Below are 121896 nucleotides of genomic sequence, written 5' to 3'. Positions count from 1 at the left end.
ACGCCATAAATAATGCGCAAAAAGTACGCGTTGATATAGAGGCGATTGAGGGATAGTCACAACAGCATTCTAAAAGTCATTGCTGAAAGGATGTGTAGCTGTCAAATACAGAAACAGTGCGTAGACAGTCTCAAGGAGTGTGTATCATATCGACGCTGGAAAGGAGAAATGGGATAAGCGACATTTTTAGAGATATTGAGTTATATACACCGTTGGAATCGCCAGATTTTTCTGCATTGAATGAACTGGGTTTCATACCCTTCTGACGACTTTAGTGTTGCTTATCCAGTCGATGATTTATAGAATCACTGACAAATTTAAATTACTAAACGACTTGGTTTTTAGCAACTTTTTGAAAAGTGGAGATTACATGAGAAGTTATTCCCCATCATGAAGCTTAGACTTTTTTACTTATTTGTCAATACAGTTTAATCTTAACATGGATAATTTTGCGTTATGACAATTAACCTTTCACTGTTGGTTAACTTATATTACCTGGCCGAATAATAGGTTTTAATGTCGTTTGAGACATTTCACCTATATATTTGTGTATAAATTTACATAGACAGATAAATTTACTTAACTGTTAAATCTAAACTATTGGCGTTTATCCACATTTGCCTCACTTCAGATATAAAACTTTTGTCGTGTATTCCGTTTTACTTGAAATTTGGATAAATAGTTTAGCAGTTATTCAAGATATCCCCCCCCCCCTTATCTCCGAAACTACTGGGTCTAAAATTTTGAAAAAAATACACAAAATAGCTCTTTACCTATAGATTACAGGAAAACCTATTAGAAATGTGCAGTCAAGCGTGAGTCGGACTTAATGTATGGAATCCTTGAAACGCGAGTCCGACTCGCACTTGGCCGGTTTTTTTTACAGAAGTAAGACAATCGTTTCCGTGTGGTTGATAAATATAAAAATTCATAGGGTAGGTATAACCTAGTTTTAATATGTCGCATAAGCAGCTTATCGTTTAAAATTGTTCCTTGAAAAGTGATTAGATAATTTCTATTGATTTGTTTGATGTCGATTTATACATGTATATTATTTTACTTGACTGTAAAATAAGCATCTTTTACAATAAGATAATTTTTACTCGATTAATTATCTTGCCAAATTTAACTTGGACTCTTTGAAACATGTCGGTAAGATAATTTTACCTACATTTATTTCTACGGCCATTTTGCTTAAGCGACACTAAATTCTAAAATAACCCATTCAAAGGTAAAATAATAAAAAGATAATATAGAACACAACATCATAACCATATAAAGTTACTCATTTAAGATATTCGACTTCATTACGAATTTTAATGATTTTTTTTTTCAGAAAATATTGCAGTTTTTATGCTCCATTGTAAAGTTAGCTAAGTGTCGCTTATTCCATTTCTCCTTTCCAGCATCGATATCATGGTTCGTGCGTATGTCGAAACTTTAAAGTGCCATATGTACTGTAAAACGTTGTTCGATACACGTGCGAATAGGTAATTCGCAACTCGTGTCGATTTAAAACACTCCCTTCGGTCGTGTTTTAATTTATCGCCACTCGTTTCTAATTTCCTCTTTTTCGCACTTGTATAAAAAATAACTATTTGAAGCGAAAAGTGCTATTTTACGCACTAGTGCGGAAAAGTAGCCCCATATGTACTGTAAATAACTATTAAGGTATTACCTACTGTGATCTTTGTTTTATGTTTTTAAAATTTTAATTAGTTTTAAGTTTTATGTGCTTAATTTATTAATTTTAAATGTGTGATTTTATTTTATTTATTTTAATTTAAATTGTATTTTAACATTTATTTGTATTATTGTGATGTGTGATTATTATTGTTTTTGTAATTTTATTTAAATTTATCATGTATCATAGTTATTAGAAATAAATGTATTTTGATTTTGATTTTTTTTGAAAACGACAATTCTTGGGATTAGTTGTCAAGCGGACCCCAGACTCCCATGAGCCGTGGCAAATGCCAGGATGATGCGAGGAAGATATGACATACTGTTATGTTGTTTATACTTGCATGTACAGTTCAGATTATTAATGTAATAATAAAAATAGCATTGTTTCAAGATAAATACGAGAAAAAAGATCCAATAAATAATTAATTTATCACTTTATTTACATACGCCGCGTAATTTATTCGTTTCCTGGAGCCGACTTAAAATTCCGGAAATCATTTCCAATTTGTGTAAGTCGTGTGGGTAAGTCGCTGTACCTCACAGACTTAAATATTTAAGTCGGGGCGGGGCAGTGCGTGGACGTTCTGTATGATAATACTATTATTCTGTGACTGAAGTGATGTTTATTACCTTAAGCGCCATTTGCACCATTCCACTAACCCGAGCTTAACCGGGTAATCCTGGAGTTACCATGGTTACCAGTACAATTTGACACTGGGTTAACGGGTTAGCGATATGGTGCAAGTGGCTCTAACTATACAAGCCTTAACTCTCCAAGCCCTAACTTCGCAAACTACACCTTATATGTGGGTTGGCCATTTCGTTACTACAAAAATGACTGTACGAGTATAACATGAAAGTAATGAACAGTGAATACATTTTTAATTTTACGCCCATGTGACGGCAGCGAAACGCGTCGGAGGGGCTACCGCGAAAACCGAAAGTCGCAAATTGCGGGCATCTGTTTCTGTCTCTAATTACGCCTTCATTGAACTAAAAGAGAAAGACCCCGCAATTTACGAATTTTGGGTTTTCGCGGTAGTTTCTCAGTAACGCCTACGAGAACTCATGTAACAGGGAACCCTAATAAGAGAAGGAAGGCCAAAGTTTATCCCAACTTCACGTTATTACAAAATACAAATTTCTTAAAAACTCCAGCTAGATTAGTTGAACGCGATGTCTGACAGCCATATTCGAACTTTAAGATACGTCAAATATTAGATATAGAAACGATATGGATCGATTTTTTCAAAGAAACGTCACTTTTGACACTGACATATCCTACCCATATCTATTATTTGACGTATCTTAAAGTTCGAATATGGCTGTGAGATTCCTTTTTCCACTCCCTTTCGTAGATTTAAACTGAAAAGAAAGCGAATAGTTATTAAGTAGGTATGAGGGCAAAGCCTCGAAGACTTGCACTAATCTTCGAAGACATAACGCTATGGAAGAGACAAATGTAAAAAGCGGCCAAGTGCGAGGCGGACTCGCCCATGAAGGGTTCCGTATTTAAGCGATTTATGAGGTATAAAAAAAAAACTACTTACTGGATCTCGTTCAAACCAATTTTCGGTGGAAGTTTACATGGTAATGTACATCATATATTTTTTTTAGTTTTATCATTCTCTTATTTTAGAAGTTACAGGGGGGGGGGACACACATTTTACCACTTTGGAATTGTCTCTCGCGCAAACTATTCAGTTAAGAAAAAAATGATATTAGAAACCTCAATATCATTTTTGATGACCTATCCATAGATACCCCACACGTATGGGTTTGATGAAAAAAAAATTTTTGAGTTTCAGTTCGAAGTATGGGGAACCCCAAAAATTTATTGTTTTTTTTTATTTTTGTGTGAAAATCTTAATGCGGTTCACAGAATACATCTACTTACCAAGTTTCAACAGTATATTTCTTATAGTTTCGGAGAAAAGTGGCTGTGACATACGGACGGACAGACAGACGGACAGACGGACAGACGGACAGACAGACAGACAGACATGACGAATCTATAAGGGTTCCGTTTTTTGCCAAATGGCTACGGAACCCTAAAAACAACGGGTTGCACTCAGGGAGTGCCGGCAGAAGTGAAAACTCAACCACTATTGCAAAATGTCTGCAGCACTATGTATTATTGAGGTTAACGCCATATAGGGTTATTTCGTCGCATTACTTGAAACCCCTAAGCACATCACTGTTAGTACTCGAGTTATATTAATACCAGTTAGATCGAAACTCACTAGATGGCATTTAAATCAATAAAGAAAAACTCAATGACAGTGAAGTAACAGTTTTTCGATCAGGTCATGTGACCGTCTTACGTCTTACGGTCACGTGACACCTGTTACGAGTTTAACATTTTTTCCCCATCACAAAAAGTGCACAGCGCCGCTAAAGAAGTTTTCACTTCAAAAAGTGTGTCGCCGGATTGGCTTTTATTGTTGCTTAATTTGTTTATTTAAACTTTATTGCGAAAACAAAGACAAATGGCGGACTTAATGCCAAAAGCATTTACTACCAGTCAAACATTGGGTCAAAGAAAGACATAATTTATAATATTTCGGTGCAGTAGAGATTCATAACTTACAAGGATAAATCACCTCTCATTGGCCGTATCCGTTGTGTATGTCGGCGGCTGATCGTAAAATCCGCTAGATCATGCAATTCCTAGTCATATCATTAAATGACGGCGTTTCATGATATGCCTAGGAGTTTCATGATCTGGTGGATTTTACGATCGGCCGCCGACATTTGTAGGTAGTATATAATATCTATAATGGCTTTGGAAATTACAAGTTCTTCCAGTAGCGTAAGGTTCACGCGTCCGATCCACAAAGAGTTTTCAATTGGCGACGGATTTCCCAGACCTCCGCTTTAAGTAGACTAACAGCCCAATTCGAACAATGCTTATAACAGATCACCGCGGTACGATACCGATCTGTCAGTGTCAAAACGACGTTGTTGGTTGAAGAAATGTCACTTTTGAAACTTACAGATCGTTATCGTACCGCAGTGAACTCTTAGAAGCATTGTTCGAATACGGCCTTATATACAGCGCCAGACAGAATAAAACAGTTAATCGTAGCGCTAGAGATATTCTTACTGTTTCTGACATCTTGCTAAATATATAACCAGTTTTATGATTGTTCTTTAACCCTTTTCTTTGCAAATTAAAAAAAGCCTCTATTGCGCCTAATAGAGCTAAAAATATGTTACCTATACAAAAAATACAAAAGTAAAACTAGGTATCTTGTCATATACGGTGGCAAGTAAAGGGTTGTAAACCATTTTATTGTACAAAACTAGTCGAACAGTGCCTTTATATATCTACAAAAATGGCTCACCATTTTACCAGACTATATTTACCTATATACGAACTCAATACTCATGTCCCATAATACGCAGAATGATACCAGATAAAGACAGCCACATTACGAGAATGTTCGGGATATAAAATTCAATATAATTTGACATTTCGCGTTACCTACGTGCTACGTGCAGTTCGCTACGTGCGGCGTGCCTGAAGGGCGTCACGTCTCATAAGACACGTTGGGCCGGCACGTGGCCTCTATTACTTACAGCTCAACATTCACCTTAAGGCGCCGTGAGTTCAGGTTCTCTCACTATTACCTACTTAAAAAAAAACAACGGGTTGCACTCAGGGAGTGCCGGCCGAAGTGAAAACTCAATGACTAGTGCAAAATGCACTATGTATAATTGAGGTTAACCTCATCGCCAACGCCTTAACGCCATCTAGCGTTAGCGTTAATTACTTGAAACCCCTAAGCACATCACTGTTAGTACTCGAGTTATATTAATACCAGTTAGATCGAAACTCACTAGATGGCATTTAAATCAATAAAGAAAAACTCAATGACATTACATGTAACAGTTTTTCGATCAGGTCACGTGTCCGTCTTAAGGTCACGGTGTAAGACGGTCCCGTGATCTGTCTCGAGTTTAACATTTTTTCCCCACCTCAAAAAGTGCACAGCGCCGCTAAAGAAGTTTTCACTTCAAAAATTAGTTAAAATATTAAAATTTATTAACTCACATTTATCACACTTCCATATTAGTGCGACAGTTGTTTGTAGTTGCGTTTCGATCGCTACGGAGCGTAAGCGATTGGCATGTTGGCTACGCGACCAGGCTGTCAAGGAAAACGCCAAGGAAAGAAACACCTGGCGGTCTAGCATGAGTTGCGTTCTCGCGCGCGACTCCATACATCTAGCGCGACTCAAGTATGGACTTGCGCGCGAGAACGCAAGTCATGCTCGTCTGGAGATTGCTTCACCGACAAGAGCGCAGCTTTTAAGTTTCTGATGTCGAAAGTGCGTAAGATTTTAGAAGCCTTACAAACTGATTGCTCTAAACTAAAGTTTTAATACAACTTGATTTTAATCTTGTAGCCGTGTCTTGCACAGTAAATATCTCCTTAATACGTTAAGGACTTGCTTGCAATATTTGATAACTCCAGGGGCGTAGCATGGTCGCATTTTTATCGCTTGTCACGATGCCTGTCACATTCTACCAAGTATGTAAGTGCGAAAGTGACGGGCATAGTGCAAGCGATAAAAATGGAACCATGCTGCGCCCGCTGAGTACAAAGAATTCAGTCGATCGACCAAATACCGCAATGAAACGCAAATCGCATGCAAATTCTTGATAAATATGGCTTTAGATTAAATTTCACTTGTTCTCACACTTTTAAAAGTCAAACCAAATTGCACGCGTCATACCAGTGTAAGTTTGTAATTGATCATGACCACCTGCATGTGGTTGTGGGTTGTAGTGGTTCATCATCATCATCATATCAGCCTTTTATCGCCCACTGCTGAGCATAGGCCTCTCTTCGAGTACGCCACTTATCCCGGTCCTGAGTCAATCTCACCCAGAAGTGACCCGCAATCTTCCGAATATCGTCCACCCAACGAGCCAACGGACGCCAGGCACACCTTTGTAGTGGTTGCAACGTCTAAACAAGTATCTGTGCTAGCCTAGACGTCTCCCCATCAGAGCTCAGTTGTCATAAGCCCTGAACCACTAAGCTTATCTGGGCTTAAAAACGATTATGTAAATCTGCCTTCATTAAACGTAACGAACCCAGTCCTAGGGGATTACTGGAGTTTTTCTCTCTTCTCGTTACGCTGGAACATTGTTTCGTTCGAAATTTGAATTCGGAGTTATACGAGTAAATCATACGATACGGCTGTTTTGTGTGAGAAATTGTGTTCGGATCAAAGGATGCTTGAGTTCTTTTGACAGGGTATATGAATGGCGGCGTTTTACGAAGAAAACCAATTCTAGGTAAATATACCTATAGTAAATACAAGTCAAGGCCGCTCTAAAGACTTCAGTAATCAAAATCCTTTACAGAATAATATGATAAGGAAATAAACTGACAAATTATGATGTAAATAAGGATTTTATATATTCTTTTATCAAGCAGATACGTCTGCGAGCGATACTAGATTATTTTTAAGTTAAAAGAAAAATGGAAATCTTGCCCGAAGTGGCGAATTTTCCAATTTTTTCACGGAAATATTAAAAACAACTTTAAGTAGGTACTAAAATATTTGAAAGAATAACTTAGATAAATAGCAGAAGCCGCAGAAGCGAATCCAGTAGGTACATCGTAGGTACAGTCACCTGCAACAATATGTTATTCTTCGAAGGCCGCAAAAATATGTGACACGCTCTTATGACTCTACTAATACCTAAGATCGTGTCAGATATTTTTGCGGCCTTCGTTGTGTATAGGGAATGCAATCTCGATCTCGCAATTTCTAGATCTCGCGAGATCTCGCACGAATTTGCGAGATTCAATCTCGTTGGTAGGGAATCTCGATTTATGTAATCTTGGTCGAGATCTCGATTAAAATTTTCGAGATCTCCAACGAGATTGAAAGATTGATCTCTGTGAATTACTTTGTTTTGAGTAATCTTTTTACCTTAGATTCATGTTGTTCAGGCAGTACTATTGTGTGTAGCCAGCTTTAGCCGACGATAATAGTACTGTAGCGCACTATGTGCGGAATATATGCGGAATAATGAGCGAGCGTTTTCTGCTGTTGGCCTTTTTGCAACAAACGCTTGGCCGACAATACCTTGAGCACCCTATGTTTTTTACGAAATCATTTTCAAAATGCATAGTGAATTAAAATGCCGATTTTCTAAGTCAAACACGTTACAATTATGTATAATTAAAAATAATAATTATTACTTTTTCTTACTAACATGTTTAGAGCAAAATAAGAATTATCTTGTTTAAATAAAAGTATTTCTTTTGTTAAATGTTGATTCAATTTGTTGTTTTTATTTTCAATACATAGCATGGTGTACACTAAATAAGTAGGTAGTGTTTACAAAATTCGAGTTTCTTGACCAGATTAGGATATTTTTAATTACTTTGTATAATCTCGATCTCGTCGAGATTAATCTCGATCTCGAAAGTCTGGTCGAGATCTCGAAACACCCTATCTCGATTCAGATTTTTCGTGCGAGATCTTGAATCGCCAATCCTGGTGCGAGATTGCATTCCCTAGTTATGTAACATATTATAGCAGGTGACTCAATTAGATTGGAACGTGCTTCTATGTCTTTTGTTTCATAGTACTTTTGTCTTGTTATAAGCCTTTACAAATTAGAGCCAACGCACGTGGCTGTTTTATTTCAATTACTAATACACCGAAGTTATTTGACACGTGTCACTGATGAAAAATATGCAATGTGTTTCATTTAAGTAGTGTAAGGGTAAAAACACCAGAGCACCATTTTAAACAATATTTATTAGGGAATCACAATAATAATCAGAGTTTTGGACTTAGGTAATACGCGACGCCGATCACGCGCAAAAACCGATCTCTAGATGACAGACAACAGACGTCATAGTGTTGTCGCATTCCGGTTATTGTAATGATGTGAAGACCGCTAAATTACGATACCGCCTTTTAGCTCGGCCATCGCCTGACCCGACCGGCGCCCCGAAGGTCACTGTCATCAGCGCAGCCACTGAAGGCTGCCACAGCCAACGCAGTCGCAGCAAGCTGGGTCTTCACCAGGTGGAGGTAGCCTCCACCAGTTCATTATTAATTGGCTTCTCCGTTGTAGGATGCACTCCCTCGCATGCACGCACACAAATGCGTACAACTCGTGAGAGGCTAACATGGGACACGTCTCATGCATGTGCGGAGCTGCCTAGGCTAGGACACCACTGCCCTTGTAGGCGCAACGACCGTAGAAGTCAGCCCTTCACGATAAGGTTGTCACGGAGCCCGGTGCACGCACTCGCTCCAACTGGGTATTTCGAACAGGCACTCCCTCCAACTCTACTGGATCCGGTACTTCGCTAGCGATCCCTAGAAGGTATAAGTGCAAGCAACCCTTTCAAGGTAACCTTGAGATCATCAGTCTTAAGGTCATTAAAATATCCTTTTGTAAACAAGGTCTCAAGCCAACCTCTCAAGGTCAACAACAAATAGTACGATACGATATAGATAAAACATTTATCGGTAGTAGAAATAATGGTCCTCTTAAGGATAATATCATATCGCATGCAATGGTCCGCCTCTTAAAGCCTGCACTGCAGATACCAGGAACAAACTAGCCTGTTAAAGATAGTCTTGTATCACATGCAATGGTCCGCCTTTTAAGGCCTGCATTGCAGCAAATACCAGTAACAACCATCCTCTTAAGGATAGTCTTATATCACATGCAATGGTCCACCTCTTAAGGCCTACACTGCAAACACCAGTAACAACCATCCTCTTAAAGATAGTCTTATATGACATGCAATGGTCCGCCTCTTAAAGCCTACACTGCAAATACCAGTAAACAACCATCCTCTTAAGGATAGTCTTATATCACATGCAATGGTCCGCCTCTTAAGGCCTGCACTGCAGATATACCAGTAACAAAATTAGCCTATTAAGGATAATCTAAGCTCACATGCAACGGTCCGCCTTTTAAGGCCTGCATTGCAGCAAATACCAGTAACAACCATCCTCTTAAGGATAGTCTTATATCACATGCAATGGTCCGCCTCTTAAGGCCTACACTGCAAACACCAGTAACAACCATCCTCTTAAAGATAGTCTTATATGACATGCAATGGTCCGCCTCTTAAAGCCTACACTGCAAATACCAGTAAACAACCATCCTCTTAAGGATAGTCTTATATCACATGCAATGGTCCGCCGCTTAAGGCCTGCACTGCAGATATACCAGTAACAAAATTAGCCTATTAAGGATAATCTAAGCTCACATGCAACGGTCCGCCTTTTAAGGCCTGCATTGCAGCAAATACCAGTAACAACCATCCTCTGAAGGATAGTCTTATATCACATGCAATGGTCCGCCTCTTAAGGCCTACACTGCAAATACCTGTAACAACCATCCTCTGAAGGATAGTCTTATATCACATGCAATGGTCCGCTTCTTAAAGCCTACACTGCAAATATCAGCAACAACCACCCTCTCAAGGATAGTGACAAGCAACAGGCCGCTCCTTAAAGCCTCTGTTGCGATTACCGGCGCCAGGAAGTAGCCTATTAAGGATAGCATCCCTTGCCAAGACTAAAGTAACAGCCCTTCTTAAAGAGCACATAATAATTAAAGCTCTATAGCAGACATTGAAGAGAGTAAGTAATATAAATAAAATAATCACTCAGTTCTCAATCCGAGTGTCTAATAAAATTAATCAAGCACAATGTGTTTATTTTAGTCGGCAAACCCGTTAACAAAACACATAAGTATGACAACAGTAACCCAGTTCTAAATCTGGGATAAAACAAAATCACAACTCGATTCCAAACTCGAGAGTAAGTAATATAAATAAAATAATCACTCAGTTCTCAATCCGAGTGTCTAATAAAATTAATCAAGCACAATGTGTTTATTTTAGTCGCCAAACCTGTTAACAAAACACATAAGTATGACAACAGTACCCCAGTTCTAAATCTGGGATAAAACAAAATCACAACTCGATTCCAAACTCGAGAGTAAGTAATATAAATAAAATAATCACTCAGTTCTCAATCCGAGTGTCTAATAAAATTAATCAAGCACAACGTGTTTATTTTAGTCGCCAAACCTGTTAACAAAACACATAAGTATGACAACAGTACCCCAGTTCTAAATCTGGGATAAAACAAAATCACAACTCGATTCCAAACTCGAGAGTAAGTAATATAAATAAAATAATCACTCAGTTCTCAATCCGAGTGTCTAATAAAATTAATCAAGCACAACGTGTTTATTTTAGTCGCCAAACCTGTTAACAAAACACATAAGTATGACAACAGTAACCCAGTTCTAAATCTGGGATAAACAAAATCACAACTCGATTCCAAACTCGAGAGTAAGTAATATAAATAAAATAATCACTCAGTTCTCAATCCGAGTGTCTAATAAAATTTATCAAGCACAATGTGTTTATTTTAGTCGCCAAACCTGTTAACATAACACATAAGTATGACAACAGTACCCCAGTTCTAAATCTGGGATAAAACAAAATCACAACTCGATTCCGAACTCGAGAGTAAGTAATATAAATAAAATAATCACTCAGTTCTCAATCCGAGTGTCTCATAAAATTATATCTCAGTTCCTAATCTGAGAATATACTCGTAGTCAGTTCTTAATCTGAAAACGGTACCTGAAATAACAGCATTTGCCCTTAACATGGGAAATATAAAATAATAAGCAGTTGCTACTATGCAACCAATTGTAAATGATCATGTGCAACTTGGCTTGCCTCTTCCGTGCCCCTAAATAAAGGCAACACTCTTACTATACCACATTGAACTACAGTAGAGCCTGAACAGAAGTTCATGTTATCGAGGTTCCTCTCTTACCCAGGTTCGCCTTATCGAGGTTTCACAAATTGTATTTTTCAACCATCATGAAGTGTATATTGATAATGACCAATCAGTCAAATCATGGCACATATGCTTAAACCATAAAGCTTCCAATCCCAAGACACACATGGTTGATTTTCTCCAGCTGTGCATGTGCATTTTATGTGTAGATAACTCAACATATCATCATCCAGGTTAACTTATACCTGCACAAAACTAAATAATTTTGTTAAATGCCATGCAAGCACACATTGTAAGATAAATGAGTTCATAACATAATAAACCACAATTTAAGCATTTTACAAAACAATGAAATACATACTTAGTGAACCCACAAAATTTGTGAAACATATTATTATTTATAACTTCTGATTTATGATTTTTATGAAACCCAGAAGTAATAAAAGTGTACTGTTTATTAATGCAAACGGTACCATAACACACTACAAGTTCAGACGAAAACCGTCAATAACTTCAAACAGTAGCTCATGACACGATATTCTTCGGTCAATGTTCATTAGCAGTGAATGGGTTAAAATAGTTATTTGGAAAGCTTTAACCAAGCTATTTACCTTCGTTTAATATTCACCCATAAAACACTTATCGGACTGGAACGTTTAGAGTCCAGTCGCACTTGTATGTAAAAGACATGTATCATGTAGACCGTCAATATCCATATTGACTCCTGAAAGTATTTACCTCGCTTACCATTAGCAACAACCTGCTTTACCAGTATCATACTCAGCTCAGTAAATATCTTGTTCAATATGTCCATCTCTTTGACAAGATTTTAACCTTGGAAGTTCATCAAACTTCATCAGTAATAAAGTTTTGTTATAATGAAATGCATCTGAAACATACTGTTAGAACACAAATGATTATCATTGTCAATAACTCAAACACTTGACAATGTCATGCCAATAAAACTTTCATTAGTTTGGTAAGTCTGTTTAAATATATGTCTTTGGTTCATTTTATAACATGACATTTTGTGAAAAATATTTGCAATGCAAACTTTAACCAACATCCCAATGAACAAAACAACAACCACAACATACTATAAGCTGTATGCAATTAATTTGTATAAACATTCATAAGATTTTTCATACATAGAACCAATCAATAATATGTACAGACAGAAATTTTCTCAACATCTCAAATAATTTACTGCCTTGTTTATCAGTATGTCTGCAGCTTAATGTTAATTGCAAAGATGCAGGAGGTTATATGTGAAATGAACTGTCTTTTAAAATATTCAGTCCGAGGAGGCTCCGGATACATGGAGTGACTACATTTGTCGCAGACACTACTAACCAGCTTGAAATAAATGTCACCTTTCGCTTATTCACAAAGCGCATTTTACTAACCACACACAGTCAATGTAACACGTACTGACCGTTAGTATACATGTACAACATGAACAAACATTTGATTTCTAAATAAATACCTCATTTTCCATGACATCGGAGATTAGTCACTTATCAACATATTTTCTCCATATAATGAATTAGTTGAACACTAGGACATATTATACCTGGCATCCATAACCAACTAATTTTGAAATATTAGCCATGTCCATCCGGGTTCATTACAGAGGCCTGACCCGAAAGCCACTCTAGTGTCTTCAACGACGGTATGGTCGTTCAATTCAAGAATCATTGCTGTCAAATTTCTGGAAATTACATAAACCAAAAACATACCAACAAAGCGTTATTTCAGTTGCAATAAACATGTGTAATATCACACACACACACACACATATGAAACAACAAGTAATTTCTCCTTATTGTTGTTGTAACCAATATTCCAGTGTTTTTGAAAACTTGTAATCTATTTTAATTTGACTGAAAGGATAAAGTATTAAATAGCACTCATTGTTAATCATGAAAGCATAATACCACCATACATATAGCATCAATCAAGGCTAAATTTACATTACCAAACTTGTTTTATATGCTTTTTACTTGAATGCAAATCTCACCACGACACAAACTTTAGAAAATGTTCATAGCATTTTGTTAATATGTCATGTAGACATACTTAATCACATTATGTTATGTATCTGAAAGCACATAGATTACAAAAATAACACAACATATAAGTGAGGCAGTGAATATTTACCACTATGGCCCCGGAGCACTGTTAGGTGTTGGATCGACAGACTTCTTACCTGAGTTAACTTTTACCTGAGTTACTCTGTAATCCCAAGGATTTATTTCATTCATACCAATTATCAAAATTCAATTGTACCTAATGGTATCTGTCAGCTTATGTCTTGTGATCTTCTGCTGTGAATATTGTAATACATACATGCCAGCAGCTTTATTACACTGTCAATATGTATTATTTTTGACAGTCATGATCACTGATGTACATAAACTGAAATAGGTATCTGAAATCAAACACAAAACAAGGCAAAGGCACGATAGGTACGCCAGCAGCCAATAGCCGGCATAGGTTAGTTTTGTAGGTTATTCTTGTAGGTATGATTTTGACACCAATCTTGGACTTTGTATGTTTAAGTCCCTAACTGATGAGTGGTGTTGGTGCATTTACTCATTACAATCAGATTAACGATCAGAACAATGAAACAAGGAAGGACTACGCGCGGTAAATTTCGTAATGTCAATTTCGACAAATTATATCGTAGTAGGCGGGAATCCACTATCGCACTTCTGAAGCTGTAAGGGTAAAAACACCAGAGCACCATTTTAAACAATATTTATTAGGGAATCACAATAATAATCAGAGTTTTGGACTTAGGTAATACGCGACGCCGATCACGCGCAAAAACCGATCTCTAGATGACAGACAACAGACGTCATAGTGTTGTCGCATTCCGGTTATTGTAATGATGTGAAGACCGCTAAATTACGATACCGCCTTTTAGTAGATACTTCAGGTAGGTACTGATCGAATTCGGCATGTATATTTTTAGTTCCTCAACTACATTGGGTATCAAGGGCGGTAAACAAGAATTTACGAACGAGTGTGAATTGAAGCCCGAAGCCGAAGGCGAGAGCTTAATTAACACGAGTTCGTAATTCTTGTACCGCCACACACTCAATGTTTTTCATCACACTTGTGAGGAAAAAAAGGAAAAATAATCTTCTGCTTATTTCGTACACTACAGTCCTAGGTCCGAAAATTAGGATTTACCGATTTACGGACCGCATCGCCCAGCGAGTGTGATGAAAAAATACATTACAGCTCTTGGTCGAAATTTAGGATTTACGGACCTCGCCTACCTTTAATAACACTTTACGAGCAAGTGTGATGAAAAAATTATATTCGTCATCCCTCGAGATGTTTATGAAAATTATGTAGGTAGGTTGTCCCAGCGGGGTTAGCCAGACATTTAGTAAATAAATGTAGATACGCGATAACGTCCCGTTTTATTAAATTAGCTTCTACGACACCGAATTCACTATAATGGCGTCGTTCCCGCGCCAATCGTCCGCGAAAATTAACCAAAAGCGCCGAAAAATCGCAATCAATGTATATTGTTGTTCAAAACTCCAGTGGAAATTCGTTTAGATTTAACATTAAAATCAAAATGTCCGTAAAGCTCACTAATGGGGCAGAGGTGATTAATGCCGGTGCCGACATTACTTAAATGAGGATGAATTACATCTTTGAGTGTCCCTGTAATAGCTTTCTTAATTATTCTTTTGCTTGGTTTAAAGCTGTTAGCTTAGTTAGCGATGGGTCTCAGGTGGGGCGATGGGAAAGGCCAGTTGAAAACTGGTAATTACATTGCGTTTAATTAAGTTATTGGAAGTTTTAAATTATTCACCCAGTTATTATAGATAGGTACTTTAGGGTCGGTAGTACCATAGAGAAATATAAGTAAAGAAAGAGTGGTAACTCCATACATCAGTTTTCTCACCAAAACGCCGTAGTCGACATCTAACGTCAAGTAGCGGACATTATCAGTTCCGCTAGTTAACAATATTATAGATGTAGCGGCAAACAAAAACTCTAATGCTCGACAATTTTTAGCTAATATTATAACCGGAACTCTATTTTCAACTCCTTCTGCTTATAATATTAGTTGTAAATTGTTTTGGTAGTACATTTTTCGTCAGTAGCGAAACTAGTGACATCTGATATCAAGTAGCGGTACTGATAGATCCACTTACTTGACGTTAGACTACGAAAAAGCTCGCGTTTTGGTAAGAAAACTGATGTTTACCACTCTTTCTTTACTTAAGTATACTTATCTATGGTCCCAAACAGTCTGTACCGTTAAAACGTTCTCTAAATTTGAAATGTCATAGTTCACTGCTGTTTGCTGTTTTCTATATAGTTGAATTGACAAATAGGTAAAAATGTATTTGTGCAGTGTGCGTTCAATATTATCTGCTACGGTAAATTGTTCTACTATTTATGCTAACTTGCTGATATTATTCGCTGTACAGTATTCGGTAGCCACAAGGCCATTCCATTCCATTTACATAATACACGTGTCCTCCATAAATGCCCAATGAATAGACAGCATTGACAAGAAGTAAATACCTTCCATTATCAAAACATTTTTATAGCCAGAAAGTTCGCAAATAAAGTACGGCAAAACCTCCCAAATACATAAAAATACGGAATTAAATAAGGTCTTATTTAAACATTAATCCTCATCCCATTAGCGGGACGTAGCTTTTATTAATGTTCTCCATTTGCACAAGATACATATTTAGTTATATTTTGGGGCTCAGGTTAATAAGATCATAATAATTACACACACAGTAATAAAGCTGTAATAAGAGTAAGTATTTTATGTTTTGTAGAGTTCTGTAATAAAATTGGGTAACCTTATACGGCCGTATACGAACAATGCTCCTAAGAGACCACTGCGATACGATACCGGTCCGTCAGCGCCACAAGTGACGATTTTGGTTGAAAAAATGACACTTTTGACACTGACAGATCGGTATCGTATCGGTCATCTTATAAGCAGTGTTCGAATTGGGCCGAAAGTTTGTAAAAAGTTCACTGGCGTCCGCAACTTTCATATTATAATGGGACAATAATTCATTTTGTCTAACAAATGTTATACCTCCTGTCCCCACTTCACGTCATTAATTTCCATGGAAAATAATAATTTCAATAAAAATACATTTAAGTAGGTATAATAATATCATCATCATCTTCCTCGCGTTGTCCCGGCATTTTGCCACGGCTCATGGGAGCCTGGGGTCCGCTTGGCAACTAATCCCAGTAATTGGCGTGGGCACTAGTAGGTATAATAATATAATATTTAATAATAACACAATTCAATGAAATGGGGACTGAACCAAATTTTGTAATTCAAACCGAGGTTGATGAAACCATAATTCAAAAGTACTAAAGAAATTCAACATAACCGATTGAACAACACCGACACATTTCCGCGATCAAAACTTCCTAATGATTATAAAAAAGTTACCGATACTTCGCATCCGGCCGATGAAATTGATAAATTTTCATTGTCGAAAGAAAGAGGAAGTTTTATGAAGTTCTTTTGTGAGTTATTTGTATATTTGGTTGATAAATTTAAATATGCCCATGTTGAATAGTATTGGCAAAAGTAGCTTTGATAAGTCGCACACGAGATAGACTAATAATTTTGTGAAGAACGAAAAGGGGCTAAGTATTGTCGCCATTGAGGGAGGATTTAATGTGTAGTTTTGTATGACATCTATGATGATAATTATACTAATAATGTCTTACTAGTCATAGTTTAAAGATGGATGGGTAGATTTGTATAGACATGTAGAATATAATATTTAAACCTTTCGCGTTTTGAACACATAATATTAACTCGCATTTATAGACGGGTCTATAAATGTGAGTTAAGACACGTAGAAGATTGACGTTTAAAATAACACTTGCACTGCGTGTGCTATTATCAAAATCGTTATATATTGTATCGACTTATAATGGTCTAACTCAACGACTTACAATGCTTTTTGTGTAATACCTCATCATATCTAAATGATGTCATTTAGTTATCAGACGCACATGTATTTCGCTCATACTTTTTCTTAGACTCACGGACGAATGATAACAATTTGACATAATTTTGTCATCAAAATTCAAGTTCGAATTGGCCTCCTAGTTTCGATTTCCGGATCAATTTGGTAATAAAAAATGTTACAGAGAATTCCATCACAGCAGCAAAGTTCTGTTAAATGGGAAAAACTTCGAAATAAAAAAGGCAAGAATAGAGAAACATATTGAATTTTCCGCAAAGGGGATTGAAATTTTTTAAATTTGGGTTCGGTGTACCGGAAAATTACTACGTAAAGTCCGGCTTCGACCCGGGTACCGGGTACCCGGTAATGCAATGCCCTTTATACCCACTACTGGGATTGGAGGTTTTCCCGAATAGATCCTAAAATGGGAAATAGATTGGATAATATTTGTTAGATTCAGTTACAAGTTAGATGATACGAAAGCAAGTAGGTATTGTGACATCTCTCTCTTGTCAAATTGTGTAGTAAAAGACCAAAACAATTTTCTTTTGAAGACACGTAGTGTTTTGGAGTGTTGCTGTTTATACCAGTATACAATATTTCACGGAACATTGTCATAATCATTCATGAATAGCACCTAAAATACATTTCCTTTTTTTATTATTGTGTCTTCAAATAACTCATAACAACAAATTGAATATGTACATCCAGTAGAGAATAATACGAAGCCGATAAGTTTATTGGCTTTTTCGAGCTCCAAATATAATATTGAATACATTATTCCATTGATTTTATCGCTATATGTGCTTTGGAGCGGTGTGTAGATACAAATTTCCGTTTTAGGAGAATATTTTCGATATGTTTACGTGAAATGTTTCTTCATACATTATTAAGTTGCGTAAAAACGTGACGTTTGAGAAGTAAATAAGGCAATACGGTCCATTTTTATGAAAGGTAAATAGGGGTTCCCTGACTGCCTGTTCCATTATTGAATTTATTGGGCGTATCATGTACGGTATTGTCTGATATCACATGTTATTACAGAAAATCGTTGTCGTTAATATTATCTAGTACTTATAATCGTTGTTTACGTCCAACTAAAATAATTTCACCGTTTATTAGTTATTGTTTTGTAGCTTTGCTTTTAACAGATAGGTTGTCACTACAGTATATATTATAAGGATTAATTTAGGTACCTATACTTAGTCAATTTGACAATTTCAGGCATTTCAGGACGTAATATAAAAACATATTAACCAAAATGTTACTAAAAAATTAGTTCATGATTAACTAAAGTCAATGAAAAAGAATTTCAAAAATTGCTCTCAGCAAAATTCTCCCCACATTAGCAACCCCTAGCGCAAGATCGTTTACTGTATGCATAATAGCAACACATTCAAGCGAGTAATGCGATCAAAAAACGTTGAATAGGTAATTACTTACTTACATGTGTTTGGGGTAAATCTCTCCTAAGCCCGCGCCCTTCCGGAGTTACCTTGTAATCTTGTTTATTATTTTAATCCAACTCTCCCAGGATTTTCAGAGTGCCCCTAGAAATGCTTTAAAAATTTATATTTTTATAACTCTCCGTCTTTTGAAGGTTATATGACAGTTCATTTTATATGGAGTCGCTGTTGTAACATGTTTACACATTAATTTATTGAGAAATGTTACATTTAAGTAATACAAATACGGCAACAACATATCAAGTATTTTTTTAAATTAATCCCACCCAAAAGAGACTTGAAGGAACTGTCACAGGGAACATCAGTCGTCGGTTGCAGACAGTTAGAAACGTAGGTATGTCGTTCAACAATCATCAAACTGTAAAAAAAAAACAAAGGGCGTGAAAGAAAATCAATAGTTTAAAGCTTTCCCATATAGCGTGACGCTTCATATTAAACCAAAACTCTAGGGCTGTTCATTATTCTATGCTCATTCAATTACAGCGCGCCGAACACCGATTAAAAGCAATTATTTTAAAAGGCCATCGACCAATCATAAAAGAGCTTCCACCCCCATACAAACGGCAAAAGAATTACACCCTTACAGTTTTGCGAAGGGCTCAGATTAAAATGGCTACTATTTTGATATTCCGTTCATCGATAAATGAATGTAGTTTGATCATCGCTCCAAAATTATAACTCCACTGAAAATTCCATATACGTTTTGAGGTTGAAAATAGTTTATTATAATTGAGATTTGGCGTAAATAATTGATATGGAGTTTGAAGTGAATAGGTAATAGCTTTGAATATAAATTATTCATTCCTGCTATGGTAATTGAATTTCAATCAATGAGATGAATGTCGCGTGGAATGGAATATCAAATAATTCGAAGTAGTTAAATGCAAATAATTATTAATATTGATTAATATTGTATAGCAAGGTTTATTTTGTCCTTTAGGAAAGAGCTTTGGCCTCGAGTCCATTTCTTCTCGCCTGTCCATCTATTGCTGTCTGCAAATCTGTATATTGTCGTTGCAAGCTTGTTGAAATATGTATTTAGGTCTTCTAAAATTATACGATCTGTTATAAGCACGGAGTTTCTCGCCCTGCAATAATATACTATTAATGGACCCTACCCGGTCACCCATTTTTCAACTAACATATATACCTTTAGCTACTTACTAATTGTACTGTTACTTCTTCTACCTAGCGTTATCCCGGCCTTTGCCAGGATCCACTTTCCTACTTGCCTTTACGCAACTTTACGCGATCCTGGGCATCCTCTCGTGTGAGCCACTCGTATCTGCTTTCACGACATCTGATTACCTACTAATCTAATTATCTACTGATTAATCTCTAAAATATGTTTTTTTTTAATTATTATTATAAATGGGCTTATTCATGGCCACAGACTAGCCGAGGCGAAGACGTGGCCTACGATAGAGCAAGCCTGCCCAGAAGGTGCCTGTTCATCCTTGATTTGAAGGTTGCCGGGTTATATGAGCTCGGAAATATATAGACGCCGGCAACGAATTCCATTCCTTGGCAGTGCGCATAAGAAACGAGGAAGCAAAGATCTTCGTGCGAATTGGTGGAATATCTACCAAGTAAGGATGGAAACCGGCCGTGCGTTAAAAGTCCGATGGTAGAATGGGGACGGTGATGGAATAAACTCGTGTACGTATGTAGCTCTTGAGCACACTCCCAGAAGTGCAATCTGTAGAATACCGATAGACTGGCGACTTTCCGCCGATGGGCCAAAGACTGAAGCTTACCCGTTAGCTTCTTGTCACCAATCATCCTCCTGGCTCTATATGTATAACTACTTTGATTTGTTTGATTTTCAGTTTTGTTCGTTGAATTAATATAACTCGTTTCCGAAGCTCATCATAAACACAATAAATACTCTGCGTTTTTGAAAATAGTATGCATATCAATATTAAGAAATCATTTTACCTACTCTTATTACCTGAACAGGAAACTTCTCAAGTTTTTGAATGAAACGAAACAACACTGGACGCTCTCATTCATAAGTCGCACGATTAACTAATCAAAGTCGTCGCCCGCGCACTCAGCTCTAGTGTGTCATCGCGAGCAGTGTCAAACGGACCTGTGAGTGTTATTAGTGCGCGTACTTGACTGTTGTGAGAGAAATGGGATTTCGAACAGCCACCGCACTTTTATGGTTATTAGGTAAGTAATTAGTTATAGTATTTTGAGCGTTTTCCAAAAAAAGAGTACATTTCATTCATGTCTTCAAAATATTGACTTCTTGGGCTCATTTTACTCAGAATCATTTGTACATTCACGCCTCATACATGAAAAAATGTGTCCCAAAATGTTGTATGAATTTTTTTTTCCAGTGCGTCACGTTCATACAAATAAAAAAAAATTTCATACAAGAATGTGACGATCTGGAAAGGAATTTTTTGGACACATTTTTTTATGTATGAGGCGTGAATGTACAAATGATTCTGAGTAAAATGAGCCCAAGAAGTCAATATTTTGAAGACATGAATGAAATGTACACTTTTTTTGGAAAACGCTCATTTACAGATTCACCAAAAATACGTTTTCACGAACGTATTTGTGTTTGTGTATCAAAGCTAAAGGAGGATGTTTTTTTAGATGTTTTTTTTTTGTAGATTGGTTCTAGTTTTAATTTTTAATGTCATTTTGTAAAATATGTATAGGTATGTGTGTAGAAATACGTAAAAATTCTTTGTAAACTTATTTTTGCGACACACAGAGGCACGTACCTAATTAATAATAGTGCTTACTATTTTTAGTTGACCGAAGCGTAGCGAAGGTCTACGTTTTGACTCGGGCATTTTGCTTTTGTATGTCCGGATGTTCTCCTCTACAGGTCGCAATTCTTAACCGATTTTTGTGAAATTTTGTGACCGAATTCTATGACTAAATAAAAAAAATTTGTCGATCCGGTTTTTGGAATTTTTTCAAAATGGCGGAGTCGTGATAGCTCCCGCCTAAACAAATAGTCGTATCGGTATCATAAGAGTTTTTTCTTTTTGAGATATGTTTATAGATTAAATGGACAAAAATTCAGAAAATTTGTATCGCTGGTTTTGGCGGTATTTAGATATTTAGTTTTTACTTGAGAATGAGTAGCTAAATTTCGCCAGCTTTAGTAAGAACTATAATGGCGTATTTTGCAAACGTTCGCTTTTTTTGTTTGCATCGGGAGGTCCCTGGTTCCATCCCCAGTAACTGTATACTGCTACATAACTTTTTGTATTTTTTTATACTTAAATTTCGTATAGTTGTTTTTTATTTTATTTTTTATTTTGAAAAATGAAAATTTTCGTATTTTTTATTTATCAAGCGCGGGTTAAGGGTATTCGTTTAATTGTTGTTTGTAGCTTTATGTAGTTTTTAATTTTTTGTTTATATTACATGTACTATACCTATATTTTAATAAATATTTTTGCCATACATTTATTCAGTTTTATGCTCTGCTCGCGAGGTCTACAGCTCACAGAGCCACTAGTTTATTTTAGTCAGTTTTAGTTGTGTTAATTTGAATTGTATTGTGCTCTTATTGTTATTAGGTGATTTGCTATTGTTTGATGTTCATTTGTTTTTGAGTGTATTGTTTTAATTAACGCATGACCGCGGCGCGTGCGCAAATGTCATGGGTTTTGCAAGTTTTGGCGAAATGTTTCATAAGTAGCATGTTCACTTATACTGTTAGTATAAGTGAATTTTTCATATAGGTAAGTAGTATTACATATATTAGATGAACTTCATTGTCCATAATTTTCGTCAATTTCCGGTGGTTTCCCATATCGTTTATCAACCTACGATTAGCGTTGATTTTTTGAAACGTTTTCTTTTAATTTCAGACTTTTTTTGCCAGGTTTTACTTTATCTTCCCTCCTTTTACAAATGAGTTTCTATCGTATTATAATAAATATTATATTTATGTATTTGTAAAAAAAAGTTTGGGTTACTATTTCATCTATCATTTCATTGTGTATCAAAATTAAGTCATATACCTACCTAGCTACTTCCATGTTACGTTTTACAAATAGGTACGTAAGTTATATAGGTAATGAATTATACAGAATTTTAGATAATGAATTAGCGTACTTAATAAAATTGTTAAACCAAACAGAAACAGAATTTAAAGTACGCAGAACATTTTCATATTCAAACTGTCCCCAGAACATGCCCAACATGCATTCCAATTAGAATCTTAATGAACGTAATAACGGTCAACAGTTTAATTGACCCCAGCTTAAGTAGGACCCTTCTATAAGAAGGACCTGCTTATAGAGTTCCGTATACCGACTTAGATATGTGTATAATGACAACAGACTACCAGTTTAATGCTGTTGTATCTATTTTCAAAAGTTTATATATTTCAACTGCTAATCCAAGGCAATTCTCCCTTTGGGGTCATCCATTAATTACGTCACACGAATTTCTAGGTTTATTGACCCCTCCCCCCCTCCTTGTCACACTTGGTCACATTTGGCAAAGCCCTCCCCCCTAGTGTGACGTCACATTTTTTCTACGAAATCGCCAAATCGAATTAAGTAAATACCTAAGTATTATTAATATTTTATCAAAATATTTTTGACGATATAAATATTAGTACATAATTTTATAACCCAAAACTGCTTAGGAAAGAAAATTAAATGAATAAAAACGATTATCGTTTAAAAAACTTGTTATTTAAATGTACAGCGAATAAAATAACTTAAATAAATTTTCGGTTACTGATGAAGTTAAAGTGACGTCACAAAGCTTGTGTCTTCCCCCTCCCCCATGTCACAATATGTCACATTTTCTTGACCCCCTCCCTCCCCCTAAACGTGTGATGTAATTAATGGATGACCCCTTTTGCCACAAATATTTATCTTTATTAGCATACCAAAAGCAGTATTCAAATTTTTAACTCCGTTACAGTTTTGACATTAACACGATACGATAGAATTAAAAACATGGAAATCACCAATGATAATTTAAACTTTTTTAATGCGAGGACAGTTGCGGTTTTAATCAAGCTCAATTGAAGTCAAATGCTAAGTTAAGAATGACTATCCCCGAGGACGGTTATAAAACGTTGATTAAGACTACTTAAAGCATTTGCGTTTTAAGAAAGGGGACCATCGCTTCTCTATACCCTTCTAAGGCCCAGCCATACAATTGAAAAACCCAAAATGTGCCACTGAAATTTGAACCTATAGTGCAGGCAGTAGAGTTGATTTTTATTTGTTTGAAAATTAAACGAAACAATTAAAATGCAACTCTGTTGCAATTGAATATGGTTTAAATTTCATCGAACTGAAGAAGTACTATAGGTAGGACCTTGGGCCTTAGGAGGATACATACGTAGACATTTTCCTCCCTAGCTAATGATATTATGGAAAATATTTTTTACCTATTGATGTATTTTAAACAGAGCTATGCCCGCTCGTTCCATTTTTGTCATTCATGTGTAAAAATTATCAGAGTTAATAGCGAAAAATAAATTCCATACATTCTGTACACAGAATATTCGCAGGCATCATTATGTATGTTAATAAATTATAACGTTACCTTAATTATAATGAGCTTTGAGCTCGTTATGCTTACAGTAAATGTGAAATTGCAGTTAAAACAATATCAAAAATGGATGACGACAGTAAATAGGTATAATTTTAGAATACTAGGGCTACCTTTAATTAGATGACATTAATGGAGCTGAAAGGTCTGCTAGAAGTGAAATAAAACAAGCCAAGGTGAATCGTCTTGACTGTTGACTGTCTAAAATAGTCTGAATATATACTTAAATTCGTTTTTGAAGAAGAATTTTATTTTACTTAATAGTAATGTAATTTAATACAACAGAATCTTAAACCTAATTTAAATTTCTGGAAAATTACTAAAACCCTATTTCTTTTTTCAAGTATAAAATGGTTTCAAAGACTTTCATAGACTTTTCGTCTGATATTCCACGTTTTCAAATTTTGCTAGGACATCAGAGGGCATACCGTGAACCTCTTCGTGCTCGTTCTTCTATTTTCCTTGTTTGTTTACCGATAAAATTGTTTTTAAAATAGATTATAGTAAACCGAGGAGAATCGGATCACAGGGTGAATCGGCTCAGACTAAAAAAATGTTGATATTGAAAATATTACTTATGACTTCCGTCGCAGGCTAACAGAAGACATATACAGCGCTATTTTAGTGCACTCGTATCAACTCGATTCACCCTGTGATCTGATTCGCCTCGGTCTACCCCAGCAGATGTTTCTCATGGCAAAATACTCAGAATAGGTCAGAGTGTAAATAAGAGAACTTAAAATTCATCCCACGTCTTGTCATAAGCTGAGTCACTTTTAAATAACCAATTGACTTAGAAATTGGTGCGCGTGTAGTTTTCAACACACTACAGACCACTCACTTAATAGATGAACCATATCACTGTACCCCTAGTGTAAATTTCATTCTATAACGTGACATAGCGTACGCGTTTGCGTTAAGTGTCATTTTGTATAGGATTTTGAGTTTCCAAAACGTCCCGCTTGGCGCGCTGTTCAAAATCCCATACAAAAATAGACATAACATAACGCAAACGCGAACGCACGTCACGCTTATCAAATGTTTTACACTAGGAGTTCAGAAACAAATATTTGCATACCTAGTATATTTGCATAGTATGTATGCAGTAACAAAATATTACTTACACATAAAATGGGACTTGCGAACTATATTTTGACGACCGGTCTGGTCTAGTGGGTAGTGACCCTGCCTGCTAAGCCGATGGTCCTGGGTCCCGGTAAGGGCATTTATTTGTGTGATAAACACTAATATTTGTTCCGGAGTCATGGATGTTTTCTATGTATATAAGTATGTATTTATCTATATAAGTATGTATATCGTCGCCTAGCACCCATAGTACAAGCTTTGCTTAGTTTGGGGCTAGGTTGATCTGTGTAAGATGTCCCCCATTATTAAAGATATGTGTTACAAATTCGTTTACTTAGTTCCCTAGTTTCCTCTCTGAATATTAACATTATTGAAAATATTTTGACGCAATTTGATGTAAGTATGTATTACTCGTAACTACCGCTATTTGATTTAGGTACTTCTTTGTACAGTCGCCGAGCAGCTAAGGCGCTCACAAATATCTGAACACGCCTCTATTGTCAGGGCGTTAGAGTGCATGTTCAGATATTGTGAACACCTCGGCCGTTCCGATATATTTGATGGCGACTGTACCTACCCGTAATTATTTATCCCGTCGCGCCAACACAACCTGCCGTATTCGAACTTCAAGATATTCACAAGAGACGACACGTACTAGATCCATTCTAGATACGTTATAGTTTAGATTTCAACTAGTTCTCTTTTGCAGTGCAATTCGGGCAACCAATGTCACTTTTACGTTAGATGGAGTTAGATATCTATTAGATGTGAATTGGATCTCTAGGTCATATCTTATGGAAATCGTTCAAGAGTATCTCCAGAATCGCGCAAATGTCAAATTTGACAGGTTAGATCTTAAACATATCGTTATCGTATCTTGGTGATGTCTAAAAGATATCTAATATATGTCTATTTCAAAATCAGAATCGGGCCCAACACATCATGTACGAGTACTTACATGATTAATCATAAGTCATCGCATCGTGTATCCGCGTTCTCATAAACTCGAACATTGGAAGTGATGTCCTAAATACGTTACATTAAAGTATTAAGGGGCACACGACCGCCCAATTGAGCATATTAAGACTTCTTAAGGGCGGCGCATATCAGTAGGGACTACGCTTCGCTTTGAGCGCTCGTGGTTAGGCGAAAAATGTGACTTGTTCAGTTAAAACTAAAATGTATGTAAATTATGTCTTATTAAATTGATTTATGTAACCTTTATTATCATTTTTGCGTTGATAATGATAACCTATTCTTTACTTTGAAAGAGTGGGTGAATATTGTGTTAAAAAAAATCTACCCTTAGGTATACATACTTACATATATACAGTGTCTATAAAAACATAGATCACCTTAGTTTTTATAATCTGCCGTCCAAAGTATTTGAATTGAACAATATACTGTCTACAAATACATGAATCATACTAAAGTATCGATTTTTCGGTCTAAATACCACAATAATATAATATGAGGCAATTATTTCTATTTTTCCTGAGAATAAAGCACTTGTTGCGCTTAAAGTGTCATTCTATGGAACTTGCTAACTATCTAAACAAACCGCCATATTGAAATTGTCTCTGAATTATGAATTTACTAGTGACCTTTGTTTAGAAAGAAAGAAAGAAAGAAAATACATTTATTTACGTCAAACTAAACCAGTTAATTACATAAGATATGTATATAAAAGAGGTAGACGTTAAATAGGACCCCCACTCAGCGTAATGCTACGCTAAGCCGCAGCGCTGATTTTCAGTGGGGACCTAACTTATAATTAACTTAAGGCTAATAAGAAATAGAGGAAAATTAACACGTAGAGGAAAAAAACAAATAAAATGGATAAACCCGTAATTAAAAGAAGAAAGTTAAATAAAACAAAACAAATGAAACAACTTGGGTAAGAACGCTGTAAAAATTATATGAACTGAAATGCTACAAACGAATGCTAAAAAAGTTAAATATTTCAATTTTGCCCAAAGATAATTAATGACATGGGGTTGTTGATGACATGGGGTTGTTGCTGCTGCTAAATGTTTTGGGTGTTAAAAAACAGCATACGACATTTATATTTGAAACTGTTAACAGTTTTCAGTGTGCGGATCGGTGGAGGTAGGTTATTCCAGCATTTGGTAGCGGCGTAACGAAAACTACCGCGAAATGCGGTTGAATGATGCATAGGGAAGGTAAGCAGTAGAGCCTTCGAGGACCTGACCTCCGCAGACCTGGAGCTTTGCACCCAAGTCAACTTGTCGTAAAGATACGAGGGCAATTGTCTATTTACAATACCGAACATAAGAGCACACCTAGCCAAGGTGTAGTTTCTGGCGCATAGACATTTTTAAAATTTTATTTAGATTCAGAAATGGCGTTACATGTGTTCGCGGGGGAATATGGAAGCAGAAACGCGCGCAGGCGTTTTGCACGCGCTGAATGAGTCTCTGAGTTCGTGCCAACAATCGTGACCCGTATACGGTGTCACAATAGTTCAATCTGGAGAGGACAAGTGCATCACATAACCTAATTCTTAGACCAATGTCAACGAAATCGCGAATTTTGTATAATAATTTGAGTCTGTAGAAGCAGTTGCGAACGACATTGTTGATGTGGGTTTCGTAGCGCAGTTCTCCGTCCATTATAAGACCTAAATTCCTAACTTCTTGTACTCGTTCTAAATCTTCATTGTTTATTTGGACTTTAAAATTGGATTTTGATATTTTTTCGATTTGGTGTTTTGATCCAAGAATTAGGTATTTTGATTTAGTTGGGTTAAGGGAGAGTAAGTTCTTGCTTGACCATCTAGTGACACGTTCTAGATCATCATTCAGCTTGTTTACCTGTGCAGTAATGTTGTGCATGCTGCACGGTATATACAGCTGCAGGTCGTCGGCATACATATGATATTGACAATGTTCTATAACATGAGTAATATCACTACAGTATAGAATAAACAATATAGGCCCTAGAATAGAACCCTGAGGAACCCCTCTCGACACCGGCAGTATATCTGATGCAATGGTTATTCCATCAGGTCGTTGCAGTTCTACTAGCTGCTTTCGACCACTTAAGTAGCTAGCAAACCATTTTACGGTATCATTGTCAAATCCGTAGTATGCTAGCTTGGACAGTAAGAGGCATACATTAATTGTATCGAACGCCCTTGAAAAATCGAGTAAAGCAAGTAAGGATCCTTGTCCTTTATCTTGGGCGGCTAGTATATTATCTGTCACGTCAAGTAATGCTGTAGCGGTACTTCGGTGTCTTCGAAAACCCGATTGTTGTGCTGGTAAAATATCATTTGTCTCCAAAAACTCTGTTATCTGAAGACACACTATCTTTTCAAGGACTTTTGACAAGCATGGCAGTATACTGATTGGTCGAAGATCTTTGATTTGCTGGGGATCATTCAGTTTAGGAATAGGACGAATCAAAGCTGATTTCCACCCATCGGGGAAAGTGTGTGTGATAATAGAAGTATTAATAATGGAAGTTATGGCTCTCAGTGTATGCGGTAGGGTGGTCAGTATCATATCTAATGTCATACCATCAATAGAATACATTTGTTTAGTTTACATAGTTAGCAAGTTCCATAGAATGACACTTTTAGTTAATAGCAGTTTAACATTGACAAAAACGTTTTTAAACTACCTCGAGATTGATCTCCGAATACTATTAGTTATTATGAAACTTGGGGTCACGTGTACTGGTTCTATCATTGGAGACTAAAAATAAGTAATGGGAATCACGTTATTAGGGTTCCGTACCCAAAGGGTAAAAACGGAACCCTATTACTAAGACTTCGCTGTCCGTCCGTCCGTCCGTCCGTCTGTCACCAGGCTGTATCTCATGAACCGCGATAGCTAGACAGTTGAAATTTTCATAAATGATGTATCTCTGTTGCCGCTATAACAACAAATACTAAAAATAAAATAAAATAAATATTTAAGGGGGGCTCCCATACAACAAACGCGATTTTTTTTGCTCTATTTTTGTTGATGGTGCGGAACCCTCCGTGCGCGAGTCCGACTCGCACTTGGCCGGTTTTTTATGATTAAACGAGGGTTGATTGCCTTGGGTTCAACGGACGGAAGCGGTTATTAAAATCAAAGCTGTGCGCATTTTAACGTTGTATCTTTATTAATGCTAAAACAATGTTTTCGATTATTTAAGGGAAATAGATCCTAAGCCGCGGTTCAGGATCCGTGTTGGATATTTTTAATTAGAAGATATTGATTTTGAATGAATAATGTAGTATTATTTTCCAACAATTTTAAGCGATCCAAGGATTAAGTATTCCACGTTTATTCATGCGTCTAATAATTCTACGACGTATAAGTTCGCTGTAATTTATCACAAACGTATTTTTACGGTATGGAGGTAAGCTTACTTATTTATCTATCTAGATACCGCCAATTGCTTTAAGAGGACAGTATGGCCCAACCAAATAAAGGCGTACATTCTGTCTACTTTAAGATTGTTTATTTATGTGAAAATTTAAACCTTTATGAAGTGCGTCGTTAAAACCATACAGCTCGTTTAGCTAATTTTTATTTGGTTAAGTAATTGTGTCACTTATTGTGCTGCCTGATAGATTATGATTCAAGTTTTTTTATATCGACTTCAAAATTTCGATGGAGGTGGTTTTCAACTCATAGTGGTCTTTATTGTGTGAGTGTTCTTTGATTTATTAATGACCAATTTGGTAAATGATTTCTGAATTTATAGAGGAAATATGAAGGAGAAAGGGATGTGAAAGAGAGCGGCTGCGTTACGGTGGGTCCCAATAATCTGATTATGAAAACCTAGATGAATCAAAGCAACTTTTCAAATATTATAGGTATCTATAAGTTGAGTATTTTAAAGCAAATCATCCACTTCCGATCGCAAAGTGGAAATCGGAGTACAGAGCAAATTTTTTATTATTACAATTTATATAAAAGTTATACTAAAAACACTTTTATAATAATCATTAAATATATGTTGTTGTTGTTCATACCTATGTTGCTCCTGGTAGTCTTCGCGACGGCAGTTTCAGGGGCCCATCTAGTGCGCGGCAACTAACCACCTGCCTCGATAACTTGTGTAAACATTGTTATGGCAGGTGTCCGTACGTCCTTGCAATAGTCCAGTCTCATAGTCCACCCAAACTTCAATCCATAGACCGGTACTGTTCTCTTTTTCTACAATAGTCCCAATGCCTGCTGAGACCGGTTCATGGGTGTCTATCGTTGCACCTGTGAACGGGTTCCAGCAGGCGTTCTACATGACATAAAATCTCTCCAAGGGGTATCTACGTGTTGGATCTATCGCAATCGCAAGCCTATCAAAAAACCGGGATTATAGGCCCGTGAAATCCAAGGAGATTAAATATATAAAGTGATAGATACCAGCGACTACATCAAAAACAAACAAACAAATTATGTTATTGATCAGCGCTCCAGTAAAAATTTAACGAAGAGCAGACCCCGAGCGCTCATCATCAACTAGTCAACAAACAGTCCGTTTAGTGAGATATGACGGTTCGTTCCCTCCGTAATTCGTCTAATTAAAAAAAAAAAAAGCGAATTGTTACATAAACCGGCAGTAATACGGGCTAATTTATTTCAGTTTAGGGCCCGCGGTGAGATAATTTCGGTACTTCCACTTCCGCGGCCATTACCGGCGTCTGCCATTTTGTATCGCCCACCATTTTACGAGGCCCACGAAGCTTACCGAGCATTCACAAGTCAAGTGTCGAGATAACCAGCGTATAAATACCTCAAAATCCGTAAGAACTATGCGTAATCGTAGAGCTCCTTATACTGGTACGTTCATGATAAGTGGTTGGAATATTACGCCTTGTGTTGCGGTGTACGGTGTACCTACATTATAATGCTTGAAGTTAACGTTAAGTGATATTGGCTGGTGGGTCTTTTCTCGGCTGCTTTTCACGCATTGAGATTGGATCAATGTTTGGACGTAGACAAAAGTTTGTTACTTAAATAAGAAAAGCGGCCAAGTGCGAGTCGGACTCGCCCGTGAAGGGTTCCGTATTTAGGGGATTTTGACGTATTAAAAAAAAAACACTTACTAGATCTCGTTCAAACCAATTTTCGGTGGAAGTTTGCATGGTAATGTACATCATATATTTTTTTTAGTTTTATCATTCTCTTATTTTAGAAGTTACAGGGGGGGGGGGACACACATTTTACCACTTTGGAAGTGTCTCTCGCGCAAACTATTCAGTTTAGAAAAAAATGTTATTAGAAACCTCAATGTCATTTTTGAAGACCTATCCATGGATACGCGTATGGGTTTGATGAAAAAAAAATTTTGAGTTTCAGTTCTAAGTATGGGGAACCCCCAAAATGTATTGTTTTTTTTTTCTATTTTTGTATGAGAATCTTAATGCGGTTCACAGAATACATCTACTTACCAAGTTTCAACAGTATAGTTCTTATAGTTTCGGAAAAGAGTGGCTGTGACATACGGACGGACAGACGGACAGACAGACAGACAGACATGACGAATCCATAAGGTTTCCGTTTTTTGCCATGTGGCTACGGAACCCTAAAAAGCAGCATATTTTGGGCATATTTTGGGCATTTAAAAGACTGGCTAATGAAATAGCTGACATAATGGAAAAACGAATTTGCATTACTATGGTAGATTGACATACTTACGCAAGTTTGTTCACCTCAGACGGCACATAAAGAAGAAGTAAAGTGTCATTCTATGGAACTTGCTAACAATGTAAACAAAACTCACTAGTAAATTCATATTTTTTGACAGTTGCAATATAGCGGTTTATCATAGTTAGCAAGTTCCATAGAATGACACTTTATGTGACAGACATTCTGCACATAAGGCAAAAGCGTAATGAGTTTCACTGGTGACAGTAGGTAAGTACTAAGGTAATTGAGCAATGTAACCATTAAAAAATTAAAAATTAATGTCAGGATTTTGCATCATAAAAGGTTACTGCACGAGTGAGACAGACAACGTGACACTATCTCGTTCTTGCACTAAGCGAGTGCTACTTGCACCTGCTATTCCTGTTGCGATCGATGTTACTATCCTAGGTTTTAATTTGTGAGATACGCTATTGTGGCGCAATTAATTAAATTAAGTTTAATTTGAATTTGATTAAATTATTGTCGCTGAATAGATGCGCTGTTTACTCAAGCTTGTCACTTAGCTGTGACAAAACATTCGTGTTGCTTGGTTTTTGAAAATTGCAGTGCCTGCATCCAGTCCGCTTAGGTATATATGTATGTAAAATAAATATTTACGTTACATAAAATTTCCGATTTCGTAAACTAAATTTAACAAATATCCATATTTTAAAAATACAAATCCACAAATATTTACATAGCGCGAAATTCAAATAGTATAATAGTCTTGAAAATTGTATACTGAGTGGTTAAAATAAAAAAACCGGCCAAGTGCGAGTCGGACTCGCGCACGGAGGGTTCCGCACCATCAACAAAAAATAGAGCAAAACAAGCAAAAAAAAACCGGCCAAGTGCGAGTCGGACTCGCGCACGGAGGGTTCCGCAAACGGTCACCCATCCAAGTACTGACCCCGCCCGACGTTGCTTAACTTCGGTCAAAAATCACGTTTGTTGTATGGGAGGCCCATTTCAATCTTTATTTTATTCTGTTTTTAGTATTTGTTGTTATAGCGGCAACAGAAATACATCATCTGTGAAAATTTCAACTGTCTAGCTATCACGGTTCGTGAGATACAGCCTGGTGACAGACGGACGGACGGACGGACGGACGGACAGCGGAGTCTTAGTAATAGGGTCCCGTTTTTACCCTTTGGGTACGGAACCCTAAAAAGATAAGCATATGAACTATTTTGCTACTATAGCAGTACCTAATAAAAGAATAGGTGCATTTGTTTAATAAAGTTAGAAACGAACATAGTAAGTAGACCTTCGTATAGGTTTTCGCCATACCTACCTAATTTCTATCTTCAACCTTCAACGTTTCCTTCCAGCGAAACGATCCTCATAAAACCCAGGTTTTACGATTATTAATTGCAGATACTTACATTATTAGATTGAAATTGAAGTACATATTGTGCGTGATGCCTCTCCGTTATATTAAGCCACTTTGTATAACGTTCGCTACAACTCTTCCTACTTTGCAATACATGCTATTTTTCTTTAAATCCTCTTGCTAATAACTTTGTGTGTGCACTGCACTGTCTTGTTATTTGTAAAAGAAGGACGCATAGACGTACGGAACTATGATGTACATAAGTCCTTTTGGATGGAGCGATATCTAGACCGGGTATTTACATAATTAATTCGTTCAATCCACCCAGGACCCATTGGTCGACTAATACGGGACTATTACAGAGGCAAACAAAGGTTTTATATCTTAACTACGTAGTTTATTTGCTTGTCCCAGTTGGGTTGTTAATAGAATTTTTTTGAGTAGGTAGCGAACACATTACTTTAACTTTTGGCTTGTTTTTTTACAGGTGCAACGTACGGGAAAGTGGACGTCGGAATGACTGGACATTGGAAAGAGAACGTTGGCTGGCAGCTAACGTGTACCTGGACTTTGGACAGCAGACCTCTGCAATCCGTACGGCTGTACAGAGATGATACGCAGTTCCTGATATACAGGCCAGAGGTAATGTGACTTACTTTATTGTATTAAAGATCAAAAGGGCAAATCATTTCATACTCGTGTAAAACTACTTCAGAAACAAGGAGTAAACTACAACTTCGGGTCTTCAGCTAACGACTCGCGACTGACGGTCGACTGCCACGACACTGGGAGCACGGGGAAGTGTCAGCTGGAACACGAGCTATTGACTGCTCCCATGTTCAACACCACGTACAAGTGTGAGGTGTCGGAGGAGGGGCCGAGGTTCGACATGAAGTTTGCAGCGTATACCATCGAAGTTTTTGGTAAATATTCATCGACGTTGTCCATTCATACCGGTTGAAGCATAGCATTCTTACTTTGAAACTATAATCAGACAATTAATTCTTTTGTTTATAGTACCACCGTTACATCCACAAATGGAGATATCATCACAAGACAGTCTTGTTAACGTAAACTGCACATCGGCGGCCATTCCCGCTCCGAGACTGGTGTGGCGTATCGGAGAGCAGAGAGTAAGTTTGTACTTATATGGTAGACAATTGAATTGAATCAATTTCAGATAATAACATACGGTTCATGCGTTATGGGGCTGGGACTTCTTAAGTCTATTTAATTTCTCAAATGCGTACCTATGTAAATTCTAAAGATGGAAGTAAACTGTATCTTCAAACCTTTGCAGATTCCAGAGAACTTCTCAAGTCGTCGCTGGGACCCCACCAGCAAGCTGTGGCACTCGTGGTCGGTTGTCACCATGTCCCAGGGGGAATCTCTGGTGCTGGCGTGCGATGTCCATTTCGCGAGAGCTGGCAAACTGATCATGGGTCAGAGCGTTGAAGCTGCTGTTAATTCTGCTGAAACTGTTTTAGGTAAGGTCCAACAGGTTCAAAGTTTTGTGTAAGTACGTCCAGTTACAGAGACAGCCCACAAAAAGCAATTCAATAATGGCAATTCTATTAAGCTAGTTCATTTAATTGGCAGTGTTTTATAGGTTAATGTTCCTGACGTCATATTGTAATGCTTATAAACTCTCGCGTCTAATGATGGTCCCTAATTGTTTATTTTTATATGGAATGACTGTCAAGACCTGTGGTTTTATGTGTTCGTAGACTTTATTTCGATGTGTAGCATATTTACATTAGTACCTTATACGAATTCGTATACAGTAATTTAGAACTATGTATATCTTTTAATGTTTAAATATTTTTTTTTTACTTGCTTACAGGATTGAATGCCGCTTTTTTGGCAGCGGCTCTGATGGCATTACTACGGTGACCACAAAATAACAAATAATGTTTTTTTTTAACTTGAATTGTATGGACAGTAAAACTGCTGTAGTGGCTGTTTAAAAAATATAGTGTACGTACTAAGTGGCTTTAGTATGGTTTAAGAAAAATTATTTTAAGGTCAACTTTAGAATATTAGTTATTGTTTTTGTTACCTGCCATTTGAGTTTATAAATAGAATAGATTACATTATAAGCTATATTTTGTTGTAAGCATAGTTTTTCATAGAACTAAGATACATAATTTTAGAAGGAATCGAAGAGGAGGACCATGATGAAAACACCAAAGGCAGAAAGAAAAAAAATCCAAAGAATTTTCAGGTTAAGAGTGCTATAACCCAAAGAGTATTATACATATAGACAAGTAAATATACGCGAAAAAGACGTGCTGGGGTGTATTTAAATTGAAAATCTTTATCACTGACTAATTCTTTGTTGGTGGGCAAGCGTGATGGTATAAGTGCATATTATGTGTTAGTATATAGATACTAAAATAATAGAATTATAAAAATAGTACTAAAAACTTTAGTCCCTATTTTGTATGATGAATAAATCTTTAAATAAAATTATAAAAGTTATACTATTTTTGTTCATATTGTTTCAATAAACATACCAAAACCTTTCGCGTCGAATGATGGTATTTATGGCAGTTCTTATTGGAGTAGCTGCACATTAATTTATTTAGAAATGTATAATTTTAGAAATAAAAATATGAAAATACATAAGTATTATTTTTTTAACTTAGCTCGACCAAAAGACACTTGAAGGAACTATCATAGTTTTAGGGACCATCATTCGCCGCGAGAGGTACTGTACAGTAAGTTTTATTTTGCCAAGTTGACAACTAAGCGTAAAGGTTACCAAAAAAACAGCAGATGTATAAAAATGTTTTTAATACAAAAATATGTACAAAATGTTATAACTATTGAGTACATTGAATTATGTTCGTTGTTTACATAAAGTAACAAGGTTAATTAATATATTTACAAAAAAACGTATGTACATTTTTCTACATATTTGGAGTCCCAAAAACTTATTGTAATTATGTGAGCGTGGCCGAAGTCACAATTTTTATTGACAGAACACGGCTTTTAATTAATAACTAGCTTACTTTATTCGTTGTACACTTATCACTTTATAATAAGTATTATCTAACTACTGGAGCTAAAATCCAATTAAAAAAAATATTTTTTAATAATCTACTGTATTGTACACAGTTCAATTTTATTTTAAAGCAATAATTATTGGATTGGGGAACCGATTTTTGAATTTCCATCGCTCGATTTCGTTTTCTCCCTTTAATAATGTTTCCACTACTAGACATTTAAATACTACTAATAGAATTCAACAGGAGTGGTGAAAACCACTTGATTCCTAATTTCTATCGCTCGTATTTCAAAAATAGCATTTCGCCAGAATTCCACATATTTTAGTGACGAAATCGAGCGCTCGAAATTTAAAAAATTGCCGCTTAGCCTCGATGTGCTAAAACATTATTGTTTAATACACATCATGCTTCTAATTTAATAATATTAAATGATTTTAAACCTTAATTTGTCGCTATTTTCACCATGACCTTTGTATTTGTAGAAGAAATTTGGATTGCTAGGTTAATCAATTGTTTATTTTACACACACCGAAATAATCTCTTTGGCATGCCATTGCAGAATGCGTAAAATGTACAAAGTAATACTAGTTTATTTAGTCTACGTTGTTTTAAATCTATGCTTATAAAATTTGATGTTTTACAATAATATAAAGTGAAGCGGAGTATTTTTGTTTGAGTATATTTATTTACAAAATCCTTTCTACGGCTGTGAAGAGAAAAGTAAAAATCAAAAATAAACGTATTATTTCTTCTAGCTCGAGTGATCAAAACATGATTTTATAAATATAAACAAAAACCAACCAAGAGGCCAATTCGAACCTACATTTTGATGTCAAAAAGATTTCATTTTGTTAACCTTCGCCCGTGCATCTCGCTTATGCCAATACATGCACTAATAACAAAATAAAAACTTTCAAATTGGCCTCCAAGGCAATTATAACCAAATGACAAGAAATGTTTTTGTAAAGATAGGGTTCTGCAGATAAACTAAAAACATAAACTGTAAATTTAAATAAAGACTAAAATCAAATAAAGGCTAGTTAATAATACTCGTTGTGACATGTTATCGTTGCACTCTTTATTATTAAATTGTATTTTAATGGGGTCACTCACGGTATTTTTGTCTAATTTCTCTCGACGTTTCGATCCATTACGAGGAACTTCAACTGAGAAAACCATCCGAGGGCAACCAATAATTTCGTGAGTGACCCGCTATAAATATATTTTTCAGATAATATCGTTAATTTACTTCAAATATGTAACAACGGTAAATGACAAGCGTATAGTGAGTTGAGACTCTCAACTCACTTTGAAAGCTTCTTATCATTTACTTTTCAATTTGAGACGGATCAAATGTTTGACCATTGTGTGCTACTTAAAGTCAACCAAGTCCAAAAATGATTTAGGTCTATTCAACTGGATATGTTATGATCATACCACGTAAACTATAGCCAGTGTAGTAGTAGTATTGTGATGGTCGTCTTTCGACATGTGATGCATATCGTGGTGTATCCCGGCCTCCTTCAGTATCCACGTGCGTGGCCCCAGGGGCACCCCCAGAGCCCGAAGTTTGTCTTCTTCGACGTATGGTAGCTCAACATTACGCTCATCAACTGTTTGACCATAGACAACGAAGTCTAATATGATTTAGGTGTATTCAACTGGATGTCTTATCAAGATGCCACTTAAACTATAGCCAGTGTAGTAATACTATTGTGATGGTCGTCTCTCGACATGTGATGCATATCATGGTGTATCCCGGCCTCCTTCAGTATCCACGTGCGTGGCCCCAGGGGCACCCCCAGAGCCCGAAGTTTGTCTTCTTCGACGTATGGTAGCTCAACATTACGCTCATCAACTGTTTGACCATAGACAACGAAGTCTAATATGATTTAGGTGTATTCAACTGGATGTCTTATCAAGATGCCACTTAAACTATAGCCAGTGTAGTAATACTATTGTGATGGTCGTCTCTCGACATGTGATGCATATCATGGTGTATCCCGGCCTCCTTCAGTATCCACGTGCGTGGCCCCAGGGGCACCCCCAGAGCCCGAAGTTTGTCTTCTTCGACGTATGGTAGCTCAACATTACGCTCATCAACTGTTTGACCATAGACAACGAAGTCTAATATGATTTAGGTGTATTCAACTGGATGTCTTATCAAGATGCCACTTAAACTATAGCCAGTGTAGTAATACTATTGTGATGGTCGTCTCTCGACATGTGATGCATATCATGGTGTATCCCGGCCTCCTTCAGTATCCACGTGCGTGGCCCCAGGGGCACCCCCAGGGCCCGAAGTTTGTCTTCTTCGACGTATGGTAGCTCAGCATTAGGCTCATCAACTGTTTGACCACAGAAAAGCAAGTCTAATATGGTTTAGTTCTATTCAACTGGTTGTGTTGTCAAGATGCCACTTAAACTATTGCCAGTGTAGTAGTAGTAGTATTGTGATGGTCGTCTCTCGACATGTGATGCATACGAGTATCATGGTGTATCCCGGCCTCCTTCAGTATCCACGTGCGTGGCCCCAGGGGGGTACCTCCAGAGCCCGAAGTTTGTCTTCTCCGACGTATGGTAGCTCAGCATTACGCTCATCAACTGTTTGACCATAGACAATCAAGTCTAATATGGTTTAGGTCTCTTCAACTGGATGTCTTATCAAGATGCCACTTAAACTATAGCCAGTGTAGTAGTAGTATTGTGATGGTCGTCTCTCGACATGTGATGCATATCATGATGTATCCCGGCCTCCTTCAGTATCCGCATGCGTGGTCCCAGGGGCACCCCCAGGGCCCGAAGTTTGTCTTCTCCGACGTATGGCAGCTCAGCTGCTCCGACTTTTTCCTTTTCTAGCAGAGCTGCGTATTTCTGTTGATGAAAATAAAATTGTTACCTAAACGGGAACCTAGGTTTATACAAGTTTGGAATCCGAGCGAGAGACTAGCGACTAAGGTTACTGACCTCATATCCGAGCTTCTTAAGGAACAGTCTCATGAGCGGCGGCTCGTCTCCGAAGAACTTTGTCAGTCGCTTCACTCGATCAGGGTTGCTGAAGGAGAACGGGTCAGACAGAGGCAGCTGGCCTGTGCGGAGGTACTGCTGGGATCTGTGGACAAATAAATAAACAAATGTTAAAGGACAATTTTAACACAGATCGACCTAGTCCAACAGTAAGCTCAATAAGACATGCATTGTGGGTATTAGACGATGATATCCATCCACAACTCAGGAACTCAGGAACCAACCAGGAAATCACCAGGATTCGAACCCGGTATCTCCTGCTTCGTAGGCAAGGTAACTACTGACTAGGCTAGGAGGCCGTAGGTAGGTAGGGAGTATAAGGTCACGAGCTCAGTGCAGAGCGTAGGGCTCGGTACTTTCTAGTAAATATCAATTGTTGTTGTCTGTCTTAGGGCTTCCCGGAGGTAGGTACATAGGGCCTCCACAAGATCCTTCCACGCCTTCATGTCTTGAGCAACCGTCTTGGCCTCACTGGCCTCACAAATATAACTTACTTATACATATGCCGTAGCGCTGTGATCTCCGCTCGGATGGCGTCCATCTCCTGCATCACGAGGTGCTGGGTCCGCATTTCACTGGATAGATGCGCCACCGAGCGCGCCAACGTCACCACGTGAGACTCTAGACGCTGGAAACGCTTGTTGATGCCCTGTGGACTCAGATACACGGTTAATATTGAGATTTGTTGCTATAAAAAAAATAAGGCCTAAATGAGAAGAAATTTAGCTGCACCTTTGTGTAATCAAATATTAAGTACTGACAAAGTGGGTGTGCACGAGTTTAACTCCCCTATAACGGATTTGTAAAACACAGCAGCATAGAAACCTACAACTTTTGGTGGTCCGGCATAAAGTGTCGACATAAATAGAAAAGAAAACATTACAGTACCTTGATGTCATGCTTCTTTCTATTCTCATTGGAACTCCGGCGCTTTTCTCGGACTGGGCGACTGCTGACCGAACTTGAGGGTAGGGAAGACATGCTACCATATCGGCGTTTTGAAGTCAGTCTGAAACAGTCAGGATTGGATTAGATTACTTATAGAACAGTGGCGTCTCCTCTGTCACTGTTCAACGTCGTGCCACAATATTCCAACAGATGGCGTTAGCACGTTCTACGTCGCGCTTACGGAGTTCTGAATGTCAGTTACTAGGTATATATATACAACTCCTGAACAACTCTCAGTGGACATCAGGCATAACACTCGCCTGGAAAGGGTACTCTCTATTGACCCTCTACCACACTTTTACCACAGAACTTTAGAATTAAATTTTGTTAATATCTGCAAGCCATCCTTGAATATAGTATTTTCCCTCTGTTTGAAGTGGATGCGCGGGAGTGGGGTGCATCCCCAAATTCCACTAGGTTTACCACTCACATCATATCATAGTAATGTTTAGTGATTCTCATAGCAATTGAGAACTGAAATCATTTCTCATTCATACTAATAGGCTACGAAGCTACCAGTTCAAAAGCATACCTCGCTTCCCACGTAGGCTGCTTAGCCAAACTAGCCGGCTTCCTCACACCCAGCAACTGCAGCACCTCAGCGTACATGGTCTCCAGACCACGCAACTGTCTGCGGATGGCTCTCGCATCTCCGCCCGATGCGTCGCTGTCGGTGCGCGCGTCGAGCAGGGATGAGAGGTCTAGGCTGCGTGTTGTCGTTGATGTCATGTCTGTTGTGTCTAGTCCGAACACTGAAATGGTAAAAAGCAGAACACCTAAACAAAACTCCCATTTCACTTCGTAACGAAGAAGTTCACGTTTAAAAACGTGAGTGACCCGTTAAACTTATTTAGGGCTACCTATGTAATTTTGGATTTTATGTAATGCTTACGGTGCTTCTTATAGTGATGGTCCCTTTTCGAGGAATGCTTCTTGTGCGAGTGCCAACGCGGTGAATCTCTCCCACGTCTCCGATCGTCAGAGTACTCCGCACGTCCTGGCAAGCTGTAACAACCATAAACAAGAATAATAAATATGCCTCTTTCTCTGCAAAGGCAATGCCTATCATAGGAAGAAGGCATCATCTAGACTGGATCCGATCATATCAAAGTATCACACACACACACTTCAGTGAAATCGAGTTCAGAAATTTCATTCGGTTATTTTATTCTTTTTTGATCGATAATTATTTAAATATGTACGTTTTTGACATCCGGAGATCTTACACCTTCATCTGGGGATATTTAATGAATTCGTAAAATATATGTGAGTTTTTGCTACTTGTCGACTTTGACATTAAAATTAAGACTATACCTATCTAAGTAGCTATCAATAGTCAAAAAACTATGATGAATTTATTATACCTACTACACTACAATCAGTGAACTGTAATGTATGTAATGAATTTAACAAATCACATGTCACAGCGGACAACGGGACGAAACCAAACGATAGAACAAACATCAAGGAGCATTAAGCCGGTGGGTCTGTACTTCGTTTCGTCAGTTTTTCCTTGCACTTGACTATGCTTTTCTTACCTATTCCTCTTATTGTGATCTGAAGCAGGCGAGAGCGGCGGCAGCGGCGGGGTCACTGAACTCAGCGAGCTCGCCGAACTGTCCAGCCTCATGCCAGCCAGTTTCGGCTCCAGGATCTGACGCAGCTCACACTCAACCAGGTCCGCCCATTCGTTCTCAGCTGGAATGTTTAAACACAGAGTTTAAATTATGTACTGGAACTCTCTGACCATCGGTAGACCTTCTGTATTTGCAATAAGGTTTACAATACCTTCTTCTTCTTTTCAGAAGTACATAATTGGTTATTTTGCGAACTTTTAGGCTGTGGCTTTGATAAGATTGTACGGAAATTCAATTTTATACAAGATAGACAGATTTTATAGACAGACAAAAAATGTTTATGTTATTTCTACTCAGAATCACCAGCTGTTTCAATCTCGAAGAAAAAAGTTTTGACCCCAAAATCCTACTTCACGTTTTTTTATGCGGATGGTGCATAAAAAAACGTGAAGTAGGATTTTGGGGTAAAAACTTTTTTCTTCGAGATTGAAACAGCTGGTGATTCTGAGTAGAAATAACATAAAAATTCCAAAATAAAATAAAAGTGTTTCTTTAATGATATACGATGCTAACGAACAGACGAATCGCCTGATGGTAAGCGATTACCGTCGCCCATGGACACCCGCAACAAAAGGCTACCTTGCGGCTGCTGCTGCGTAGGCGGTGCTCGATCCGAGTCTGCAGCATCAGCGCCGGGCTCGGGCCGTCGTCCGCTCGAGTATGCGGCGCTGCCGCGACCTGAATCCACATTCGAAGATTGGCCACCGTTCTTGTCATAATCTGCAAACATAGATTTGGACTAAAGAGTCTTCTTAACCCTTCGAACGCCACACTAATCGTGCGCGGTGCCTCATCGTGAACGTTTTATTTATTCAACTGATATTGGGCTGAAGTCGCGCACTCCAGTTGATGTCTTTGGCGGTCAAAGGGTTAAACACGCTCGTGCAAACACGCCCGTTTGCGAAAGGCTCGCTAATAGCCCCTTTGAAATTTGCGTGTAAAAAAGCTTGACTTGGTTACTTCTTTGAGGGAACTTTGTCTTTACTTAGATATTTCTACGTAAATTAGTTACTTAACTATCAGATATGTTAAAACTACATACTTTTATGAGTTTGTCCATTTTGACATACGATACAACGTAAAATTTATATGTTTTCTAAAAAAAAAAGATCTATCATTATCTGAAGAGTTTTAAATATCATACCTGAATCATTAAGATAAACACGTCGGTATCTCATTTCTTTGGTAGTTAATATCAAAGTTAAAACTTTTCTCTAGCGATAAATTCAGAGAAAGTCAATTTGACGGTCTGCTTTAAGTGAGCCATTAAATGTAAATAGCTTATTGTTGTGCCCCTGTCCATACAACATTTTCCCACAATCTGTCAGAGTTAACGAATGTAAAGTAACGAGTGAACGAATGTAAGTGACATACCTGAACTGGCACCGGACCCGTTAGCTCCCTTTCTCCCATGCGCTTTCAGATCTTCTATCCTGTTCGGTGTCTGTCTCGACGAAGAAGGTTGTGGAATGTAAGGTTCGGCTTTCCCACTTGAATTATAAACACTATCAGCAGATTTCTGACTGGCCCTTTCGTCTCTTTCTATTTGGGCTGACGTCGAGGCTTCTTCTCTTTGTCTTTGGCTGATTGAATCTGGGGTTCTCCTTTCTTTGTGACTGTCAGGTGTTTTTCTGTAGCCCTCCTGTTTCTCTTGTCGGTTAGACTCTATAGATCTACCGCTCGTCCTGATACGTTCTTCGAAACTTGATCTTCCTTGAGCGGCTAATCTGGCTCTAAAACCACCATCATCTGATTCTCGCTCATCGCAGTTTCGTTGAGGACTGTCAACAGATGTGCCTTCGAGGAGATTTCCGTGTGAATTCCTTCTTGATCTGTCGTGGATTTGAGGTGTGGTTACTTGAGGTCTTTGTCGTGGCTCATCGAGTAAGTGAGGGTGAGATGAAGCACGTCGGTCGTCTGTCAGGTATCTTTGTCTGATAACTTCTCTTTCTAACTGCTGTGGGCTTCTGAGATCTGCTCTTGAGTGGGACTCAAACTGAAAATGAAAGCGATTTAATCAGGTTAGGAATCTATTGTAACATAAAGACCATAATAAATGAATGAAAACCTTGAAGCTCATGATCAAACGGAATTTACGAAAGTACCTAATTTCTCCTACAAGTCTTAACGTGCAAAACAATTAAAGACTGTGAATGTGAGACTTTCGAAAGTCGTCTTTGATACCGCGTGTATGTATGACATCGTAAAATGGTAATATTGAAACAAAATATTCACTTCATTGTATTGTAATGTTAATCAAACACTCGTAAAGAACAATTTTCAATGAAAAGACACTAATGCAGCAACTGTAAGGAAGACAATCGCGGCATTGCCAACGACTATTGACGAAAAACATAACAATGATCCAGTATATCAATTTCTTGTTACGCTGCAACTACTGCAAGAACCCATTCCAGATAAACCAGCGCGGTTGTTATTATAATTGCAAGCTGCCGTGGGAAGGCGTTAATTGCTGAGAACTATTGTAACCTGCTCTTTGTCTCAGTGGGAAAGATCAGAGAATTACAGGGACGCTGGAAAGAGCTGCCATTCCGTGATTTTTGGTCAGCCATTATAACGAAGTGTTTATTCTTATCAAGTAGTTGCTTCATGAGTTTTATAATAAAAGTAAATGTGGGAAGTTTCTACAGGCACGTAATTCTGACGACATTTGCGGAAAGAGGCTTGTTGTTTAAGGTTGTATCAAACGTGATTCAGCAAATCATCAACGTGTTTCCAATGCGAAATGTAAGTAAACTATGTGAGTTACAATCGCAACTATTAAAGTATCCAGTAAAGATCCCCACGTTATTGGGAAGCTTCATTGACTTACAAACATTTTGACACTACTTACGACATTCTGTCTTATGATTATTTCAGCGACATCTTGAAATTAAAATGCCCGAGATGGTAAAAATGTACTTTAGCTGTAGTATCTGAAGTACATATTTTATACACAGCCTACCAGCGTAATTATATGATCCGACTTACCTGTGTCTGCGGTCCTGTCTTTAATGAGGTAAAGTTTGCCATTGACCTGACATCCATGTCTCTTTGGTACACCGCACTCCTTCGTCCAGGAGGTCCGTACTGCTGGTATAAAGCGTCGGCTCCCAAGGCCTGAGGTCTGTGTGGACTGGCCAGCATCTCCTGGGACCTGGCTGCGCTGAGGAGCATCTGCTGATGGACTATCTGCTGCTGCATTAACTGCCTGGAATTAAAAATATTTTTCTATAGAGCTAATGTATTAAAAACTAGATAAATTGATAAATTATGGGGCGTTAAAATAAAGGAAATATCGTCCGGCGTCAAGATTCAAGATCATTTGTGTCAACTAAATATTATTTTTTCAAAAACTTAAAGAAGTATTTTAAAATTTTGATGATAGGTACTTTTAGTTGTCTGTTAGAGGTCCCTGGCAAAACCACCAGAAATATCATTGAAATGAAGAGACACTTCGGAAAAAATGTGTCCAAAGAATTTAGGTGGTTGGAATTCCCGTGATAGTGACCCTTTACCCTCTCGTAAAATCTGCCGCATAATATCATTAGTTCATTAGTATTGTTCCAAGATGACCAAGATCAAACCAAGATCCTTACTAAAATATTTAAATTTTAATACTTAGTGTTAGAGTTAATAAATATAAAATTTCAAATCTCACACTTAATAATATCTAATTGACAACCAGTAGTAATACGAGTAATTAATCATATTGGATAGAATAAAATTAGCGCGTTATTAATCTTATCTAGCGATCAATATGATTGAAGCAGAGGTTGGATACAATTTTGCATAGTGTTATAGACTTGACCGAACAACTTGTAAATAAAATTATTCAATCGAACGCTTTTATTACTTTTATCGGAAATATAAACTATTTTATTGACACCGACAGTTAAATACTAAAACTGGTTTACTGACCGGTATGACATTCTAGACGTACAGGTTATATAAAGTTGGGTACTACTTGTCAGCTAGCAGCTAGATCAATGTTACGTAAAAGTTACATCTAAAGTAAATTTGTTAGCAAATCGAGATAAATCCGTGATAATTAAAGTTGCTTAGTCATCCAAAATAAAAGATAAGGAAAGATAAATCGTACTTTACATTACCGGTTACTTATGTTACCAAATTTACATAATTCTGTCAAGTTGCGAGATTTTGATAAATAAAATAGATTAAAGTAAAGTTAAAACAATTTTAGAAACACGGGTACGAGAACTATTAATTTGGAAGTATTTTTATTTACGTCACTCGCATAACGGAGATGAAGTTTGACTTGACTGTAAAAGATTGAAGAGGGAGTACAGAAGTAGCTATTTGACACTTCAAATAAGCATACTTACCTAAATATACAAATTGAGACAAATCCTTCACTACTTCTCTTTATGATGGAAAGACATATAACTTAATCCCTACAACTTACTCAGTTGTTAATAATGCAAGTGAATAATAAATAATTAGTTAAGTTATAATAAGTACCTGTGTGGTGAAGGACTCTGATAAGCCGCATTATTCGCCATTCCATGACTGTACTGCATATCCGGCCTATTCTGAATTTCCGGCCTATTCTGCGTCATAGGTCTTCCATATATCTGTTCCTTCCTCGCTGGCTCTCTAGTCGGCTCCGGTTCTCTCTTTCTCTCTTCACTATTATTCAAATTAACTTCAGGATCCTTCTCATTTTCATTATTTTCTTTACTTTTGAATCTACTTGATATCATATCTTTAAGTGTGTGGTAAGTTTTGCTTACAGATTTGGCGTTTTTAGGAGCGTCACGAGTGTTGTCTTTCCCTGTTTCGACGGTGACTGTGATCATTTGCGAATTGTTTTGTTCTGTTTTGGGGCTGTAGTTTTTGGCTGGTACCGGCGGTTTGGGGGTGTCATATCCTTGTGGTCGAGCGGAGTTTTGCATGACGTACCCATAGTTTTGCTCGTGGTATTGTCTGATGTCTCCGGAGGTGCCTGCTTGGTTCTGTAATAATAGATAAAATGAATTGAGCCTCATTAAAAACAAGATCATGAAAGAAAGGAGTCATAAAACAATTTTGTTTAGTTATCCTAATATGTAGTAGGTACGTGGTTGAGGAATATTTTGTGGTAGGTAGTCACTTTAGCGACTGAAAGAAAGAGGAATGAAATAATTGTGGCATTTGTGGCGAACAGCGAACGCTCGCCAATAAATATATTGCAAGATTAGTACGAGTATATTGCCGTATCCATTATTTATTCAATCTTCTTCTTAAAAAATAGCGTTTTGAGGAATTAATTCCCAGCAAGATTAATGCTTTCATTTGGTCCTAAATGCGTGTATGACCCAAATCAACCAAATGGAGGTATTAAAACTTTTCAGTTTGCTGAGAATTAAATTGTCGAAAAAATCGAATTTTATTGGCTTCATGTAAATAATTTCATAATACAAACAAAACAAAAATATCAACAACGAAGAAGCAATATTTTCAACAAAACTTTACATTCCATTTATCCGCTTTACTCAACCAAGGGGTCGAACCAACGACCTCTCCTTCCACTGGGTTATAACCTCTGCCAGTTAAACTGTTAGTTAAATATTTATTGTTTTCCTGGGAACCGCAAAACAATAGGACGCTCTGATTTGATAGAAGAGATTTCAAGTTGTGTTGCCATCAGATATATAGAAACGGCCGAGTTGCTCAAAAATATCTGGCCACGCACTCTAACCGCTTGACAATAGAGGCGTGTTCAAATACTTCAAATATTTGTGAGCTCGTTGGCTGCTCCGATATATCTGATGGCGACTGTATAAGAGATAGTTGTGCTAAATAGTACGGTTCAGAGGAAAATGTGACTTATTTTTTAGGTAATAGTGTAATTAAAAGTAGTCAACGACTGTTTCTTTGAAGGTTTGCGTGCAACGGTTTAGACGTAACTGTTCGGGGAATTTAAGATTTTTAATGCTGCTAATCAGGTACAGTCGATGTCAAAGATAATGTTTATATTTTTCGTCTTATTAGTCTTATTACTGTTATGTCAAGGGAGTATGGTGCAAAAGTGTAAACATATCTTTGACGTCCACTGTACATTTATCTTGAGTTGGGACTATTTTATGATGGTGGATTGGTTGTGTGGACTGTTCTGCTTGTATTTTAGCGTTTATAAATGTGGTTTAAATACAAATAAAGCCACTGATCCTGGCATTTCTCTTTTGCGGCATTTATCTTGTTGAATTTTGAATTTAAAGCTATAAATTCGTTTGAGAATTTTGTAAAGGTTTGGGCGGTTATATGCCACTTTTGCTGAAACTTTAAATAAAAATTATATACCCCAAATCAAATAGGTAAGTATTTGTTTTTTTTATAGTTACTCAAATAATATCCTACGGACATTCTCATAAAATTATCCTTACAGGTCACACCTTGTATAAGTACCTATGTGCACGTTTTGTCCGAAGCCCAAGTTAGATAATATAAACAAAGGTGGAATATTAATGGGTCAGTGAACGGCACAATAGAATGTGTCCTTCGGAACTATGGTGCCTACCAATATGACGGGCTTCCGCAGTCCAGAGGCTCATTCTTGTGTTGGTTAAACTAGTGGCTCCCTCGCGAGAATAACTCAAAACTAAATAAATGTTAATAAAACTAAATAGCTCCGCCGTTTGAGTAATTTCCAAAAACTGGATCGACATAAAATCTATTTAATCATGAAATGAAATGAAATGAAAATAATTTATTTGACACAACAATCTTAAGACTAACAGATATACGAGGGGTGTTCAAAATATTCTCGGTATGAGAATGAAAACAAACAAGTACGAAAAGTTTGATATTTTTATTTTTCAATATACTCCCCCCCTATGTTCATACACTTAAAAGATCGATCAATATTTTTTTTAATCCTGCATAAAAATATTTTTTATCTTTGGTGTAAAAATGCTCCTCCACTGCCGCCTTCAATGCTTCATCATCGGAAAATTTATTTCCACGCAGATCCTTTTTAAGATTGGGGAACAAAAAGAAGTCGCTGGGGGCTAAGTCCGGACTATACGGTGGGTGAGTAACAGTTTAAAACCCACATTCAACAATAGCTGCCTTGGCAATATGAGCAGTATGGACGGGGGCGTTGTCATGCAGAAGCATAACACCTTTGGTTAACTTTCCTCGCCTCTTTTCTTTGATTGCATCCTTTAATTGACGTAGAATGTTAGCCTAGTACTGTCCTGTGATATTTACACCTTTTTCTTTATAATCGATCAGTAATACTCCTTCACAATCCCAAAATATCGTGGCCATGACCTTGCCAGCTGAAGGGATGACCTTGAACTTCTTGGGATGAGCTGAACCCTTAATGTGCCACTGCATGGACTCTTGTTTACTCTCTGGGTCATAATGATGAACCCAGGTTTCATCTCCAGTAACTATTCTTTGCAGCACCTCATCAGGATTTTCACCGCACAGGTCAATAAAATCGGAACAACAAGCTACACGCATGTCTTTTTGAAGCCGAGTCAGCATTCGCGGAACCCATCTTGCACTTACTTTTGACATATTAAGATGGTCATGGATAATATCATGTACGGTACCAATAGAGAGATTGGTTACTTGTGCTATAGATTTTACCTTCACTCGACCATCTTCCAATATAAGTTTTTCCACTTTATCAATATTTTCTTGTGAAGTAGCTACTACAGGCCGGCCAGGTCTAGGGTCGTCTTCAACACTCTCCCTTCCACGTTTAAACTCGCTTGACCACTTTTAAATGGTAGATAAAGAAGGAGCAGACTCACGGTAAACACAATCCATTTCCTCTTTTATGGTTTTTTGATTTTTACCCTGTTTTGTCAAGAATTTTATCACGCATCGATGTTCTAATTTAGTTAACATTGTCAATTCCCACATGATGTTCATGTTTGTTCAGCAATTGCAGAAAAACAAAAGAACATCTCGGTTCGAATTATACTTTTTTTTAATGTCAATGAATAAACCTTAGCGGCCAGTAACGAAAGAAATTTTAGAAGAGGTTGTAAGATATCAATACCGAGAATATTTTGAACGCCCCTCGTACCTATACCTATATGACATTGTTTTGTAACTTGTTGTCTCAAAGAGGATACCAGACAGGGCACTTAGTGCAAAGACGCTGATTTTTAGTGGACTAAAAAACTTTTAATCTTAAAAAGTAATTGTTGAATTTAGAAATAAAATATGTCAAAATTAAGAACAATAAAAAAAAACATTATCGAACTTGCTCAGAAAATTTGACGGGAATCGGTTGAGAATTGCAACGGTTATCTAGAGGACACATCCGGACATACGAAAGCATTTTTGCCCAAGCTGAAACGGGAGACCTTCGCTAACGCTGTAAAGTAGTTATTAATGAGGACTTAATTACTAACGGGGAACTATTACTGAATAAGTACTAGTAGGAGTAGTAGGGACTAAACACAGCGTTATATTTAAATTAAATGATTAAATTAAGATTTTGTTTAAGTGTGGTTTGAGCGCTGGGTAAAATGCCTCCAAGTAAGTAAGTATTTAAAATATCTAAGTAGTAGATATGAAAGATTGAAACAATACATTATTAAGATATTACTATTATTACTTAATCAACTTATAAATTAATCGTTTAAGAAATATGACGACCGGTCTGGCCTAGTGGGTAGTGACCCTGCCTGCAAAGCCGATGGTCCTGGGTTCGAATCCCGGTATGGGCATTTATTTGTGTGATGAACTAATATTTGCTCGGAGTCATGGATGTTCTCTATGTATATAAGTATGTATTTATCTATATAAGTATGTATATCGTCGCCTAGCACCTCCCTAGCACCCATTGTCCAAGCTTTGCTTAGTTTGGGGCTATGTTGATCTTTGTAAGATGTCCCCTGATATTTATTTATTTATTTATATTTTTGGAGAGACCTATTATTGACATTTTAGTTACGCAATAATAAATTTAGGTTTTTATTACTTGGTCATAATATTAGTTGGGTCCTAGAGAGTTAAGGTTTCACTGAACTAAGGAATATTTTTCAGGCCTAATATAATTTATCATCAGTTCATCACTAGCTTTTAGATAAATAAAATAAGAATATGGTAACATTTTGATGCAATTTCACACGTTATCTCAAACAGAATATATAATTAATATTTATTTAATCAAATTACCACAAAAGAAATCATTCAAACTCACATTCTCAAGCGCAAACTCCACCATTTTCCACACACTACCGAATTAATATCACAAAACTAAACGCATATTCACACACTTGCTTGATCCACACACAAATCCCTGCACTAGACCGGATGCGTGTGCGACTGCGCGCCGACTGGCTTTGTCTATAGACCGGGGGACGGCGGGAGAATATCTACGTCATCCGATAAAAAGTTTAAGAGGGTTATAGAAATCAAACAGCTCAGAGATCATAAACAAACAGGTCATATTTCAGTAGGTACTTAATAGGGTAAAAAAAACAGAAAAGAATATCAAATACCTTAGAATTCCGTTTGTTAAAGACTTGAAAATTGAGCGATGCATTGTACTTCATACTTGCAAAAGGTAGAATTATTTAGTCCGTCAGCTACACGTAAAATGTATATTTTCATAGGTGAGCAGAGAAATGACAATTACCTTATGACCAGCAAACATTTAAAAATAAATATCATATTGGTTTCGCCGTAACCGAGTGTGTATTCTATCACTTGGGGCTACTTGTATTTGTAGGTGTGCTATAAAAGGTGCGGGCTTGCAATGCAGTATTTATGTCTGGCGTACTTAATCTAATTAAGGCCTAATATTGCGTAAATCGTTGAGGAAAAGCTCTACATTTTACAATTTCATATTATTTTCGTTGCATATCTAATTATTCATTAAAACTTGACACCACAATGCTTATAATAAACAAAGGAAAAGTAGAAAACTCACTATCTCGGGAGAGACTCGAACTCGCGACTCTGGGATACCTACCCGCTGCTCTACCAACTGAGCTACCGAGACATACCCGTTGACAGCGAATATTTCCTCCACATTAGGGTTTGCTCCACATCCTTCATAATTATGCGCCTTAGGGACATCTACCGCAAGAGCATTACACTTCTAAAACGGCCACCGGAGTTCTAAGTCGGAGTCGGAGTAAGCATAGTCGGAGTTTCTAAGCACAGTACTATTAAACTCGTTTGAAGAATTAAGTACGTATCGTCTCTTTATAGCGATCGTCGTAGAAAGTATAGTAAAGCTGCGTGTGCGCATCATCTACGCCTTATTGGAGCCGCTTTGCTTTCGCGCGTGCGCGTTCATCACTGTACGAGTAGGTATCCATTTCTTTTAGGATTTGATCTTATATATCCGAAATTAGGAAGAGAATGACAGCAGTTTTTTTTATTAGACATATTTATTAAAAATATCACGGAGAAGGTAAAATTAACAGTTTAGTCTGTTTACTCTAAGTCTTGAAGAGAGATGAAAGATACTTTTTCTTCTTTAAAAAAACTTTGTAGTTTGCCGCGTTTGTAAAATATATTATATGATATAAATACTTAAATATAAGTAGACTATAAAAAAACACCTATGACTCAGAAACGTCCTCAACTCGCAAATAAAATTCCCTATACCGGGATTTGAACCTGGAACATGGGCTTCTTAGGATCACCAACTAGACCAGACAGGTCATAATTGAGTAATGTCTTTTTAAAAGGGCTTATTTTTGTATTGAGTTCATACTTCATAGAGAAATAACTTGGAGGATATAATCAAACGGAGACGCCATGTCTGTAATTTTCTGTACAAAACCGTCTGCCGATTTTTGCGGGGGAGGGGAACGTCAAATGTATGCGTAACGTGAAAATAGCCATGTCAGATAAACGTCAGTCCATACATTGTGTATGACCGTTGGCCGCCTATTTTCGACAGAGGGGAAAGCCTGTTAATGGCTACTCCGTTTAGTTGTATCCTCCAAGAGAAATAAGCCCTTTTGAAAAGACTCTCCTCAATTTTTTAAAAATAATAGCAGAAGTAGATAAACATGTAGATTTCAATCCAAAACACCACAGGCCATTTGAATCGTGACAAACGATCATTATTGTTACTGAAGCGTGGCATACTGTGGTGAAATGCAAATTATCGATAGCGCCGAGAAAGCGAGACTGATGGTACCATATCGCATATCGACAGGTGTATGAATCAAAATGCGATTAGATTTATATAATAATCAACTTTTATTGAAAGCTAATTTTTAAAAGCTACTACATCAGTTATGGCACAGAATGAAGAGCGCGCTGACAGCGCGCCACAGACAAACTTATCCTAAAATGTTGCAAGCAACAAATATTAACACTAAGGTTAAACATACAATATTTTATAAGCTATGTTCAGACTTGTCCTGAACATAATTGGGCCGGGCGAGTTGAGTTTAATTTAGATTTACAGATCAAAAACAAGAATTTAACGAGACACAACATTTAGTCAAGAGGTAAAGGACACAGCTTCGTAATAGGCCTGACATACAATTTGTCCCCCATTTTCACCTCGGCCACTCTAACTCTACCATCCTTTCCAGGAAATATCTTAACTATGCGGCCCATTGGCCAACACAAAGGAGCAGTGTTTACATTTTTCACAAGAACTAAATCACCTATTTTTAAATTTGGTAGGTCATGCTTCCACTTGGGACGACTTTGCAACTGACAGAGGTAGTCTTTAGACCATGTTTTCCAGAAATCCTGCTTTAATCTAGTAACAATGCCCCAAAACTTTCTTAAGCGATTAACTGGGACTTCAGTTAAATCAACATCTGGGTAACTTGTTATCGCCGTACCAATAAGAAAATGACCTGGTGTCAAGTATTTGCCCTCATTAGGATCCAAGGATAGCAAGGGTCTCGAGTTCAAGACCCCTTCAAATTGAACGATCGCCGAGTAAAGTTCCTCAAACGTTAAACAATGATTTCCAACCACACGTTTTAAATGGAATTTGACACTCTTGACTCCGGCTTCCCAGAGGCCTCCAAATTGAGGCGCATAGCTTGGTATAAACTTGAATGAAATATATTTCTTATTACAATATCGATACACAGAATCTCTATGTTCATTTGAACATTGTAAATCATACAATTCTTTGAGCTGGTTTGCAGCACCTTTAAAAGTTTTAGCATTATCACAATAGATAACAGTGGGCATGCCACGTCTAGATATGAAACGATCGAGACATGCTAGGAAGGTTTCAGTTGTAAGGTTCGACACTAACTCTACGTGTATTGCCTTTGTAGCGAAACATACAAAAAGGGCAATATAGCTTTTTGTAACAAGAGGTTTTCGTATTCTGGCAACTTTCGTGCTAAATGGACCACAAAAATCAATTCCAACATGCTGGAAAGCTCTACTAGCTGTAATCCTCTCTACAGGCAGAGAACCCATCAGCTGCTTTGCAGCTTCAGCCTTCAGACGCAAGCATGTGACACACTTGTTCACTACCTTCTTTACCTCCCTAATACCATTAACTATCCAATATTTTTGAGCCAAGGAACTCAGAACGGCTCTGGCACCCACATGCAAAAGACGCAAGTGCTCCGTTTTAATCAATAACGAAGTAAAAAATGACCCTTTCGGGAGAATAGGCGGATGCTTTCTAGCTTGCGAAATGTCTGCATTTTGCAGCCTGCCGCCCACGCGAAGGACACCACGCTGGTCCACGAAAGGATGTAAATCTGCTATCCCTGATTTAAGAGACCTACCCGATAGCAATGTTTCTATTTCGTTAGAAAAATGTTTCCTTTGCACATTTTTTATTATGACAAGTAACGCTTCTTGAAGCTCTTTAGGGGTTAGCAATGTAGAGTCATATCTATCACCTGACTTTGAAGCATTTTTATAAAAGCGATAAATATACGCTATAACATTTTGAAGCCTATGTAGACTAGAATATTTATCAAAGAGGTGGGCGAATGAATCATCCCGCTGACTAACATTGCAAGATAAACCTTCGTTAATATTAACATCAAAATGTTTATCATGTAAGTCCTGACTGAGAGCCTTGTTATCAAATGCAGGGTGCAAATAATCCCTGTGTGACAAATATTCAGGGCCGTGCCACCACAATTGCTTTCCTTGCAAGCTTTGGGGCTCCACTCCGCGGGAAACCAAATCCGCGGGATTGTCACATGACTTTACATAGGACCACTGATCCTGATTTGTAAGTTCTAGAATTTTCTTCACCCTATTATTAACATAAGTATTGACCTTTGTTTTTGTAGACTTGAGCCAACACAAAACGATTTGTGAGTCACTGTATAAATATGTATTATGCGCAAATCTAGCTTTTAGCTTTTCGCTGACTCTAGATGCCAGCTGTGCCAATAGTAGAGCGCTGTTAAGTTCCAGTTGCGGTATAGTAAGGCTTTTAGCCAGTGGGGCCACTTTTGACTTGGCACAAAGCAAACTCGACTCTACACTTCCGTCCGATTTAGAAATTCTTACATAAATGCAGCAACCGAAAGCTTTGAAAGACGCATCTGCATAACCCACTAACTCTACCAACTCGCATTCGTGACTATGCACTAACCTAGGCAAAGAGACTCTACCCATCATTTTTAAATTAGCAAGAAATGTTTTCCATGCCTTAAGTTCAGCATCTGGTAAAGCTGTGTCCCAGCCCAAGGGCATAGACCACAAAACCTGCATAAATATTTTTGCTGAAACTATGATAGGAGCTATGAGACCTAACGGATCATAACATTTTCCAATAAATGAAAGAACTGTTCTTTTAGTATGATTGCTATCCTCATCATAGGGGGGACACTCAAATGTTAAGGTGTCTGAAGTAATATCGTACTTCAGACCTAAAGTTTTTATCACATTACTTGAATCTAGATTTATTTGCTCAAAGTACTTCAAATTCTCTGGCAAATCGTCCAAAACAGCTGGGTAGCTAGAGCACCATTTATGTAATTTAAAATTACCTAATTTAAATAACTCAATCAACTCACTTTTAAGTTGGTAAAGATCATTAATATCATCTGAACCAGCTATGACATCATCTACATATGTATTATTTAAAATGGCTTGAGACGCAAGCGGGTAATCATGTCCAAATAATTTTACAAGCTCTATCAAACACCGAGTAGCTAGAAATGTAGAGCTCTTTAGGCCATATGTAACTGTCTGAAGCTGAAGGCAGCGGATTGGCTGGCCAGGACTGTCCCGCCAGAGGATATTTTGAAGGCATCTATGTTCAGGGCTGACAAAAATGCACCTAAACATTTTTTGAACATCACATATCAAGGTGAATAAATAGGTCCGAAACAAAATTAATATGTCAAAAAGCTCACCCTGCACCACAGGTCCATTCAGCATGACATCATTGACAGACAGCTTATTTTTGGATTTCATGCTTCCGTCCATCACAACACGAAGCTTTGTGCTTTTGCTGGCCTCGTTGAAAACAGGATGATGCGCTAGAAAGCTTACTGGTCCATTCAACATGTCATAAGAGTTAATATTGACCTCCCTAGCATGTCCCATTTCAACATATTCATCAATAAATTTTTTATACTGCTCTAGCAACTCTACATTTTTCATAAATTTTCTCTCTATCGAGTAAAATCTTTGTAAGGCAGCCGAAAAGGAGTTACCCAAATTTAGCTCACCTAAGGGGTGTTTTAACGGAATGTCTACCTGAAATTTGTTATTATTCAGAGTAACAGACTCCTGAAATATTTTTTCAGCCTTTTCATATTCATCAGAAACCTTTTGTTGGGGTTCTGGCACCTTTTCGGCTAGCCAAAATTGACTCATAACATTTTCTAATTTTGTACTGTCGCTAATAGCAAAATTTGTTACTAAAGCAGTGTTTGAGATATTGCCAGATTGGTTTATCTTGCCACCGACAACATAGCCAAATAAGGTGCTTTGCAAGACAAGCCCCTCAGGCAATTTGATACAATCATTTAATAATGATTCAAAATAAATATCGCTTGCTAATAGCAATGAAATTTCTGATGGCGCATTAAAGTTTTCGTCAGAAAGTTTGACATGGCTTGGAAATTTCAGATTTGAACAATCAATATATTGTGGTGGCAAATGTGCCGTTACATCATCAACAACATGACAGTCAACATTAAACTTAACATCTTCATATTGACAAGACTCCACAGGAATAATTACTGACCTATCCATAGTGGAGGTCTGTTTATTGACCCCAATTATATTTACACATTCTGCCTCAGTGGCAATACCTAGCCTTTCTACAAGAGAAGTTGTGGCAAAAGATTCACTTGAGGCGGTGTCAAGCAATGCACGGCAATAAACATCCCGGCCAAATTTATCAACTATCTTAACCTTCACTGTAGGTAATACTTTTTTATAAGATGCTTTCTTGACACATGTCAAAACAATAGATGCTGCCGCTGATTGCTTGGCATCTGACTCATCCTCAGTATGCAAAAGGGTATTATGATGACCTTTACATATTTTACATTTAAACTTGTACTTACAAGGTTTATCTGCATGAGAGTTTATACAAACTGTACACAGCTTCTTCTCTTGCACAAAAGCCAAGCGGTCCTCGATGGAGGCTTCCTGAAATTTTACACAATTATAGATTGCATGGCCAGGTTTAGTACAAAATTTACAACCAGGTAATGATGCTACAACATTAGCAACCTTGGGGTAAGATTTGAATTTAAGAGTACCTACATTCTCATTTAGGGTAATCTTTTGAGGCAAACTATCCTCTAGCGCCATAGCACGCCTTTCTAAAAATTCAATAAACTCCGACATTGTTGGAAGAACTTGTGGGTCTCTCTCTAAATGGAAAGCCCGGCTAGTATATTGATCTAGCTTTCTGGATAATATTGAAATGAGCAACATATCCCATTTATCAACAGGTTCCTTTAAGTTTTTAAGTGCATGCAGCTGCTGCTGCACTTGTGATACAAATGACCTTATAGAGGCCGCAGTTCCCTTAGCCATGCATGGGATGTCTAAGATAACATGTATATGGCTTATGATAAGCCTGGACTTATTGTCATAACGCTTTTTTAATAACTCTAATGCCTCTGGATATGAGGCATTGACTAAAGGCAAATTTACAATGACAGATAGCGCTTCATCAGACAAAAACTTTCTTAAGTAAAACAACTTCTGTACATCTGATAATGTTTTGTTCTTATCAATCACTGCTATGAACATTTCATAAAAGGGTTTGAATAGGGTAAAGTCCTTACCATTGTACACTGGTATGTCAACATGGGGCAACTTCGAAGAAGAAACTCCAGCAGCTTGAACTGTCTCTGACCCTCGTAGTGACCTGAGAGTCTCATTAATCTTAGCTATCGTGCTAAAGTAGCGGTTCTCAAAGTCACCTGCATCCTCTGTGTCCTTGTCATCAAGGTTCAATATATCAAGTTGGATTGCCTCATAATCTTTGAGGGACGAGGCTAGTTTTTCCTTACGAGCCTCTAAGGACTCCAACGAGGCGGAATTTAAACTATTGGGGTCGTTGACAAACTGCTCGATGCGAGTCATAGATGCCTTGACTTGGCCGCGCATAATTTTTAACTTCTTGAGCTCCGCCATTGCCGTATTTCATAAAACAAACGCTCAATATAACTGTAAACACTATCTAAGCACAAACCCGCACTTTGGTACAAGAACTTGTTAAAAATTGCAGTTGAAAAGTATAATAACAGTATGTTATGCAGTTGCACAAACCGTGAAGAAAATTCCGATTGACAGACGTCACTGTGACAGCCACTTGTCACTTTTACCGCCAACTCTGAAAAGGCAGCCACACACGCACCGATGACGACGTTCCGTACTACCAACCTTACAATCTAGTCCCACCTGAGTTGACAATCTGTCAAAATGTTCTCGATGTACCGCTCATACAAATCTGCCGGTACTTGCACAAAAATTCCTTTGTGCCGACGAACGGGAACTTTCGCAATGATCGTTGCAGCACGGATATAAACGATTTCGGGATAATATCAACCGAAATCACAATGATAGCTTCGTCCAAGCTATGGGTTGGACGAGGTTGCGGCGGGCGGCGACAAGATATAGCAAGTCACGTTCGCCCTGCCAGCAAGCGAAGCTCGTAGTATAACCACCGAACCACTGATTCTAAACTTTTTTTTTTAAACCGCGAAGGACCAAAATCGCATGTATGAATCAAAATGCGATTAGATTTATATAATAATCAACTTTTATTGAAAGCTAATTTTTAAAAGCTACTACATCAGTTATGGCACAGAATGAAGAGCGCGCTGACAGCGCGCCACAGACAAACTTATCCTAAAATGTTGCAAGCAACAAATATTAACACTAAGGTTAAACATACAATATTTTATAAGCTATGTTCAGACTTGTCCTGAACAACAGGTGTCTCATACACAAATCGAAAAGGAAAATGTCTGCAACATTTTTAAAATTTAGAAACATAAGAAACTTTGTGGTTAGGTAGGTACAGTCGCCATCATATACATCGGAGCGGCTAAGGCGCTCACAAATATCTGAACACGCCTCTATTGTCAAGGCGTTAGAGTCGTGTTCAGATATTTTTGAGCACCTCGGCCACTGCGATATATCTGCTGGCGACTGTACTAAAGTTATGGTTAAGTATAAAAAGTATAAGTAGGAAAAGAAATGCAGGAGTTCCTGTCTGACAGTTCACTACACTTCACATCATGCACACACATCCACACATCAACACAGCCAAGTCCTCCAGCAAAATTGACAATATATGCTGCAGCGAACAGTTAAAAAAAAGTGGCCAAGTGCGAGTCGGACTCGCCCATAAAGGGTTCCGTATTTAGGGGATTTATGACGTATTAAAAAAAAACACTTACTAGATCTCATTCAAACCGATTTTCGGTGGAAGTTTGATTGGCCTTGTTGCCTATATCCAAAATTAAATAAATAAATGTAACAAAACTTCCCTAAGACACCGACATATTAAATATATTAAAAAACAGCGGTTTCTACTTAAAATATGTGAGTGACCCGGTTTTAATATATTTAATATAGCTAAATAAATATACCTAACCCAAAAATGACGTAAATTCGTCGCAACGAGCCAGCACCCGCTACCAGTCACCGTTGGTTCTACGTACGCTAACTAACCGCCGAGGTGCTGTTGTGAATTTTTATCGACCTTTGTGTCGACTTCAGTACTAACAGTATCTTTGACTACTGATGATCTTTATGTCTCTGTAATAAGGCTTAGAAATCGACAGCTTGCAGTGTGAAGGATGATATCAGATCTACTAACCGTTTGTCTATTAACCTCTATATAGTAGCCCACCATACAAGAAAAATGAAAAACCTAATACTTAAACATCATTGTATGGATCTTTAAAAAAATATACAGTCTCCCATCGAGACTTTTTAATTGTTTTCATTGTTATTTTATCGTTATTTATAAACCCTTTATTAAAACTCAAAGTACAAGTTTTCTGTGAGACGTTACCCTAAAAGTCAAACAAATAGGAAATTGTTAGCAATATACGTGCAGGCGCATTCCAATTTTAAAAATATGATCTTGATTTGACATTAGGTACTTTGAAAACCATCTTGTACGCTCCAATATACGTGCGATAATTTAAGTGTGCAGAAGGGTAGCCATCACGTATATAAACCTTTATTGAGTGCGAAAGAGACCGGCAACAAATTCAAAATGTGTCAACTTTTGGATTTCTGTAGCGCCCTAGTTTCCCGCTTGAATGTACCAGAAAGTAAGGGTTAGCGGATTGGAAAAAATAAAATATTCAGGTGGTATCTTGGAGGATACTGTTCCAAAAGCAAATCATTTATATGATCACATATTAATTCTGAATAAATACTTTCAATGATTCTTGACATCATTTTGATTTTCGTTGCACTTTTGTTCGTTGACAAGCAATCTTGTATACAACGAGCTGCAAACCCACTGTATGAATAATTCTACTCATAAAGTGGGTATGCACTTTTCAGCCGTATGTACATTCTAGATCTGTGACTAGGGTTTGCAATCCGGATCCGAAATGTATGAAATTATCCGGATCTGGATCCGAATCCGCGGATCTTCCCATACATCCGTCGTGCAAACCCTATCTGTGACTGAGACGATAGTCAAATCAAGACTACGTTTTCAAAATGGGAATGCGCCCGAGCCCTGCGCGGGCGCCGTGACGGTCTTCGCGATCAACGCGCGTGACGAAGCCGGGTTCCTTGCCCTGCTAAGGCAGGTGTGTAGACAGGTCACTACACAACACATTAATTTACTTCGTACTGTCTGGCTTTAAATAAAAGAAAAATAAATTGATTTTATTTTAGGCAAGCGCGTAAAAAGTAAAGAATAGAAAAACTGTTAAAACCAATAATTAAATTATGAAGATTATAATTTAAATAAAATAAAACTACTTCCAGTTAGCATTTTGATGCAGAGATAGCCAAAACCTACAGATTGAACTGTGCAAATCCTCACAAATTATGGCAAAGATACAAAGGGGCTACCGCGAAAACCGAATTTCGCAAATTGCGCGGGCATTTTTCTCTGTCACTCTAATTACGCCTTCATTGGAGTAAAAGAGAAAGATCCCCGCAATTTGCGAAATTCAATTTTCGCGGTTATAGCCCAGTTCTCAGAGCTGCGCAGCCCAATCCTTATGCCCGTAGAAAAGATTCTCTTGACAAATTCCCTGCCTCCTATAGCCTAGTCGGTAATGACCCTGCCTACGAAGTCGGATGTCCTGGGTTCGAATCCTGGTAAGGGCATTTATTTGTGTATTTGTCACAGATATTAAATTTGTTCCCGAGTGCATTCTATGAATACTTATACTTGTATGTAACTAAATATGTGGACATGTTGAAATCTTCTACTTTTTAGGTAAAAGCTGTTTTATAATGAAAGACGCTCATTTTCCGCAAACTCTTAATCTTAACAATTAACACGCCTAGAAGTACTGCCTTTTGTCAATTTGTAATAATTAAACGAAAAAAGTATAAAAAAAAATAAAAATAAAAGTTTGTAAGAAACTTCACAATAACATCATCCGACAATAAGACTGACTGCAGTATGCATAACAAGTTAGCCATAAGTTACCCATCTGATATTATTTAAGCAACTCATCTAATACCTTTAAACGAGCAATTCTTGTTTATTTATATATTTATTTATTTATATATTTCGGGATCTCGGAAACGGCTCTAACGATTTCGATGAAATTTGCTATATGGGGGTTTTCGGGGGCGAAAAATCGATCTAGCTAGGTCTTATCTCTGGGAAAACGCGCATTTTCGAGTTTTTATATGTTTTCCGAGCGAAGCTCGGTCACCCAGATATTAAACCTTAAAGTACCATAATAAAGATTAATAAACACAGTTTAATGACTCATTCAAATCCCGTCCCGTTGCGGGTAACCCGGTCTAGGGTAACGGTTGCAACAGTGACACGGGGCTCAATGGAGCTTCGGAACTGCAATGTGAGCGTTACAATAGATAATGCTACAGTTTTTTGCGTTAGAGGTGGCCGCTATTGCTAGATTTTTTAAGAATTTCTTTTCCACAATTCTAATAAACATTTTACTAATTAACTGCCTTCTAAACAAGATTAATAAAAAATAACTTTTGGTTGGTTCCTGCAATATTTACCTTTACATGATTATTTAGAATTGATTATACAATGAGAAATTTAATATTAATGAAAATGAATAAAAAAAAATATCGCCGTCGCACTCAAAATAATAAAATATAAAATACGGCGTATGACATTAAAGCTCTCCAATCGGCCTCTACGTGTTGGATCTATATCCCCACGCAAGCTTCTCAAAATACCGGGATTATAGGCCCGTGAAATCAAAAATGACTAAAATATCCATTCTGAATGAAGAGTAGAATATGACATACACAACAGAAATAAAAGCTTACTTAGAATAACCCACCTAAAAACTTAGTACCTGCAGTAAAGTAGGTATGTTATGTAATAACAATCTTGAATGGACGATGTCAACAAAAATCCTTATGATTATTTAGAACTATCGGTCAATCTACTTCTTTATTTTTATAAGAGTCAATGGGCCGTTGAAACCAAGGACCGGAAAACCCCTCTTTACGCTTAATCCTATCCATTCGGTAACCCAATCAATTCGGTTACCGTATCATTCGGTAACCCTATCATACTGTTACCTGATTGTAACGGTAAGCTTATTGAAACGGTAACCTTAACCTTTAACCGAGTTAATCTCATAACCCCATCGCGTTAGGGTTTTTGTTAGGGGTCAGTTGTGAAGGTCTTACGTATGCTATCTCTTTCACACCTACGGAAAGTGAATGAGATAGTAAATTACTGCAGGTAAGAAAAGAGTCCTACGCTTATCACTATAATTAAATAGATTTGCAGAATGTTGCAGGCGTGTTTCCACTTGAGACCGTCATTTATTACTCATTGGCAATAACAATAGGATTAAGTCGTGGCGTGGTGAATTCTTTGTCAGCATTTGCTAAACACGTGCGGCAAGCGTTGTGTCAAACGATATTAATACCTGTTAATTTCCGTCTAAATAATAAATGCAAATTTTAAATATCAGAAGAGCTTTTAAAAACACCATAAGTCTTGGTAGTAACTCGGATACTGAAACCACATACTATAGTTCATTTTTTTTTAGCATTAGAAATAAGGTAAACAATCTTGATGTCTCTTTTAATTGAAAAGCACATTTTAAAAATAAGTTACGGTAAATATGTAACAATTATGAATCTAATACGATCTTTTATAGTCTTCTGCTTTCATAAGTAATAGTTATGGTTATAAAAAAGTGTTTTTCAATTAAAAGACATGTCAAAATCGCTTACCTTCTTTCAAGTTCTTTCTAATGCTAAAAAAAAACGAACTATAAACATAATTCGAAAACAGAAAAAAATCATGAGTATTTTCCCAATTTGTTCCTGCCCAACGTGATCGCCGCGACACATGAGGCGGGGACATATGGGAATGATTTAAATAAAGCGCCTATTCCCATCTGTGCCCGGCGGGGAGAAATAGGAATACACCATATCGAGCCATTCCTTATCCTACCTTTAAAAACATCTTTTTTAGGGTTCCGTACCCAAAGGGTATAAACGGGACCCTATTACTAAGACTCCTCTGTCCGTCTGTCTGTCACCAGGCTGTATCTCATGAACCGTGATAGCTAGGCAGTTGAAATTTTCACAAATAATTAATTTCTGTTGCTGCTATTACAACAAATACTAAAAACAGCATATAATAAATATCTAAGTGGGGCTCCCATACAACAAACGTGATTTATTTGCTGGTTTTTGCGTAATGGTGCGGAACCCTTCCTGCGCGAGTCAGACTTGCACTTGGCCGGTTTTTTATTTTTTACATTAATTTAGGCACAGTGAGCCATTGAAGAGTTTCGCTATCCACCATCCGTTCAGAGCAGCTGAATTGTACCTGATGATTTAGTTATCACATTAAAATAAATACGGGTATCGTCCAATACCAAGGCGGCAGTAAATTAAATTTGTAAGATTTTATTGCATAAAATCAGGTATAAATTAGTCAAGAAACATAATAGTTTCTTGTCTAATTTACTTCTATCTATACGTAATGCCTATACGGCACGCAGACTACATGTTTAATCCAGGAATATTATTTAGAATATAAAATCATGATTATATTTATTTGATTAAGAATGAGATTATTCTTATTCAATTTTTTCGCATACGAATTATTTCCGATCAAAATTATTTGAATAATTTTGACGGGAATAAAATCAACATGATTTTATTCTTAGGAATTCTTATTTAAATAATGATTTTATTCTTGAATGCCCAACACTGCTTACTAAGTATGTATGTATCTATTTAATTTAATCAAAACTATTTCACCTAGCAATGTTATAGATACCCAATGAATATGTATAATGAATTCTGCCCTAGTAGCACGGTCGCATTTTTATCGTTTATCACCATGCCTGTCACGTTCTAACAAGTATGTAAGTGCGAAAGTGACGGGCATAGTGATAGTCGATAAAAATGGAACCGTGCTGAGCCCCCTGGTATTAATGAAAGATTTGTAGTATTAAAATAAGTTTATAACTGCTATAGATATATATTTTCTGATCGCTGCATTAGCTTAACGACTTAGCTCTTAGCTCATACAACTCACCGCATCTGAAAACATTTTAAACTAAAGTCTATTTTTTATTCGGTAGACTAAAATGACATTTCATAGTATGAACATCATGTGTCATTTCATTTCATACTATGAAATGTCATTTTAGTCTACCGAATAAAAAAATAGACTTTAATTGCTTATTATAAAATAAGCTCATAATAACTAGTACATATGTCATTTGTTAACAATGGTAAAATATCTACCACAATCCGCTAGCGCATGTATCTTTATCACAAAGTGTTTTTTTTTTAAATCACTTAAGATAAATTATACCTAACTAGGTACCAGTAAAATTACTAGTTAGGTAAAAATTTTTCTTTAAATCAGTCTTTAATCTGTAGGTACCAAGTGTGAACCCGAAAATAAAAATAATAATCTAAGTAGCATAAAATATAACTAAATATTAGCAGATATTACTAGGATATGATGTTGTATACTTGCAACCCCTTTTCTAAAAATTTCTAAACTAGAAATTGCTCCGAAATTAACAAAAAGAATAGGAACACACAGGTATAAAGTTAAACAAAGGAATGGCCGCGCTGCGGCTGACGCTCGAAAATAATACTGTAATCGCTCACTTATGTTTTCAATTTTAGCTTAAGGACTCAAAGTACAATATTATTTGAATTGACAATAAGCGAAGTTACCGGCAAAAAAACTTGTTTGTGCTGGAGGCTTCATAGACCGCCCATGCCAACCACGGTTATTCAATAATAAGTCGAATTTAAGTCTGCGTAAAGATTACAATCGTTTGAACTGGTTGAAAACCTTATTATGAGGTAACAGAATAGACTGGGTTTTTATTTCGGTTACCGGTAACAGGGGTTAACTCGATCTGATACGGTTACCGAATCAAAGTGTTACCTTATCAGACGGTTACCGTTATGGTAGGGGTTTTTATAACCACTTCTAAAATAACCCTATAAAAAACCCCGGTTAAGGTAACCGGTTCCGGTCCCTGGTTGAAACTGTCTTAAAAGTGCTATATCACCATCGCACTCAAAACAGCACCTTTTACTGACATATTTTAGACCTTATGTCTTTGCAGTAAGATGTACATACAAATGCTCAGCTAACGGTGTCGTCTATGGTATCGCAAGCACGTAAGTTACTGGTTTTATTTTACGTGCAATATCAAAACCATCATTACCTCTTTATATGGCCGCCTTGAATACTTTCACAGATCTCATGTTTATAGGTAGGGGAAACTGGGGAGGGTTGATCACCCCTTTTGTTTTTAGCATACATTTTCTTAACTATTTGTAGTATTGAAAAACTTTATACACCATACGACTCAGAATTTATCTCTTCATTAATAGTTTGAATTAGAACAGATTTGTGCAATAAATTAGATCTTTATTTAATGAAAACCCATACTGTTGACTTTTACCATGTGTCCCCTATGTAAGGGAGACTTGTTTACCCCTGGTCGGGAGCCTTGATCCTAGGGGGATCAAGTGACCCTGGTTCTTGGGACACATGGTAAACATATTTTTACCATGTCTCCCCATACCAGATTCTCATTGATTATATAACTCGGACCGCTATTAGCAATGCATCCATAATTTGTAAAATACACAGCAAACATATATATATTGCATCTTCCATGCTTTGAAGTTAGTATTTCCGGTAATCAGATGTTTAAGCCGAAGGGATCAAGTCTTCCAGATTTGGGGACACTTGGTAAAAAGATTTTAAGTGGGAATGTCATATTTCGAGGGTAGTATCTACATTAATTTATTCACTTTATCTACAGAAAATTAATATATGAAGATATCAAACACATATTAATCCATAATCTTATACTTTTAAAACACAATGTAATCGTATTATCCATAAAACAACATAAAATAGGGAATCAATTTTTGTACGAAAAAAAAAAACAAAAATCTAAGTTATTAACATACAATTTCTTGTAACAAACTATTTTTTTAAAGTTCTTATGAAGGTATTTTTAGCGTCAGATACCTACAGCAATTTTAATTTTTTTACCCATCACTGGTCGTTATTGTTTACTATAATAAATAAGTTTAGAAATTTACTGCTCACGTTTCGAGGACGGTGTTTGAGCTGCATAATCCTAAAATCCTTTCTATGGACCGTCGGTTCTATAGTACATAAGGTCGGAAAGCCATTGAAATAGCATTTCATCCATAAAAACAAATATCGCCGGTTGAAAACCAAATATCGTTATAAGTGTTTTTTGTCGACCGAGTAACATCCCCTGTGTGTAAAACGTTTAACTTGATAAAAAAGACCAAGTACGGGTAGTTCGTAAAATGTTGATGTCAACTTTAGTCAGTCTTTTCAAAGGCCACGGGGATAATTCCGTTTTCGGAGTCGGTTGTATAATTAAAAACTGAATTATACGTCATTAAATTCCGTTTTAATAAACAATAATCAGTCAAAAACCTTGAAAGTTAAAATCAGTGTTTCTCTGGTCGTACTTTCGCGGCATGATTTACTAAAGAAAAGAAAATATTTATGATAGCTCTATGAATCATTTTGTAAGTAAATTTATTACAATGTATACTTGATCGCTTTGGGGGTGACATGATCCCGGAATCATATCTCCCCTGAAGAAAAAGACAAAGTCTCCCCATACATAGTAAGATTATAAAACGTGCCGTACTGGAAACATGTGTTCGCGTATATCAATGTAATCCAAGTTAATCATCACTTCAATAAACAACAAATAAAATAAGCACACTCACTAACATCATTTCCATCTCATATTATAAAATAAATCCAGTTAAAGCTTACCGAAAATTGAATATAGTACGCAGAAAATCTTTCACCGTCCGCCATTTTTGAACCACTGACTTTTCCGATACAGTGCCATGACAGAACGTGAAGTTAGGAACGAATGAATGAGTGTTCCCAGCGCAAAAAATTGTATCTCGTTTGGTTTGATTAAAAATGAAGTTTACCAAGTGTCCCCTAGGGATCGACCCTCCCCACCCTCACCTACCTACAATTTAAAACTTTGCTGTGTTTAATATAGCACATTCTTCAAAATATTGTATCTCTAAAACTATTGGAGGATCAAAACATTAAAGCTAAAGCTGGCATAATATAAGAATAATGTATTTATAATACCGTAAATTTTTTAGGCCTAGCCACAGAATATTGTTAGCCCAAAAATCGGCTTCCTAGCATTTTCAAATTAACAAAAGACCGTTCGTAAGTAACACTGGTTACACCACACCTAGGTTACACCGTTGTCGCATGCTTCTAAAACTAACTCGAAAGCTGCTCCAGTTACCCATATTTCACTATTCTAATAATTTCAACATCAATTTAACGAAACTAAGGTGCATATTAAATAAAAAGGTATTATTGGACATCCGGCAGTATAACTGTGTTAAGGTACTCATACTGTCTTCGGGAGAAACCCCGTTATTTGCTATCTGCTCCAGATATCGCAAACTTGCAATTTGTGTTTCCGTCACTGCTCAAGCTGCAAAACTGGACGACAAATGTGGCTTTCGTTCAGAGAAGGGCCTTATGCTCCAAATGCAAGTGAAATTCCAACAGAATTTCTGATAGAAAGGTCTTTATTGCACATGTAGCATAGGGGCCTCTCTCTGATGGAAAGACACAAAAATGTCCTACTCAAGTTGGTGGACATTAGACATTGTCGTGTTGTCGCTGTCCGTAGTTATTGCAAAATTGGCTCATATCATGTTTAAAGTTGTTACATACAAATACACCGATCTATCTTTTATTAGACCGTTTACAGCAGTAACATAATATATACAGTGGAACCTCGATAGCATGAACCCAAGGGAAACGTCAAAAAGTTCATTTTAACGAATCGTATCGGTTTCGTATTATTGGCAAGGTGCGAAGTCGGTGGAGGGGGAAGTGGCGCTGATCGTCACAAACACAGGTAATCTAATGGACTGTCCGACATTAGTACTAGCGGCAGCCGCTTGAACTAATTTTACTCCATAAGATTCAACGTAGAAAGTTTGACAAAATTAGGACAGCAACAGTCGTGCACCTAGCGAATAGGGCATCTTAATTTTCCTTCTAATTTCCCGACCTTACGCCCCCTCTTAATCAACGGCGTATTTTCAACCTAAGTACCCTCGTAATAATAGACTGACAAAGCCACTTACATCAGCATGGGTCCAAGCAGCAAGCGCCTTCGGAGGCGTGTCTGGTGCCACAGCACCAAGGCGCCCTCGCCTCCGCTCTTGCTGAAGAATTGGCACCTTCGAGTTCTTGTCGCCGGACGACAGGATCACTTCGCGTTCAATCTGTTGAAAATAAGACCAATATTAGGATTGCATCTTTTACAATAAATATTATTTTTCAATATTAAACTGGTTGTTTCTCACGGGATAGATATCGGGGCAGGAGGAACAAGATGACGACAGAGATGGCGGGACGACCTGAGGGGCTACCGCGAAAACCGGCGAATTTCGCAAATTGTGAGCATTTTCCTCTGTCACTTTAATTACGCCTTCATTGGAGTGAAAGAGAAAGATCCCCGCAATTTGCGAAATTCGGTTTTCGCGGTTTCTGGACACATAGGGTAAGAAAAAAATAGCAGGAAAGAGGTTTCTCAGCTTAATATAAAAATAATATATATAAATGTTTACCAAGTACCTACTAAGCTACAGGCTGGTGCACAATTTTGCACTCTTGTTTCGAAGGGAAAGCAATAATTAAACACAGAGTGCAATTATAAACAGAAGTATGACTGTTTAATCTGACTGAACTATCTCCACACAAATCCTCTCCTAACATAATTATACAAAAGTATCTAGATTCTACGTCGAATTAACTTTAGCCACAGAATAAATAATAATACTAAGTACAGAAGACTCCCTCTCTAACAAAACGCGTCTGTTACGATCAGCACAGATATGGCCGCTAGGTGGCGACAGCGCCACGCGCGGCTTATAGCTTTCCCCAAAAGTGGGGCCGAACGGATGTACTTTTAGCTACCTGTAGCAAAGTGACGAAATCGCGGAGTGAGACACGCCTGCTTTAGCCAGATGTAGTATATTTTCCGGTCCTAACAGCGCCATCTACGGGATATTGAGTAAACCTCCGTTAAGCGTTTTGTACAGGAGGAGATAATGATAACTAACGTTCCGTAAATAATTATTTTCGCTCTTCTTGACACTATTTGGTTAGGGCCGATACAGACAGACTGCAACCCGACTGCAATTTGTATGGGAACTGCACGCCGACTGCACGATTGATTGCAGCAAGCAACATAAGTTGCAGTCGGGATGTACCGGCCCTTACTTTATATTCTACGGAGTAGGTATTGTGTGTCATCGAACTTCACATATTATTTCGGCTACCACTAAGCACGTGTACCGTAAAGTTAGAACGTATCGACAGGTACCGGTACTCGATAAAGTGCGAACAATGATCACTTTCACTGCGCGAGAGCAGAGAAACCGCGGCTTGTGTGTAATTACCGGCAGATTAAAATATACGTTACATAGGTACATGGTAGTGTTGTTAAAAGACTAGTCTTGAAGACTTTTAAACCTTAAAGACTTGCAAACCTTGAAGGTTCAAGCTTTGAAGACTCAAGCGTTAAAGGTTTGAGCTCAGAAACGGTTCAGAACCTTAACGACTCAAGCTTTTTTATGAGCTCTTAAGAGTAAGTCTTTAAGACGGGCTTCATAGAGAGCTCAAGCTTTTAAAACTCGGGCCTATTGAAAGCTCAAGCCCCCGAACCTCGAAGGCCGGAATCAAGCGTTAAAAGCTCAAACAACGAGCGTTACTTATATAATAGGCAGAAAGTATTATTGTGTATTTAACTATTTATTTTTAACCCTTTATTTGACGGTGTCCGGTGTGGCGGTCTACCTAGTTTTTAGGGTTCCGTACTCAAAGGGTAAAAACGGGACTCTATTACTAAGACTCCGCTGTCCGTCCGTCCGTCCGTCACGTCACCAGGCTGTATCTCATGAACCGTGATAGCTAGGCTAGACAGCTGAAATTTTCACAGATGATGTATTTCTGTTGCCGCTACAACAACAAATACTAAAAAGTACGGAACCCTCAGTGGGCGAGTCCGACTCGCAATTGGCCGGTTTTTTTACTTCTAACGACCTCAGGATTATGCTGTTAAAATCTCTCGGGTTCCTACGGGCACCCTGTATAACTATCAAATATGGCATTGATTAATCTAATTTGTTCAAAGCTTTTAAGACTTAAATGCTACAAACCTTATAGACTTAAACCTTCAAAGCTTAGGAGGTTTTAAAGCTTGAGGCCTAAAGACTCGAGGTTTCTGTGCTCGTAAGCAGCAACGCGAACTTATTGAGTTGAGGTTTATATGTTCGAGGCTTTAAGGTTCGAGGCTTCTAGACTCAGAAGAGTCAGAAGTCGCGACTCGAGTCTTGTAGTTTACGCCTCGAAGCTTCACAACACTAGTATATGGTTTTTAAGCCGGTACGGTAAAAAATGGCCCATCTTGTAGGTAATAAGCGAAATAAAAGATTAATTGTGTTAGAAGAGAAAAGTTCTTAGACAAATTCGTGTCTCGAATTTAACATCGAATATAGATGGCCCTACTACAGGGCTCAACTCTGGCTATAAAAGTTGACGTTTTAACAATTCAGAACTACAAAACAATTGGTTAGATTTCAAACTTGGGTGCATATTTTTTTTATAAAATATTTTTATTGACAAAAACAAGTTACAGGTAGATGTCGAAGTCCCTGACTTCTGAGCTAAGTAAAGACCTGTGTTACAGAAGTCAGTGTCCCAAGTATTACAATAATATACAAGTTTTACATATTACATCTTAGGTTAACAATTAACATACCATTTTATTATATTTTGATTGGAATCTTGGCACTAATAGTGTGCCTCTCAATTCAGCAACTTTCTAGCTACAGATGGGTAGTGAGTAAATACTCACGGGTAAATATCGAGTAAATACTCAGTATTTACTCAATATACCCGTATTTACTCGTTTGTACCCAAATTGGTGGATATAAACTATTTAGAGTGCTGAAAGGGGCATATACATTTGAAATATAGGTGTATTTTGTAAGCCGCTACTGGATTATGTACTCAAAATTGTAAGAAATGTATTTTTTTAAGAGGGGCACTCCATACGTGTAACTAATGTCACAAAAAAAAATCAGAAACCACCAACGTGTTGCACATCATTAAATGGGTCTTTAAAAATAACTGGAATGTTTCTACGAACTTTTTTGGATAAATTGAATATTTTTGGAAAGAAAACCGTTTCGAAAGGCCAAAATAATGTTTATCTCTCTATAACTTTCGAACCAAAGTTCAGAAAAAATATAAAAACATATCGGGAGATTAGCCGTATAATAGAGTACAAAAAACTATATTTTGAACATCATCGGTTGAGCTATTTTTGAGTTTTCTTTAAAAAACCCTGAATAAAAGGTCGTAAGTGCCGCGTGAACCCACACTTTTGCGCGACATGCAGTTATCTAGAACATCGATAGAATTTAAGTACCTTATTTTTAATATAAATATATTCTTATTTAAAACATGAATTATCACAATTTGCCTCTTACTGATAATTACCTTTTTTTCCAAAATTAAGCGTCCGATATGCTTTTTTACGGTTCCGTACCCAAAAGATAAAAACGGGACCCTATTACTAAGACTCCGCTGTCCATCCGTCCGTCCGTCCGTCCGTCCGTCCGTCTGTCACCAGGCTGTATCTCACGAACCGTGATAGCTAGACAATTGAAATTTGCACAGATGATGTATTTCTGTTGCCGCTATAACAACAAATACTAAAAACAGAATAAAATAAAGATTTAAGTGGGGCTCCCATACAACAAAACGTGATTTTTGACCGAAGTTAAGCAACGTCGGGCGGGGTCAGTACTTGGATGGGTGACCGTTTTTTTGCTTGTTTTACTCTATGTTTTGTTAATGGTGCGGAACCCTCCGTGCGCGAGTCCGACTCGCACTTGGCCGGTTTTATTTTATAGATATTGTTAACACACGTTAGCATTCTTCAATAAAAGACAATTTTGTTCTTAAATCTCACTTTTTGAATATTTTATAAGCAATCGTTTTTACCCACCTAAATGAGTAAATACGGGTATTTATCGGGTGTTTTGAGTAAATACCGAGTAAATACTCAGTATTTACTCACCTAGAGGTAGACCTATCTCTATTTCTAGCATATAAGTAGTAGTAATATCAAAGTAAATTATCCATACCAGCTAGCTAGTGTCCCAAGGGGGTCTCTATTGCTTCCCATAAAGTTTTAAATCATAGTGTGCTGTTTGTCCACATTTTCGTTAGTCATCATTAGTTTTTTCTCAGAAACGCGTATCTTTTCAGGATTGCCATAAAACAAACCTAACCTAACCTATCTAAGTATAGGATAACCTTACAAAAATCCTGAATAGTTTCAGAATTAAGACTAATGATAATCTGACAATCATTTCATTACATTATGATTTTCAATAATTATGTCAAACAAAGGGATCCGATCCCAAGGCTCCTTACGAGTAAAGTCGTTCAAAGAACAAGTTACTAAAATCCCGTCAACTATCACATTTCTATATTCCAAGGTAATCTTAAAACATAGCTTTTATCTAGTATCATTAACCGCAGCCTGTTCAAAAAAGTTGGTCAGATCCCTAGTTATACTTGATCCTTCAACTGGTAACAAGTTTAAGTAGACTGGTAGTATACGTAAACGCAAAGTAAACTAACGACCGGGGTTATATCACTATCTCTCTCACCCTACCTACGACCACGCGAGTGTGAATGAGAAGTTTTACGCCCCAGATCGTCAGTTTGGTTTGCGTCTACTATAGGTACAGTCACCAGCAAAAATATATGACTGTGGGCAGCCGTATATATCTGATGCTCCATTGGAGGCATAAGTATATGACGACACTACCTCGGTAAAAATATGTGATGCTTTGTGGCCGGCAAAAATATCGTTAATCTGTATCCGCATAAATATCGGATCGAGTGGCTTAAAAATATTTGACGACTCATAAAAATTAAAATTATGTGATTACTCTCATCTGCCATAAATATCTCTCCACTGTGAATGCAAATTATGACACGAAATTATGAAAATAAATATGTCATCAATCGGCAAAAACGAACCATACTTTCAGGGCTAAGATGGCCGGCTCTTTATCATTTGTCACCATGGCTGTCACGTTCTACATATATGTAAGGGCGAAAGTGACGCATAGCATGACAGGTGATAAAAATGCGACCATGATAGCTGGTCTGGATAGCATAGAGCCTTAAATTGTATGAAGTGATTTGACAATTCACGAAAAGAGTGCAGACTTGTCATTGCATATGTCTGTCTCACGTATTTCATTTGCAATTTTAAATTGTGACATAATAAAAAATCAAGTAGACTTTTAATAGAAGATGTGTAATAAACCTCCTTCTTACATAAAAAAGAATGATAAAGAAGTCAACTTGTGAGACTGTGACAAGGACAAACAATAATAGCGCTTTCGCTGCTACTTCTACTGAAAGATACATAAGACTATCCCGCTCGGTAATTTTCCCCACCCCTCATGCCAGATCCAGTTATATACTAGATTCATGATATGATTGCAATACGTTCAAATTTACAAAATAATTATATCCATTTTATTCCGTCAAATCGATGATAGAATATAATGTGAGACAGACATATACAATGACAAGTCTGCACTCTTTTCGTGAATTGTCAAATCACTTCATACAATTTACGGCTCTATACCAAACATGTATGGTTCGTTTTTGAAGGTCGATAACATATTTGTGATTTTCCAACGTGTCAGATATATAATAGGCGGTCCATCGTCCATTCAATGTATTTGCTTTCACAGTGGAGAGATATTTATGCCAGATGAGAGTTATCAGATAATTTTGATTTTTATAAGTAATCAAATATTTTTAAGCGACCCGAACCGATATTTATGCGGATACAGACTAACGATATTTTTGCCGGCCACAAAGCATCTCATATTTTTACCGAGGTAGTGTCGTCATATACTTATGGAGCATCAGATATTTTTGCACGGCTTCCCACAGTCATATATTTATGCTGGTGACTGTACCTAGTAGTAAAGATAAAGGTGTGACCGAAGGACAAGCGATTTACTATGCATATTATGATAATGCGGGTGGTTGGTACTAAAGGTCCTCTATGAGTCGATCGTTAGGCGAGAACCCGGTGAGTTTCTTTTTGTAATTAGGGTTTGGTAGATTATTTCAATATTATTGGGTGTTAAAATACCTAACGTCCGTTGATTTTGATAGTAATATGTTACTTTAATATTCATGCCAAGAAGTTTCATGACTTTCATGTTATTTTAGTACCAATGTCGATTTTAAATAAGAGCGTTACTTCCATTGTATGGCGGGAACTTGTTGACTTCAAGGTTCCCAAGATCTTCCTACTCATTTTATTAAGCTTCTCAAAGTTGCCATTCTAAAAATAGTAAAAACACTTACAGGAAACTTATTGGAGTGTGTATGGAGCGCGGCCGGCGCGGGAGCACCGGGCAGCGCCGCGTCCGGCGCCGGCGGCATCCTGTATGGCGGCACGTCCGCACCTGCAAAAATACGTGTTATGAACTTTTTGTGCTCTAATAAATATTTTGAGCAATATGGGAGTCAATACGCGCTGCGTCAGAGCGTTGGGTAGCCTAGCGCTGAGCGGAGAGGTCGCTAACGTACACGTCAAGTGCCAAGTCATGGTAGCCGACTAACCGTAAATTAATGTGTTGTGACGATATTTGGATGCGAGTTTTTAGTGAGAACGCATAGTATCTGCATCTGCAATTTGAACTAACGATGAGTGCTTAAAAAGTTCTTGGTTTATGATGGACGGGACCTGTCCTTACTTCTTACTAAAGTAGGCAGATTTAGAGTTTTATTTTATGTAACCTATAACTAAATGTTTAAAAGTAATTTTCTCCTAGGAGCTTTTGGAATGAAAGAAAAAGACATGTTATAAAAAAATAATGTTTATTTCGCTCTAAGCTACTGAGTGACAATCAAAATTTTCTATTTGAAATAAAGTAGTATCATACATTGGCCCCTTGGACACAGTCACATAAATATATTGGCTGTTTTAACCGTATATGCGTATCCTTTAATAACAGTAGGTATATTTAAAGTATTAAAGTCAATCTATCAAAACATAATCTAAAGACGGATGCAGCCGCCATTCAAAGTCTTGTAGAGAACCTGCGATGGCCATTTCCTGCTATAAATTATACTTGTTTATGACCGTGAATGTCATGTGGATGTACAGAAAGTGACATTTTTGTACGAAATCACTAATGTCAGCCATTTGTACACGCTTTTACTGAGCTTTACTTGTTTTGTATATACATATTGTTTTAAATAGTTCCTCTGTTATACTTTCAAGCTTTCGTTCTTTTCTCTTGTTTATATGTAGGTACTTACTTTAAAAATAAATGTTGCGATTTTTAAGAAATTTTGAATGGTGGAGTTTTCATTTCAGTAAAATTTAGTTTTTACCTATATGCTATCACGAACCTGGTCTGATTTTATCACAAAGTATAAAGGTGACGATGAAATCAGTATATACAAGATTAATTATCTGGGGTCTGTTTCCTAATCCCAAGTCTCAGTCTGTTTACTAATCCCAAGAACGGCAAGAACCTACGTAGGCACTAGTTTTTACGATAGCCACTGCAATTTCATTGGTACCTAAATATAAGTAAACGTGCATGAAGTCGTATAAGTGAAGTCAAAATAAAATACGCCTTCCGTTTATCTATATTATTATACAATCGCTATAAACAAACGATAAAAACCATTAGTTTAAATGAAGTTGTAAAACTCAAGAGAAACGGAACAATCGGAAGCATGTTGTGTTATCGGTAACCGGTTGTCGATATGCCCATTGAAGGCACCGCTTGCCGATGCGATGCCGACGCCTTAGTAACCTCATGAGATCCAGAAGGATTTGTATTTTTGGAACCCTTAGTTACTCAATGAAAGTTCCAAATATTTTTTGGAATATGTACAAAAATTTAATATACATAGAAATCGGAGAGATTTAGGAGCAAAAAACAAATTCCATACCACATTGTCAAAAGCTCTTAATTCTAAGTAATAATTTCAAAATTAGAAAAAACCTAAAACAAAGGGCCATAGCTATGGTTTAATATAGGTACATTAAATTTTGTAAAAATATTTTCTGTAATGTTAATATCCGTGTTTAGAGAGACTTGTCTCAAGACAAGATAACGATTATTCCAAAAACGTTACGAAAAACCGATTTAAAATCCGATAACATGTTGTTATATAGATAAAATTTAATCTTGCTTACATTTTATAGATTTTTTTATTTTATTTTACATGAACAAAAACTTTTGCGGAAGCAAAACACCTCTTCCGTAAAACGGCAAAAGGTTCTATCCACTCACATGATTCCAGCAACTAGAGTTTCAAGATTGCGCACCTCTAAAATGATCGTCGCAACTCGAGTTGCAAAAGGAGTGTATGCGGTTTTTTATTTATTATCTGTGAAGGGCTGCACAGATACGGTATAAACAATTTTTAAAACACAGACTACCAACGTGACAATATTTAAAAAATGTTTCAACCATATAGACACAACCACAGTATTTCTTATCTATTTTACTTTGCAAGTTGTTCAGGAAGTGCGATGTGTAAAAAGTTGCTGCGTGTTTTAAAATGCCTCAAGTATTCAAATTTAGATATTTCTATTAGTAATGTATATTAAACTACTCCGCGTTTATTGGTCTATTAGTTTAAAACTATATTTTAGACCTACTTAATATTGATGACCAAATAATATCACTTCAAAACAATAGTTCTGTAGATTCTTGACGTGTTTCTTATTTGAATGCCCTACATTTCTAAGATTACTAAATATATCTTGAGCAACCAATAGACATTAAATAGTTCGATTATTAAGTTACATTAATAAACCATAGAATGTATTAAATCACTGTGTATTACACAGGATTAGCGATCAAAACATGTGACGGTAAATTGTAAGTACAAACCCGGCAACTGTGGTTGCTTAAAGCATTTCTGCATATCGTAAGGCATGTGGTGTACTAGACGCGTTGCATACGCGTTTTGGGATTTTTTTTACTACTTACTTATAATTTGTATTTACTAATATTTCTTTGCTATTTACATTGAATAAACTAAATAATTATACGATTAAATAAATAATTAATTAGGTATTACAATTTTAAAGTTCCTATTTCTGTTGAACATCTGCACCGCGCGCTGTTGTGTCTCCACCCTAAATGGGTAGCCATCTTTATTTTTGAGATGGAAGAAGTCAGTTTACCGGCTTATTTACGTTTGTAATCAGTATAATTTTATGTGTTAATAGTTATTATTGGTTTATTGTGCTTAATATGTTGTGAAGTGTGTGTTATGGTGGATGTATTAAACGTGTTAGTGTAGTTATAAGTTAGTTCGGTTGTTGGTTATCGGCAATTATAAAAACACCAAAATTTAGTAGGTACGTAGATACTCTTTTGTTATTTTAAGTTATATAGCTACTATCATCGTTATAATTGCATAAGTTATGCATTTTATTTCAAGATTATTAGTGTCTTAAACTGTTTTTTACTATATTTTAGTACTTCAGTGTCTAAATTAGCCACAAAAAAATCATGAACATAATATATAGTTTCACAGCAGATTGAGCAATTCGAAAGTTTCTTATCGGAATTTGAATTAGTTTTACTCGGCAATTTCATAGGTGAGCTATCAAGATGTTTAGTACCAATTAAAAGCTTATTAAGTCTTCTTTAAATTGAATACAAAAAAAAGATACGTTATCGATTTAGATTTTTAATTAAAAATAGTTTTCTACTATAACGCGGACATTATTTCATTGGGTCAACTTTGTGAATTTTTAATAATTATTTTTATTATAACAGCACAATGCTATAGTAGTAAAATAAATTCTTTGTTTCTTTATCATTAAAAAACCAAAATAATCGTTGCAAATGCTTTAGCAGAAGTAAAGTTATCGATTTTTGAAAATATCATGACACTGTGCCGTCGTATCTGCGAAATGGCAGAGCAGTTCAGCCCTAGTAGCACGGTCGCATTTTTATCATTTATCACCATGCCTGTCACGTTCTAACAAGTATGTAAGCGTGAAAGTGACGGGCTTAGTGATAGTCGATAAAAATGGAACCGTGCTGAGCCCGCAGGGCACCTTTTGTTAAAATCGGAATCATGTGAGTGGCTATTTAACCCACAAACAGTATGATACTCGGTTTTATAGATAAAATTTAATCTTGCTTACATTTTACAGATTTTTTATTTTATTTTACATGAACAAAAACTTTTGCGGAAGCAAAAAACCTCTTCCGTAAAACGGCAAAAGGTTCTATTTATCCCACAATCAGCATGATACTTGGTTTTATATTAAAAACTACTTATAGAATTGTCATAGTTTGTTCAAAAATTATGCTTATGATGGCACACTAGGAAAACCCTAACAATAACTCATTAATTTTCCCACCAACAATGTATTCTTCTCAGAAATTACGTAACCACTTAAAGATATAACGAATAACGAACCTCTCCTCTCACGGATATTAATCGAAAGCAATACAAAACAATAGCAATATAAATCGCCCACATTGCTTCCTGTTACCCCATAACTTCTAAATACCCATGAGATATCAAAATGGGTTCATCCAATTTCAGCTTTATCTGTATGAATTTAGATTGATTTTCCCACAAACTATACAACGAAATAAGAGCTTTTGTAAATTTCTGATATATCCGCCATTTTAAGACTGTAATGGGATATCACTTTTCCCTATTGTTTCAATATTTATGCAATATATAGCTGATTACAAATGACATAATACTGATGTTCTACTTTTAGATTTCGGCGATAGATTTACGATTAATTAATCATGTTTTCCGGATTAATCCGTTGCATAATCGATTAATTCAATTTTATTCATCGATTCGCTCAGTAACCGAGTTAATGTACCATCGGACAAACTGCTTGGTGGCTTGGTTCTTTGGAATTTGGTGGTATAAGACATTTGTTTGTGAGAGAGAGGCGTGACAAAGTAGTAGGTCGATTATACGTCGGAAGTAGGTTAGTGATGGTTTATTTATGCAATAAGTATACCAAATTATGTTACTATCATGACGCATTTACTTGACAAGTTAATTTTATTTACACATTATCAATTATCATATACAAATTTTAAATTATATAACCCGAATTTAGATGTATCTGGGTTTTGCAAATTAAGAAACAAGGGGACAAAATTGGAAGATAATTATTAAGATAAATAAATAATCTGGTAGGTAATTATATTTTTAATTTCTACATATTTTCATTTTCTATATAATATTTTTAAAACTCTTGTGATTTTTATTCTGATTAAGAATATATAAATTTAATTAAATAAAAAACAATATAATTAAAAAAAACAGTCTATGTTTTTTCATTTAAGTACCTAATCCATCAATAAAACTGCAGAATTAGACTTGACTATATAATAATGTATTATAATAAAATAAAAAACTATCTACTAATGGAGTCTAACAATTCTTAGAATCACAACAAATACCTAACCGCCAATGTCCTGAATATTCGTTTAGATATTTTAAGGACCCAAGACAATGGAAGGTTCAGACAATTTTTGAATGACGAGGTTGAAATTTAAACTTAAATGTAATACTTTAATGTAATGTATGTTTATGTGTTATACAGCGTAAGACGAAAATTGTCTGTCTTTCAATTCGACGGCAAGGGTCGTCACCGCAGGTGTTAGAACCTGGGTTTTTTGTTGATGTGCGTGCCGAATAAGCACCTGTTTTAGAGTTTGTATTGTCAAATAGAGCATGGCTCCTTTTAAGTAGCTAATGCTTTACCTATCCTAAAAGATGATTAAGAATGATGAACTCTCTTTATCTAAAAACGAATTATGGTTCCTAATGGTGGTATGACAAACTTCGAGTCGATGACCTTCTCTTTGTTAAATTTTGTTATTGAATAAACGTGCATGGGATTTCTCGTAAGTTAATTTAATATGACAAGGGGCATACATATTTACCACCATGATTTAGACTTGATGTAAACATTGTGCAGTTTAATACTTATTGCGAAATTTCTAACATCCTTCTGCCTTATTAAGAGTAATTTATGTAGATTCAGTAACTGGCCGGGTGCATAACCTATGAATAGGATTGAGCATTAGTAAGTAGTCTATATCCAGTAGGGAATATAATTATTAGAACCTTTGTTAAAGTCCGTCTAAGCTAAGATGCAACAACATTTGTAGCAACATAGTGTGGAACGTCGACTATAAACGTCATATTTGCATTGGAATTTGATGCTTGCCAAGTAGGTGCAAAGTTATCTTGGACTGACTCCAGGAATCTGCAAACGTTTTTCTATTGACATTAAGTTGATGTTTTGTTCACCATATGTTGCTAAATAAACCTTACCTTTAATCGTTGTGAATGCGTTATTGTCAATTCGCTTCACTATTGTCAATTGACAGAACTAACAATAATTAGGCAATACTGTGGAATCCTTGTGTTGTTAAGAAATAGTAATGTCATCCGCTGTTTAATAGCATAGAGAAACAAGATTTCTTGATTCGTTAAATTTAATATCGCTCCTGGGAAAAAGCAATTGTTTGGCTTCATTTACATTAACATGTCTTATATAGGTACAATGTATGAATACTAATTAGTGACCAGTTTATCTGCTTTAAATCCACTTTAAGGCAGCTAATTTGCGTATGAAAGGCTCAAGTATGTTAAATATGGGGGGAAAAGCTGCCGACCTTGAAAAGTAAACTCCCTCAACTTACTGAGGATACAAGCAAAGTAGTCGCCAAAAGTAACAAAATAGTAAAATACATACCGGTCTAGAACAATGAACTTCTTGATAAGTTGTAACGGTTACAATCACATAGGCACCGCCACATACGGAGCTTTCCAAGCTTTCGCGCATTAACACTATTGAGACATCCTTAAAAACCTCCAAAACGAAACCTTCACCGAACAAAGTGACTCAACCGAAACACATGTGACAGATGATAAAAACACAGAATGTACGATCAAAAAAGAATTGGTATTCAAACGGAATAAGACATTCACCTCTTGTTGAAGCGGCGCGCGCACTGGCGGGCACTCGGCTCGCGGTGGAACCTGTTTCGTAGGAAAAAATGCCTCTTCCCGCCGCGCCGGCCCCTTGCATATTTCCCTGGTTGCCACACATCGTTCCCGGGAACACGGGACCCTCTTGTAGCTTCTCTGGTACTAGTTGATCGCTGAGTTGATTGTCCTTAGTGTCCTTCGCCGCCATGTTAGTCTGATTCAGGTTTTGGCGCGAATCTAAATCTACTTGATTCATTCTCGGTATAACTGTCGGTATCCTCCCATAAACGGGTTGATTGGTTGTGTATTTTTGTGCGCTGTCTATGACTCGTGGTCCGGGGACCGGGTTGGCGAAAGCGTTCACTTTGAGTATCTCGTTGGCTTGTTGTAGTAATTTTCTCTGTATGCTTTCTATCTCGCCCTTAGATGCTCTGGAATTTTCAGAGAGTTCCGCTATGAGTTTGTTGACGTTGAATTCTTCCATGTTGTTGATTACTGTAGTTGTTGATGATGTAGCTTCGTTGACATTGTTTTTGACAGTTTTGTCGTCGCGTGTGCCCGGTGCCTTGACCTTCATGTCGGGGGGAGTGACAACTATGGCGGGGAGGGTGTCCTGAGCTGCATTACCAGATTCCTTTCCTTTACGCTTCACCCTCCGCACGGTCCTGCTGGCCATTACATTGTAACTGCCGTCCTAATGATGATTGCTTCAACATTCGCACTTTTTACCTCCATTCCTTTAATTTTCAGCGGTGTTAAATCTAATTGCCTTCGTGATTGACTTGACGAAAAAGGTGAATAATAAATTAACTGGTCGATTAGTCCTATTTTATTCGATCGTTAAAATGTTTAAACCAAATTGGTGCTTGTATTGAAGTTTCTTGGAAGTTCATGTTGTATTTTGCGTAGGGCGTCCATTAAATGTTCTATATAAGGCTAAGCCTTTAGCGTAATATTTAGTAAGACACTGATATGGTACAGTAAGATAGTCTCATAAGTCTTTTGTGCCGAGTGCACGGGAAAATAGGTCATAAGAGCTATTGTCGTCTATTGTAATTTGATTGAGTAATTATATTGTGACATGGAGCTTAAGCCAAGGTTAATCTAGTCAAATTAGCTTATCATCTTAAAACTGAAGCGTATAATTTGAATGTTTAACTAAATTAATCAATGAAAAGAAAGTTTCTTATTGGTAACAATAAACAAAAGCTAGCTTAAATTACCAAATGCTTTAGTAATATTAAATTTTTGCTTCAATATATTTATACTAACCTAACCTAACCCTAAACAGATTTGGTACATGTATTAGATATCAAAACAACCATATTTTAATATAATGTACCTATCAATATAAATTTCGCCCCATTAAAGTCAAAATATACCGTCTAGTAATCCGAAGCGGTTCCGTTTACCGCAACCATAATGCCGTCATATAAATTAATCCATGCTTTTGTTGCTAAACGGATCATTAAAATATATAAACTATATATCATAATATTAACTTGTTACAGACTTGCAAAATAACAATGTTATATTTTACGACCACCAGAAAATAGTTCACCAGCAATGTACAGTGGCCAGAAATGATAATGTGTCAAATGATCGGACTAACTCAAAAATCCCCACAAAATACATAGTCAAATCTCAATTCCATAACCTAACTACTGAAGTCCATACAGTAGAATCTCGATAACCTAATAACTAAATAACCTCTATACGTAAATTAAGTTTTGTGTTCCCTTCCCCTCAGAACCCAAAACCTGTTTATATTAAAGTAGGACTGTATAACTTAAAGTTTTGTTTTGACAACCTCTATGATGACGCATACAGACAGACAGACAGACAGAAAACTGACAAGCGTTTTTAGTTTACGACGGAACCCTAAAGAAAAGTTTAGCAATAAGAATTTCAAGTATATTTGGAGTAGGTATAGGTACCTAACATATATAATATTGTGTAACAAAGTTGAAATTGAATATGATGACATAATAAGTATTTAACAGATTTAATTTAAATACGTTTGACATAATCCTAATCGCCAGTCAATGTAGGAGGGACCTGACACTATTACACCAGTGACTGACAACTCGACTTACAATTTACATACGGTACTGTCAGACTTAGGTACTTACAATTGCCGGGGATTTTCCAGAAATCGTTGAAAAATAAACCTTATTTTCAAGACTTTAAGAGTTTCAATGTCTAATAGTGATGGTAAAATATAGTTTTGTAGAGTAGTATCACGATTATCAAGGTTTTTTATTGGTGGTCCATGACCTTAAGTGTCTGTATATTGTTACGGTTTTTTGGTTTCGGTGACAAGCGGCAGGTTTCGCCATATTGATTGGAATTGACAAAAGTTATATCAGCGATAGAATAGTGCTGTCAGAAAATATAAAACTGTAGAATGTAATAAGTTAATCAATGACTGACTATGAAGTCACGACTTTCAAGTCTCAATACAAAAATATGTACCATGTTACACTGGCTTGATACAATTACAATTTTTTTTTAAATACCTATACCAATATTTTATTGTTATCCTATTAAACAATTACCTACATATATTATGTAAGTGCAATACAACATAAACATAAGACAAAAAACAACGGGTTGCACTCCGGGAGTGCCGGCAGAAGTGAAAACTCAACTGACTAGTGCAAAATCTCTGCAGCGCTATGTATAATTGAGGTTAACGCCATCTAGCGTTATTTCATCGCATTACTTCAAAACCCTAAGCACATCACTGTTAGTACTCGAGTTATATTATTACCAGTTAGAGGGAAACTCACTAGATGGCATTTAAATCAATAAAGAAAAACTCAATGACATTGTAACAGTTTTTCGATCAGGTCACGTATCCGTCTTACGTCTTACGAATCTTACCTCTCGCGAGTTTAACATTTTTTTCCCCATCACAAGAAGTGCACAGCGCCGCTAAAGAAGTTTTCACTTCAAAAAGATTTTTTTTGGGTCGGCAGTTAGTTTTTTTCTCATTCCTCAGTTAGTTACTAATGTTAGCAGGATGCTTCCTGGTATACGTACCGAATGTCAGTTGTGCGATAAATAATGCCATTAATGCAAACACGTCTAGATTTTAGATTTTTAGATTTATTTATTTCAAGATGAAAATTACACTATAAATTTGCTACATTCGTCAAAATTATGTTTATCTTCTCATCATGATCGTCAAAAATTACATTATAAATTTAAAAATAAAAATAATAAGATTAAGATTAATTATGTCTCCCAATAAGGATCGTCATGTACAAAGAAAAACATGTACAAAGAAAAATTCTAACAACCTATTAGAATTTTAAGAATCATATTAATCTATTATTGAGTAGGTACTATTATCAACAGGGATATACTTCAATAGAGTGCTCACTCATCAAAGGGTGGTTACACTGATAGAGCTTTAGAGAGACATACTTACATAAAAATGTGTACCTTATTATGAGTGATATCTAATACCTTTAAACGAGCAATTCTTGTTTATTTATTTATTTAGGGTCAGTTGTCGAACATTGAAACAATCGTACACAGTGAAACTTTGCGATATCTCGGAAACTAGGTGTTATCAGCTAGTGCCGTCTGTCAAGCAAGGGTAGGCTCAAGGACCCCCAGCACCTCCCCAATACGCGAGCGCGCCTCGGAGAAGGAGCACGTTGCTACGAGCGTTATTGTGAATTCGTGTGAATAAAGGAATATTTTTCATTTATGTTTCGCAATTTTTTACCAAGATATAGAGTAGTTTGGCGTTATTTAATTTTTTGTTGTGTTCTATGTGTATTAAAGTTACTTTGGAGCTAAATATTATTAAATTTCTTTCACTCTTTGGTGCAGTTTTTTTTAATTGCTTCAAAAAACACCCCCTAGTCTCACAATGAAACATATTTATGTAATAAACAATGAAACATGCTGTTCACTGAATACCAGTATTAGTACACAATGAAACAAACTCATTATTTTTTTAATTAATTAAAGACTATGTGCGAAATTTGTGAAATTAAAATACCATGAAAATTGATAATAATTTGTCTATCATATGACAAAATATAAGATACTTAACTTTAGAAATGGCTGAGATAGGATAGTTTACCTATATGTTGAATGTTTCATTGATGGCAAGGTTAAGGTCACATGTCTAACATTGAAACAGTCGTTTATAATCACTATGTTGCAAGAAAGTGTATGATATCAAGCATGGAGATGCTTAAAACCCTCCCGCGTCCACCTAGTTGGCAATCATGCTCCGTGGACATAAAAGGCGCCTTTCTCGCAGCATGCCGTAAGTGCCGTGCCGACCAGATTTTCGATTCACAATGAAACTTAGGTGTGCGTACAATGAAACAAGTCTTTCGCTTTTAGATATTTCAGCAATCTTATAACGATTCCATATTTTGGAAACCTTTTAAATAACTAATTTCAGCCTACCACTATTTTCTCCTTTCCTTTCTCATTAATTGATTGAAAGGATGTATGTATTAATGTAACTTATTTATTACAACGTTTCAATGTTTATTAAGGATGTTTCATAGTAGACTATATATATTACATCTGTTTCACTGTAAAAATTAGAGTGTTTCATTGAAAACATGCACAAGTACACAATGAAACAAAACTCATTTTTCAAAAAAAGCTTTATAATACAAAAACTGTTAAAATAAGTAGAAACCAAGAACGCCATACGATAGCCAAATAAATTGTTTATCTTCATACGAAATATCACACTCATAACTTTAAAAACACCAGAGATAGGAAGGCTTAAACTTTTAGTGTTTCATTGATCAACAACTAACCCTATATATGTATTTCGGGGATACGGCTCTAACGATTTCGATGAAATTTGCTATATCGGAGTTTTCGGGGGCGAAAAATCGATCTAGCTAGGTCTTATCTCTGGGAAAACGCGCATTCTCGAGTTTTTGTATGTTCGCTCGGTCACCCAGATATTATGCAATTGTGTTGGCAATAGTGCTAACAAATTTTCTTAATCATAACTTAAAAACTAAGTTCAAATCATTTTTATTTTGCCACTTGGTTTTATAATGTATTCCTTTCTATTGCACTTTGCATGGGTACTGCCTGTTTAGAGCACTATAAACAACCCAACAACCAACAATGACGTTTTGGTAGCGATTGTCCCATAAAAAACCCACGCCTTGCTGTTCACTGACATAATTATTAAGTTGCATGCAAAATGGCGAATTTATGCTGACCATGTATGGCAGTTACTTCCTTTCATGTATGATATGAAGGTCAAATAAGGCCTAAAAGGTACAGATGACTCATGTTTTAATATTCAGTTCTTAATGTGGAATGATATATTTAGATAATGTTTACTTAAGGCATTACAAATTAATCATTTTAGCGGTTATTATAATGTCTCCGGAGTAAGGTCAATGTGGCTAATTCCGTCATAGGGTCTATTCCGTACACGAGCGTATTAAAACATCTGCTTTTGATTGCTGAAACTAAAAGCAATCGCCGCTTTGTCGATGAAATTATCAATTTAGTTCGTTGTTCGAGAAATGGGCTAGTAGACGGAATATATAGTCCCTCTGACGGAATTAGCCACATTGACCTCTTGAATATACCTACTTTTTAAGCGTGAGTTTTTTGTAAAATTGCTTGCATAACATAATTATTAATTACCTACCTAAAGGTTGTCTGGAAGAGATCGCTCTTTAGCGATAAGACCGCCTGTGGTTTACCTCTGTCTTCATGTATTATTTGTGTTTCCATGTAAATTTATTCTGAGGTTGTGCAATAAAGAGGATTTGTATTGTATTGTGTATTGTATAATTAATAAATGTATAAATTCTTCCAAATCTTTTGTGTAGTCGATTAAACTGTCCCCTTATTAAAATGAAAATATCAATCGCTTTTCCTTTATTTACTTACCAAGGAAATGGGTGTTAAGTTAAATTCAGTTTTTGTGCCTTGTTATGACTCGCCAACAATAACGTTTATTGTTTTTTTTTTGTCAGACAAGCGGCAATCGACATGTTTTTGTTCATTAAAAGTCTTTATAGATGGTTTAAATGAGCAATATCAACATCTCGAATCCATATTAGCCATATTTGCTGCGATAAAATTAAAAAAAGTAATTCTAAAAAAGGTAGTTCCTTTCATATTGGACGTTATTGGTGTCACTTTTCCTTTTGTAGCTACTTTCTTTAGTAATAACAAAATAAATTGCAAACAATAATAATTTGCTTTCTTTCCCATTTCGATAAGGCTTTCGATAGCTAAGTTTAGTACAATAATCATTTTAAATTGGTGATTCACTCCCACAGACAATTTCACAACAAATATTGGCATTATAATAATATTTTTAGATTTTTGCTGTACTTAAATCTATTTTCGTAGAAAATAAAACTAACCTGAAAACTATTATTTTTATTGTAAAGACCTATCTATTAACTTCATATAACATGTTACTCAATAAGATTTTAATGAAATGTGTTCATTTGCACTTTTGCAAACTTTTTCTCTCATTGTTTCAAAATAAAGAAATATTTTTATTTCATTGAATTTAAAATCAACAGTTTCATTATTTTTTTGGGGTTCTTTTTTCATTTTCCTCGCCACAAAGAAATAATGATAGGCAGAGGTTTTACACTGTACAGTCGCCATCAGATATATCGGAGCGGCCAAGGTGTTCACAATATCTGAACAAGCACCCTAACCTAACGCCTTGACAATAAAGGCGTATTCAGATATTTGCCGCTCAGAGCACCTTGGTCGCTCGCTAGGTGCACGACTGGTGCTGCCCTCATTTTGGCGGACTTTCAACGTTAATTCTTATGGAGTAAAATTAGTTCAAGCGGCTGCCGCTAGTACTAATGGCGGACATTCCATAAGATTACCTGTGTTTGTGACGATCAGCGCCACTTCCCCCTCCACCGACTTCGCACCTTGCCAATACCTGATGGCGACTGTATCTATTTGTTAGAATTATACACACTGTAACACCTTGTGTAAAATTAAGAAATAGGTACTATTTACCGTTCGTAATGACGCGCTAACGAGAAGTTAGCAAACTCTTGTATAGCTGACTAATTAAATAGGTGTAGGTTTAATTGTTCCATTGTTGGCGTTTAGTGGACTGTGAATCCGCCCGACAGCCTAAACTGAGGTTCGACGACTTATGGCGCTCTTTGACAAGTTTAGAACTAGTGCCTCTGTGAGCTGTTGACCTCGCGAAAATAATAAAAAATACATACTTAGGTACTTAGTTCGTCGAGTCATTACCACAGCGAACTCACAATAGTCATAAGTGCCATAGATCCTACTGACACTTTAGTTCTTTATGCCAACTTCCGCAGTTTTGAATATTTTCCAAAAAACGAGTTGACTACCAAACCTGCTCAAAAAATTTCACGAGAATCGGTTAAGAAATACGACCTGCAGATGAGAACTAAATACCGGACATACGAAAGTGTTTGTGGCCAAGCTGAAACGGAGACCTTCGCTAACGCTCGGTCAATGAGGGGAAATGACCAAAAAGACAACGGCAAGCCAAATTAAAAAAATCGATAGAGAAGTTCATGAAGAAGTTGGAGAACAGCTCGGGCAAATATTTACACACATCAATACATACATAGTATAAAACAAAGTCGCTTACCGCTGTCTGCCTGTCCCTATGTATGCTTAGGTTTTTAAAAATACGCAACAGATTTTGATGCGGTTTTTTTTTAATAGATAGAGTGATTCAAGAGGAAGGTTTATGTATAATTTGTTAACCCGTTCAAAGCCGAGGCGGGTCGCTAGTATTCAATATAATCGATATTTGTTTAATACAATAAGAAAGTAGAATTTGAATTATTTAGAACTAAAAAGAACAGCACTAAGATTATTCGTTCATACCGATATAACTGCAAGCAAAATATTAGTCATTACTTACCGTCCCACTTTTCGTCTCAAACATGGCACACATTTTCAATACGCCACATTTTTATACAAAAATGGTCACCGCTTAATGTCCAAGTCGGTCAATTTGCGTTTACTTTACAATCTCTGCGTAAGAATAAATAAACACATTGCCTAACGTAGAGGCGCGAAATGTCATCATTTCTGCACTTGTCCTACAATGAGATGGAAGGCCTTCGTTGAGGTTTTTGATCGTAAAGTTTGTATAATTTCCCAATCAAGGCTAAATATTGTAAACTTTTATTCATTTATAATATTTTATTTGAGCTCAAAATCAAATCTCTACACCCGCTTAAAAAACTACAAGTGGCTAAATAAGTAATACCTACTTAAATAGGTATGTATCTTTGTAAGTAATAATTATGACCAAAACGTAAAAAAAATATAATAAAAATTACACATACAAAATAGAAACACACCTTACTTAATGTAGGTACATATATAAGATGTGCGAAGCGCTTATTTATTAGACTAGTAGGTATATACATAAATGCAAATACATGCAAAAAAAACTTATGTCTTTAAATTCTTAATACCTAGTAATTTAACTACAAAACCAAATACAGTAACTACATACTAAATAAGTTTTATGATGGTATTACTTCACGCGGCTTACTTTACGCATCCATAACTTTGCAATTTGCATTCATACATTTAAAGCATAAATTATTATGTGTATTACGTTGTTTATATTATAATGTTTATGAGTCTATGAAGTCATAGGTTACTTATTTTAATGAAATTGAAGACTCTATTATCATAACTTTACAGTTTACGTACCTACCTGTCCAATTTGTATGAATATATACGGGGTGTCCGCTAAATAATGGACAACCTTCTAACCACCGTCAGGGCAGCAGCCACGGGGATGTGATACACAGGGTGTCCAGTAAAATGGACCAGCCTAAGGTCCATTATTTACTGGACAGGGTGTCCAGTGTATCACAACAAGAGAACAATAATTTTGTATGAAAATTGTATCAATATTCATTGTTCTCAGCTACAGTGTACCAATAAAATATCTAAATATAGTTAATACATTTCAGATAGGAGGTACGGTACCTATATATCTTCTTTATTGACAATAAGCTAAGATTATCTATACCTAACTTGGTGCATCTAATAGTATAGCCTCATGATGCTCATGACAGAAACGTTCAAACATAGTAATTTGATCGTACGTCAACCTGTCAACGGTACAATCATTTTCCAAGAAACTTCAATCCATATAATTTTCCCAATTACGAAATAAAAATATCTCATTACACTTCCGTATCACTGGCACAACACAAAAAAAAAATATTTAGACTCGAAAATTTCAAATTTCGAATCTTTTCAAACGTTCCGCGCGCGAACCAAATATTTGCATTTAAATTTGGAACCGATTTCGATCAGACAGAGGACCTCATAGAGGCGCAAGAGCACAAAATACACTGAACGTTGCGTACATTCGGCCATTGAGATTCGCTTTCTTGCGTAGAGCGGCGGAAAAACAGACACGGCTTGTATTGTATAACCATTGTTTGATTATTAAGGTTTTTCTCAGCTAAGGTTTTGGTTGACCTAGATGCATGTGAACTTTGAAAATGATTTTTAGCAAGGATGAAGTACACAATGCACGGAATATATGAGTTAACGTTAAATGGAATGATATTTTTGTTGTTTAAGTGTGATTGTTTTCGCGATCAAGACATTTTAATGACTACCTAATACTGTAAATCATTCCTTGTTAGTAATGAAAATATCTTGGCTTTTTGCATTTCAGAACATTTCATTGAAAAATAACAAAAACGGGTAGTTAGCTAAATTTTCTCTTGTTCAGCCTTTAAAAGTGTTAGATTCGTAGCTGATTTTGCGCTACATACTTTCGGCTGAAGGCAAAACCGAATAGGTAACGAACGATCAGAAATTTTTAGGTAAATTACATCAAAAGTCAAAATGTAAAAAAACCTACAGGAAAGAAAGAAAACGAACAAACATTTATGTCGATTCACTGGACAGAGATTCATTCTTTATTTAAACACTAGCGACCCGCCTCGGCTTTGCACGGGTTAACAAATTATATCACTCTATTTAAAAAAAACCGCATCAAAATCCGTTGCGTAGTTTTAAAGATTTAAGCATACCTACATAGGGACAGACAGCGGGAAGCAACTTTGTTTTATACTATGTAGTGATTATTGTACAATACATGAAAGAACAAATGGCGGACTTAACGTCAGAATGCATTTTCTACCAGTCAACTTAGGCTAAACCAAAAGATTGAGTTGGTGCAGCGTCATATAGTTATAGTTAAATTAAAAAGTTCTGTTTTCTCTGATTTATATTATCAACTATATAAGGTACGTGACGTCAGTTCTAAATCTTCATTATCCCTCATTACCTGTGCAGTACCGTCTGTCATACATCGCTGCGTCGGCTAATATGCGGTCTGGGTCCACTGCGCAAGGTGTAAGACGGTACACTAACCGCAATCATCTTTGCCCTTATTTCAAACTCCTTTACACTCAAATTTAAACCATAATGAGTATCCATAAAGTTGTTTTTAGCAAAGGGTTGCTCGAGAGATATGGGTTTAAGGTAGTTGCGGAAACTTTACCATGGAAGGGTGTTGAACTGGTAAGGTCCGTCTTGCTAGCCACTTTATAGTACTCGTACAGATTTGAAAATTATACTCCATATTGTACACGGGTGTATATTTAGGCTTATAATATGGCGTTGTTCATAAACCTCTGTCAACTTTAACAAGCCGTTAATAATCGATTATCCCTATCTGTCATTTCGATTACTTGTTTGTAAGAAAGACACAAAATTTAACAAAGGATACTCGAAGGAGATGGCGGCACGATCTTGACGTCTTTCGGGAAGATTGGCCTAATATTGCCATAGAACGAGACGCATGGAAGAAAGAGAGGGAGGCCTTTGCCCAGCAGTGGGACACAACAGGCTAACAAATAAATAATAAGTACTTACAGGATAAGCTAAGTAAAGCTATTTATGGACCACGAATTAAGTAGGTATTCGGAAATTTGGATATTTATTAAAATGTGTCATATGTATTTTATTTGACATAGAGCGGAAAAAACGCAAGAAAAGTCGCAACCCTCATGCGATCAGACAATCGTAACCAACTATGGCATGTTACAAATTATAACCAAAGCTAAAACAAGTACAATTAAGTACAAACACATAACCACTTACGCGCATGTTGGGTAAAGTGGGAGTTGGCGGAAGCCTGCGCATTCTAACACGCTCCGGTGCGTATGCGCAAGTTTCAATCTTAAGAAGGTCGTAAGAGACATGTAAATAAGAGCCGCATAAGCCCTTTTTTGGAAGATGTAGGAATTACTGGGAATGGTATAGTTATATGGATGCAGTTCTATGAGTTCCACGATTGGGCATATTACTAAAGACAAGACAAGACAAGACAAATTATTTATTTGTAAACATAGGTAACAGGTTGGATAGGTACAAAAAGTATTTGAGAACGCTATGTTTCGCCGGCAGGCATACAAATTTGAAATTAAAACGTGTCTACATGAATGTATTCGGTAAGTTTACTAAAATACGCGAAAATCAGTTTTCTGCCAATATTGCCAATATGGTCTTTAGCGTTTCATCCCTTTCTTTCATGCTCAGGAGTCATAAACATGTATGTCACAACTGTTACAAGTGAGTTTAGATAATCGACACACGGAGGCCAATTCAAACTTGCATTTAGATATCGAAATTATGCCATTTTTTATCATTCGCCCGTGCATTTCGCTCGTACTTATTTGTACATGAATTGGCACGAGCGAGACGTATGAGCAAGAAGGTAAGTAGGTAAGTTAGAATTGGCTCACGACGCCGACGTTATACGTCCGAAGCTAATCCCATGATGGATGATTTTTACTTCACGGTTGTGCCACGACGCGCTCGACAGCGTCGTCGTACTGCATTACTGCAGCAGTAATGCTGGTGCAGGCCTAACCCGAACTGTACCTTAAATCGAGACTTTATGTCCGAAGCTAATCATCACATTATACATGATGGATGAGTCTTACTTCACGGTTGCGCCACGACGCGCTCGGCAGCGCGTGGCGCTCTGGTTAGGGTGGCCACACGTGTCCATATTGGTCCAGGATATGTCCGAATTGAAGCACAACAAAACCAATAGACAAAAACATAGGACTCTTCAAAAATACGGCTACAGGCTTTTAAGGCGTCAGCAGGGTTTTAACCCATTCAACGCCACCCCTATCGTACGCGGCGCATCATCATGAACCTTGTCGGAATGCACGAAAGTTGATATATTATTTGGCTGTAGCCGCACGCGCTTGTTGATGTTTTTGGCGGTCAAAGGGCTCAGAAAGGTGTTTAAATTATTCATGGTAACGGCTTATCAGATGAACCGTAAGCTTATTTCCCACTCAAAGAGATACCTCCAAAGCCACTTGTTTTGAAAGTAATACAATATATATTTGCCGAAATGTGGCTGCTAACGGTCTGAGCTGTGAGATAGTACGTATTAGGCCAAACTATATGTCAACTCGGCGGGACGAACCAATTTTGTCGCTGTCCCAATTGAAGTCTAATATGTATTTCACCACAGGTGTCGTTCTCTCGGTTATAGCTTCAGTCAGAGCAAGGTAACTGTCCGCTAGAATTCCAAACTCATGGCCATAAGAATAGGAACTCACTTGTAAGAATGATATCCAGCCTCAATCTAGAGCGTGCGAGTTTTTGCAACGCCTTCTTCTATACTCGCGTTTAAATTGAAAAGGTTGTATATGTTTTCGAATTGCATAGATACTTGTTGTTTTCTACTTGAGGAAACTGTGGGGAAATGATGATTTGAAATTCCAAAAGGTAGTAAGTTTAATAAGGGATTAATATACCAAAGACAAGTAAACTAAAGCTGCTAAATTTCACACGACCATACCTACGTCTTTAGAGTTACATACCATATTTTTTAGGGTTCCGTACCCAAAGGGTAAAAACGGGACCCTATTACTAAGACTCCGCTGTCCGTCCGTTCGTCCGTCCGTCCGTCCGTCCGTCCGTCCGTCCGTCTGTCACCAGGATGTATCTCACGAACCGTGATAGCTAGACAGTTGAAATTTTCACAGATGATGTATTTCTGTTGCCGCTATAACAACAAATACTAAAAACAGAATAAAATAAAGATTTAAGTGGGGCTCCCATACAACAAACGTGATTTTTGACCGAAGTTAAGCAACGTCGGGCGGGGTCAGTACTTGGATGGGTGACAGTTTTTTTGCTTGTGTTGCTCTATTTTTTGTTGATGGTGCAGAACCCTCCGTGCGCGAGTCCGACTCGCACTTGGCCGGTTTTGTTTGAGATCTTTGACGTACATTTTTACACCTTGGGAATTATATTACTACGCCATACAGTAAGAAATCTAAACTACGGCATGTAAAAACAGCTTCTAAAATATGTAAATCATTAATATTAAAACGTGCCATATCATATTTAACGGATTCACAAAGATATGCCACTTTACATTATTTATAAAAATACCTCTGCGCGGTTTTAAAGAATAAACAGTCTATATCTTATATTCAGTTTCTGCATTTACTTACTACCTTTCTAGTTCAATCAAAATTGTGGGTAAATAGTGCTTGTAAGGTGTTCGGAATGACATTGTTCGATCCGTTATTAGCTTAATAATACAATGGATGGCGAAAAGGTCGCAATCGGAATAATAGGACAAGATAAACTACTGTTTCCTGTCAGTTGGGTGTTGGAATTGTGTAAATTTTACGAAATATACATTTTGCAAAAAAGTAAATTTCAAGTAACATTTCAGAGTATCGTGGATTAAGGATACAGCTGATAGGCTAACGCAAAGTTGTAGTTCTTATTATACTATAATTACAGTAGGCTATTGAAGTTACAGGTTTACCAATAGTTAGTTACTTAACCATTACACAGCATACATATACCACCGTTTAAGCAAATATTTGACCAAACAGTTATGGCCAGTGTGTATAAACCCGTACCTGCTGTCGGCTAAACAAAGAAGACTGTGATTTTTATAAAAAAATAAAAATAAATAAAATAAAATAAAATAAAAATATGCCGGCTACAGCCTACCTACCTTCCCTACAGGTAAGTACACACTCGTCGAGTGACCCCGCGACAGGCCGAGAATATGTACACGCCTTCTCGTCTTTTCTTACTCGAAACGTTTCGCGCTTCTCCGATTGGGTCGGCTTTTTACCAAGAGGCTCTCGGCGAGTGTGTATATACAGCCAGAAACTTTAAATTTGAGGATCGTAATCCAAATTTCAACTGAATTAGATACAGGGAAGTGGTTAAAAATGTTGTTCTTACACAAGATTTGAAGTACACATTAAGTATATAAGTAGGTAAATCAAGGTATAAATAAACGGAGTGCAGCTAAATTAAAGTGTGTAAAAACTTTCTGGCATTCGAAGTAACAGTTAAGAGACGTATTTATAGGGCCCGATTCGGATTTTGTAATAGATATCTATTAGACATCGCCAAGATACGATAACGATATGTTTAAGATCTAACCTGTCAAATTTGACATTTCCGCGATTCTGGAGATACTTTTGAACGATTTCCACAAGATATTACTTAGAGATCTAATTCACATCTAACAGATATCTAACACGCTCTATCGTAAAAGTGACATTAGTTGCCCGAATTGCGCTGTAAAAGAGAACTAGTTCAAATCTAAACTATAACGTATCTAGAATGGATCTAGTACGTGTCGTCTCTTGTGAATATCTTGAAGTTCGAATACGGCAGATAGTTCGTTTTTTTTAGCATTAGACAGAACTTGAAAGAAGATAAGCGATCTTGACATGTCTTTTAATTGAAAAACGCTTATTAAAAATCAAAAACTATTACTTATGAAAGCAGAAGAATATAAATGATCGTATTAGATTCATAATTGTTACATATTTGCTGTAACTTATTTTTAAAATGTGTTTACCTTATTTCTAATGCTAAAAAAAAACTATATATAGTAAGTTATGTTGACCGTTCGACAACTTTACGACATTGCCATAAGGTATATTAAAGAAATAAAACTATTAAAACGGATTATATCGCGTATATTGAATTTATTCTACATCCCTACGTAACCGAACCGAACTATCGCGGTAACCGAAGAGAATAATATATTATATATTAAAGAACACTTAAATAAATAACCGTTGTTACTCTACATCAATAACTCATATTATGCAATGTAGGTAATAATCTTGTATCGCAAATTGCACTTTTTACAAGTGAACTATTACATACAAATAATTTGATTACGTTATGGCTTCGTTTAAGTAAATCATTACAGTTTACCAACTTAATTTTGTTGGTCGGCAAATTATTCACTCGGTTTGTATAATACAAAATTGGTTCCATTGTTAGTTTGTAGTGTCTTTTTAACTGTATTTGTAAGTTTGTAGTTAAAATCAATTGGGAATTATGTGGGTTAAGTAGGGCGGATGTTTGCATAAACTTCTTAATTTTTACAAATCACCAGGCAAATTAATTATTAAGAAACAGTTGCTTTTTACTTACAAAACACTTTAATTACTAAAATGCGAGAAGTTCCTAGCAGTCACCTGCAATAATATTTCTTATGTTATACAACGAAAGCCGCAAAAATATCTGACACGATCTTATTTGTAGAGCCATAAGAGCGTGTCACATATTTTTGCGGCATCCGACGAGTACCTAGGTATCATAATTATTGTAGGTGACTGTACTTAGTGCACATTATTTGATAGATTCTGTACGGCTCCGTAAATGATGAGGTAACTAGCTTTTAAATACTAATGTTTGACAATCCAACGTTAAAATTTAAAATTACAGAAAAAAGGTGGTTTATTATAGAAAACAATTGACTCTGTCAAATATTTGAACCAGTAACTATTCTGTTGGCTCTTTACTTCAGTGATTTCGGAGAAGACCCACGGTAAAAATTGTTCAGTGTAACCTACGCATTCACCTAACAGAAAATTACTAAGGATTGAAAACACACCCATTCGTCATAGGCTGATAGGTACATAATGATGATCATGAATATTATGATTATATGTTACAGGTGATGTGTGCTTGATAACCATACCACAGAATAAATAATAGTTACTAAGTACAGAAGACTCACTCTCTAACAAAACGCGTCTGTTACGATCAGCACAGATATGGCCGCTAGGTGGCGACAGCGCCACGCGCGGCTTATGGCTTTCCCCAAAAGTGGGGCCGAACGGATGTACTTTTAGCTACCTGTAGCAAAGCGACGAAATCACGGAGTGAGCCACGCCTGACCATACATCGGGGTTTTCGGTGCGGGAATGATTTCGTGTATTAATAACTTTGTTTATTGTAAAATAATTACCAAACTATGAATTAAACGTAGGTAGTAAGGTCCAAATGTGCTTCTTTAGAAATGTTAAATTAGTATCATTTTTTACAGCTTTTACCTGTTATTTGGCTAGTGTAAAATATTCCCGTACCGAAAACCCCGATGTATGTTGATAACGGATAGTGTCAAGCGGGCTCCCATGAGCCGTGGCAAAAATGCCGGGATAACGCGTGGATGAAGAAGACTAAAAATAAAATCAGGGGCCTTACCATGATGTCTTATTGCGATTCTGTTTAGGACCTAAACTGAATTGCTAAGGGACGGAGTTATGCGACTTGTAGCACCGTCCTTTAGCAATTCAGTTTAGGTCCTAAACAGAATCGCAATAAGGCATCATGGTAATAAGGCCGTTGCACACTTCCAAACAAAGGTTTTATACCTGCTTAATCTGCTAAGATTAATGATCCTCGACCCTAAACCATTACACGTGTAATTACACGTATTACGAGCCGTGTGGAAGTGTGCGAAGGCCGAACTGACCAATTGCTTAAGTGATTAATACTTTAGTGATTTGATCTCTTTATGGCTCTGGTTGGAAATTTAAAATTTAATTCGTAATAGCGTTGATAAGCCAAATGTATTGAAACAAAGGATCATTCCTTTCATTATTCATTTGAATTAAGCCGTAACTGCCGTAAGGTATTTTATTATGAACACGCATGGTAGCGAAGTATTTGTTGAACATTTTTATAATTTTAAAAGTGAAAGAATATTAGAAGAATACTGACTGTTACTTTGATATTTAAAAAAAAACACACACATTTTAAATACCTTCCTATACAGGGTGCTTCCTGTAACAGGAGCAATAAATTAAACTAAAGGCTGTATTCCTCAAACTGACCAACATTTGCTCAGCGACTTTTAAAAATTATGAATCCTTTAGACTTCCTCTTTTTCATAGAAAATAAATATTGCCTTCAATGTATGCTGACATCAATCAGTGTGTTTGACGTTGCTTGTTACGCTTTAAACATAACAAAATTTGCAATACATTGCGTCTTAGAATAAACTTTAAAGTGTAATAAAAATCAAAACATGAGTTATTTTCAAAAGTTGCTGAAAAAATGTTGGTCAGTTTGAGGAGTACAGCCTACAGTTTAATTTATTGCTCTTGTTACAGGAAGCACACTGTATGTGTCCTATAGTGTTAATATCTATGTATGGTGTTGGTCATAAATCCTTTTAGAAATCACAAACACCAACAAATCATAATATCGACGGTGGAAAGGAAGAACCACTTAAGCGACATTTTGGTCGAAAATGAGTTATAAATATCATTGGAATCAGCGTTTTTTTCTGCGTCGTTTGAATTGGGTTTCACGGCGATCCGATGACTTATATGTCGCTTAAAGTAATTCACGAATGAGGTCTGAATTTGAAAAACCATCCCTTATGCGACACACAATTTGAATAAAATATTATCTGTGTCACTTAAAACCTACTCCAATATTACCACAATCGTATAAATTATTTTTAAAAAGAGTTCGTTTCCGATGTAATGTCCCTTAATTGATTATTCCGGGCACATATATCTTGAATTCTGTACTTAAGTGGTTCTTCAAAACTGCTTAATAAAACGATTGTCGGTTAAATGAATGTTACGAAAAATTACGTTGTTATTTAATTGCTTTAAGCGACACTCCTTACCGCGGCCGAACCTGTCGCTTAAAGTATACTTTATAAATGCGATACGTCGGTTAAGTGGAGATTGAAAATGGTATGATAACGGTTAAAGTGTTGCTCTAATCTATTTGATGTCGGTACAGTGAACAATTTTTGGCGCGAATTTCACGCGAATGGTACTTTACTTACACAATGGAATGCAGTGGGTCGCTTCAGTCAGCGTCAGCGACGAACACCGGAGTGCGGCGGTTGTGTCGCCGATCGCTGCCTGATTCGACTAGGTATGTACGACATCTAACGTAAAATTTGTTTTATTATTAAGTTTTAGCTGTGTTTTAATTATCGTAGTGATTATATGAGACTAGAGTTCCATTATGTATACCTTTCTTTGAAGTATAATTGAAATAAAAACGACGTATGAGGATGGTTTTGTGCATATACATTTTGTGTGCGATTAAGGTGGATTACAGCACAAACGTATTCTTAGGCGACGATATTTGTTTTCAAGTCCGAAGTATACCTTATAAATTGTTCATGATATTATGCTTATGTACAATAATTACCACACAAGTAATGTGTTGTTTTTATTATGTTCTGTTCTGTGATCTCAAAAAAGTGCATACTTAATTAAGAGTTATTTGTTAGAAGTAGATTTATTTTATTAAAATAAAAATACACGTTAATTTCGTATAAGTATTTTATTTTTCTCCTTAAAAAACGCACAATATAGCGTTTTTTAACCGCAAATATATTCTAAATTTTTCAATAATATGAAATAGTTTAAAAAAATATTAAAGCTAGCGTTATAATTCACAAAAAAGTGTCGATTTAGTTTCAAATTTCTGGTATACCACTTCAAATTGGCACGTAATAACTGCCCATACGACTGTTGCTTAATTGAATATCTTAGAGACAAGTTAAAGAAGGTAAGTGGCTTCAGTGACTTTTATAGTACTATGATGATGTCGCTTAAATGGTTCTTCCGGGAATATTTTAAGGACCTTTTCAATTAAGCGACAACATTTTCAGGATCCGGTAAGATTTTGGGGTAAATGTTTATTTCATAAAATAGAGAAAAATTAAATAAGATTATCGTCTTAAGAACTCATTTACCTATTTCAAATAGGAAAAAAGTTATGATTTTTTTTCTCAAAACACTCTCCTGTACAATTCACTAAATGTCGCTTAAGGGGTTCTTCCTTTCCACCGTCGATATATGTGCTTAAATGCACTCATACCTATTCAAGTATCCGCATTATTTACTTACATGAAACTTTAACAGAACCTGTTGTTATTACACCATCGGTCAACACTTTCCAAAATAGACTGGAAACACATTTTAGAACTTTAAAAAGTGCAAAATAAAATACAAGTGCTTCGATATACACGCATCAGCTCCAAATAATAAATAAACAATTCTGATTATTTCAAATTATTACTACCTACTCTTCTTTACAAACCATTTGTTTCACTCCCCTCCCCCATTACTCCCCAAGTCCCCACCCCACAGGTGCATCCTCGTCCTTGATATTTGCAACCCCTATTCCCCCCTTCGATGCGCTTGCGCACCTGTCACAACGGCTAAATTACAGGTTAACAAAGTTCATTCATGTAACGTTTGGTATTTAGACTAATTCATCTGAGCATAATGAGAGCAAGTATGTAAACTGTATAATTTTTCTGATACACCTTTTCATGAAGGGCGATATATTATTATGATAATCGATAATTTTTGTGCGTTTTTTTAACGGTAATAACGACAGCTACAATCTTACATGGAATTAAGTGTCAGATGGTACAGTCACCTGCAATAAAATGTTACACAACGAAGACCGCAAAAATATCTGACACGATCTTATTTTTAGAACCCTAATAAGAGAGTAGGTAACATATTATTTTATTATCGCAGGTGACGACATACACAACGACAGGTCAAAACATGCTTTTTTTTGACGAATCGAATACTTTGGAAGCATAAAGTACAGTCAGAAATAAAGGAGTGCAATAAAAACATTTAACACAGAGACCTTTTCGCTGATGCTTGGTCATTTACCAAAGTTTTATCAAACCGCTAAAGATTTACTAACTTTCTAAGTAGGTTCATCATTCTCCTCTAATAAACTGGTTAATACGAATACAAGTTAGTCGTAGGTACAGTCAGCTGCAGAGATAATAGGCTACATGACTAATTTTCATTTATGGTATCAATCGAACGGGTTTGTTTTTAGGATCAAATGTCTATATGGGACCCATTGCATTAAAGTAACACAAAAGTCAGAAATTGTAGTTAAATGCCGACAGTCGCACTTCACTCGCGAAACGCCCTTAACAAAACTATAAATGAACGTGACGTCAAGGTCTCTGAGAGCCCATCTTGTCGTATGGCCAAACAAGAAAATTGCGTTTTTGTCTGTGAAATATTGTAAATAAAATGTAAGGAATCGAATAGGTAGGTACCCTTACTTTTATCGTTTTTGGAAGTTTAAAAAAAAACTTAAATTTTGTAACTTTCAGGTCCTGTATTTTTGTAAAATTTCCATATTTTATTTTAATATCCAGATTATTGTGATAAATTGCTTGTTTGCTATCTATTTTACTAGGTTTTGTTATAAAATTCAACATATGTCATCATCCCTATTGACTTCCCTGCAGGCTGCATAGAAATTTGTACATCCTAAAAATGTAATTCGGCAACATGTACCTACCCAGTGACCCACTGTACAATTACCTACAGACTATCTGCTTATCTAAAGGTGGTCTATTATGTTATTAGCACGGTGTTATTACGATAATCACGCGTTCGATATTATTTCGCATACTTTCGTTCAATGCGTAGGGTTGCCCATAAAATCCGTGTTGAATTTGTTATAAGTAGAAAACACAAGATTCAAAACTTCACTATTCGAACGTGAGGCCAATTCGAACGTAAATTATAACACTAAAATGATTATCATTCGCGCGTGCATTTCGCTCGTACTTGCCCGTACATGTATTGGCGCGAGCAAGACGCTCGGGCATCAAAATGACATAATTTACTTAGATATTATTTTGATGCCAAATGTAAAGTTAAATTGGAATCCAAGTCTGAAAAGTGGACATAATTGGATATAAATTTAAAGGTTCTATAAAAAACCGAAAACCACACTCTTAAAAATTTGATACAAAATAATCTCTAATTAAATTATCATTTGTATAATAGTCATAAATGTAATTTATATTTAACAGTCAATGTTATACATAGGTAAGTTTTACACAAAAATCATATTTAAAATTAATTAAATAAGATGATTTAAATCGCCAAAAAAAGACTACACACGTAGAACTGTACAGTTCTACATTTCAATCAACATCATAACAATTTTGAACAAAAAAAGATCTAAATACATATTTAAATTCAATTCAAGTACCTATTAAAAATATTTAATAAATTTCACACTCATAACCTACTTCAAAATTAGATCCATATCTAAATTAATTATACTTATTATTATCTATCTGCCAACCCTATCAGCGCCCATACGAGTGTAGTAATTAGTGATACTTTTATGATGGATAGTTGATAGTTGCGTGCCGTTTCTGACATTACTTTACCTATAACTGGTACCATGAAATTGTGCCTGCAGGCTTAGGGATGCCACAATATTATGCATTCTCACGGCAAAGACAATGCGGTAATAGATTCTTCTCAGTCTATTATTAATATACCTATATTAATGTACCTACTCGTACATAAGAACTAAAAAATAATTCAGCAATTTAACTATAAATAAAACTAAATTTAAACTAACCTATAAAAAACCTATCAAAACTATTCGAACAACCCACCCCGCGCCACTCTCAATACAAAAATGCCGATTACGTTAGCAGCGTTAAATCGCAATGGACAACCTACAAAATTCGATTACTAGAAGGTGCTAGAAGGTCATCACACGCATCACTAAGGTAAATGTCCTAGTGCTGTAATGCTGGGCCACGCTGTCACCTATACTGACAATGACATAACTGATAAAAGAGGCTAACACATAATTTTAGAGCCACCCCAAACTAGCGTCTCCCGTGCGTCGGCGTGTAGTCAACTCTATGGCTGCAGAGCGCCTACCGCGAACCACGTTCGACGTGTTGCCTCTCTGTCGCACTTGTAAATTCATACGTAAGTGTGACAGGAAGGTAACACGTCGAACGTGATTCGCGGTAGGCCCTCTGCTCGACGCGACGCTGGCGCAACTGCGCAACGACGCCATTTTCCATAGCGCTGACTAGACGCCGACGCTCAAAAGACGATAGTGAGGGGTAGCTCTTCGTTTTTATAATTAATTTTCACGTGTCCGTGTAGTATGTGCTTTACTTACTTTATAATTGCTATAGCAACTTTAATATAGAATATTATAGATCTACTGACATTTTTGTATTTCCTCGTAATAGGGAAGTGAATCGGATCTATCATTAATTGATTTGTTAGCCGTTCGTCTGGCTCGCATTTGGTCCAGGTCGCTGTTTGTCCATTTCGCGTTTGGTCCAATACGCAATTTGTCCTAAAATCCGGACCAAAAGTGAATTGACTTAGTAGCAGTTGGTCCCAATCGGAGTTCGCCATATACGCGTTTTGACACACTCGCTGCTCGCCCCAAATGCGGTTCGTCCTATACGCAAATAACCCTTTTTCGTCTTTCTTTGACTAATTGGACGTTATATAACGTAATATTAATGACATCGTCAAACAGACAACAATGTGTTTTAGCTACATTCCAGTTCTAAAATATCTACTAATACAATCTATCGACCAAAAGTACACGACTGACCGTATCGCTATATATGACACATACTTGATCAATAAAGTGTATAAGTACATACTGTAGTACTCGACTGTACTTAAATAAGTATGAGAGTAAATTAATATATATTAATACTTAAATAAATATATATATATATATATTTACGTATGTATGTATATATATATATATATATATATATATGTATATATATATGTATATATATATATATATATATATATATATATATGTATTGATTTACACAACTTGGCGTACAGATCGATAAAGATTTGAATTGAGACATAGGATACTTGAAAACCTGGATTGTAGGTATATTATCTGATTTTAACATCTCAAACCGTGCAATAACTCACCTGCCTACTCGTATCTAGACGAGTAGGCAGGGGAGAGTGGTTACCATTCGTATATTTTCTTATTGTAGGCCTTGTAAAACAAAGGCTAATACAATATTTAAACGTCCAATTAGTCAAAGAAAGACGAAAAAGGGTTATTTGCGTATAGGACGAACCGCATTTGGGGCGAGCAGCGAGTGTGTCAAAACGCGTATATGGCGAACTCCGATTGGGACCAACTGCTACTAAGTCAATTCGCTTTTGGTGCGGATTTTAGGACAAAATGCGTATTGGACCAAACGCGAACTGGACAAACAGCGATCTGGACCAAATGCGAGCCAGACGAACGGCTAACAAATCTATTAATTGATCGTTGTTGTTAGGAACCATAAGCTGTCCGCCCACGGTTGGGATTAGTGGGACTTAATCGTTAACTATGTTTTCTTATGTATGTACCTACTTATAGGTAATTCGTATGATTGTACTTGAACTACATTGAATTGCATAAGTGTATAGCCCTTTATATAGATATTAAACTTAATATTACTATTTACATTTAAATTTAATATTCACTTTTCGTACTCAGTAAATATTTCTTGCACCATTACTGTTTGTTCTCTGTTTGGCCCGAGGGTTAAGTGGTAGAGAATGCCAACTAGAAATAAGTTCGCCTTTTCTACAATTTCTACTGTGCAATAAAGTTTAAATAAATAAATAAACATTGTAATCATTTGCTGCAAAACGACCCAAACAACATTGATTTTGACATTTACGGCAATAATGCAGTCGGCAGCATTACTGCAAAAAAAGTCGAAGAAAATATTTTTATCGAGACATTTGTTTGACGTTTGCGGCAGCATTGCAGGCAGTAATGTCGTAGCAGTAAGGTATAATCCAAATTTTGCTACTGAAATTTAATTCTGCGATGTAGGATATAGAGTTGATATTGTTGTTTGAAAATTTGACAAAACAGAAGAAATGCAACTCTGTTCCAATTGAATAGGATCTAAATTTAATCGAACTGAATAAGTACTGTAGCTAGGACCGTGAGCCTTAGGAGTTTATTGCAATACTGCTGTACGGTTACCATCAGTTTTGTCACTGACATAAACGCCGTCGAGAACGTAATTTACTTTCTATACATCTCGCTCGCACTCGCATATTAGTGCAAACGGGATGTATAGAAAGTAAATTACGTTCTCGACGGCGTTTATGTCAGTGACAAAACTGATGGTAACCGTACTGGTGTGGTCTGACTGCGAACAGTAACTTAAATCTTAATAACAGAAAATGTCACTAAATTAATTTCACGGTTTTCGTGGACTTGTGTCTCTGACTGTACCTATATAATAAATTAATTTCGTAGGCAGGCTTATGATAAACTTAAGCAGATTAGCGCACGTGGTGGTGGTGATGGTATTGTCCATGAAGCAATTCAATTAAACGAAATTAGGTTTTTTTTTTGTTTTACATCCTTAAGAACACCTTTGGGAACCTAAACAGTCGGGTATTGTGCGGTCTAAATGGAATTCCCTCCCGAGGATGATAAGTATGTACTTTAATATTTTTCACCACACCAACTGGTAAAGGCTCTCTTGATTGTTCAAAAACTTATAGCAAAGTTTATTTAATTACATTAATTTGATCGGATTTGATTTGAGTGACAATTCGCCTTACATTGATGGGTTATACTAGTAAATGTTGACTCTACATACTGTCGTTACTTATCGACCCAGCCAGCCTATTATGGATAGCTTTATCCATCTTTATCCACGTGATAAAATAACTGTCACTGTTTAACACCGTGGGAAAGAAAGTGACGGACACCGTTTTATCACGCTGTCACGTAGACAAGAACGACCATCATATCCGTACTGGTTCGTAATATCTAACAAATTCGGGGATATTGATATCAAAAAAAACAAAAATGGTTTATTGTTTAACAGTACAAGTTTTACATACCTAAAAGAAATGTCTGGCGGAACCCAAACTAGGCTGAGCCTGTATCATGGGGCCCTTGAGTGCAAAGCAAGTTTGACATTAAGATTATCAATTATCATAAATGTACATATTTCTGTATTACTAAAGTTCAGTCATTTTTTTAACTACTTACCTACTATGTAAATGAGTTCGGCTAATTATTTTTTTCAGTGTAACTACATTACGGCAAGTTTTTATATTATCGCTAAATTAAGAAACATAGGTACTGTCCAAGTGTCCACCCACACATGAGATTAGAGCTATCTAACTACCTACTAACATACTTACTTACATGTCTGAATAACTCCTATATTCCTTATAAACATCATTGCAAAAACAACCAAATTGCATTTGAAATAAAGTCTCAATTGCCTATGAAGTCAATGTTTGATACGATTGTGTGAAAGTTAGGTTAACGCGTTGAGTAATTCAATTTATGTATGTTATCTCATGATGCTAAATTGACCGTTTCATATATAAGGACGTTACTCGCAATTGTATCGTAATTTTACGCTTCATAGAGTCGAGTTCTTGGTAAAACCGCTATTACGTGAACTCTAGAGCCCGTACCATGAGTCACTGACAGTGTTAAAACTGACATAAACGTCATCGAGAACGTAATTTACTTTCTATACATCTCGTTCGCACTAATATGCGAGTACGAGCGAGATGTATAGAAAGTAAATATATTATATTGCAATAACAAAGAGTGGCTAATATCCTCATTATATGAATTTGACTTTTACAATGTCACTCCCACACTTTGTATTGTTCAAATCGGTGCAAAGTTAGCTTAGACGGACTCTATGCATTAATCCAGGGGTCTCGAATAACCCACATGGCTCACTCGCCATACTTGGGTTGGGCGCTGAAGGGAAGTAGAGGAACCAACTGGGGAGACGAAGTGCACAAAGACCTTAGCAAACTCGACGCCGTCGACTAGACAGAAACGGCTTTGGACAGAGTAGCATGGCTGGCTTTGGTGTCGGAGGCCAAGATGACCAAGTTCCACTTCGATCCGCGCCACAGCAAGGGCTCATTTAGACGGCGCGCGAACTCGTATGCGAGTTTCATTACATTGCGTTATTTGATCGGTCGGCTGAATTGATGTCACCTCAATGGTCCGCAATGTAACTAAAATCGTATACCTACGAGTTCGCGCGCCATCTAAAAGAGCCCGTAAATAAGTACGTATGGGTTTGTTGTTAACCTTTCGCAATAATAAGCTCCTTATTTCAAAGACGAAGCACTAAACACCCCAAACAAACGTCTCAATAAAACGATTATACCATATCGGCATTGGTCAACGGCCCTTACATGGCAACACAATTGCACAGACATTAACGCCTACGAACCTTAATCAAGTAAATATTTGGCTTGATTAGCAATAACGTAAGAATGCATTTCGTTTTATTGTTCTTTACTCTTTGGGATGCCGACATCTGTTTGTTTTAACAGTCATTACTTAACTGATACCATAAAGCCCCATTTTAGACGGTCCTAGAACTGGCAGGCAATTTTCGTTACATTGCGGTATTTGGTCGATCGACTGAACTCAGTACTTTATAGTTATTTAGCAATGTAACGATGATTGCATGCAAGTTCTTGAACCGTATAAATGGGGCTTGCGCCCACACAGCCTGGGGGCCTGTGGAGTCAATCAGCCGTACCGACAGAGCCCTCACAAAGGCCTTCATGTCGGCTGACCAAGGACCCAGTGTTTCTACTGCAAACGCCGCAGACTCGTAGTCCTTAAGCTAGGACGAGTAAATACTTGAGAACCTAGGCCTGGTCAGCTACAGCGCGCAGCGCCAGCCAGATCAGTTTTAATTTATTTGTAGTTTTGGTTTTTCTTTCAATATCTGCTTATATTGATTCTATAAATGTTATGATGTTGCTGTGTTGTTTGTTAGTTAAATAATCTTACAAGATAAATATCTGTACAGAGCGTGACTTAAACTCTGAACAAAACTTATAATAAAATAGCCAAACATTAATTAGCTTGCATGTTATTAAGTGGTCATAAAACATACTTAGAAGTTCGCGTGCAAGGCCGATCTCTACTGCCCACGTTATTGCGATCGTTTCTTAGGAATTTTGTACCTGGGCTGAGTAAGCCGGGCATACAGGCTTTACGAATTGATCTCATTTTGACATGGCCGAGGTAACGTGACCTTAAGGGGCCAAATTTTCGAAAATCCGTGGAAAACGCCGAATGCTAGTTTTAAAAATACGAGCGATAGAAATTGGGAATCTAGTGGTATTTATCACTCGGTTTCACAATTAATTACTCACCGCTGTAACATGACAAATAATCCAAATCGGTTGACGAGCCGAAAATAGCTCTACGTCGAGGATCCAGCTTGGAATAAACACTTCACTGAAATTGAAATTGAAATTGAAATATTTATTGTCATATTGTGAGTTACAATGATCTTAAAATTATGTTAAGGTAGAATCATCACAATCAACCGCGATGCGGAGTACAATATTAATACTAAAACTAATCTTACAGCTAAATATTTATACAAATATCATGCCATTACATGTGATACGAATAAAATGATTGGTACTATGTCAATGAGTAAATTAATAAATATTACTATTCGTACGAATTATTGTTCGAAGACATAAAGTGGTCACTTATCTTATAGTAAGATTTTTCTAGGCACCATTTATAAAGTTTACGTCCGAAGTCAGGTTGTTCAAGTATTTTAATTTCATTAGGCAAGTGGTTAAATGTGTGAACAGACATATAAAACACACTCTTTCTAAAGTAAGCTGTTTTGTGATCAATGGGATAGCACAAGTTAAAGCCATGGAGTTTGGACGTTATTCTCGGATTGCTTTTTTGTATATTAAACTTGTGTAGATTTTTTTTCACATAAAGACAGATTTCATATACATATAAAGAGGGGACCGTTAGTATTTGTAATTCCTTGAACAATGGTAGGCACGAGTCTCTACTTCGGGCGCTACAGATCGCCCTTACACATTTTTTCTGCAGCTTAAAAACTCTGTTAATGTCTTTGCAAGAGTTTCGTAATATTTTGCAGTTCACTAAGTTGCTTAATTTTCAAAAGACACATTACACACAGTCCACGACACCGTAGTTTTATTTATTTTTGGTTATTATACGAACTGATTAAAAATTGCAAGTGTTATATTGGTTTTGTCTTTGTTAACACGAGTATGAAATAAAAATAAGATGTAATTTTTTTTCTTTTTCAGATAACGCACTGCTTGATATGAATCAGTATTTAAATAAAATACACAGTGCACGTAAAAACGACACGGTGCACATAATACACAACACGGTAACACACGACGCACATGGAGGCCAATTCGATCACTCATTTTTACATCAAAAAGATATCATTTTGTTATCGTTCGCTAGCGCCAACACTTGTACCAACAAGTACAGGTTATTACATATAGACACGGAGAAAGTGCCAACAAATGTACACACTACCTTAGTAGCGTGTAGGCAATAAGGACGTGCGTACAGTATATTTTTGGTTCTTTGTCCGTGTCCATATTTAATACCTCGAATGTACTAGCGAAATACACGCGCGAACGACAACAAAATGATATAATTTTGTTTTTTTAAATGCTCCAGTTGGCCTGACGGTGCACATAATACGCGACACGGTGCGCAAAAATAATAAAGTGCGGAGTCGACTCACATTCGGTGCAAACTGAACACATGTCTGTTAGTGGAAAGCGTGTGCGAGGTCCTGGCGTTATTCCGATGTTTGCGATGTTGGAGTCGATCCAGTGTAACAAGATCTCCAGATTTGTAACTGGAATATGGAGGCTATGTTTTTTATTACAATTTCTAGTTAGATAAACAAAAAAATAATAATATTAACATACTTGAATGTCATTTTGGAATAATAATCAAATTTGATATAGGTATATTAGGTAAACATTCAAAATTTCTACATACAAGACTTCTACACATTCTAGTTTTTTTGTACATACTTATATTAATTTTAGCAACGTAAACTACATAGTACATGACATACGAGTAGGTAGATAATTATACATTAAGTATGTTAGGTTAGGTTAGGTAGTTGTACTAATTATTAACATTGTTCATGCCAAATTTCATCGGGTTCATGTGACTTGGTCCAGTAATAAGTACCTAAAGGTAATAATGGTAGTATTTATACCTTTACTTATTACGGGACATCGTATAAAAATAAGATAGGTACCTAGGTTACCAAAAAATCTGGTTACCAAACATTGTGAAAGACCACAAATTAATTAGGTATGATCGCGAGGCGAACGCTTAATATCCAATAGTAACCACACAAGTTTCGGCCTTCTCGCTTCCACGTATGCGTGTGTTTTTATCCTTGTGTTTTTTTGGGGGGTTCAAATTACGGGGTTGGGGTGTTTTTTGCTCGCTAGTGTACCGGAACAGGATAGTATGGTGTATTTGAATGGGCTCTTTCGGGTCCAAATGTGTTGTTTAATGGTTAGAGTGAATAGATTAGTGAGTAGATTCATATCAAAATTATAAAGACTGTTATAATTTTGATATGTTAGTCATAATCATCATCATACATGATAAAAGTTAAACTTTTATCGGTGGAGCAATTTACATGTACTTACCTACATCGGTCCTCAGCCTTCTCTTTGACAGCCTATATACGCTTCAATACTAAATACAGATATTCAATACTAAGTCCATAATTATTTTCCATCGTATTTTCACGAAAACGTACGAACACAAATACATGACAAATACGATACGAATGTTTCCGAGAAAATACGATGGAAAACAATAATACATCTGTAAGCACCGACCGTCATAAGGTACCTTTACCCGTGGAACGTCACATATTTTCTGGAGGTTGAAACTTTCAAAAAAAAGCGGCCAAGTGCGAGTCGGACTCGCCCATGAAGGGTTCCGTATTTAGGCGATTTATGACGTATAAAAAAAAAACTACTTACTAGATCTCGTTCAAACCAATTTTCGGTGGAAGTTTACATGGTAATGTACATCATATATTTTTTTTAGTTTTATCATTCTCTTATTTTAGAAGTTACAGGGGGGGGGGACAGACATTTTACCACTTTGGAAGTGTCTCTCGCGCAAACTATTCAGTTTAGAAAAAAATGATATTAGAAACCTCAATATCATTTTTGAAGACCTATCCATAGATACCCCACACGTATGGGTTTGATGAAAAAAATTTTTTTGAGTTTCAGTTCGAAGTATGGGGAACCCCAAAAATTTATTGTTTTTTTTCTATTTTTGTGTGAAAATCTTAATGCGGTTCACAGAATACATCTACTTACCAAGTTTCAACAGTATAGTTCTTATAGTTTCGGAGAAAAGTGGCTGTGACATACGGACGGACAGACAGACGGACAGACGGACAGACAGACAGACATGACGAATCTATAAGGGTTCCGTTTTTTGCCATTTGGCTACGGAACCCTAAAAAGTAGGTAATCAAATCATTAGGATCAGCTTATTAAAGCTGCTTTGTATTTTGAAAGTCTGTTAAAAATAACCACGTCAATTTAAAACCTTTCAAACCCAAACACGCTAAACGCTGATTGGCCAATTTTCTCAACAAAAATGTTTTCCTTAAACTTCCATTCATCATTATAATTCGTGAGAAAGTACAAGTCGATTCATAAGAAGCTGGCAATCATGAGGTGAATGCACTTATTCATCCAAATGCTATGACAACCCAACATAAATTAAAATTACGTAGGTCGGCATGTTGGCGAGGTATTCATCCTCATGGCTCCTCTACACGATGGGCCAACGCCGGTCACTCCAAGGGACGCAGCCATGCGGTAGAATGAGATAGCAATATCACTTGCTCCCTATAACGCATAAATGCGTCCCTTGGAGTGGCCGGCGTTGGCCCATCGTGTAGAGGAGCTATAAAAGGTTCGAAAACAGTTTGTGAATTATATATTAACTCATTATATTGTCTACATGTTGAATTTAACTGATTTTCCAATGTCACTTTCGATGTAAATAGAAGGTATATAGTGTGAAAAGCCGGGTCCGCGACTGCCGATCTCTTTGAAAAATCTCCCGCCAAGTCGAGCGCGAAGCAAACACTGCCGTACCATCCTTTACTGGAACCATTTCGCCGCATTTTCAGGCCCCTATTTGAGAACTTGGGCTGGCAACACTGCCACTGGGAACATCGAACTTACGGTCGTTCCGATGATTTAATTTAATTACGTGGAAATAATTGCTTAATACAATGTGAAGTAATAGAATAATGTGAATAAAACCTAAACCTTCAAACGGGACATACAAAAACAGTGCAAAAACGCCAAATAGTGAAGAAATAGACTTATCAATACGTAACGGTCATTGTCGCTCAAGAGACAAAGGACAGTTGATTGTGCAAAAATAAACTGTGTGAAGTGCAAAAAAATACATTTTAACACAAAGACAATACTACTAATAAATCGAAAAGCGATCATTGAACAAATCTGTGAAAAAGACTTAACCTCAAAATTAATCAGATCGTTGTAAAAAATCAATATCGCCATTACGACCAGTGCTGCTCTCTATCGACGAACTCGGAAACATTCGCATACTCGCCACAAAATGACAGACGTCAAATTAGAAACACTCGAAAAACTTATCAAAGACTTAAGAATCGACTTTAAAAAAGACTTACAGGAATCATTAAACGACACAGAGGCCAAACTTTCAATAAATATCAGCAAACTAAATGAGAAATTGCAGGATAAATTCGACCACATCCAAAAAGATATAGAAAATGTCAAAGAAACCAACACTACGTTCAACAAGAAAATCTCTGATATCGAGAGGCAAATAAGAATAAAAAATATAATCTTCTTTGGTGTGGAGGAAACCGAAAATTCATATGAAGAGCTGGAGAAATATATTATCATGATAACCACACAAACCATGAAAGTGGACTGTAATCACCACGATTTGGAGTTAGTGCGAAGGGTAGGAAAAAAGACTGAAAACAAAATAAGACCAGTGAAAGTAACATTTACCACATTCGGAAAGAAAATATCCATCTTGAAGAATAGTAGTCATCTGAAAAAGACAAAAATTTATATTAAAGAAGATTTTTCTCAACAAGTACTAGAAACTCGCAAATCACTTCAAGACCAACTCCAAAAGGCGAGAAAGGAAGGCAAAAAAGCATTTATACGCTATGATAAACTAGTAATCAAGGAACCATATAACATGCAACAGGCGGGTCCGAGCAATTCCCCTCGGAACTCAAAAAAAAGAGAATTAGAAGTAACTCCTCCAAACCAGGTAGGAAATTCTTATGTAACACATGGAAGCTCGAAGAGGCAGGTAGCTAAAAAGAACAAAACTCACATAGAAAACCAAAACACTATACTTAGCTATATGAAGAACACGGACGGTGGTTCACACACCCGTTCACCTTCGGTGACATCCATTGAAGGAAGTGAGACATAGCAACGACCAAAGCCTCCTTCAAAAACATCAGCCCTGAAACTAGTACAAGATTCAAAACCAAATTTAGAAAATAACATAACAAAACCTCCCCCAATACGGCCGGTCACCGCGGGGGTAGTAGACTACAACCCTCCAGAGCAAAGCAACTCAAACTGCCACATGAACACACAAAATACAAACAAACCAAGAACAATAAAAGAAAGCAGTCAGATGGCAAAACAAAAACAAGTACTTTATGTAACAACTTACAATGTCCGGACACTCTCATCCCATGAGCGACTAACAGAATTAAAAGAAGCATTTAAGTCAATAAAATATGATATTATTGGAATAGCAGAAATGAGAAGGTTGGGAACAGAAATCCAAGAATACAAGGATTTCTTACTCTGCTACACAGGCCAAACGCCTGGAAAGTATGGAGTTGGCTTCCTAATAAAGAAATCTTATAAACAGTGCATCGAAAGCTTCATGCCAATAACTGAGCGTGTTGCTCTTTTAAACCTCAATATTGAAAATTACAATATATCAATTATCCAAGTGTATGCCCCTACAGAAGCGGCAAATGAAGAAGAAATCACTCTCTTTTACAATACTGTCACCCAAGCTATAGAAAAAGCACACAAGGACTACATCATAATGGGAGATCTCAATGCAAAAATAGGTCAACGCCAGAAAAATGAATACCTGTCAATGAAACAGTATGGGTATGGGGACAGAAACGAGAGAGGCCAAAAATTGATTAACTTTGCTATTGAAAATAAATTACATATACTAAACACCTTTTTTAAGAAAAAACCAACCCGGAGATGGACTTGGCGGTCACCAAATGGCCAGCATCATAATGAGATAGACTATATTTTATCCAACCGCCCAGAGTTATTTCTAAATGTAGAAATACTAAATGTGGACTTTCCTTCAGATCACAGACCTGTTAGAGCTAGTGTATCGCTTCCAAACACTAAGAAATGCAGATCCAGTTTCTCAAGTAAACAAATTACAACACTAAAAAACGAAAAAGAAACAAACCAATATAGAAAACTACTATCAACATATCTGCCCAACATACAGGAAACGAAAAGTATTCAAACACAGTATAACACACTAATTGGTGCCATTACTCGAAGCCTAAGAGAAGCTCACACAGTGAATACAAGTCAAAATGAACATGAGGTATTATCAAATCGCACAGTTAAACTTATGGATAGAAGAAGAACACTACATAAAACCAAAAACAAGACTCGCAGTGAAAAAAATGAACTATGTGCCTTGTACAAAATAATTAGCAAGTACATAAAAAAAGATTATACAGAGTACAGAAAGAAGACCATTATGAAGCACTTAATACAGGCGGGAAGTACTAAAAAAGCCTATAAAGAACTAACACAGCACAAAACATGGATTGGGGAACTGCAATCTTCGGGAAAGGCATCACACAAACGAACCGACATTATAGAAGTGGCAACAGCATTTTATAGAAACTTATACAGTGAAAAAACAGACAAGAACCAAACAGATATTGTATCAACATCACACAATATAAATAAAGTACCAGACATCACTGAACTAGAGGTAAACAATGCAATTAAAAGCCTAAAAAGAGACAAGAGTCCAGGTGCAGATCAAGTCAACAATGAAGCTCTCCAAACAGCAAGCAATATTTTAGCTCTACCACTATCGACATTATTTAATCACATAATTGTAACCGCTGCTATACCATCTCAATGGACAGAATCAAATATAATCCTAATTTACAAGAAAGGAGACCCTAAAAACATCTCAAATTACAGGCCAATATGTTTATTACCAGCAGTTTATAAACTATTCTCATCAATCATCAATCGAAGAATAAGTGCCACTTTAGAAAACAATCAACCAGTAGAACAAGCAGGGTTCAGAAAGGGTTTTTCAACGGTCGACCATATCCACAGCTTAGAACAACTAATAGAAAAATTTCAAGAAAAAAAAAGGTGTCTCTATATTGCCTACATTGACTACCAGAAGGCCTTCGATACAGTATCACACAAATGGATATGGGAGACCCTAGAAAGACAAGGAGTAGAGCAACAATACATAGAAGTTATCAAAAATCTATACCGGAACAGTACCGGTAAAGTGAAGCTTGAAAACATGGGCCCGAGCTTCCCTATTAAAAGGGGAGTAAGGCAGGGAGACCCTCTATCCCCAAAACTGTTTATAGCGATCCTGGAAACTATTTTTAGACAGCTAGATTGGAAGAACAAAGGAATATATGTAAACGGAAGCTACCTAAATCATCTTCGTTTTGCAGACGACCTGGTAATATTCGCAGAGACAAGCTCACAACTACAATATATGATTACCTCGCTACATATGGCCAGTGTGCAAGTGGGACTAGAAATGAACCTATCAAAAACTATGGTAATGACAAATGACAAGGAGCGAACCATAACGGTAGGAAATGAGCCATTGACTTATACAAAACAATACATATACTTAGGTAAACAGATAAGTTTTAATAAAACGAACAACGACTTAGAAATTGAACGGAGAGCACAAAAGACCTGGAACAAATACTGGCAGCTAAAAGAAGTATTTAAGAGTAACATGCCGGTCAGCTTGAAGACTAAAGTCATGAATACATGCTTATTACCTTGTCTGACATACGGCTGTCAGACGTGGAGGTTTACTCAAAAAGCTATGGAAAAATTAAGGACTTGCCAGCGCGGAATGGAGCGCAGTATGCTAAACATCAAAAAAATACAAAAGATTAACCATACAAAAATAAGACAACACACAAAGAGCATAGATGCTCTCAGCTATGCCAAAAAACTTAAATGGAGGTGGGCAGGCCATGTAGCACGTACCCAAGACAGGCGCTGGACACTAAGGGTAACGTCATGGAAGGGACCTTTAGGGAAAAGAGGGAAAGGAAGACCCACTATGAGATGGCAAGATGATGTTACCAAAATTGCCGGGCCTAATTGGATACAAGTGGCCAAGGATCGAGATACATGGAGGGCTTTGGAGGAGGCCTTCACCTGTGAACACGGGGTTCTTGAATAACTATTTAAAACATAAATCAAATAGGTATGTAAACAATTTTTAAATATTCATGAAATAAAAGGCTTTTTATTTTTTTTATTTTTATTTTATTATTTATTTTATTTGAGAACCTCTGCTTAAGACCAGAACGCAGAAATTTTCGTCATCCAGTAAGCTATAATCACATACTTAAAATCCAAAATTTCAAGTCTGTAGGTCATTTAGTTCCGAAGTTAAGCGAAAGCAAAGTTTCGCATTTATGACACTCACTCACTCACTCATGATCATCAGAATAGAACTAGTACTTCCCATAAACTCAGAGAGCTGAAATTTGGTACAGAGTTAGGGTTTAATGGCCACATAAAGGAAAAACCTAAAAATATTGCAATATCAGTCACGTTTTAAAGATCTAAGAACTGCATAAGTAAGTTTGTAATCCCATATAAATATATGATATTACAAAGTTACTGTTGCAGTTCCTACAAATAGTAGGTAAAGTAAAGGTACACTACGATGTACGATGTGAGTATGAATGAAGATATGTTTAGTTATGATATGTGTATACATAGTATGGGTATGAGTACCCGAAAAGAAAGACTGCCTACAAAAAGAGATGAGATCCGATCAAAAACATTACATGTAAAAAGGTGCAAGTCTCGCAACGCTTTTACTACAAAAAAGTTTTGAGATGTAATGTGAAACCAAGTCGGTTATTTTAATCAGTGCCAGGGGGTGTTAAAACCGTATCAATAAGATATCTTTAATTTGTAATACATATAATGACTTGGCAATCGCACATAATGCTTTACTCGTACCGTACTCGTAAATATGTGTAATGCTCAAACTGCAATTAGCGCTAGTGTTATGTTCAATTAGAATTATTTTTAATAGGTGACGATGATCCTTTTGACATTATGCAGCCGTGCGATGGCCAAGTCATTATACATATTACAAATTAAAGATATCTTATTGATACGGTTTTAACACCCCCTGGCACTGATTAAAATAACCGACTTGGTTTCACATTACATCTCAAAACTTTTTTGTAGTAAAAGCGTTGCGAGACTTGCACCTTTTTACATGTAATGTTTTTGATCGGATATGTACTTACTTAATGTAATTTGCTTTTGGTTTACCGGAGTCTAGGTACTAACCAGGATATGTGGGAATCGTGGGCTCCATGACAGCGTTCGGGAGCGGCATTTGCTCTTGCTGTCCCATCTTCTGGAACAAACGAATGACAATTAAAATAATCATGTTTACTTTCACAAGTTTTACATTATTTAAGCGCATTTACTTCACTAGTTTGGAGATAACTATGTACCCAGTAAATATTTGTAGAACAGTAACATTTTAAATATTATTTGTAATTTTTATATGCGAGACTTATTTTGTAACATGCATAAACATGCAATAAAGTATAAACAGTAATCCTGGAAATTGGCTTATAAATAAATGTAAGACTACATTTGAGAATAACGCCATCTATGCGTGTAAGTCTGAACTTATAAAAATACAGCATATCACCCGAGTAAACCCACACGTAGAGTACGACGATTCCAAGTAGTTAATTAGTTATTGTATAGATGGCGTTACTATGTACAAGTTTAGATACTAATTTAAAACAATTATTTTCTTCAGCACAGTCAAAAATACTCTGAAGTATTAAATGCACCAGTAACTGCAATCAGCTCAGCTTCCACGATAATAGTCAAGCCATTTCCGTCAGTAGAAAAAAGCAGCAAATTTAAAAATATTGGCGGGGATGGTTATCGCACAGGTTATCGTCCCATAGCAGAATTTCGCGCCTTTTTCTACTAACGAAGTGGTTTGACAGACTATAGTTCATATTGTACATACACGCTAATAATAATAAATAATAATGGGTGTCTATGGTTGCACCTGTGAACGGGTCCCAGCAGGTGTTCTACATGGCATTAAAGCTCTCCAACGGGCCTCTACGTGTTGGATCTATATCCCCACGCAAGTCTATCAAAAGACCGGGATTTATAGGCCCGTGAAATCCAAAATGGAGAAACAAAATAATAAGTAATAACTAATAAACTGATATATAAATACTTAGTAAGATTGTTTCCCCAGTTGAGTAATTCAGTTTGAAGGCGTCCTTGCATTTATATAAAAGCTTCATTAAAAGAAACGCAATGAAAATAAATCGACTCACTTTTTCACTGTCGTTGTGTGCGTGATCGAGACTAAGATTGATGTTTTTAGTTTGCATTTTCCTCCCGATACCTGTAACAATAGAAAATTATCAGTATTCAGAACAACCTTTTATAACTTTCATATAAAACCCCAAAAACACCATTTGAATATTTATCGGAAGGTCTTTAACTTTTTACGAGTTTTATCACAACGTAAAAATGTACTTTTTTTGTGTGGCTTGCGAAAATAAAGAAACAATTGAATGCGAAACACAATAAGAAAACGGCTTTTGAGAAGTTTGACACGAGAGCGAAATAAGCTTACGCATTGACACAAAATAAATTAATTTACTTACTAAAAGTCCTGCAGAAGCTTACTAAAAGTTCGTTTTTGGTCGAATCGTTTACTGAATTACGACTTTACTGTTACGAAACTAGTCTCAAGCTCTAATATTAAGCATTTTGAAGAATGTATCTGAGTAAGTCAGTTTTACAGTGTTCACACCATGCATACATAGCCAGTATAGGTAGATACACTTACTTATTAAATAATAAGTTGCAAGGGAGGTAATGGGGATGCTAAATCTTATAATTAATGGTAGGTAATTACCTGAGGCTCACTCAAAACTTATTACAAGTATGTGTAGTTAATAGGTTTATTAATGCTAAAATTTGTATTTTCTTTATAGTTTAATATACTTACATAATAATTATTCCTAAGACACGTATTGTAAACTAACCGCGTATTGTAACCTACCGAATAAAATATATATATTTTGTTTTTTTTTTAAGTAGGTACCTATACCTATGTTTGAAGCTCAGTAACATTTTCCGTTCGAGAACGGCCTTAAAGACCGTATACTTAGTTCTCTTTAGCCTAGTTTTTACGGCATTCATTTACCTCTCGAAGGCCGTAAGTAGGTATTTCACAGCATTGTTAGCGTGCCTGGAGCCACTAGAATCATTTCTTTTGTTTAAGTAGCTCATTTCAAAGTTTTTGTTAGTAACTTCGTCATTGTCTGCAATTTTTCGATGACGTTTTCGTAGTGGAGAACTTTTTAATATTCGTAAGAATAGTCTAGCAACAAAGATTCGATAATAGGTATATTAATGTATGTATCTTTCAATCCTGCCTTTATAGCCCTCTTGTAATAAAATGTACTACATACAATGGGATCCCTCAGATAGTTCTAGATTTTTTATTTTATTTTTGAAATTAGTTCCATTATGATAAAGTAAGATTAAAGATTAGATCCCTTAAGATCAATGGTAAGAGTTTTATAAAATTATGCGACGGTAGCACTACACAGTTACAGTTGCCAATAACTTTAATATTCCAATAAACTCCACCTGCCTTACAACAAAAATAAAATAAAATAATTCACCCCACGGCTATACAACGCAGTAGATCTATGTAGCAATAATTCACAGACACAGCAAGTGCGAGTGGTCAATAAAATAGCAGCACCGGATGTGGTTTGTGGCTTATTTTACCCCGTGGCTTATCGACCGACTGTGTGAACGGACTTTTTTATAAGTAGGTATACTACGAGTACCAACATAGACAAAGAAACTGAAAATGTCCTCCGATACCCGGAAATTAAGAATGACAAGGGCCCAATTTCTGGTTGTGACACATCGCCCAAAACAGACCCTAACGTGGTTTTGAGGAGATATCAAAACGAACATCGAAAGTCGAAATTACGTTATTTGCCACCCTAACGTTCAAAACGCAA

General features: G+C 36.6%; 3 protein-coding genes across 6 annotated transcripts; 1 reads left to right on the top strand and 2 right to left on the bottom strand.

Moving 5' to 3' along the window:
• The first annotated feature begins 21022 nt into the window (after positions 1 to 21022).
• On the top strand, positions 21023 to 35490 carry LOC134653583 (uncharacterized). The gene is made up of 6 exons (XM_063508982.1): positions 21023 to 21138; positions 34073 to 34227; positions 34301 to 34508; positions 34603 to 34718; positions 34886 to 35072; positions 35429 to 35490. The coding sequence occupies exons 1-6, from the start codon at positions 21099 to 21101 to the stop codon at positions 35476 to 35478; spliced, it is 756 nt and encodes a 251-aa protein (XP_063365052.1). The 5' UTR covers positions 21023 to 21098; the 3' UTR covers positions 35479 to 35490.
• A 3739-nt stretch (positions 35491 to 39229) lies between these two features.
• Positions 39230 to 120247, bottom strand: LOC134653542 (uncharacterized). 4 transcript variants are annotated; one of them, XM_063508919.1, is made up of 15 exons: positions 120181 to 120247; positions 119153 to 119222; positions 75798 to 75898; positions 69461 to 69601; positions 46691 to 47184; positions 45200 to 45419; positions 43583 to 44204; positions 42788 to 42928; positions 42110 to 42269; positions 41464 to 41576; positions 41104 to 41323; positions 40512 to 40632; positions 40118 to 40272; positions 39564 to 39708; positions 39230 to 39470 (listed from the first exon to the last, which is right to left on the bottom strand). In XM_063508919.1, the coding sequence occupies exons 1-15, from the start codon at positions 120235 to 120237 to the stop codon at positions 39273 to 39275; spliced, it is 2958 nt and encodes a 985-aa protein (XP_063364989.1). In that variant the 5' UTR covers positions 120238 to 120247; the 3' UTR covers positions 39230 to 39272. The 4 variants fall into 4 exon arrangements, with proteins under 4 accessions (XP_063364989.1, XP_063364990.1, XP_063364988.1 ...); XM_063508920.1 differs by having other exon boundaries at positions 119153 to 119219; positions 120181 to 120246; XM_063508918.1 differs by lacking the exons at positions 119153 to 119222; positions 120181 to 120247 and adding an exon at positions 82458 to 83477.
• LOC134653596 (uncharacterized) lies at positions 57262 to 58780 on the bottom strand. The gene is made up of 2 exons (XM_063508993.1): positions 58402 to 58780; positions 57262 to 57754 (listed from the first exon to the last, which is right to left on the bottom strand). The coding sequence occupies exons 1-2, from the start codon at positions 58751 to 58753 to the stop codon at positions 57675 to 57677; spliced, it is 432 nt and encodes a 143-aa protein (XP_063365063.1). The 5' UTR covers positions 58754 to 58780; the 3' UTR covers positions 57262 to 57674.
• Positions 120248 to 121896: the final 1649 nt, after the last annotated feature.

Source organism: Cydia amplana, chromosome 13 (genome assembly GCF_948474715.1).
Source record: "Cydia amplana chromosome 13, ilCydAmpl1.1, whole genome shotgun sequence".
Lineage (NCBI taxonomy): Eukaryota > Metazoa > Arthropoda > Insecta > Lepidoptera > Tortricidae > Cydia > Cydia amplana.
Note: the sequence above shows the minus strand (reverse complement) of the source record. Positions and strands in the feature narration are given on the sequence as shown.

What these genes read in the sequence shown, in the direction of transcription:
- LOC134653542 (XM_063508918.1), bottom strand. Translation starts at nt 83,133, where the DNA reads ATGGCCAGCAGGACCGTGCGGAGGGTGAAGCGTAAAGGAAAGGAATCT. An exon ending in GATCACAATAAGAGGAATAG is followed by an intron (nt 41,577 to 42,109) that starts GTAAGAAAAGCA and finishes TGGTTGTTACAG; the next exon opens with CTTGCCAGGACGTGCGGAGT. An exon ending in CCATCACTATAAGAAGCACC is followed by an intron (nt 41,324 to 41,463) that starts GTAAGCATTACA and finishes TTACCATTTCAG; the next exon opens with TGTTCGGACTAGACACAACA.
- LOC134653583 (XM_063508982.1), top strand. Translation starts at nt 21,099, where the DNA reads ATGGGATTTCGAACAGCCACCGCACTTTTATGGTTATTAG. An exon ending in CGCACTTTTATGGTTATTAG is followed by an intron (nt 21,139 to 34,072) that starts GTAAGTAATTAG and finishes GTTTTTTTACAG; the next exon opens with GTGCAACGTACGGGAAAGTG. An exon ending in GGCGTATCGGAGAGCAGAGA is followed by an intron (nt 34,719 to 34,885) that starts GTAAGTTTGTAC and finishes AAACCTTTGCAG; the next exon opens with ATTCCAGAGAACTTCTCAAG.
- LOC134653596 (XM_063508993.1), bottom strand. Translation starts at nt 58,753, where the DNA reads ATGGCGGAGCTCAAGAAGTTAAAAATTATGCGCGGCCAAGTCAAGGCA. An exon ending in TGACATACCAGTGTACAATG is followed by an intron (nt 57,755 to 58,401) that starts GTAAGGACTTTA and finishes GTAAAATTTCAG; the next exon opens with GAAGCCTCCATCGAGGACCG.